Source organism: Aulonocara sp. 'chitande type north' Nkhata Bay, linkage group LG22 (genome assembly GCF_057382095.1).
Source record: "Aulonocara sp. 'chitande type north' Nkhata Bay isolate Kocher_YH1m ecotype deep benthic linkage group LG22, A_spYH_male_GT1.1, whole genome shotgun sequence".
Classification (NCBI taxonomy): Eukaryota; Metazoa; Chordata; class Actinopteri; order Cichliformes; family Cichlidae; genus Aulonocara; species Aulonocara sp. 'chitande type north' Nkhata Bay.
In genome coordinates, this window is record NC_141364.1 from 10196461 (window position 1) to 10317161 (window position 120701).

The 120701-nt window shown below is 40.1% G+C and overlaps 12 protein-coding genes and 6 pseudogenes across 17 annotated transcripts; 16 read left to right on the forward strand and 2 right to left on the reverse strand.

Moving 5' to 3' along the window:
• Window positions 1-2932: 2932 nt before the first annotated feature.
• Window positions 2933-16394, forward strand: LOC147303528 (putative ATP-dependent RNA helicase ddx6). 3 transcript variants are annotated; one of them, XM_086281394.1, is made up of 14 exons: window positions 2933-3134; window positions 5263-5708; window positions 6115-6388; window positions 6480-6584; window positions 7423-7552; window positions 8089-8235; window positions 8396-8490; window positions 8602-8724; window positions 9132-9260; window positions 9527-9643; window positions 9904-9967; window positions 10069-10170; window positions 11067-11280; window positions 12357-16394. In XM_086281394.1, the coding sequence occupies exons 3-13, from the start codon at window positions 6146-6148 to the stop codon at window positions 11273-11275; spliced, it is 1464 nt and encodes a 487-aa protein (XP_086137520.1). In that variant the 5' UTR covers window positions 2933-3134; window positions 5263-5708; window positions 6115-6145; the 3' UTR covers window positions 11276-11280; window positions 12357-16394. The 3 variants fall into 3 exon arrangements, with proteins under 3 accessions (XP_086137520.1, XP_086137521.1, XP_086137518.1); XM_086281395.1 differs by lacking the exon at window positions 5263-5708; XM_086281392.1 differs by lacking the exon at window positions 2933-3134 and adding an exon at window positions 3333-3487 and having other exon boundaries at window positions 5263-6388.
• A 1109-nt stretch (window positions 16395-17503) lies between these two features.
• tomm40l (translocase of outer mitochondrial membrane 40 homolog, like) lies at window positions 17504-25695 on the forward strand. Its single transcript, XM_086280805.1, has 10 exons — window positions 17504-17653; window positions 20721-20935; window positions 21026-21093; window positions 21480-21572; window positions 21654-21755; window positions 22916-23021; window positions 23172-23294; window positions 23379-23455; window positions 23542-23644; window positions 24933-25695. Exons 2-10 carry the CDS (start codon window positions 20722-20724, stop codon window positions 25070-25072), a joined length of 1026 nt encoding a protein of 341 aa, XP_086136931.1. The 5' UTR covers window positions 17504-17653; window position 20721; the 3' UTR covers window positions 25073-25695.
• A 2503-nt stretch (window positions 25696-28198) lies between these two features.
• Window positions 28199-29384, reverse strand: LOC147303530 (uncharacterized). The gene is made up of 4 exons (XM_086280982.1): window positions 29342-29384; window positions 29207-29254; window positions 28972-29122; window positions 28199-28879 (listed from the first exon to the last, which is right to left on the reverse strand). The coding sequence occupies exons 2-4, from the start codon at window positions 29238-29240 to the stop codon at window positions 28312-28314; spliced, it is 753 nt and encodes a 250-aa protein (XP_086137108.1). The 5' UTR covers window positions 29241-29254; window positions 29342-29384; the 3' UTR covers window positions 28199-28311.
• A 2353-nt stretch (window positions 29385-31737) lies between these two features.
• On the forward strand, window positions 31738-34156 carry LOC147303531 (apolipoprotein A-I-like). Of its 2 annotated transcripts, XM_086280096.1 has the most exons (4): window positions 32948-32968; window positions 33056-33109; window positions 33206-33359; window positions 33481-34156. In XM_086280096.1, exons 2-4 carry the CDS (start codon window positions 33070-33072, stop codon window positions 33929-33931), a joined length of 645 nt encoding a protein of 214 aa, XP_086136222.1. In that variant the 5' UTR covers window positions 32948-32968; window positions 33056-33069; the 3' UTR covers window positions 33932-34156. The 2 variants fall into 2 exon arrangements, with proteins under 2 accessions (XP_086136221.1, XP_086136222.1); XM_086280095.1 differs by having other exon boundaries at window positions 31738-33109.
• A 2591-nt stretch (window positions 34157-36747) lies between these two features.
• apoea (apolipoprotein Ea) lies at window positions 36748-39269 on the forward strand. Its single transcript, XM_086280710.1, has 5 exons — window positions 36748-36835; window positions 37042-37105; window positions 37473-37623; window positions 38239-38526; window positions 38831-39269. Exons 2-5 carry the CDS (start codon window positions 37063-37065, stop codon window positions 39135-39137), a joined length of 789 nt encoding a protein of 262 aa, XP_086136836.1. The 5' UTR covers window positions 36748-36835; window positions 37042-37062; the 3' UTR covers window positions 39138-39269.
• A 1255-nt stretch (window positions 39270-40524) lies between these two features.
• msto1 (misato mitochondrial distribution and morphology regulator 1) lies at window positions 40525-47156 on the forward strand. 2 transcript variants are annotated; one of them, XM_086279295.1, is made up of 14 exons: window positions 40525-40762; window positions 41959-42088; window positions 42254-42323; window positions 42780-42855; window positions 43222-43279; window positions 43372-43528; window positions 44200-44314; window positions 44474-44608; window positions 44687-44839; window positions 45063-45194; window positions 45407-45591; window positions 46137-46241; window positions 46348-46460; window positions 46541-47156. In XM_086279295.1, exons 1-14 carry the CDS (start codon window positions 40679-40681, stop codon window positions 46798-46800), a joined length of 1773 nt encoding a protein of 590 aa, XP_086135421.1. In that variant the 5' UTR covers window positions 40525-40678; the 3' UTR covers window positions 46801-47156. The 2 variants fall into 2 exon arrangements, with proteins under 2 accessions (XP_086135421.1, XP_086135422.1); XM_086279296.1 differs by having other exon boundaries at window positions 40526-40762; window positions 43375-43528.
• A 2051-nt stretch (window positions 47157-49207) lies between these two features.
• srsf4 (serine and arginine rich splicing factor 4) lies at window positions 49208-56449 on the reverse strand. 2 transcript variants are annotated; one of them, XM_086279297.1, is made up of 6 exons: window positions 56286-56449; window positions 54008-54198; window positions 52106-52215; window positions 51460-51674; window positions 51290-51367; window positions 49208-50174 (listed from the first exon to the last, which is right to left on the reverse strand). In XM_086279297.1, the coding sequence occupies exons 1-6, from the start codon at window positions 56390-56392 to the stop codon at window positions 49661-49663; spliced, it is 1215 nt and encodes a 404-aa protein (XP_086135423.1). In that variant the 5' UTR covers window positions 56393-56449; the 3' UTR covers window positions 49208-49660. The 2 variants fall into 2 exon arrangements, with proteins under 2 accessions (XP_086135423.1, XP_086135424.1); XM_086279298.1 differs by lacking the exons at window positions 54008-54198; window positions 56286-56449 and adding an exon at window positions 52656-54001.
• A 709-nt stretch (window positions 56450-57158) lies between these two features.
• LOC147303535 (XK-related protein 8-like) lies at window positions 57159-61503 on the forward strand. The gene is made up of 3 exons (XM_086280941.1): window positions 57159-57753; window positions 58734-58921; window positions 59006-61503. Exons 1-3 carry the CDS (start codon window positions 57428-57430, stop codon window positions 59755-59757), a joined length of 1266 nt encoding a protein of 421 aa, XP_086137067.1. The 5' UTR covers window positions 57159-57427; the 3' UTR covers window positions 59758-61503.
• Window positions 61504-61991: 488 nt separating this feature from the next.
• Window positions 61992-67084, forward strand: LOC147303536 (XK-related protein 8-like). Its single transcript, XM_086279864.1, has 3 exons — window positions 61992-62299; window positions 62682-62872; window positions 64543-67084. Exons 1-3 carry the CDS (start codon window positions 61992-61994, stop codon window positions 65265-65267), a joined length of 1224 nt encoding a protein of 407 aa, XP_086135990.1. The 3' UTR covers window positions 65268-67084.
• Window positions 67085-71272: 4188 nt separating this feature from the next.
• On the forward strand, window positions 71273-85425 carry LOC147303537 (uncharacterized). Its single transcript, XM_086281272.1, has 4 exons — window positions 71273-73684; window positions 75963-77477; window positions 79755-81269; window positions 83547-85425. The coding sequence occupies exons 1-4, from the start codon at window positions 72178-72180 to the stop codon at window positions 85067-85069; spliced, it is 6060 nt and encodes a 2019-aa protein (XP_086137398.1). The 5' UTR covers window positions 71273-72177; the 3' UTR covers window positions 85070-85425.
• Window positions 85426-87290: 1865 nt separating this feature from the next.
• On the forward strand, window positions 87291-90078 carry LOC147303538 (uncharacterized). The gene has a single exon (XM_086280919.1). The coding sequence runs from the start codon at window positions 87346-87348 to the stop codon at window positions 88858-88860; it is 1515 nt and encodes a 504-aa protein (XP_086137045.1). The 5' UTR covers window positions 87291-87345; the 3' UTR covers window positions 88861-90078.
• A 773-nt stretch (window positions 90079-90851) lies between these two features.
• On the forward strand, window positions 90852-92661 carry LOC147303539 (uncharacterized; annotated as a pseudogene).
• Window positions 92662-94008: 1347 nt separating this feature from the next.
• Window positions 94009-96452, forward strand: LOC147303540 (uncharacterized; annotated as a pseudogene).
• Window positions 96453-97580: 1128 nt separating this feature from the next.
• LOC147303541 (uncharacterized) lies at window positions 97581-100244 on the forward strand (annotated as a pseudogene).
• A 1966-nt stretch (window positions 100245-102210) lies between these two features.
• LOC147303542 (uncharacterized) lies at window positions 102211-104062 on the forward strand. The gene has a single exon (XM_086280981.1). The coding sequence runs from the start codon at window positions 102512-102514 to the stop codon at window positions 104024-104026; it is 1515 nt and encodes a 504-aa protein (XP_086137107.1). The 5' UTR covers window positions 102211-102511; the 3' UTR covers window positions 104027-104062.
• A 1971-nt stretch (window positions 104063-106033) lies between these two features.
• Window positions 106034-107826, forward strand: LOC147303543 (uncharacterized; annotated as a pseudogene).
• Window positions 107827-109824: 1998 nt separating this feature from the next.
• On the forward strand, window positions 109825-111617 carry LOC147303544 (uncharacterized; annotated as a pseudogene).
• On the forward strand, window positions 111601-115409 carry LOC147303545 (uncharacterized; annotated as a pseudogene).
• Window positions 115410-120701: the final 5292 nt, after the last annotated feature.

The following is a 120701-nucleotide window of genomic DNA, read 5'->3' on the forward strand; positions in this document are numbered from 1 at the left end:
GGATATGCCTGTGTCTTTATCTATCTGGGTCAACGTTTCCAGTCTTTAAAAAGAAAAACAATATTATACCTGAGTTATTGTCCATCAAGAAAATAAGACCTTTCAGTATTAACATTTAATATGTGGTCTTTGTACTGTTTTCTGTGTTCTCTAGTGTTACTGTTTTACATAAGCTTGCATGGCAGGTTTTACTAACAACAAAAGTGAAACACATTCTGAACCCAGAGGTCACAGTGTGCATCACCTTAGCTTATCAGAATAACCTGTGAATCTGAGGGAATGTAACATGGCTCTCACATCCTCATATTTTTTTTACATTTAAGTTTTTATTGATTTTGCAAGTTTTTTGAAAACATATACGGTACTTAAACCTGTATAAGAGCGGGGGGGGGGAGAAACCAAGAAAACTGCTGGTGTGCATCCCTCCTTAAAAGTCTAAGAGAGGAAAGAGAAGCTAACTTACAGTAGGTTCTGAAAGAAGAAACACAGAAACGGGCAACTAAAAATGACAGTAAAGTAACATATTGGCTGGTAGTCACAGTTAATAATCCTTCAGATTATGGTATTATGGTCGTGATTTCCTGTGTGCTTCAGATAGCTCCAAAAGTAGTCCCAAATTTTATCTTTGTCTTTTGTATCATTTTTAAGTTTATTCAGCATGGACTCATAGGAAGCAGTCTCTGCCATTGCTCTGAGTCTTTCAGCTCAGGAAGTGCTGTAGTCTTCCAGTGCCTGAGGATAACCCTCAATGCAGTTACCAGTCCAACCATAACAACCGTAAAAACATTATTATGAATTCTTGGAATATGAGAACGGTCTCCTAACAAACACAATTCAGGAGTTAAGGGCACTTCTGATCCTGAACAACCTTTTAAAAGTGTGACGACTTCCTTCCAAAAAGGAGCTTTAAGGGAACATTTCCAAAAACAATGTAGGAAAGTCCACACCTCACTTTTACATTTCCAACAGAGATAGTCAGGCATAAGCTTCATGCTGTGTAATCTTGTTGGAGTATGATAATATCTATGCACAATTTTATATTGTATGCATTTGCTCCTCGCCTCCTTAACATAAATCCCATTTTCTACCAAAATTCCCATCCATTTTATGTTTGGAATTGGTGCATTTAAATCTTTCTGCCACAAAGTTTTAATATTCGAACACCCACTTCTATTATCATTTACCAACTTATAAAAGCATTATGCTGTGTGGCGCTCCCGAGGAATATTTATAAAATTTAGAACAAGATTTCCATGTCCCCTTCTGAACTTGGACATCACACAATATCTAATTTGCAAATATCTCCAAAGACGTTCCTTCCCTTCCAATTTGTATGTTTGGACAAGATCTATATAGGACATAAATTCCCCATCTTTAAATGAGTCACTAATAACCTTTATGCCATGAGACTGCCACAATTTCCAAAACACCATTTTCTCCCCCCTATACGAACAGCTGGATTGTTCCAAAGCGATGAGTAAAACTGCACATGAGGTGATATTTTAAGAATTCTATATTCAGCCATACCTGGCTAGAGTGAAGCAAAATTGCGTTTGTTGAAGTGCGGCTTTGAGACAGCATACATTTTGGGTCATAATGGGTATAAATCTCAGACTCTATACTCAGCCATTCCTGTCCAGCTTGATTTTTTTCCCCAGTAATTAACCAATTTTGCCACCTCGAATGAGATTGAATATAGTCTTGGATCGGGTAAACTTAAGCCGCCCTTCTCTCTAGGGCCATATAATTTACTTAGCTTGATTCTTGCCCTTTTCCCATCCCACAGAAACTGCTTAATTAAGTTTTCATTCTGTTTGAAGAAAACAGGCAGTATCACATTTGGTAACATGATACGTAGTTGAATTGGGGAGCTATAATCATTTTTACAATATTTATTTTGCCCCACAATGAGATTTTTAATTTGCTCCACTTTTTTGCTCCCAGACGCCTTAACACTCACTCACATCCTGGGCCATCTGACCTCGGGAAATCACATGATAGGGTGGGGCCAGGTTTCACAATGAGCTCACCCGAAACCCTGGCTGATTGGGAACCACACCCGCTTTCACACCTTGGCTCATGTGATTAGGTAGAGGATCATCAGGGGGTTCTTTGTCCCTCTTTGGGGGGAAACTCCCACTGGGTTTAAATCTGGGACTCCCCACCATTGACCCTTAGAACTGAAGAAGCTTCTTGGATGAGAGGTGAAACATCTTCAAACACCTCGAAGAAGTCCAGACGCTTTTCTTTCCAAGCTCCTTAGACGTTTTTATTTTTAGTAGGACTGGGTCAAAATTGAGTTGGGGTAGGTCCTCCATATCTTGGCTTAGCCTAATCCCGAGATACTTCATCCCTCTAGGTACCCATCCTCAAATTAACCCTCTATTATAGACACTCTCTGGGATGTAGGTTAGATTTTTTTTAGCAAGAATGTAGCTGTTGCTCCCTCAGTGTTAGCTGCCAGAAATGTTGCCTGAGCTAGGAAGCTTTTATTTACCATTCATCTCTGTACCAAACATTATGGGAAACAGGTTTACAATGTTAAGGAGTCAGAGCAGTAAGAGTGCATATTTGAACTCATTTGAACCCATTACGATCGGTAGGTGATTGTAACCTTGAGCAAAGAATGTGTGGGCAAAGATCTAAAACAACTGTGAGCTGTGTTTCAGGTAATTAGGCACTTTTTGTGACTTTGTATAAAAGTCACAAAAAGGTGCGTTTATGACTGAGAAGAAAACTCTGTGGCTGATTAGATAAAGTACACAATGAGAATGCTATATTGATCGCTTTACAGAGCTTTTTTTATATTCAACTTTTATTTAATCATTCCATAAAATATAAAAATAAACATATGAATAATATAATTATAGTTAAAAATATAAATCCTATGTAGCAGTAACTAGGTGCGCCAGCAGGTGGCAGCAACGTCTTGGAGTCTCACGTGTGATAAACAGCAGAGAGACGACGAGGAAGAGGAGACGAAGAAGAGGCGACCATGTTGATTTAAAGGAAGAAGAAACACAATAGAGGAGATTTATATCCAGAAAAAAAATCAGTGATTGAAGCTTATTGTAAAGGAAATAGTTGATCGACCGCGCAGTGAGTGTTCGTTGCAGAAAAATAAAACAATAAAGGTAGGTTTGCGGAGCTTTGAGGCGTTTACTTTCTGTAAAAAACATCTGAGGTGCTATGAGCAGATTAGCATGTAGCTAACGTTAGCGAGTGGAGTTATTTGTGCTAAATTAGTCCGGAGGATAGCCGTATTCCATGAAGCTTTAGTGGAAACATTGCAAAAGAATTAACCCAGTCAAAGTACATTTTTATCGCATTGTTATCGTTATGATAAATTAAAAGATCATAAAAAGTAAAAGACGAACGAACGTTTTAACGGCTCAGTCGCTCGTTAACTTTAGCTCCGTTAGCATAACGTATTTAGTGTTTCTCCTTAGAGGCAGCGTTAATGTAAGATATTAATCAATAAATGAAGGTATGTAAAGTTTATCAAATCCAAAGTAATTGTTTTGGTGTGTTAAAGTTAATTAATTTCAGAGTGCGTTTGGAAAACTGCGTGAAAATTAAGTTTAAGCTAATGTGCAGTCTGAACGGTGGAGGAAAAAAAACTTGGTAAAGTTATGACGCTGTGAGCAGCTTTTGGCAATCGATTCAAACTGTGATTGTTTGATTTGTTTCAAGCTGATTTGAGCCTCAGTAAAGGATAGACTCAATTAAAAAAAGAAGAAAATCCTGACAGTTTGGGCTTCGTTAATCTGAGGGCTGCCACCTGGCAGGTTCACCTCTCTAACCTCGGAGTGCTGAAGCAGCGTGTCGCTTTCTGCAAATAACTGCCGCTTTTATTTATCACTGTTCAGGGCAGAAGTCGGCCAACTTTACTAACAAAAGAGCAGATTCTCAACAACTTTAACTAAAGGGGGAAGGGTCTGCAAGAAGCCGAAAACGCAGTTTGAGCTTTTTAATAAAAGTGGCACAGCCTGTTGAGTATGGTGTTTTAATACGGAAATGTTCAGTGTTTCTATATACTGAATATTCATTAGTTAGTTACTCTGTAGGTATTCTGTAATTAATCTGTATGCTTATAAACGAACTACTACTAACTGTTCACTTCTTAAAAATATAGCACTATTATTTCACTATGTTGCATTTAGCATCAATATTTAATATGAAATCACGTAAGAATGCTGCCAGTTTAAATAAAGAATTAATAAATATTAGTAACAGTAGATTCGAAAGAAAAGTCCGCTTTGATGATGAATTTTTTTTCCCAGTGCATTTTTGCATCTGTGGGCTTTTGGAGTTTAACCGTTGTCAAATATGTGAGAATGACTGGCAGACTAGGTTTCTGTGTGGCCTGTTGTAGCTGCTGCTCCATTACTTCAAAGCTAACTGACTGTGTGTGTAACATTTCTTCAGAGACACCCTTAACAGAACAGATTAGACTTAAGGGTTAGATATATGTCATAGGTACATCATAACCACAGACCCCTCTGAAACCCAGCTACGTGACTACATGTCACATTAGTGTATTTTGTGATTGATTTGTGTATTGTTTTTGACTGCAGGATGTTGGCGATATCTGCAATTCAATAAGTTGAAATGAGAAGCTGCAGATCTCAAATTTTGTAGGGAATTCTGATGTAGATGATCAGGCATGTCTTTGACACTCAGGAGTTTTAATCTCCTGTAAAATTTGATGGTGCGAATCCTTTTAATTTCCCTTTTGTTTAGTTAGAGGTAGTTTTCAGTTGAAACAGTAGTGGTTTATTGGTGGCATTATGAAAAGTTAAAACAGGATCTGGAACATCCCCACCTACGCTGTCATCTCTGCTGTCACAGATAACGAGCGCTGAAAGTAAATTTATTTACCAACAAAACGGAACAAAAAATATTTGTTAGTGTTTGGGTCTACTTTGGAACAGGGCAACTTTAAAGCTATGGAGGCCACTGTGAGTCCTACCTGTTTTTATGCAAAGAAATCAAATTACAAGTAATCTGATAAGGAGTTAAACATGGCAGCCTGATGGCTTTAAATGCAAACATCCCAAAAATGCCGAATTGTTTGTTTATGAGATCTTGCTTCTTTTTCTCATTTTGTAATCATTATTTACCTATTTTGGTTTATGATGTCATCTTCAGTGCAACTGATGATCAAGAGAGTAAATAGGTAAACTACTTATAACTGGGACTTAGAGTCAGCTGTTCATGGTCATTTAAAAATGTAAAATCTCGTGCTTTTATTTCTTTTAGGTGAGGAGTCTGAGTTGTTGGCTTTGACTCTGAGGAGGCAGCAGGCGATCAGGCCACAACTCTCACACTTCAGACTGAGCTGAAGACCTGTAGTGTCGAAGGAGAGAGGGTCAAACACCTGGAGGAGAAAGGAAACTCACACCCCCCACACACACTGAAGACTCAGCAAGGGTGGAAAGCTTTTTGGGCTTTGGACTCAGTTACCCCTTGTGTGATTTTTGATTTCAGGATCCATTTTTTTGGAGTGACTTATACCCACACAGTGGAAATAAACAGAAAGCATTACGGACTATAATTTTGGGGAGATACTTGTACAAAGTTGGGCATTTACTTTCCTTTTTTTTTTTTTTTTTTGTCAAGAACAGGGATATTGAGCAACTCTAATGGACTCAAAAGTGGAAATAAGAAATACTGTTCCATTCACAAAGAGAAGTTTAAGTATTGAAGTAAGATTATATTGAAGATCCCCAAGTTCAGATTGCCTTAGTTGTTCTGTTTCAGGACTTGAACTGCTTCAATACTTGTTCACATATAATTTTTCTATATTGTGGACAAGTATATTCATGCATATGAATGCAAATTTCTCTTCATTTTGAAGAGCTCTTCTGTAAAAAGTTTTTTTTTTTTTTTTTTGGTTGTTTTGTCTACGTCAGTCACTCTGTTGTTGAAGGGGACCGAACTGCACGTACGTGTGTATATGTAAATACTACGAATCCACTTCTGTCGTCAGCTTTGGACTTCAAACAAAAAAAGAGAGAGAATATCGTTTGTTAATGCTTTATTAAACTTTTTTACATCTGAAGAGAATTTTTAAAAATTAAACCTAAGACGCAAAAATCTAATACTTCAAAGGACAGAAAAAAAGAAGACAAAAACAGGGAAAATGGCAACCGCCAGAACAGAAAGTGTGGGCCCGGTCGTCATGGGACTGAATAAGCAGAACGGGCAGCTCAGAGGGCAGACCAAACCAGCTGCAGTCCAGCCAGCACCAACAACTCAAGGAAAGACTTTGGGTGCTCCCCAGAAAGCAGGAGGAGCCTCTCAGGACGGAGGTGGTATTAAGTTTGGAGATGACTGGAAAAAGAGCCTACAGCTCCCTCCCAAAGACAACAGGGTCAAAACCTCAGTGAGTTAAAATTTGATTTCAGTTTCTTGTCATGCTTTCGCTTCAGACTAGTTTTCTCCTGATGTCCTAACCATTTCTGTGACCACTGCAGGATGTGACGTCCACAAAGGGGAATGAGTTTGAAGATTATTGTCTCAAAAGAGAACTCCTGATGGGCATCTTTGAGATGGGTTGGGAGAAACCTTCCCCTATTCAGGTATGCTCAATATTTATTATCATTTATCTTCTTTCCAAATAGACCCCATTGATTAACTTACAATTTTATGTTGACAGAAAACCCAACACATGTAACCATTCTGCTGGGCATTTCTGTATTAGACAAACACATTTGTCTGTATTCTGTTGTGTTTTTTTTTTTTGGGGGGGGGGGAGAATAATTTTTGACAGTATATACGCCAATATCAGTTGATTTGTGCGTCAGCATTTGACTTTTTTTAAAAAGAATAGGTGTTTTCATCCTGTTTCTTTTGTACTCTCTTTAAAACTCATCAAAAATTAACATTAAAAGTAAACATCATCTGCAGCACGGTTGATGTGGTGCACTTTTTAGATCAGGATTATTTCTCATTATAAAGTAAATCAGATTTGTTAAACTTTACAAATCTTGTCTTATTAAACAAATAATTTCCTTAAACTTTAAATATAATTTAACTGAAAAGAAAATATAAATGTGAACTGACATAAAAATGTAACAGCCTGGTGACAAGACAAGTGAATTATTACAAGAATCTAACACAATAGTGGCTTTATCTCCATTACCTAATTTTAACTATCACTGTGGATGATGGGGAAAAAAAACCTGGGTTACTTGTACGGTCATACAGTTTTATACATTTTATTTTGTTTGTTTGATTTGAGAGATGCTTACACATGCTGACACAATTCGGGTTGTTTTTATGGTCTACCTTAAAAGCACAAATGCCATGGTTTAAACATGTAAGACAAAGACACACATTTCATTTGTGTCCATGAAATAAAAAAGGCAAGTATGTTTGTGTAATGAGACAGACGGTTTGCCTGTTGGTTCCTTGCAGGAGGAGAGCATTCCCATCGCCCTGTCTGGACGGGACATTCTGGCCCGAGCCAAGAATGGAACAGGGAAAAGTGGAGCCTATCTCATCCCACTGCTGGAAAGGATAGACCTGAAAAAGGACCACATACAGGGTGAGGCACTGCCTTTGGTTTTATAGTTGGACTCCAAATATAAGCTTTACTGACTACAGTTTTAACTACCTTTTTCTTTAAGGTGTTTTTTAACTTGTGTTGTTTTCCTATGCTTCCATTTTACCTGACATGGCATTTCCTTCAGTTTGTCTAGGAAACAAAGCACGTGCTATAGAAAGAGAAGCTAATGCATCGTCATTGTCTCGCCAGCCTTGTTTTTTCTGTTGGTTCTATGTTTTTCCTTCAAAGCAGATTTCACACATGCATTGCAGCCCAGATCTTTTCTAGGACTGAGCCAACAGGGATGGACCTCAGCCTGACATTAACCTTTAAGTTCTCAAGTGCAAAGTCTCTGTGATGTTTGAAGGCACAGCTAATATAGCAAGTGGCCATCTTTGTGCTGCCTAGCAGAAAGGACAACTGTAAAACTAAAAAGCCAGATTAATTTCATGTGTGAAAACAGCTTGTGAAATCACATACCATCTATCATGTTTGTAATCTCTACTTCTTTTTTTCTTTTTTTTTTAATTTTCCAGCCATTGTCATGGTGCCCACTCGTGAGCTGGCACTGCAGATGAGCCAGATCTGCATCCAGCTCAGCAAACACCTGGGAGGAGTCAAAGTAATGGCCACCACCGGGGGCACCAACCTGAGAGATGACATCATGCGTCTGGATGAGACCGGTAAAGATTCATATCAACCAGCTTTGTGGTACTTTTATCCATGAGAGGTTATGGAGGCTGTCACTCTGAATTCCGTGTGTTATCTGTTGTTAAATATTGTCACAAAATGCCCCGTAAAAAGGAAGTTTTGATGATAATCATAGTTCTGTTTTCACAATAGTGCATGTGGTCATTGCCACGCCTGGCAGGATCCTGGACTTGATAAAGAAGGGAGTGGCAAAGGTGGATAAAGTCCAGATGATGGTGATGGATGAGGTAAATATGAGTAAAGTCATTTCAGAAACTAGCTGTTATTTCATGTATTGTGTTGTATCGGGTAAGAAAAGAGGCTTGCTTCGTGGTAATTATTATTCCGTTTCTCTTCAGGCGGATAAGCTGCTGTCTCAGGATTTTGTGGTGCTTATTGAAGATATTATTAGTTTCCTGGCCAAGAACAGACAGATCCTGCTCTACTCTGCAACCTTCCCCATCAGTGTGCAGAAGTTCATGGTGAGTAGACGGCTAATTACTGCGCTGCTTGTCCAGCCTGCTGGCTCAGAGCCACTTGGCTCCACTTAGCTCACACTGCAGACCGAGCTCCGCTCCTGTCGCGCCCAAATCTGTTTCTTTCTTTGTTGTGGACATTTCCAGGGTTGATTCAGCTAAAGCAAATTTAGTTTACAGTCACAGGATACGATTGCTTTTACTGTTTGTACAAGTCTTTTTTGAAATTCTGAGTATCTAAGCAGGTACTACTTGTGTGGTGGTTTCAGTGACAGTGCATCCAAAAAGAAATTTCTCCATAAAGAAGAGCAGAAAATGATCATGACAGAAATGTCCTAGAAGCTTTTACAGTTCTGAAAACACATTTTTAAAAGCACTGTGTGAACTGTTATCTCTCTGTGTCTTTGCTGTAGGCCAAGCACCTTCAGAAGCCCTATGAGATAAACCTGATGGAGGAGCTGACTCTGAAGGGCATTACTCAGTACTATGCCTACGTCACAGAGAGGCAGAAAGTTCACTGCCTCAACACACTCTTCTCCAGGGTAACCAACTCTCTGTTAACTGCGGTTACTTTGTGACCACAAGTACACTTCTTTCAAAGTGACAAGTTAGCCCGTGTTAATCCAGTGTTTCCTGATTAAATTTTACTCCCTTTACCTTTATTTTTTTATTTTAATTCCTTTCTTTAAAAGGTTTTATCAGATAAGGAAACACAGGCTTATTGCTTTTACTTTCCACAGATGAAAATGCCCTCAAAGGCTCATTCTGAGCTAGGAATAACTTATTTTTTTTCTCCTCTCCATCATAGCTTCAAATCAACCAGTCAATCATCTTCTGTAACTCCACTCAGAGAGTGGAGCTCTTGGCCAAGAAGATCACTCAGCTGGGCTACTCCTGCTTCTACATCCACGCTAAAATGATGCAGGTGAGAACAATGTTTTTATGCTAACAGAACATTAGTGGGCTCTCAAATGAATGACGGGCGCAAAATAAAAGAATATGCCTGCTCGTAATCCTCCATCTATATAAATATTAATGTTAGATTCTTTTAAAACCTTAAAATTACTTTGATCACGGTATTAAAATACCTGAATATTTCAATGAGGAATACATTTTCTTCAGGCTGAAGAAAAGCAAATCCCGATGTTGGATAAGTAATGATTTGCGATCATTTGTTTTCTCCAGGAATACAGAAACCGTGTGTTCCACGACTTCAGAAATGGACTGTGCAGAAATCTGGTGTGCACTGGTGAGTTTTAACTGGAATATCTACTTGTGCATCACAAAAGCCTCAGAGTTAATCCAGGATATGTTGTAGCACTGCTGTAATCTTCTGTTGCCTTCCAATAGATCTGTTCACCAGAGGAATTGACATCCAGGCGGTAAACGTGGTTATCAACTTCGACTTCCCGAAGAACGCAGAGACTTACCTGCATCGTATTGGAAGATCAGGTATGTTTTGTTTTTGTTTGTAAATGTAAATCATTAAAGCTTACCTGCTTTTTTTTTTTTGTAAATGAAATTGTTTTCCAGGATGCTTGAAAGTTTATAACTGGCTTGTATTTAGCTAGAAACCATGGCGCACAGCAACCCCTGATGCACAATGAGAGAAAAGTGTTTCTTTTCTTATGTCACAGTTAAAACTCTCATTTTAACCATCAGAGGTCTAAATATCCTGTCGCTAACCCTAAAGCCACAGTTGAAAAGAGTGTCATAGCTTTACAAAAACTGGTGTTACTGCCTGTAAGGATGACAGTGCTGAGCATAAACTGCTATTTGCTCTAACAATTGCCCTGTTTTTAACAGAGTAAATGTCAGGCTTTAGCGCTTTAATCTGTGACTCAACTGCCTTCAAAAAGTACTTTTGTAATTTTACGTCCGTTCTGAACTTGTGAAAGCCGCCTCTGAAAAATATGGTCTGTGTTATGATACTATTTTAAAAACTAAACTGAAACGAGTGAATTCAATCTGCAAAGTAACTGAAATGAAAGTAAACACAAACCAAAATTTCCACATGAAGTGAAACAGGAAAAAGCAAACTAGTTAGAAAGCACAAAACTAAAGCTTTACTACAGGCTTGGACTTCGCAATCTGCATCTGTGACGTCTCGCCACGTGGCACAAGTTGCCAAATTCATGGGGTTGTTTTTTTGTTTTTTCATGTTTGACACGCTCACAGCGCTTCAGACTGAGACTGATGTCATGGTTTTGATGTTCTGATGTCCCTTGGGAACAGTTTCTCTACTGTACTATTTTATTTGATTATTTTTCCCCCACAATATTAATGACATACTTTGTTTTTAGTTTAAACTGGACATTGTATATTAACCACATTCTCATGTTTCTCAGGGCGGTTTGGACACCTGGGCTTGGCCATCAACCTGATCACATCGGAGGATCGCTTCAACCTGAAGGCCATTGAAGACCAGCTGGTGACCGACATTAAGCCCATTCCCAGCAGCATCGACAAGAGCCTCTATGTGGCCGAGTACCACTCAACTAGCGGAGATTGTGACGTGGAGGAGGTCGAGGAGAAGCGCCAACAGGACAGCACCTAAAACAGGTGCGATGCCAAGAAAAAGCGAGGTTGTCTGAAATCATTCACTGCTCCCTATCCCGGGAGTTCTATGTATTGAGCTTCACAGCTATGATTAAAAGTAAATTCAGGGTGATAGTTGGTCAATATTTACCATGATTTTAAATGTGAACAAGTTCATTTTAAAATGCTTTCCTTACCTTTTAAATATATAGTTTAGCATGAGCTAAATTAAATGGCAAGCAACTTTGGGCATGTAGAGGTGGGCAAAGAAAGCGGTGAACTAGATTTCTAACATGGGGAAAAAAACAGAGTTTTATATTAAAAAAAAATTGCCAAAGATTGCTAGATTTGTGAAAGATTTAGATCAGTAAAATGAAATGCTGTCAGAGACTACTCGCGCCTTTGTCTCTGTTATGTCTTTGCTGGCACACAATTACATTTATTAATCACAGCTGGCTTAAAAAATAGTTTGCTCAGCGTATGATGGGGTTCTGTGGAGGGCAGTGCACATCAGTTGTACACTACTTTTCCTGAGGCATTGTGAGATGCATTAAATGCTGTAGGGTAGGGGACACATGCCTGGGATTGGCTCACAAAACAGTTTCTTAAATTTTTCTTCTCTTAACTTTGTCATTTGCAGAGGTGGTTATGCTGATGCAGCATATTAAAAATCCGGCCTAAAATCTCTCCCAAAAATCATAACAGCTGTAGCTTTGTCAGGATGGACTAATCTGTTTGCACAAAAGGATGTGTAAAAAAAAATTAAACACTTAATGACTGAAATCATGGAGCGAGGATCAGCTGATCCATGGAAGAGTTTGCAGCAACTTGCCTTACCAGTTCTGTGTCGTGTTTGTTTGACAAAAACTCCCCCCAAAAAAACCAATGTGTGGCCTTCCACTTGCTTTATCAAAGTCATTCTTACCCCTATGAGGACAAATGCCATGTAGGGTATAATCTTACTCAGACTGAAAGATAGCCGGACTCACTATACAGCCCACTCAAGTGAGTAGTGAATGATTTCAGATGCAGTGTGGCTCCTTGTGTTGGTAACTTGACTGACGATGTGCTCCTAATCCATGTTTTGTCCTCTTCCTCAGGACGCTGAGACACACCGGGCTTTTGCACAGACATCAGCGCTTGCACCCAGGCTTCAGGCAACTCTTCATTTTTACATTCGTCACTTGTTTTCCGAGCCTGTGGAATGGATGTCTTAAAAAAAAAAAAAAAAAAAATCAAACAAAAAAAGAAACAAAGGCTGTTTTTATTTTGGAGCATTTCTTTAGCTTTTCCTCAACAAGAGCTGCCTCATTATTTTATACATTTAGAGGTTTAAAGTGTGCTTTGCACCAAGCTGGGACCGCGAGAAAGCTTAACAATTCCTAGAATTAGAGAAATGAGCTGTTTTGAACCCGTCGCCTTTGGAGACAGTTTTCACTTCCAGCAGCAAAGTTGGTCTATTTTGGGTTTTTTTGTTTTCTTTTGTTTTGTTTTGTTTTTTTTTAAAAGTGGTGCACTTACACCAGCCATCACTCTGTCCACTCACACTGCTGTGGTCACTTAAGTGCCTTACTTGACTCCCGTGTGCACTCATCCATTCATAGCCTGCTGCCGACTGTCACGCAGCAGAGTACGAGCACAAAGACGAATCAATAGTAACCTGAGTTTATTGAAACTTTAGTCATTATGCAAAGGAAAAAAGGACAACACACTGCTCTCCCGCTGAGAGGTGTGCAGAAACATGGCTCAAAACCATCCTGAATGTGAACGTTTGTTTTTAATGTGAACGTTGCAATAAAAAAAAAAAAAAAGGGCAGCTTTATTTAAATACTACGTGACTGTTTTTCCCTTCCACCATGAATAAAACATGAGCAGAGCTAATGTGAGAAGACGGCCCCTGTACTGATTCGTAGAGTATGTTGGCCTGCAGATACACACAAGCAGCATGGGAGATGAGTAGCAGCTTCATTAAATTAAAGCTGTTGTTCTTTTACAGCTAAGAAAAAAATATATATATTGACTGGTAAATAGTGTAAATCTATTGGTCGCTGTAGCTGCTGGATGAAAATATGTTCTCTTTTCCTGAAAAGGATGATGCATTCAAGACTCATTCAAAACAGCTGATAAATGAGCTTCAGCATGTCCACGATTGGTGCAAAACAACACTTTTAACTTTTTCTTTCCCCACACAGCTTCTGTTTTTTTTTTTGGTTTTGGTTTTTTTGGGTTTTTTTTGTTTGCTTGTTTTTTTTTTTTTTGTTTTTTTTTTTGTTTTTTTTTTAATCGAGGAAACGCACGGTGGAAATGTGTTTTTAAGCCCTCATGACAAAATTAACGTCGGTGAATGTATTAGTTGCCAATAATAGCTGTGCAGCCCGGTGGTTTAATGCCAAGCTCTTCACGTTGCTGCTGCAGTAGAGGCTCCGCTTCAGGCTTTGCTTTAATGAAATACAAACTGGATGTGAGCTGGTTTCATGAACCACAGAGGAATGAAACCCCCTCAGTCTTTAAAAGACCACATATAAAGTCAATTGGAAACAACTAATTTTTTTTTTCTCTCGTGCGGCAACAATTTTTTTTTTTTCTCTCCACAGCCTACACATTTTTTATTTTTTTTATTTTTTTTTAAGTGACAATTTTTGTGAGGGGTAGATTTCTTTTAAGCAAACTTGTAGCATCTTTGAATGGGCAGCTGATTTATTTTTTTTTTATTTTTTTTTATTTTTTTTTTCCCCTGCCCCCTCACAGATCATCACGAATTATTAAAAAGAAATTTTGCTTTTTAAGATTTATTTTTGTTGCTCTAAGCAGTTTGGGGGGTTGGGACAGGGTGAGGCTTTAGCACTGGGTAACCGTTGGAGTTTTTGGGGTGAGTTTTGCAGAAGCCAAGTGTTTTATCAGATGCTCACCGAGCATCTTGAATCATCTCTCTGGGACTTAAAGCATAGTCAAAAAGCATTGATTTTGTTTTATTTGTAATTTTTTTTCTCCCCCAGAAGTTGGGGGAAAAAAAGAAAACTTGTTTATGTTTTGACTGCCAGAGAGTTACAACAAACAAACAAGAGTTTGTGGAAAGTGATGAAGCACTGTGATCTCCTTGAACCTGTTCAACGTTTGTGTGATGGAAGATCAAAGTGCCGTGATTTTTATTTTATTTTATTTTTTTCCCCCAGTAGGGCAATCTTTATACGAGGTATTCTGAATCATTTTGAGGAAAGAAAATGGTAAATGATTCATTGTTTACACTCGTTGTTTACAGTTATAAAAGGAAAAAGAAAAAATGAAAATGCTTTGCTTCATTGGTGGAAGAGGAAGTAGACTTGTATTGTTTCCTTTTGTTTTCCTTGAAATAGATTTTCAGGATTTACATTGAAGCAAAACCAAAAAAGTTGAATGTCGTATGAGCGAGTGTGTGTGTGTGTGTTGACTGATCTGGGATATCTGTGTGCGCGTGTGTGTGTGCATGTGAGTTGATTGACGTGGGATCTGTGTGTGCGTGCGTGCGAGTTGATTGATCTGGGGTGGGTGTGTGTTTGTGGGTATGTGTGTTTTAAAGAGTGTGTGTGCAGTTGATAAGGAGTCATCGTGTTTACATGCAGCCTCACCCAAACAGCTTTATCTCTGTGGATAAATCCAACAGGTTCAGTTGATTTGGAGCCAAATTTGTTACTCATGCATGATTTTAAAAGAATCAAACTGACCTGTTGTTGTAGCTCGAGGCTGCGTGTACGCGAGCTTATCGTGCAGACTGTTTTGTTGGTCAAGTACGATGTCTTAAGTATTGATGTGGGTGTTTACAGTTGTCAGGGATGTGATTTGTTTTTTTGTTTTTTTTTCTCCTTTTGTTTTTTTCCATCTCCCGCTTGCTCCAGAAGTTGATGTTTGTGGACACACAAAATAATTTCTAATGAGATTTTCTTTTTGTTTTCTTTTTTTCCCCCTTCAGTGGTTTGTGTTCCTACTCACTTCCCTGACAGTCAGTCCATAAACTCCTCTGTGACACAGAAAATTAGATATTTAGCTGAACACCCGAGATCTTTGTGAAATGGTTGGATTTTTACTTTAGGGATGAGATGAAATGAATCTGCCAGCTGTTTCTTAGCTATATATTTGCTGTTTGCGCAGTCAGTTGTAACATTCTTACACTCTAAAGTAACGAGCGCAGCCTCATTTCGACTCAGTCGAATGTTTTGAATTGGGGGGGGGGGGAGAGTCGTAACCGATAGAAACTACAGCATTAAGTCGATGTTGTTGTTTTGTCGGGCTTAACCTGTCACAGAGGAAGTTATGCTGAATGTAGTCATGAATGTTGGTTTTTGTTGTCGTCATAAAGTCTTTGTATGTGAGTGTTGGCACTCTTTAAATGGAGTGCTGACAGGGGCGGGAGGCAGGGATATTATCAGAAACATATTCAAAGTTAAAATCAGAGAAAGGGTGAGGACTTGGATACTATAATGAATTTTCTTTTTTCCCTGCTGGTGTAAAACAAAAGTTAACATCTTAATGTGGACTATTAGTGTTAAAGGCTTAAATGCCGCTAATATTTCTACCGTGGATTTGCTGCACTAAAATAGACTCGACCACTGCTGCTGGAGGTTTTTGCCAGATTTTAATGACACACTCAGCAGATTTGCTGTAAGCTGAGCAGCAGTCCCCCTGCAGCTTCGATGCAGAACAGTGGCGGTAAAATTAAAAGTAGATGAAGACAAAGTCGCATGAGTAGAAGTGGGTGCTTATGATCTAAATTGGCAGATAAGTGTTGGTTTAAATTATCCTTTTGTTGAATTGTTCTCCTTCCTTGTACTTACTGGTACTTTTTTTTTTTTTTTTTTTGGCCCTGTTTTCCTAAAACCATGACTAGATTGGACCTGAATTGGTATAAAACAAGATTCCATGTTTCCTCCCTCTTTCCCATAATTTCACCCATTTTTATTTTCACTGAAATGATTTTGATTGGATGACATTTAAAAACACGTTCTTCCATTGTTACTATTAAAAAATGCTTTTGGGTTTCTTTGCCTACAAAATGCATTAAAGAGGCACAAGGTATATTCCAGCAACTCTGTCCTCAATTGTTGTAACATGGAAACGCATATTCAGGGCCTGATAAGAAACTCAATAAATTGACCTGAACTTTACTGGCTGCTGTTGTTGGCTGTTTATTTCTCCACCTTTTTGATTCCATACAACTTCACACATACTTTAGATGAACATCTGTAGCGACCTGATGGGACCAAGCTAAACATGTTGTGCTCTGAAGACGCCAAAAGAAGCAGAAAGATCTGAAATGTCAGTTTGTTGGATTGTTGGCAGTTCTGATTCCACAAATGTTTTTCCAGGATATTTTTAGGGCCTCTAACAATCTGATGAGTCAGACACTGAATTTAAACATTTCATTTTTATGACTACTGAGCTATCCAAACCCTAGTGATATGCTGTATTTTGGGGAGAGAGGTGGGCGGATCAATACAAATATCGATAGTGTGGACACTAATGCTGGTACTCGTATCTGATTGATATTAGCACAATGGGATTAAGACCTTGTGTCTATCCTCTAAGTTCAGTATATAACCCATTTTTATCTGCATGTGAATTGTGGTAAATAAAATATTTTTGGGGAAATGGAAAAGCCACACCTCAAACATACATTATGAAAAATATCTGAACATCTATTTTTATTTATTTAAGTAATTATTACAGAAGGTATGAATCATGATTTAGTGGTCACTCAAGCTACCTTTTATAGGTTAAACTTGTATCAGTGTCCTTCTTGGTATCAGCCCTGTATTTACTTGGTGTGGGCTGGATACCAAAGTTTGCAGTATTGCACTTCACTAGTGGAAGATGATAGTACATTTTTCTCTGTGTACTCTGGGTTTGTATGTGTACGTCTTTCTCCACCTTGCTAACTGTTCATCTACTGTTTTGGGCCTCCAGCTAAAAAATGTAAAGGTGCTGCTCGTTGTGTAGCCATAATGGGACAGAGGCCTGTTGTTTGAAAACAATGTTTTTTGTTTGCTTGGAGATCCTCAGGCTACCTTTTGACCTTGAAAGTATTTCTTCTTCACCTTTTACTACAACCGCCCTTAAAACTCCAACCAACCGCCCGCCTATTCTCTCTTAATCGGCGTCAGCGCCCCGCCCCCTTACGGCTGACCGTTCCTTGTTTAGCCAATAATGCTTGAGAATGAGCATTACATCATCTCGAAGCCCGGCCTGCGATTCGTCAAGGACGCCTCATATGACTGATAGATGACTTCGTCAATCATGTCCGCGGATACATGCTCCTTCATCCAATCATCATTTTGCATTGACGAAAAAGGCGGGGCTCCCGCGTCTTCTTCGTTGGTGCCATTGGCTTCAACTTCCGGCTGTATCGTCCTCTGGAAATCACAACGTGAGTAGCATTTGAAAGCTCTGTATTTTATATAACGTGACGCTTCAGTGGAAGCGTGTTGGCGGTTTTGTTCGGCAACTTTTGTCTCACAGATCGGCCGCAGTTTTCCTCCATAAGCAGCAGCGTTTTATCTCCAGGCTGTCAGTTGCTGTTTGTAAAGCTAGCCAGCAAGCTAATCAGGTGCTAAAGGAGCTAGCACGGCTAACGCATTCATGCTTTCTTATACATGAGGCAGTTCCCATTCAGGGTGTTAGCTACAAAAAATTATGAGAGTATATAATAATTGCTGGTTTGTGGACATTTTCATTCTTATTGCATCATTGTTAGTTTAATTTAACCGCCTTCTTTTTACCTTAACTGCAAATGAATGAGTGTGAGCTGTGTGGAAGGAAGGTTAAAGGGACACTACACCTATTCTGCACATGTTCACTCATGAGCAACCTGAGGCACTGCTGTTTTAATGCTTAATTAGTTCAAGCAAACGCTTCCCAAACTCCGAAAGGATCAGTTTGATCTGTCACCGTGATATGCTTTTACATAATTATAAGTTTATGACTTAATGGCAACATCAGAGAGAAACGGGATCCTCCTAGTGGCGCTTGGCAGGTGGTGGGACAGAGTGGTACAGGGTGCTGCTGCTAAAGGTATAGTGCTGTGAAAGAGTAATTACCCCTTATTGTTAAGCCAAACTGTAATTAATCACATTTTTTTGGAAAGTTGAATTGACTTTCAGTAGCCACACCCAGGCCTGATTAATGCAAGAGCTGATGAATTATCAGATCACTTAAATAGAACCTCTGACAAAGTGCAGTAGGTTAAAAGATCTGCAATCATGCAACGATCTACAGAAAACCAAGAACAGATGAGAAACCAAGTTAGTGACATCTGTCACTCTGGAAAGGGTTACAAAGCAATTTCTAAGCCTTTGGGACTTCAGTGAACCACAGTGAGAGCTAAGCTCATTATCCACTAATGGAGAAAACTTCGAACAGTGATGAACCTTCACTGGAGTGGCCAGTTTACCAAAATTACTCCAAAAGAAGTTACAAAAGAGCCAAAAACAACATCTAAAGAACAGCTCTCACTCTAACCCTCACTCAGGGTCAGAGTTCATGATGAAAAAACACAAGAAAGAGACTGGACAAAAATGGCATCCAGGATTTTTACTAAAACGTCTTAATGATCCCCAAGATATCTGGGAAAATATTCTGTGGACTGATGAACGTTTTTAGAAAGGTTTGAATTCCTTTACATCTGAAGTAAAACTAACACAGCGTTTTATTTAAACAAACAACATATCAAACATATCAACAGTCAAACACGGCAGTGGTAGTGTGATGGTCCAGGGCTGCTTTGTTGCTTGATTGCAGTTTTTGCTGCCAATGGTACCTAGTTATTAGCTATAGAGGGCAGGTAGTTTTTTAGAGCCAGGTATGTTTGGATAACGTTATTCCTTCATAATTAAGAAAAAAAAGAGAAACAAGAAAGGGTGAAAAAAAATCTACAGCTCTGTATGTTCACACTAATATTTTAAAGTGTATGCGATTTATTACTGTCATTTTGGAAACTATGCTGACTTGAGTTTTTAGTGTGAAAACAGAGGGGTGGGCTACAACACAGGTCTGATGTAGTCAGACTGACTTTGTGTTTGCTGGTTCAACAAAACCAGAAACCCCTGTCAAAGACAACAAGTGTCACAGTAGTGGTTATCATCTTTCCCAGCCCATGCTTTCGGCTCCAAGCTCTGTGTACTAACATAAAAGGCTGTGTCATTTGACGCCTCTGCACAAATGGATCCCTTGAATGCAAGCTGCTTCAGTGATGTTATCAGAGAATAGGGGATGCATATAAGATAAACCTAAAGGTATTCCTGGTGCTTCAGAAAATAATTCATTTTCTGAATTCATTCAAAAGCTGCTATTTTCTACATAATTTCAGTGCTTGTGGGGCCTATTTTGTAATGGTTTGTATCACAGATTTGTTTTGGGGTGAGTGGAAATGTCTGATCAGACATTATCTGATTTATATCACATTTAGAGGGAGGAGAATTGGTGATGGTTCCTCTCAGTTTTAAACCCAAATCTGAACATAATCTCCTCTGGACCAGCTCATGTCCTCAGCTGAAGTCACCACAGTGATCTTACAGGTTAAGAGAGTCACCATCATGACATGAAAACTCTGACTTTAAAACTCCAGTTTTGTTCAACAACATACCCTGCTCAAGTCACTCAGGACTATTTTAAGTGTGGAGTGGACCGATAACTCAGCTCATTAACTTTTTGCCGTCCTGGGGAACTAGAACCAGCTCGGGATGATTGACTGGTTGGTCTAAATCATAAGACTCCAAGCTTATGAATCCCTTGTATCCATACTGAAGTGCTTTTCTGACAGTTGCTAAACAATAGCATCTGACTCTTTGTGGTGGGGCTCTGTTACTGTGCTGGGTTCAGTTTTGATGCTCAAAGTTAGTTGATAATGTTGTAATTGATATGGATAAAATATGAGTAGTCTCTAGGTTTGCCTGTGTTATTGACATATTTGTATTATACTTATACTAACAGTGCTGATTGTTGAAAAGAAACCTATTCTGCTCATATCGAGCTCCACATGTTTACTGCAGAGGCTTTACAGCGTTCTAGTCCAAAATAATCCATGACCTAGGCCTTTAATTCAGGGCCTTGATATACTCTCAGTTCCTCCCCCATCTGTAACTAGCTGCTTAAGCTTCTTTTCCTGTAAGTCAACATTGTTCTGATTGGCTGACCCTCACAAACAGAAGGTTAAAACAGTAAGTGGGTCACAGACAGAGTTATTTGCCTGGAGATATTGGGGATATCAGCTATTATTGACATCATACAGCACAAAGAGTAGAAAAGCTGCTGGAACCATGACTTGAGTGCGTGTTGTAACAGTATATATACAGGATATGAGAGAAAATGAAGAAAACCATAACAAGTTTCCTTTAACGTTTCCTCAGCTTGTACTGGCAGTCTGTTATTGCGTTATAAATCAGCTACTCACTCTGTCCTTCCCTCTCTGTCTCTGTGTTTCTGTCCTGGCTATTCAGAATGGGCAGTGTTTTGGCTGCCAGCTCCCCCAACCCACCACCACCAGCCTCGGGCGGCACTCCTGCCCCTGGCTTGACGGTGCCTCCGGGCTTTGGGATGCCTCCAGTTTCCGCAGTTATACCCCAGACTGGGGAAACCTCTGCTCAGCAGCAGGAGTCAGAAAATGCTTTGCCCAATCCAGGGGCGTTTGACGAGTGTCATCGGAAGTGCAAAGGTAAGAGGAGCAGATTGAAAAAAAATGTTTATTGGAGTGGAATGTCTGTTTGCTCTCGATTTGTCTTACCTGTGTGTGTTTTCTCCTCAGAGGTTTTTCCTTTGCAGATGGAAGGCGTGAAGCTAGTTGTTAATAAAGGTCTTAGCAATCACTTCCAGGTCAGTTAAGCTCATTTAACCTTGTTATTAGCTTGGCTAAAATTGGCTGTCTCGACTGATATCTGTGTACCCAAATGTTCAAGGATGGTGTGATGAAGATAGTTAGATTATATACACTTAAGATTCCCTCTGTCTGTAGAATGAGAGGGGGAATAAATACTGGAAGCAAAATAAGATTGTGTCAAACTTTGGCATTGACGCAGGTTTTTACAGTCATTGCATGACTGAAGCGATTCTCCTTTATGTCGATTCATGAAGTCCAGCAACATATTTCAAACTCAGATTTTACGGTGTCGTTTTAGTCTAAAGTTTTGCCGTCACTGGACTGTTTTCAGCGAACTGTAATAAATGTGAATAAAGTGCATTTTTAATCTGCGTGCTTGCAGGTGATTCACACTGTGCTGCTGAGCACCACTGGAGATTCCCTCTACAGGTTCGGTGCTACGTATGTTGGATCGAAGCAGACGGGTCCAGCAGAGGTGTGAAGCCTTAAATTCAATGTGAATCTCATCTTTACGCTGTGGTTTAAACTGTTATACAAACACTCTCCTGTTGTTCAGTCTTTTCCAGTCATGGTGGGAGACATGGACAACAGCGGCAGCCTTAACGCCCAGATCATCCACCAGATCACCAACAGGATACGATCCAAAGTGGCCTTCCAGGTGAAACCTCTTACTGCTGTCTGGACTTTTTCCCTTTAATACAACCATCAAAATGTGTGGGTCGAGTGGGGCTCTGCAGTGACTCTTGTTAACAATTCACTGCAGTTTTTAGTAATTTCTTTAAAAATAAAAATGTTTTACTCCATAGAAAGAAAATAATAAAAACAATCCAACCAACTTTGGCCGTCTAGTGTGCCACCATACTTTTTAATAGATCATTCAACAGTTCAAACAAGTTAAAGGCTTTGGACTTTATCAGACTGAGCCAGTGTTTTAATATATTTTGAAGTCTTCACAAAATCACAGTTTACACTTTACGAATGATTGATTTTGGGGGGGGTTCCCACTAATTTCAGACTAGAGTCAGCTGATGTTTTTATATATTATATAAAGGCAACGTTTGAAGACCTCCCCAGTACCCTAAATGGCCAATTTTGACACATAAGTATATATTAATTAAGATGTGTTTGATGACTATAAGAATAGTTTTCAGTTTTTCTGAGGGTAGCTGCCTATGCAGAGACCACCCTCTGTACCCTCTGTTGCAGACCCATTTAATTTGTTCCATAAGCAGGCCTGAAATATTACAGAAACCTCTCTGTTAAACAAACAGCCTCATGGATTACTCCTAGTTGGCTTTCAAGGGGTAAAGACTAAAAGAATGTGTCATGTTGGCATTTTTTTACTTTTTACATTTACAGTTTATTCATATATTTTCCGTTGTGATAAGACGTGCCATTTTGACATAAATCCCCTCGGAGCACTTTGTGCCAGTCACATTTCCAGTTAAACCTGCTTTCAGCTGGTCCCTTATTCACCAGGGGTCACCACAGCAGGCACCTCTGCATGTTTGACAGATTTTTCCACCGGACTCTCTGACACAACCCTGTGGGATAAAACTAGGGATGCGTCACTTGTTAGCAGCTACATTTCCAGTTATCTTTGATTATTAAGCACCAGATGTGCAGAGTGTCTATATCTGCTCCATCATTATACAGGAGAAGTTGCTGGGTTTTTTTTCATGGTCAGATTCTTATTTTTATCTTTATTTTTTCATGTGGCGAGAAGTTTCTACGCTCAAAAATGTCTTCTGAGATGTTTCCATTTTATGTGTTATTGTTCTTGCATGATTCTAACTGTTAAATATGTTGTATCCTCAGACACAGCAAAACAAATTTGTGAACTGGCAGGGCGACGCTGAGTTCAGGGGAGAAGATTTTACTGCAACTGTCACGCTCGGAAACCCAGATGTCCTTGTTGGCTCTGGTAGGTCATCAGTCACAGATGCTGTGCAGGTCACTGTTACTGTTGTCTGTTCTTTTAAATTGGTGAAAAGCAGCTATGTAGTCAGACAAAAACAAAACTGTGATCTGCATCTGAACATCTGTTGTCATCTTGCTGTCGTGCACCTGTCAGGTATCGTCGTCGCACACTACCTCCAGTCCATAACGCCGGCTCTGGCTCTGGGAGGGGAGCTGGTTTATCACCGCAGGCCTGGAGAGGAGGGCTCAGTAATGTCTTTAGTTGGCAGATACACAGGTGAGACACAGTTTAAAGATTAATACAAAGCCTGAACTATAACGTCAGACACATGTCCTAACTGATAGATTTACTTCTCTGTAGGCAACAACTACATCGCCACTTTAACACTCGGCTCAGCGGGAGCTCATGCATCTTACTACCATAAAGCCAACGATCAGGTAACCGCATCCGCATGCATCCTTTTTGTAAGAAAGGACTCAGTATTTTTACAGTCGGCCTTCATGATGATCGGTCTCTTCTACAGTTACAGGTCGGTGTGGAGTTTGAGGCGAGTGCCCGCATGCAAGACACCAGTATGTCGTTTGGCTACCAGCTAGATGTCCCTAAAGCAAATTTACAATTTAAAGGTAAAGATGTGCACGTTTGGTAAAATAATTTCAGGAGAGCAGTTTCATCTTCATCCATCGCTGCATTTTATTTGCAGCCAAATTTTTGTGACAGATTATAGAACAAAGTCGACGTTATAAATGTGCTTTGTCATTTATAGCATTTTTAGAGTTTTTATAAACCTTGTGGTGTCAAATATGAGCTGTGAAGATCTGAAGTTGCTTGCATCAGAAATTGCCCACCTAGCAACAAAACTGTGTCCCAGTTTTATAAGCCCCTCAGAATTTCCAAATGATTATACATTAAAAAAAAAGGTAATTTTAAAGCAGTCGAGCTTAAATCTGCCCCGTCGTCCCATCCTTAGGTTGTTCACTTCTTCCAGGGTGAGTATAGGATGTATTTGATGAGTTTTGGCTCTCGAGCTGCTGTCTCACTGCTCTTGGTGATGAGGAACTGACGAGGAACTCTCATCACAGCCTCCAGACTGTGCTGACACCCCCACACACAGCTGGTTAGGGCACCACTGCTTCATTGGGTTAGTTTTGTTTGAGTGAAGTTGGATGAGTTTTGGGATAGTGAATATATTGGACAAAGGATGCTGAATATGGAGCTGCTGGGAAAGAGAAGATTCACGGATGTAGTGTGGCACAAGGATGCTGGGATAGTGTGATCTGCCTCCTGAAAGAAGACAAATTTGGAGTCAAACTAGCATCACAGCAGCTTGACAAACCCTCATGGTTTATGTTCTGTGAGATAACATTTGTGTTTTTTGTCAATGGGATCTGGTAGGTTTACCAAACAGAAATGTAACTGCTGCAGTAAGAAAATAAGTCCTCATTAGTTTTTATCTCATCCAACCAATGGACAGATGAGTTTGTGGTGTGGCGAGCTTACACACAACGATCCCTTGTTGTGTGTCCACTTAAATTGTGCTTAAGGTCATACTGCTGCCCAATAACAAGAAAGCGACTCACTTTCTGGACAAGAACCGCCATTAAGGCAGAGGAGGCCGCTACAGTATTCTGCTGAATGATAGATGTTGCCACATTACTGCCACATAATGCTGATGTAGGAAGAGAAGAAGCCAGAACTGGAAGCAAAGACATTGCTGGGTGTATTTTTCCCCCCCACAAAGTCTCATCCCAGTGTAATGTTCCAAAATCATTCAAATGGAGGTAAAAACTGACACGATCACACCCAGCTGTGAAACGCACCAGGTTAGAAAAATCCAGAGGTGTACATATACACAAAGGCTTTCTCAATTTGAGAGTTTTTCTTACTTTAAATCTGCCGTTCTGCCTCTTTCAGGTTCAATTGACAGTAACTGGATAGTTGGGGCAACGTTGGAAAAGAAGTTGCTCCCGCTGCCCCTCTCTCTGGCCCTCTCCGGCTTCCTCAACCACCGCAAAAACAAGTTCCAGTGCGGTTTTGGCGTCAACATCGGTTAGGCCGACGTAGTGCCGGCTCACAAACGGCGCAGACGCACCACTGACCTAGAGACTTTACCACGGAAACTGCCGGTGACCTCTTTGGTAGATTTGACCAATAATTATAGTGCTGGTTTCCTCAAATCATTTTTCACCACATGTGGTGAATATAAGCGGTTAATATAAATCTACATTTGACTCTAATCCTTAAAGACGAATCCCCTCGATGATCAGTAGTGTGATGAATAATGTTACCTGTCAGGAACAAGCAGACCCTCGTCATAAACAGACACATAGACAGCAGGCGGACGTAACATTAGAAGACAGATTTACAGAGCTCTTTGTTTGAGTTCAGTGCCTGTCATATTTATTTTTTATTTTGCTCCTGATTTAAACATTTCTCTTATTAATATTTTTTTTTACCATTAAGTCTGTCTTGGTGTGCAGTGAGTGAAAGAAGTATCAGTTGTTGGTTACAGACAAGTTTACCAGGTGTTAGGAAGGAGTGTACTGTACTGTATGTCATGTTCACAATGCATCACTTGTTTTGTTGCCTTTTTTATGTTACATACATACTGAACAGTATATATGAGCTGTATATACCTCTTCAAAGCTGATCAATACAATTTCTTACAAAAACTGGACGTTGTGCTCGTTTCCTTCTGTCAACGTCAACTCTTTTTTTTTTAAGAGCCATTTGTAGCTGCTGTGTGCGTACTCCTGAACCTTCAGGAGTTGAGCAATCATACTTTGCACACAGGTACATCTTATCTAATATCAGATATTATGTTGTTGCCCTGTTGTTGCCATGTTGCCTAGCAACACTCTACCAATGGGATAAATGTTTTTAGGCTTTAGCCACCTGCAACACTTTATAAAAAACTATTGTATCACTTTTTTATTTCACATCTTATTCATACCCACTTGTTAAATTATCTATGATATGCTGCCTGACATCCACCTAGCAATGGCACTACCATGACCATTTTTTAGCCTTTATACTCCTGCAGCATATTGTGAAAGCATCAGTTGCTCTCCTCAACAATATATCGTTTATTTCACAGAATTTGAATTACCTCTGCCTGGCAACCTTCAAGAATGACCCAGTTTTGGCAGATAATCAGCATCTGTCATCAGTCTGCTTCAGGGTTGTAGCAGAGCTGGAGCCTGGGTGTCATAGGGCGAGAAGAAGCCTACACCTGATCACAGGTTTGTGAGGAGGAACTAAAGGCATTCTCATCATCTGTGATGACAAAAAAACTTCAATTTCACCCCTCACAGCACGTAACTGGTTACTTCACCGCTATCTTATTGGATTAGTTCTGTTTGAGTGGAGCTAAATGAGTAGATAAGGCAGCAGAATCACCGATTAACCAAAAATGCGTGATTCTGGACTGGGGGAGGAAGCTACAGAGTCAAGGAGAACATGGAAACTCATCCCACAGACATCCCACGCTGGATTCAAACCCAGGACTTTCTTGTTGTGAGGCAGCAATGCTGATCTGCATACCACGTATAAACAATCTACCACGCCAAGTTTTTTTTTCTGTTGTCAGTGTAACTAAGCTTGCCAATCGGTACTGTAGTATGGGTATGTACTGAATCAGTATCCCACATTTTGATTGATTCTAGTTTCCAGATGTCCACAAATGCATCACAAGAAACATGTGGCTCAAAGAGAGGATCAATCGATTTCTACTGTACAACTGAAACTGTTTGTGGCTGTGCGTTAATAGTTCTAATAGAAAAAGAGGAATACACAAGTGCAATGAACATACCACAGAAGTTCAGAAAGAAACGTCAGCTTCCATTCATGTTTATAGTAAGTTGAGGAACTGTAATAAATTACAGCTTATTTGTCATATTCAAATGGCAAATCTATAACATGCAGTTTTAATGTTTAATGTCAAAAGTTCAGGCTCAGCTTTGGTAAATGCCCCTCATTGACCCACACAAACTCTTTGCCTTATATTTATTGTAGTTTGTGGGCATCACATCTCCTGGTCTGCACCATTAGGATCCAACGACAGTTTAACTTTAATATCATAAACTATTAGAAACTGAAAGTAAATATATTCTATGGTGGAAAATAGATCAGAATTAGCCCCTCTTAGTCTGCCTTACAATGTCCTAAAAAGAAGACAAAACCCACAAATCAATAAGAGGTGGCATTAATCACTTTCTAACAAATTGAAAGTAAAACAGAACTTTTGAATGAAATCTTTCACATATATCATTTTGTGCTCGGAGTACAACAGAGTGAGCTGCTTGAATAACTGTTTCATTTGCTTCAATCTCTCTATGCGTCATTTGAATTGTTCATCAGTTTATCTTGGGTTGGAGACTTTGCTCCTTTGTCTTATCAGGTTGTTGTGGGAACAGCCAAAGGACTTTTCTCTGTTAAGATATTTTCTCCCGCATGTTAGATCCATAAACCAGAAGTACATCCCAGAGGCTGTTTGTCACAACAGCAATATTTTTAGATGTATTTAATAAAAGAAGTTGGAGACAGGTAGTAAAAACTAATGGAAAAAGTAAATAGAACAAGTGGAAGTATAAATAATAGATATAAATCAATTTGAGACATGAGAGATGCACATGTTTAATTGGTATGAAAATAGTGATCCTTCAGGATTATCAGCCTATAGAACATAAACATCATGACAAATTGCACTCCTCCAGTGGCATTTAAAGCTTAACATGTATACCAGTACATATATGAGCGCCACTGAAGCTTGGTATTTACTTATGATGAATAGTTATTGACCTTGGGGCACCTATTTACCGCTACTACTAATCTGTAGGTGAGCGATACATTATGCTATTTTAGATGGAGGGTGTCAAACCTTTGGCCCACCAAAAGGTCCTTTGCAAAGTATGAAAATTCCAGAGAAGTATTTTAACTATTCACAATGCTCTAAATTTAAAGGTTTGTTGTGCTGTGTAATTACAAACTGAATGTGGAAAAAAAACAAGATCATAAAACTAAAGTGAGTTTGACCCCCCCCCCCCCCCCTCCCCCCCCCTCCCCCCCATTCCCCAACTGGTAAGATCAATGTTCAACTTTTTACGAGTAAAGCTTTTCAGAGATTAAACATGCTCGTTGAATTACTGACACACCTTTAATGATAATCAAGACGCAGAAAATGCAGAACTTCTGGATTTTTATTTCATAAAACAGACAGGAGTGAAGATGAAATAAATATTTGGTTTGTGATACAGAGAAAGCGCTTAAGGCTTAAGACTGAGACAGAGTCCATTTACTGGCCGATCTTGGTGAAGGTTTTCCACAGGGCGTTCAGCTGAGTCTGCAGGTCCTGAGCGCTGGAGTCCAGCCGTTCCCTCAGCTCGTCTCCATAGGGAGCCAACCTCTGCTGGATCTCCTGGGTTTTCTGAGCCACCTGGGTCTCAAAGCTCTGGGTCAGGGGCATCATGTTCCTCTGAAACTCCTCCAGGCTCTGCTCCATCTTCTGTTTCATGTTCTCGGTGTAGGGAACCATCTGGGCCTGCAGCTGGCTCATGCTCTGCTCCAGCTGCTCCTTCAGCTCCTGGCTCTTCTGCTGCAGGACGGCCTTCATGGGCTCTGGGTCCATGGCCTGAGCGTAGGCTTCAGCTCCACTCTTCAGCTCATCCACCTTGGTCTGGATCTTCGCCACCATCTCCTCTGCGTTGGTGCCCATAGAGGCCAGGTCTTTCTCCAGGCGAGCCTTCAGCTGCTCGGCCTCCTGGGAGAACTGAGTCATGAAGTTCTGGGTCAAAGGAGCCACCTGAGTGTGCAGCGTAGCGACGTATTGATTCACGGTGTCGGCGCTCTGAGAGATCTTGGTGCTGATACACAGAAACAGGAAGTTATTAAACTGAAAACATATAATATATGTACATATTTTGTACTTCTTCAGACTCCTCATGCTGACTCTTACTTCACTTCCTCTCCCAGCTGGGACTCTCTGATCTGCTTCAGGGACTCCTCAGCGGTTTGTGTGGCCTTTGCAACATAATCCCAAAAGGCATCTTTCACCACTTCCAGGTTGGACTTGGGAGGCTCTGGCCACAGGATGTTGGCGTTGCAAACTGTGGATGAAAGCAGACGGTTAATTTGATCAGCTGTGATTTAAAATGGGTTCCGCTTTTAATTTGAAGGGAAGATTTACTCACCGGAGAAAAGAGCGAGAACGATGAGCGTCTTCATGATTGAAGTTGATGCTGTTGGATGAAGAGAACAGGTGCTTAGTTTAAAGCTGGATTTAGTGGTTGATTTAAGATTATATAGTTTGAAATAAGATCTTTTACCTTACAGATGCAGCTTGTCTCTTCTTCACTGTCTGATGGTTTGTGCTGTGCAGACGACCGCTCGCGGGCTTTATAGCGACGCTGAAGGTTAAAGTCCTCCTCTGGTTGCCCCGCTGGACAGTTTCTTGTCACTGTTGTGACTCCACGTCACAATCTTAGTGTTTCCATATCTTATGATACAGGCTTACTGGAATCTGGCTTGGTTAGAGTAGTTTTTCTTTAGGTTTGAACATCCTAAACAGAATCAGGTGCAGCAGAAAACAACTCGTGAAAGCTTTTTTTTCAGGAGAAACAGGAAAACCAGGTTGCCTCTCCTGTAATTTCCATTTGAGGCTGGCTAGATTTCCTCCATAGACCACCATGTTTAAGTCTTTATTTGTATTGATGAAATAAAGACGAGACTGGTACAAAAATTGTTTTGGGTCTCTTTGGTTGGTTTACACCTTTATAACAACTGTATGGTCTTTCTTTTATTTTTATTTAATCATCTATTTGGATTTTATTAAAGGCTTAGAGTTAAGGGGAGTGGCCGCTTTGACTGACAGGTGCGCCAACACAAGCAGCCGTTGACCTCACCTCCACTGATATGAGTCACTGAACTGCACCTATTTACCGTTTTTGTTCTGCTCGTGGCTTCTGAGACTGTGTTAATGGAAATTTGGGACAAATTAGACTTTTAAAGTTGCATGTGAAATAGAAACAAACTGACATAAACCAAGTGAAAAGTCTATAACAATGGTTGGACGTTAACTGAACCCAAACTTTAACCACTGGTGGATTTTCAGAGGTGAAGAAGTCTTCTGTTGCCCTAATTAGTAGATGCCTACTACTATTTGTGCTGATCGGTGTGTTAAATATCTGCCCATCTGATCTCAGAAACCAACAAGCAAACTCTCAGACACTTTGTTAATGAATTTAAACCTAACTAAATGAATATAGCACGCTTCATATACCACAAATCCAGGAATTATGAACTATTAATGTTTCTTCAAGTTATTTTTGTACCATTTTCTGGACCTTTGTACCTGATCTTGCACATGAATGGTTTCTGTCTTTTATATACAGTCTATGGCTTTTTGATGGCTCGACAGATACTTTATTGATCCCACAATTACTGTGCTACAGCAGCAGAATAAAGAATAAAAATATGCACACAGTGAGGGCTTTAAAACATGAGAGAAATTAAAGAAATATTTACATATACAGTATGTGAAGTTAGTGAAAGACTAATAAAAGCAAGACTCATTGACCACACAGCTTTACAGCTACGAAGGTTTCCAGGATTTGTAACGTGATTGGACGGCACGTCTCAGAGAACATAACCCAGCCCTAACCCCGTACACGCTGCCCTCATAGTTCCACCTCACTCTTCCCAAATACGTAGCCTTACACTTAACATCTGTACAGCTACACAATTTTAATTCTGTAAACTATTAGAAACTGAATGAAAATCTTTTCAGTCTACCAACTTCCACACGCTTGTTTCAGTTGCTTCAAGGTCTTTTTTCATATATATATATATATATATATATATATATATATATACACATCATTTGAAAACAGCGTGGTGTTTATCAGCAGTTTGTCCTGAGAGGAAGACTTTAGCTTCTCTTATCAGTTTGTTGAGAGGGAACAGCCAAAGGACGTTCTTTAGTGAAGATAATTTTCAGATCAGAGGGCACCAAGTCTGACTCACACTTGACTGACCTGAGATTTCTTTGTGACACACGCTGTTTGCACTGCAGTAAAACAAATTACATCTACTGTTTCTCACTTTCAAATCAAAACAATGCCTAAAGTTTTTTTTTATTCAACCTTTATTGAGACTCTGTGATGAAGTGAATCTGTAAAACCAGATGGGTCAGTTACATATGTACAATAGAGAAATGGTAGAAACTCGACTGTTTACATGGACAACTTGATTATTAATGTATAACTCATAAAAATTCTAGTTTTCTCTCACTAGATGGAGCTGCCAGGCTGGAGGGAAACCTCAGAGAAGGTCTGTGGATGGATAGCAGCAAAAAGAAGAAGAAAAAGAAGCAGATAATTAAAATTAAGTTAAAATAAAGATAGCATTAAGGCTTTAACAAAAACAATAATATGTTTTAAATGAAAATTTTTAGGGAAGTATTTAGCTGCTCTTTTAATCCACTACTGTAAATAAATCAATTTAACAAGTGAAAAACTTCTTTTTCTTAAAGTTGCCAGTACTTAGCTGGACATTTAGATTAACTTGATTTTTCTCATTTAGGAGTACAAATGAATTAGTTCCAGACAAATATTTGCCAGTTCTTAGAAATTAAATTACTCTAAGTACAGTGAAAGAGTTCCCTTACCATGACTGTCCTGAGTCAAAGTATGTGAACTGTACTTGTTGTTGTTGTTGTTTTTTTAGTTTTTTTTTAAGGAAGCAAGTTTGCATAACTTTTTAAAGTAGGGGAAACTTCCGGATTTTCCGGTGCAGTAGAATAACTGTTGCAGGACTGGAAATCACTGGGAGAAGAAGATGAAGACGATGGTGACGATGCTAGTCTGGCTTATGGAAATGTGTTAAAAACCAACACAACATGTGGCTCCAACATCCCCTCAGAGGATGAATTGAAAGAAACATTCATTTTAAATTACCTGCCTGTCAGAGTCTTTGTACTTGTGATTTATGTGTTTTAATGCTTAGTTTTACTTTCTTTACTGTCCTTCCTTCCTTGCTCTGAAGTGTTTCCCCTTTTCTTCCTCCCCCTCTCTACATCTCAGTGTTGTCTCAGTGAGTTAACTGTTTCATTATTTATTTATTATATATTAATTTTGAGGGTTTGCTCCTCGTGGTCTCATCTATCTTTGTTGTTTTCCTTTTCTCTAATTCTACCCTATTACACAATAACACTGTTGGACTTGTGTTATGTTGTATCAAAATGCAGTTCTTTTCTCTTTGTTTCGTATGTTTTATTAGTGATTATGTAAGTATTAGTCTTTGTTGTTCACCCCCTGCCTGCCCTTCGTTGTCAATTCTGCATGTTAGGTCTGTTTTTTTAAATTAAAGAATTGTGTGATACTTGCTTTTATTGTCTAGTTATGGCCCCAGCAGGCGATCCGCACCATTGCCTTTAGTGGAAGTGTTGTCCTCTCTCTTTTCAGCACCAGTGTGCTTCCTTTGGCGTCTTTAGAGCATCAAAGTTTTGATTTCAACCAGTCTTGGAGTTTTTTTTGGTGATAATAGTTTGTTAAATGAAAGAGTTTATAAAAACCTTTTTGTGCACTAGAAAAAAGGAGTTTCCATTCAGTGCCAACCCACAGATGTTTGTATGCAGAAAACAGAAAGCCTCACAGAGTTGATCAGATCAAAAAACATGATGTAAAATTGAATTAAAGTTCTGATCATGTGTGAATTTGTAGATTTCCAAAATAAACACCAAAATGTCAGTCATGTCAGCAGTGAGAGAGGTCAGATGCTGCTCTGAAAGATGTGTGCAGTGACACTGTTAGCACTCCTGTGATGTGGAAGCAGCCATGACAGAACAGCACTCAGCGCTGGACTTTACTCCTGATTCCTCCACACGACCGGCTGCCTATATATACTGAGTCCTGACAGCACACACAGCATTCAGCAGCTGATAGACTGAACAGAAGGTGCACCAGTTAGGACAGCAGTGAGATTTGTTGCCTTCTCTGACAAAAATCACCACAAACTGTTAATTTTACTGAGTTTCTTTACAGGTGCCACGTCAGACATGCAGGTCCTCGTGGTTCTCGTCCTCGCCGTTTTCACTGGTGAGAGACTTCTCATCCATTATCTTTGATCAAGAAGTATTCATGATATTCACAAACAACAGTGAATGAGAAATGCTTTTGCCTCATTTCTCGTAGCTGGCTGCAATGCCAACGTCACATGGCACGACCAGCCCAAACAGAAGGCTGAAATGGTGAAAGATGCTTTCTGGGACTACGTTGCAAAGGTAACCGCGACCGCTGAGGAGTCCCTGAAGAAGATGAGAGAGTCCGAAATGGGACAGGAAATGAAGTAAGAGTCCTACAGTGCTTAAAAAGCTTGAATTTTGTGTTTCAAGTGGCTTTAGTTTATATTGACAGAAAAAACTTGAAGATGAAGAAGTTTTAATTCAAAGTTCTGCTTATCTCTGCAGCACCTTCATTGCAACAAGCACTGATGCCATCAACACGGTCACCAACACCCTGCGCACTCAGGTGGCTCCTCTGGCCCAGGACTTCATGTCTAAGTTCTCCCAGGAGGCAGAAAAGCTGAAGACCCAAATGGAGACGGATCTGGAAGCCGTGAGGGCCCGACTGCAGCCCTACACCGAGGAGCTGCTGGCCAAGGTGGAGGAGCTGAAGAAAGACACGGCCTCCTACGCTGAGGACCCAGAGGCCCTGAAGGCTGCTCTGCAGCAGAAGAGCCAGGAGCTGAAGATGCAGTTGGAGCAGAAAGTGAACCGGCTGCAGGCTCAGATGGTGCCCTACACAGAGGAGATAAAGGAGAAGATGCAGGAGAGCCTGGAGGAGTTTCAGAGGAGCTTTGAGGCCCAGATGACCCAGATAAGCCAGAAAATCAACGGTCTGATCCACGGGCGTGCTTAAAACTGACCCTGTAAATGGACTAGAATAAAAACTAGGTGTCAGATATTTTCTTCTGCCTTGTCATCAGTGATTGCTGCTAAATCAAGGTGGATTTTAATGTCTACATAGAAAACACAATACCTCATGTTACAGATTTTATATCTGTGAAAGAGCCTCTCAGGGCTCTTGGCTTACATGTTACGTTTTACCTCTAAAAGTGTTATCTGACAAACAACAATAAACACATTCAAGGAACTTTTGGTCTTTTCTTTGTGTTAGAAAGAGAAAATACATGTGATGTTTAAAAAAATGTGCAAATGAAGTCAAGCACGGTCACCTTTATGTGTCTAACAAAATCTCACAAACACAAACCGAGCAATACTGCAGAGAAAAAACAATCAAACGTTTAAATGATGAGCAGAAAAATCATCACCATCAGGTAACAAAATGCACTCAGCTGCCTCTTTTTTAAAAATTTACTGCCTCACTTGATCTGGTAGCCAGTGTTATCTGACTTTACATAGGTTTTGCTACTAGGTCAGACTGTTATCTCTGTGATAACTTTGATCTTCTGTTTGGCTCTTTCGGCATGTTCACTGTTCAGGAAAGGTTAAGACAGATACAGCTGTTAATTCTGCTCATAGCAGTTCAACAGAAACGAGAAAGCTGCCCTGTATTTATGGGTGAAACATCAAAAAGAACAATATTGCAGCAAACATTACACATGTTTTTAACTTTTTTTAAAAATTGCAGATTCTCCATAAACTATTGAGTACTTTTAAGTAGAACAAGTATGCAGGGAACCAAAGGACACAGGTGGGCAAAGTCAACCACAATGAAGAATGAGGCTTAGGGCTTGGAATCTCTAAGAGGGGAAATAAAGGGGACACAAAGACAAGACAAAGGAAGACAGCTTCTAAAAAAGCAACAAAGGAACAAAAGCTCAGTAAATACTGAACAAAACCGTCAACCCCTCCACCCTCGCCCTGTCGGTGTGGCTGGTGATCATACCATTTTTTTCAGTAGGATTTAAGAAGAGAGCGACTTTTCAATCAATGCATCGGGACGATATCTTTAACAGTACAGGGGCTCAGATTTGGTTGAACGTTTGCTCGTCACATGGTCACCAGTGATTTCATCATTTACACATTGTGTTTCTCTCTTTGCCCTCATTCTTCTCCGTAACAAAATCCTCTAGTTCTCCACCTTTTTCCCATATCTTAAATATATGTCTTCACTGTCATGCAAACCAAATACTCACAGGGCCCAACCTCTGATTGGTAAGTAAACTTCTTTAAAAGTGTTTCCACATGCTGCCAAAATACTGTGGCATTAATTTAATTACAAAGCACAGAGTTTGTTTTATTGGTTACAAAGATAATTAATTACACTTTGTCAGAATACAGAAGTTTCCAGTTTGGTTTCTTTGCTGTTTCACTAAAAATATATATCAAATAAATATTAAACTTAATAAATAATGATAAAATTATTATTTAAATTGATAAATAAAGGCATTCGTTTTTATTCATGTTAAGTGCCTTGTAACTCGTTAAAATAAAAGATCACATAACTTTTAGTGTTGCTGTTTTTATTTACTGATTTTTAGAGGTCAAAATAGAAGAACTGAATAAATGCATAAAAACAATTTAGTGTGTAATAAATGCACTACTGAATATTATCTGTTTTAATTACACAATTTCAAACAGTAATGTCAACATGAAGTAATAAATTTAATAGTTTATTTGGCTGTTAAAAATAAATCAAACAACTACACACAATGTGCTTGGATTGCAATATTCCTTTATGCTAAAATACATAAATGTTACTGTACAGTGCTTTACAAATGTATTATTGTAAGGTTTATGCCGCAGTGTTAAACATGCTCATAATTACCAAAATATATTATACTTCTATATTTGTTTATCCACCAGTGCAACATCTTTAATCAAAATTATATATTTTTAATGCTAAAATATAATAATTTTGTTATCAATTATTTTTCACATTTACTATTTTAGAAAACAGCTGAAAAAACCAGTAAAGCATGTTATTATTTTTCGATTAAGATGCCAAATGACAGTAATTTAGTGCGATTCTTGAACAGAAAAAATAGTTTTAGTGGTTGAATGATATATTTGATTAATTTCTGACTTCTTACAAATAAAAAATATAAAATAAAAATAGAAGTTTTTTTTGGTCTAAATATTTGTAAAGCAATATATTTGTATATTAGTGTAGATGTCTTCATGACTTTTCTGATTTTTTTTTTGTTTTTTGCATGTTATATGTTTAATGTATCACATTTTCTACATATATATTTAATAAGAAGAAGGCTACATGTAAGTTCCCACATCTGCAGACAATAAAGCTATTAACTTTGCTCTGTTCTGTGTCAAACTTGCTAACTGGAAAGTTTCCCATCTTATATCAGTCCTAGAAATGAACACAGTGGCAATTAAAGAAGACTTTGAACCAGATCCAATGAACAGTGATATCAAAAAAACGACCTTTAACCTCGTCATTGTTGTGCTGTCAGCTGGCACTGGCTGAAAAGGTCACGGTAAAAGAAAACCAAAAATCGTGTTTCTCTGATCATGTGATGGTGCTCGAGGCAGAGTGGCTGAAAGAATCACATTTTAGTTAACAAACTCAAACACAAGTTCAGCAGAAGATCCAGAGAGGAAGCCGTGAGTCCAAAAGTGTTTACTATTTCTGACCTGTGTCTGCACGTCTCCTTTCTGTGTGCGACGTGGAGCCAAAACGACACGCTCAGCAATAAAGTTACAACAACGCAGTCGGGAACTTCGGCCACGGGTCAGAATTCCTCTTGACATCCATGTGATTACATCAACAGCCCCCATACTGTATAAATACTGGGAGACGAGCTCAGTCGTTCTCACAGACGTCACAGATCAGATCGCTGAGGTAAGATTACCGATCTGAAATCTTTAAAAGTCGAATTTCTTTTTGCAGTCCAAAATATTTGAATACTTATTAGATTCATTAATCAAATCAAATGAGAGTTAGATGATTTAGACATCAAAATGTTATGTATTTGTCAATAAAGGGTCTCTTGAATACGTTTTTTTTAGTCTTTTGTAACTAAAATTTATTTGTACATCATATTCCAGGTGTCCTAATCTCTGGTCATCATGAGGGTGTTTGCAGTAATCCTTGCACTGGCAGTCTTCTCAAGTGAGTTTATTGTCTATTTAGGGTCAAATAATAGAAAGAAAAGTGGATGCAAAGTAGAATACAGGAGTGAGAAGAAAATGAGGATGTAAGATGTAAGCTCCTGTTAGATTTGGGGGCGTTTATTTTGCAAAAATGCGGCCTACACCAACTCAACTTTTAGTTACATACTGAATAAAACAAACTATGCATTCTGCAGCTTTTTTAGTCATCAGAGTTGTCCTTTAACAGTTAAATGCTGCCATAGGTCCCAGATTTGACAAATTAAAACATAATTTTAAAGCCTTATACTACAATTTGCATCTTTTGATCAAAGATGGATAACCATTCAAAAGTGACCATTTGACATGTTTTCCTTTGTTCAAACCAGGCTGCCACGCACGAAGCTTGCTTCAGCAGGACTGGCAGGACAGCTGGGAAACCACAGTCGACAAGTTTAGGGATTACATCACGGACCTGAACTCAAAGGCTGATGTAGTGGTGAAGGACATCAAGAGCTCCCAGATCAGCAGAGAACTGGAGTGAGTTCAATTATTCCTGTAATCGTAGTCGAGCATACTGACTTTTATCAGTGCTGCTCGGCTGTCGGCTGCATTTGAATCACTAAAATTGTGATTAAAAATTGAATCCAGCTCATAGATTTTATCCTTTATTAATATAAAACAGTAACATGCAATTGTCTCAGTCAGTGTCTCAGTTCAGCTGCCAACCATTAATTTCAATATTTTTGTTAAAGTTTAAGTTCACAGAAATTTTCACTTCATAAATTAAATACAAATTGCTTCTATCTAGTTACTAAAGTTTAACTCCACAACTTAGAAACACTGAATTTACAACAGAAACGCTCTTAACAAAATGGTGCTGGGCTTTGTTATATAACAGCAGAGTGTCAGAGTCTGATCAGCAGGTTGCAGTGAGGTGAGACATTTTGAGAGCTGAACTTTGACCTGTGCGTCTCCTGAGTTTTGCTTTAGTCCTACAGTTTACCGAATCTTTCTCAGTGTTTCAATTAAAATCTGCTGATATTTCTACTTATCTTAAATGATTTAGTGCTTTACCCCCTTTGGATCCTGAATGCATCAAAACCACAGACAAAACCTCTAAACCGATCCATCTCCTCTCCCGTCCATGAACAGCACCCTGATCCAGGACAGCATGGCCGAGCTGGCCATGTACAAGGATGACCTGCAGACCAAGCTGGCTCCCTACACTCAAGAAGCCGCAGATCGTCTGGGAAAAGACCTGCAGCTCATGGCCGACAAACTCCGTGAACACATGACTGAGGCCCGAGAGCAGATGGACAAGTACGTCCAGGAGCTTCAGACCATGATGGAGCAGAACACCGACGACGTCAGGAGCAGAATTGCCACCTACACCCGTAAAATGAAGAAGCGCCTCAGCAAGGACACACAGGAGATCAAGAGGTGAGTGGGACAACCTCACCAGAAAAATAACAACATTTGGGGGGTTTTAACAGTGTAGAAAAACAAAGGAACAGATAGTGAGTGGATTATTCCGGTGAAATAACCCAAACTCAGCTCAGATATTAGGATTTGATGCTTTTTAGCTGGTGAATTTAAAATGTAAGAAACATTTTGGTGTGAAAGAAGGAAAGAATTTGACCTTGGTGGGAACTTTTACCACTTTTTTGTCTATTTTTCAGTTTGACTTAATGTCTTAATGATTAAGCTATTAATAAGCATATAAATATAAACATATATTTTTCAGACACGTCACAGAGTATTTCGAGGAGCTTCAGTCCCGCACCTCTGAGAACGTGGAGGACCTGAAGACTAGACTGGACCCTTACTTTGCTCAGGTGCGAGACAACGCCCAGACAAAGATCACCACCCTGAAGGACCTGCTGACGTCTCAGATGGAGAACATGAAGCTCAAGATTCATAATACAGCTGAGGACATCAAAGATCGCCTTGAGGACATCACTGACAACCTGCGATCCACCCTGAAGGGGAAGATGCAGGATGTGCGCGACATTTTTCAGTCCTTTGTGTCCTATTTCAGTGGAAGCCAGTAAACCCTACAACTAGCCTGGACTGCTCATTTATCCATCGCTTCATAAGTTAAAACCCTAATTCAACAGTTTAAAGTCATCAAATGTGTTTGTTCGACCACTCCCTGTGACTTTAATAAAAACCAGCTGCTCACATTTGAGTTCTCTGTAATGTCTTCAGACAGCTCATTTGCAGTCTTCTCTCACATTCAAACACCTGATTTAAAAGAGTTACACTTTGATGAGATGAACATCCTGAAAACAAGACAAAGACTACTTCCTGCAGAGCATATGGACACTGGAAAATAAATAACTTTGTGTTTGAAAGTTATTTTTGCCTTTGACTGCTACGCTTTGTTAAAAGCGACATATAAATTGCACAGAACAGAAATGGTATGCCATCATAAGCATATTAAAGATTCTACAGTAGAAAATATACCTTTTTTAAAATCCCATTATTATGATAACTAAAACCTGAAATTTAAACTTGAATAATATCTTAGTTAACCGAAGTAAAAATAAAAACTGCACTTCTGAAAGAAAAACGGGATCTTGAATTGTTTTGTGTGCTCATAAAATAAACCAAAAGACAAAACATATACAAATAATTAGTTTTAATTATTAGTTTTGCCTTTAGTGTATTTGCTTGCTTAGAATTCTGATGTCTACTGGACAGTGATTCAGCTGTCTTCAAAAAGGGTTTGTTTTAAATGTGCGTTCTCATCTAAGTTTTTGTACCTGGCCATGTTTTTATAAAAAAGAAACTAAATCAAGCAAATCCATTCAGGAAACTCATTGAAACTAAACTTCTTTAAAATAAATAAATTAAAAAAATAAAACGTAAAAATAAAAACCTGATTAGGAAATATAAATAACTGATCGTCACTTTAAGTTCAGGGAGCGTGGATATTTGAATAATTATCTGAAAGGTTCTGCATCAGCTGTACACAAACACAAAGTACTTCGGGTAAACCTTCTACAAACTTATGTCATACATTTAAAAACAAAAAACAAAACAAAACAATTAAACTTTAACCAGAAAGTTAGTTGTTTGACTGAAGTCAGAAGTGGCAGAGGAATTTCTGAGGCTGGTGCACCTATCATATAATTTCTCTACATCCTCTACTTTTATACTTGTCCATCAAATCATTCTCAAAGCAAACATCACATTACCTAAAAATGTATATAAACATATTTATTACTCATAACTCATATTATTGTGTTCACTATTGCATTATTTTAAAAAGCCTCAGATGAGTTTTAATATAAATATTTGTCACATACTCTTTGAGTGTTTGAAACAGTCTAATAAACAATCAAACACGCAGTACTGTAGTACTGGATGGTTGGACCCCACGTGAATATAAGGCACAGTGAAACCAAACTATCATACTGACGTCGCTGATCCATCCAATCACATTTCGTCTTACTCTCCTGTCAGCCAATGGCTTGCAGCCGTCGCCGCTGCTAGCTCGTCTCCTCTCAGTGCCGTCAATTCTAAACATGCCCATCATGCTCGTAGTTGTGGGCTTTATCTTCTGTCTTGCGTGTTGATTTTTGTCACGATGAGCAGCCTCTGCAGAGAGGTGATCACCCTCCAGCTCGGACATTACTCCAACTTTGCGGGAACTCACTGGTGGAATTTACAGGTGAGGAGTGCGCGTGCAAGGCTAACGTTAGGCTAGCTGGCTAACGTTAGCTGTGCATGTGTTGTCAAACTTGTGAGCTTGCTGTGAACCGTTAGCTCTGGTTAGTCTCAGTTTGACAGACTGGGACACGAAGTATGGTCAAACTGACCAGCATGGCATTGACCATAAACAGAGGCATAACCGCCAACAGTTGTGTGGCTAAAGCTGCTGAATTAGCAGGTTAGCAAACTGTTACGAGCTTTTCATAAAAAACACTCAGAACTGTTACCAGAGCATTTAGGTCCATAATTTGTTGGTCCAAGATTTAAAGCAAATATTATTATATATAGTCTCCCCATTTTCAAAGGCTCTAGCTCAATTAAAAAGTTTTCGTATTTCAAAACAAAAGGTTTATTTTTAATAAATGGATAAAGATCCAAAATTGGACCTCATCAAATGTGTTGTTCTCCCCATCTCCTTTTAGGTGCTCTATATCAAGCTATTCCTTTAGCCACCCTCAGTTGCTGCTTGTTTGTCGGTCTCTCTGCTTTTTGTTTTGTCTTCAGTAGCTAAAAAAAATAAAAATGCTGAATTGGGTTGAAATCATGTGACTGATTTGGTCATGGAGGAATATTTAAGGTTGCTTTTGCAGGATGATTTGGGGTCATTATTCTTTTACACTGTGAAGTGCTGTCTAATAAATTTTCCAGCTTTTGGCTCAACTGAGCAGAAAGTACAGGCCTGTACACATCAGCATCCATCCTGTTACTTTTGTCAAGTCACATCATTAGCGAACACTCATAACCTGGTTCCACTGTCAGCCATATGTGCCCATGCAACAACACTGCCTCTCCCATGTTTGACAGATACTGTGGTATGCTTGGGATGACAATCAGTGTCTCTCCTTCTCCTTACTTTTCTCTTCCAGTGTTCTGGTTCAAGTTGATCTAGGTTTCATCTGTGCAAAGATTTCTTCATTTTTCCCCCCCAGATTTGTGCTCTTTTAAATGTTTTCTGTTGAAGTCTAAACTGGTGTTCTTGTTCGACCATGTAATCAGTGGGTTGCACCTTACTGTCAACCTGTTGTATATACATTCATGAACGGGACTGTTGATTGTTAACAATGATACGTTTGCTTTGTGAATTTCTGTAAGCATTGTTCAATTGCTTTGACCGTGCTAGCAGATAAACAGAGGTGCTCCTCTCTTTGTTTGCAGGATGCATCTTTATCGTACGATCCGGAGTCACCGCCAGGTGAGATCCAGAGCGATGTCGTGTTTCGTGAAGGACAGACTCTGGGCGGCCACGTCACCTACACACCACGACTCATTGCCATGGATCTCAAAGGTAACTTGCTTTTAGAAATACTGGAAACTTTGTGTCTTTACTTTGTCCAGTTTACTGACTGAAATATAATATGTTAGCATTAATTTAGAGCACTTGTTACAAAGTTGTTGTTGTTTTTTTTTTTTTTTGGTGAATTCTGACCGTCTTTCTCTCATTCTGTAACAGGAAGTCTTCGTACTCTGCGACAGGAGGGAAGTTTGTACGATGCAGGCAAGGACACGTCTGCTGTCACATGGTAAACAAGACCCTTTCTATTTGTTTTCTGCCTGGTATAACAAATTTTATTTGTGTTGTTTTCTGGTTTCAACACTGTCACATGTTTTTTTTTTTTTTTTTTGTTTTTTGGTCTGTTTATTTGTTTACATATGGATATTTATCTACATTTAAATCTATTTATCTATAGGACAAATCAAATCCTATAGCATATCCCTTTTTTACCCTGTGGTGATAAAAGGAATGAGTATTTGTAGTCACCCCACTGGGCAGGTGGTATGGACACTTTGTGAATACGATGACATGAAAATGAGCCAATGTAGGACTTTGTAATTGATACCATAGGTGAATCTGCTAGGAGGCTAAGGGGTTGCACTGACAGTCGCCATTATTCTTAACTAATCCATTTATTACATGCACTGGTCCTAAGACTGTTCATATTTAGTGTATATACTGAAAACTTTTTTAAATTTGGCAGGGATGGAAGTATCACTATGCACGAAGAAAGTCCTCCTGCAAAGAACTCCTTCCTTGAAGACCTTGATAAGTTGGATGTGAGTATTTCAAGTAGAAATGAAAACTAACACAAAGAGATTTTCACAACAAACACACACATTACAGTTATAGTCGGGTCGAAGCGTGTCATGCCCTGGACTGCTTGAAGGGACTCGCATACATGCGTGTCATCACTGACTGCGACCAGGTTACAGATCACCGTTGCTTTCTCTCTTTGTAAAAATCCCTATAAGTAAGTAATAAATAAGGATGCACACTTCTGTGTGTCATAGCTTCCCAAATTAATCCACAGAATGCAATAAGTGATGAAACTGGCTGTGCGAGAGCAAATTTCCAGAAAAAAAAATAGCTCAATAGAGACGTCTCCAAAGAGTTGAGCCCGTCATTCTGTTCTTTGTGTGTAGAAAGGGGAGATACTCGCAGAGGCTGATTTTCCCTCCAGCTCCCAGCCTCAGTGCTCAGGTATGAAAACCTCTCAACCAAACGTGCATGAAATAACAAGTTTCTGTACCAAAATCATCACATGAGCTTAAAAAAAAACCAATCTCTCCCAGCAGCAAGGTCACTGAGTGTGGATACAGTGAACAGCCACCTGGCTAGAGTACAGAAGAGCTACAGGCTGGAGTGCAGCGTGAAGGTGTGGTCTGACTTCCTCAGGATCCACCTGCACCCTCGGACCATCTCGGTCATCCACCAGTACAACCACGATGGGTAAGGCGGGTGCAACATTACCTGTAGTTTGTTGATGCTTCTTACTTTGAACCTCTAAAGGAGTCAGAGCCATAACTTCAACATAAAAACTGCAGGTGCAGAATTTCCTGTCACATCTCATCGAAACAGCTTAAAATGTTTGGGAAATGTTCCCAATATTTTCCAAACCTCATTATGCAAACTGTTGTATGTTGTCATCAAAGAAGTTTCTCCAGATCTAGATTATTATGACAGAGAAAACTTTTTATATATTAGACCACAAAATAAGAGTGGAAGGCCCTCACCTGCGTTTCACCACTAGATGTCAGCCTTCCCTCACAATCAGGATTAAAACTGACTGTTCTCTGTGGGTCAGTATGGAAGAAAAGGCAGAAAATGTATAAACAAGTTTATTATACAACTTCACGTATCCAATCTGTCATTTTTTTGTTTTATTAAAGTAATTAGATGAAACATGAATACTTTAGAATAAAATTAAAGAACATTCAGTTAGTTTTCTAAATTAATTCTATTCTTAAATTCTTAAATTGGTTGACAGAATGAAATAAAGATCTAAAACATACCCACAACTGCTTCTCCACCACACTTAAAAAGGCTTCTTGAGACTTGCTGACTTACAGTTATGAGGTATTTAAACTGAGTGCTTTATATTTGCTTTTATGGGCGTTCAGAGAGGCTCACCGTCTGGAGGCTTTCGGCCAGGGCGAGTCTCTCCTCCAGGGGTCGGTGCTCGAGGAGCTGGAGGACAGGCTGCACTTCTTTGTGGAGGAGTGCGATTACCTTCAGGTAACTCTTCCATTTCACTCTCCCCTATAATTAGAAATATTTTTTTGTACTGTAAGACCTTTAAAAAGGTGCTAATCAAAGTTTACTTGTACACCATTTCGTATCTGCCATCTTCTTGCATATCTCTTTGTGCTTCCTCAATCCTTTTTTTCCTTTCAGGGCTTCCAGGTGCTGTGCGACTTGGCTGATGGCTTTGCAGGTCTGGGGTCGAAGGTCACTGAGCTGCTTCACGACTCTTACGGAGGAAGGGGCATCCTAACCTGGGGGTTGTTACCCGTCAGTCACCCAGATTCAGTGAGTGTCTCTTTCTTTAAAAGCAAATGTTTTGTAACGCGGCTTCTTTATTTATATTTGTTGTCTCTGTTTGAACAGACGCCAGTGAAGGATCTCTACCGCCTGCTGAACTGCACTTTAGGGATGGTACACATGGCCAGTCACAGTTCTTTGTTCTGCCCGTTGACCTTGCGAGGTGGTCTGGGAAGACGACCGTCCTCTCCCACGACGTTCACCCACCTCAGTTATGATGTGAGACTGGCTGCAGTACTATTATTGTGTCCTTTGGTCAACAAGCAATTATTTTAAGACCTTGTACCGACTTATTTTATGTTCTATCCAAATGTAAGCACTCAAACTTTAAACTTTGGCACAGCTCTGATTAAAGAGATAATTCAACTCATAGAAACACAGTTTATATGTGCAGGTATGCAGGATTATATATAAACATGTATCTGTCTGTCTTCTGTGCCAGCCCTCACTGTGGTACCACTCCAGTTCTGTCCTGGCTTTGGCATTGGACACCCTTACTGCACCTTACAGGCTGAGAAATAACAGCGTCCCCATGTGGCAGTTGGCAGATGACTTGGCTGTATCAGGGAGGAAGGTATTTAACAATTGTTCGTTTATTTGGGGGGTTTTTTCCTCCCCCTTCAGCAAATATTATTTTATTTTTTTAATCAAGTCATGAAAGGAACCAGCTCGAAGCTCTATAGGTATATAAAGGACATGAAGTCTCACAAGCTAGCTGGATGTTGCAGCTAGGTTATTTATCTGTGGAGATGCCTGAGATTATGGTAACCAATGTTTAAATCACAGGTCGTGGCTGCTTATGGTGCCGTCCCCTTTCCCATGATGCACGGCTCCTCTCTCCCTGACGCCCTGAGCACATACACCGACGTACTGCCGTGGAGGCCTCTGTCTGGGTGCGCTGAAGCAGGAGACGGCCGATGCTACGGCCAGTGGGCGACGCTCAAAGGCTTCGAAGGCCAGAAACTCATCAGGTCAGAATGAAGTTATTGAGTCAGTTATATTCTACTCTGACTCTTTAGTTTAAGTTTGCTTCTGCCCCTACGAAATTACCACTGACCTTCTTCATCTATGATAGCTGGTGTGTGATAGACCCCAGCCTCAGAGCTTGTTCCTGTGCTGCATTGATTAGTGCCTTTCTCCACTCTGGTGGATATCTCCCCCCTGAACGTTGTCCTGGGTCCCCCTTACCGTAGCATTCATATTTATCTCTCTCCCTCATGTCCAACTCTTCATACTGGAGGCTTATTTAGCATTAGGGGTCTAGCCTAGGACCCTTACTGCATACAGGCGCCTCAGCAAGGTACCTGATAACAGGTGTTGTCCAGCTCTTCATACTGGAAACCCGTTCTTGGATGTCTGCCGCTGTGATGGTTACTGGACTCTCTTCGGGGAGGTTGCTCTGGTGTCTTTATGCTAATGACTTTAGGTTAAACTTCAGCTAAGGTTGTGAATGACAGTTTTGTCAACATTTTTGAATAAACAACTTGCTCCCCCCCCTTTATTCTCTTTTCACCAGCTCGCTGGCTGCAGGAACTAAACCGCCCACTCCTCTGCACAGTCTCCACAGCGGAGAGGACGTCCTGGCTTCCTACATCAGATCCTTCTATCCTTCAGCTCCTCTGTGAGTCTCTGCACTGACACGTGACACTTGCTATTTCTTTTTTTTTCCTAACAAATTCTCATCTCTCACCCTTGCTCTCTCCATCATCTTGTCATCCCTGTCTCAGGGCTCTGCAGCTGGTTTCTACTCCCAGTGAGCTGGCACCACCTTTCCCGCAGATATTCAGTCAATCCCTCGGTGCTCAGGGCTTCCTGGAGGGCCAGCCGCCCCCGCCTGGCAGTGAGTGTTTTTCTGTTTTTGTCTGTGTGTAACGCAGAGCCGTTCTATTATAGGTTTTCATGAATGATCTTTCTCTGCAGGTACGCCCCGTGTCGTCTCCTCCGTACCCGTCATGACTTCCCTCCAGTCGGGTCCTGCGCTCGACCCCTGGCTCTCCGAGCTGCATCGCGGTGTGAGTGCTTTCGACATCCGCCGTGTTGCCCCCAGCTTCCTTTCTCAAGGGCCTGAAGTGTCAGACTACCAGGAGGCCCTGGAGCAGCTGCGCCTGCTGGCCCGGTGTTACAGAGACGACAGCAGAGGCGTGATGCGCTCTTCCTCCGAGGAAGAGGACGATGACTGAAGTTGGCTAGCACGACTTGTATCTGCCTGCTTTGTTTACCAGCCTGCATGCTGTCAGCCTGATGCAGGGAGATAGAGGAGCTGTGCTCTGCTGTGTGAAAGGATGAGGACTGAAGTAATGGGTGACAGAAAAGAGGAAGTTCTGCCCATGTAGTTTGTAATTCAATGACTGTTCATATGTAATTAAAAGTATTTTATACAAAATGCACATCATAGGACTGTATTTACATAAAGACGTAGCTTTCACCACAGGTTGCATAGATTGTAGCATTCACAGCTCTCAGAGCAAAGAAAGGGACTCTTTGTTTGTTTGTTTGTTTTCTGCGGCCTCAAATGAACAGTAAACTGTTGAACATGCTTTGGCGTTTTTGTAATTTGTCCAAAGCAGAATCAACTAATTTGGGGTTTAATGGGACATTTAGTATCCTCGGCCAAGTCTGCCTGTTTGTGCTGCAAACCTTTCATAGAACATCATAAAAAATTTAAAAATTCCCCCTCAAAGGAAAACATAAGACCAAGGAAATAATGAATGCATTCACACTGGGCGCCTTAATCACATGACAGCAGATGTTGATGTGAGTCTTCTGTGTTAAAACCACAATTTGCTTTAGATGGGATTACAAAAAGCACATCTTAGACACTTGTTTAATGCATTTCATGACAAAAATATAAATTGCCATGGTTGTAATAACATTTAAAAATGGAATAAAGAGCCTATAAAGTTAAACACAAATATTTGTAATGCTTATCATCTGGTTCATGCTGGATCAATAATCCAGCGCAAGTCCTGCCTTTAATAAAGCTTTCTGTGATTTAGGTCAAACTAAAGTATTAAAAAATGTAAATGACTAATATGGACTGAATTGTGGTGAAACTTAAATTATTTAATAAAGTTTAATCTTTATAGAAAAATATTTTCTCCACACCAGAACTTGATAAGAAAGGTTTATTGCTGCTGTTGTGTGGTCAGCTCTGGTCCAAAGAATAATACATGGATCTCCCTCTGGTTATAAAACCAGTCAGCAGCAGTCTGCTGTAGCCAACTCCTGGGAGAGAGATTTATAGAGAATGTGCGTTTATCTGATTGGTCAAAACTATTGAGAAGCGGCCGTTGTTTACGTAGCAAAGTTCTGCTCTTCCTCTCCTCCCTCAGCTGGAGCTTCACATTGGGATGGACCGATACACCTGCCTCCCTCCCTCTAACCTGTTATCTAGTTTTCTGCATCTGAGGCAACATCTGTGAGGGCTTTTGTTTCTTGACCTTGCTCTGGTTCACGCACACAGCCTTCTGCCACACATGCACAAGCAACTTGATCATGGGAATCTATAACTTTTGTTTTGAGTGCTCAGTAGTGCAAATAACTATTAAACTGATCTAAAATTAATTACAGTCCCCATACCATTTGGCAGCACAGGTCTTGTAAACCAAACCCTTCTAGTCCTCACACCCCAACGTTGAGAATCTGTCACTGAACATATCCAAACTTTATGCCATAAAATGGAAAATATTCTTATGATCCGAGTCACCTCAGTTTTTCCTTCTATGAACTCTGATAATTCTTAGTGTATTCTCAAACACTCTCTTTCCTGTGTGCGAAGAGTATTTATTTAGCCAGCTCCTGTTATGGCTCACATGCAGATACACATTGGAAACCTAAGGAAAACTGACTTGACCAATTCTGCCAGCAGCTATAGTTTAACTCAGGGATGTCAGCCAAAGGGTAGACGGAGTGGATGGCTTTGTAAGATGTGAAACACACAAAGTAAAAATTGGGACTTTGTACTGCATGTTTTCTTCTTCTCACATCATGGATAAAATCAGAGCCTAAGGACTAAATTGTTGTTTCAGCGATCTTACTGACAAATTACAGTTCTACCTTCAAAGTAAGTCTTAGACAAATGATTAAATATTAAGTGTATCGTGAATCATGTCATCCAAGGAATCACGGTAACAGGGTTCTTTGATTTATCCTACTTAAATTTCTGTCACGTGGAAAACAGGTGGCTTGAATCAGTTTTATAAATTTAAATGTAATATTAAGCTTGGCGTGAATAAAAATGTACCCACTAATTGTTTATTAGACGAAAACGTGTAATCAGCTGAGTTTGAGAGGAATTTACGTTATGAAACTGAAGCCTGCCAGCAGTCAAACCAGCCTTTTACTTTACAAAACACATCTTTGGCTTTTTAAAAACAGATAAAACTGCCTTATGAGTTGTTGTTGTTGTTTTGTTTTTTTAAATTAATCCTATGTTAACATAGGATAACAAAAAAAAACAAAACCAAAAACATTTTCTAAAAACTGTTCCAACTGTTTTCTGAGCAAACAAAGAAACAAACTCACCCCAGTGATATTTACACCATCATGCAAAAAATAAAAAATAAATAAATAAAAGAGCCAACCTGCTTCCCTCACACACCGAATTTATTACCAACATAAACATGACTAACAAGTCCAGAACAAGCTTTTTTTTTTTTTTAATGTGAAACAAAGATTACAAGGATTTCACAAAAGTGGGGAAGGTGTTCCCAACCAGCATATCGACAAAAACAGTATGCTTCTACATTTGATTAAAAAAGGCTAAGACAAATACCATACCTTCGCTTGAACTTATAAAACTGACATTGCACCCTGTTGTTATTGTTACAAACACCACTAATGAAAACGTATGTTGGTAAAGGGCAAATGAAATGGAGTAGCATGTGCATAAGAGACATCGAGCATGAGCGCCTGGTATTCTACAGCTACTTATCAAAAAACAGGAGGTGAGGATAGTGTTGTCGGGCACGGGGAATGTAAATAGAGGGCAGGAGGGAGACACTGGGAGGAGGGCTTGTGACAAACAGTCCAAAATCTGAACTAAGAGCGGGAACGGGAACGAGAACAAGACTGGGAGCGGGATTTAGAGCGGGACTCCGATCTGGAGGCGGAGCGGGAACGGGAGCGGGCTTTGGCAGGTGAGGGGGAACGGGATTTGGACTTTGATTTAGACCTGGCTCTGGATTTGGACTCCTCAGGAGACTGAGAACGGGAACGAGAACGAGAGCGTGAGCCTCGCTCAGGCTCGCCGCCCTCGTCATCGCTCTTGGGCTCCTCCCGGCCCTTTGAGACAGATTTCCTTGACTGATCCTTAGCTCCAGATGCAGAACGAGATCTAGAGCGAGACCTGGAGCGAGAACGAGAGCGAGACCTGGACCTGGACTCCCCCTTCTTGCCCTTTTTCCCCTCTTTCTTGCTCTTTTTACTCTTGGGGCTGCGGCTCCGGCTGCGATCCTTGTTCTTCTGAGCGCCGTTGCTGCGCTCCTCCTCCTCCTTCTTGCCCTTTCCCTTATTCTTCTTGCTACGAGATCGGCTGCGGGAGCGAGAAGCAGCTCTGTGGACAAAAGACAAACCAAGTCTTATTGCACCAACCCATCCACCAAAATTCTCATTAACATAAAGCACTGAACAGCTGGGTAAAATTACTAGAATTTTAGGGGTTTTTCTAAGGTCTGTTTTCTCTGTTTCGATGTTCCGCAACACAAAAATGGAATGATTGTGAGCAGCTTTAAAAGCATCTGAGAGACATAATTTAAACAGAAATTTCTACATCCTGTTTGAAGACAGTAAAGAGAAAGTACGTAGTCTTCATGCTTTTTAAAGGCCACCATACAAAAAAAATAAATAAAAGACTTCTTGCCCTATAGAAGTCTACAGTAAGACAGCCCTCAGCGCTAACCTCAGTAAACACTTGTGATCAATTTATGCGCTCAGTCATATTTAGTAACTAAGAATCAGAAATCACAAAGGAGGATTATTCAGGATCTGCTCATCCTTTGTTATTGTTAATGACAAAGGATTAGCCAGGCAGCATGCAGTCCTAATTGCAGTTGCAGTCCTGAAAACGCTCCGTTTGCAGCTAAGCACGACTTTACAAACCAATGCGCGATGTCATCGTCTTATGACAAAGACTGAAAGTTTGACCTGAAGATTTATTTACATTTTTGTACATGTATTATTAAACCCATTATGCATTCCTTATTTTTATATATACACCCACGATTTCAGTAACGGATGGTCATATTTAAACAAAGTCTGTATTAATGAAGTCAGGATAGAAGTAAACGCAACCCCTTATTTTAAGCTAGCTTTCCTCTACAGTGAGAACGAGAGATCTATCCTAATATGGCAATCTCAGTCTCACGGCTCTGGCTGTGAGCACAGGAGCTATAACGGCTTCTTACAGACAGGATGAAGTAATAAGTCACAACAAAGAGGATAAGAAAGAAAGATAAGCCTTGATTTGAATCATGCAAAGTAACTCTAGTAGAGTCTACGAATATGAAAGCTATAAATGAGCGTAACACGTTTCCTGTAACATACTTATAAAAACAAATGAACTGAACTGGATACAAAGTCTCAAGCTGTCTCAAGGCAGCTAGTGAGAGGACAAATCGATCGAACATCTATCAGTTTCTGGACAAAACAGCAAAATAAAGTTTTTCTCACCTGGAGCGGGAGCGGCTGCGACTGCTGCTCTCACTGCGGCTGCGGCTCTTACGAGACCTGCGGCTCCTGGAGCGAGACCTGACAAAATATTATACCATTTATCGATCTTGGATCCGACTGCAGCAGCATGCAATTCCTAATATAATACCAAACAACAGTGCCTTTTTTACCTGGAACGGCTGCGGCTACGAGAATACGAGCGGCGGCGCCTGGCACCAGGACGGTCCTCAATGAGCCGGATCTTTCTGCCGTTCACCTCTGTGCCGTCGAGCTTCTCCAGGGCCCTCTTCATATCAGAGTAGAGCCTGAACTCGATCACCCCCTCATTCTTCCGGCCCTTGTGGGTGTCAGCGTAAGTCACTTCACCCGCCTGCCTCATGTAGTCCTACCAAGGAGAGGAAACAGATGAGATCATGAGAATGTGTCCACTGGAGGCTCTGACCAAACTGCATGTAAATATTTTACATAAAATCCATGAGAGCTTCTGAATCATGGATTCATATTACATCTTCCCTTATGGACAACCTGATCAGAATGGGTGTGTTGTGCTTTATGAATGTTTATATAATCATGTGGCCACAATAAAAACAAAAATCAAAATCTAATGCAACGTTCTTAAAGTTGGGTAAAATAAGGAAAAAAAAAATTTTAAAAAAGAAAAAGACGGGGAAAATCTCACTATGGGAAATGTTAAAACGCTGAAATAATGGTTCACTTCAAATTTTTTTTTTTTTTTTAAATCAGGACTGTAAGCCTTACTTCCTTCACAATAAGTATTTAATATGAGAGAGGAGGGTGAATTAAGCAAAAACATACCTTTAAGTCTTGCCAGCTACAGCGGCTGGAAAGATTCTCAACAATAAGCCGATAATCTGTCCGTATAGGTGGACCATATCTGTCTCTTCCTCCCCAGCGTCCATATCCACCTTTCAGGGTAACAAGGAAACAGAAGGAACAATGAGGACTGGAAAGCAACCGGGATGGTGCAGTCATACTAAACTTCCAGCTACACACTATTAAAATATATCAATAATCTCTTGGGAAAGAAAACAAAATAGGGAAAAAGCAAAAAGGCTGAAAAAAAGAGAAAAAGCTATTAATTCCTAAAAAGACCCTAATTATTTCTTTCTATTAGTCTTTCTTTAAATTTTTAAGCCAACAAGAAGAAAAAAAAACCCTATGGATATTAAATTTTGGTTGATGCTCAACAGGCCTATTTTAATAAGAAAAAAGAAAAGAAAAAAGCAATAAAAATCAAATTAATAACTGAAGGAGGAAGTACTTACGTTGAACTAAATCAAGTGTCTAATCTATCCTATCTAAAAACATTTCACTGATACAAAACATGTTGTTTTTTTTCAGGCACCTATAAGAGCTGAACCCACATCTGTTCCTAACCCCATGGCATCCTCACCACCCGGCCTGGGCCTAATGGGAAAAGCGGTCTTCATTCACAATGGCTCCCTTTTTTGGTCTGCCCAGGGGCCCAGAATGGTCAAACCACACTCTTGGAAAGGGGGGACACCATGGCCAGCAATAGGGGCAGGCAGTCAGCAAAGGACTCTTTCAATTAAAACATTGAGGTTCTTTGTTAAATCTTTACCTTTAAATTGACAATCACTTTAAATGAAATAAAAACGGAATAAGACATCAATAGATTACAAGATATTTGACAGTCAAATAGTTACTCTACAATGCTCAATCAATACATTTATACTGTTTTAATTAGTAAGCCAATTCCTGCATCATCACACATTCACATGTATTGTTAGTTTCAAATCCATCACATGGAAACCCAAGATATTTGAAGAAGTCATTGGTGGCTCTGGTGCACACAGATTTAATCACGTTACGACACCTCCTCCCACGCCTGCTGTTCTTTTCTGAGTAGAAGCTGTGAAGTGATGTATAGCAAAGCAATTCAAAACCGAATTACTGCTCTATCCAGAAACTCAGATGTACTCGCAGGCTAAGAGACCACTAGAAACCTAGAAGGCTCACTCAAGCCAGAACAATAGTGAAATGTGGACGGGTGGGAGTGTCTCAACGACCAAAACAAAGAAAATGAGGTCAGCGGCTTAGCAGGAATAATTCCCCTTTGGTTCTCAAAGAACGATCTAGAGGTATCGAGGATACACCTACCAGACACAAGGACCAGATATTGGTCAAATCCTGATTTGAAAAGCTTAATCAGTCCGTGATAACATGCCAAATTGTGGTTAAACTGTTAAATGTTCACTTTAGACAGCAGAGCAGCGCCATTTTCTTTCTTAGGTTCCACCTTGCCTGTTTCCAGCTTTCCATCACAGAAAGAAAGATGCCGCCATCTGTCAGGGACTGCATCGCAGAAGCAACTGTTAAGTAGTACATGAGTAAGATTTCCCCAATTCAAAAACACCACTAGAAACCAGGAATGCTCATTGAGATTGCAACAAAGGTGAACTGATGAAACTACTGTGAAGGTGTGACCCAGAAACGAAAATTGAATTAATAGAGAACAAACCAGCTTCACCTCACTCCACCCAATTCTAAGAACCAGCTACAGAAAAACCACCTCTGTCAGTTTCCACCATGAAATTATGATATAAACTGAATGCACTTTAGCCACCAAGGACCAGTTCTGCCCCCCATGAAATTTAAGAATTCCCTGAAATAAATGAGATTTCTTATAAATTATTATTCACGTGAAATACGGGAAATACACCGCTGGACACTTACTCCGCCCTCCTCCTCCTCCACCTCCTCCACCACCTCCTCCTCCACCACCACCACCACCACCATAGCCTCCATCACGACGTGGTCCCCTGGTGTGCTCCACAATGACCCTCTCTCCACACAGCTCTTTGCCGTTTAGGTCATATACTGCATCATCAGCATCACGGGGGTCGTCGAATTCAACGAACCCATACCTGCAGATGGAAATGAAACATGTTTAAATAAAAAGAAGAAAGGACTTTACAGCAGAGTTGCAGCAATGTAACAAGTTTACTGATGGCAGCAGGTAACTGAGCAGGATAAATTATTATTGTCCTTTAAATTAGGGCTGCTCGATTATGGCAAAAATGATAATCACGATTATTTTCACTGAAATTGAGATCACGATTATTTGACGATATTTATTTAACCCTTTAAGACCTACTATAGAACCAAGTCCACCAGAGCTTATATTATTTTTTTACATGCTGTAGTGCCATTTGTGGGAGCATTTCAAGTTGCTATACATCAATACAACTGTTATAGCCCATATTTTAATAATATGTATGCATTAAGTCCATAGTAATTACATAAATTGCAAAAAAGTGCAATAAACTGCAAAAAAGTGCAATAAACTACAAAAAAATTGAAAATCGCTTTTGTTTTGTTTACATATATTTCTACTTGGAGAAATTTAAGAGGCTTATCCCTCAAAACTTTAAATACAATAAAGTTGCAAAAAATAGTTTCCCACCACAGGAAATTTATTTTGAGTGTCTTCATAGTTTTATTTTGGAGATACAGCAATTTTTATATACTGCAGGAAAAACAAAAAACAATCCTATGATGCAAATTTGCAAAGAAAACAGCATGTGCATCATTTCACTGTGGGAAGTGTTACGAACAGCTGATAGGAACGGCAAAGCGTGTTTCTGGAATATTATGTTTTTGTTCCTGCAAGCGCTTTTTATGCAATTTTTGCAAAGCTATATGTGGAACGAAACCGTGACCGAGGACAAGCTGATGGCATCAGATGTAAGTACAACTCCTCCAGTTTCATATGCAAAACAAATTATTGCGCTAGCTTACACGGTTCAGGTTCTACAGGGATTTAACAATAGTTACACAAAACGGAGCGTGCAGCTCTGACCGGCTTTAAAGGGTTAACAATGACTTTAAAAAATAATATAAAATAGTGTGCAACACCACTGAAGTTTTTTTTTTTTAAATTCGATTAATTGAGCAGCCCTACTTTAAATCCAACATTTTACATCTTTTACTGTTATCTGTGTTTTATGATATAATACTTTATGCAAATTTTACTTAAGTTTTGCTCCTGTTTAGTTTTTTTTTTACTGACAAGTTGTGTGTGTGTTGTTGTTTTTTTAACTTGGATGATTTATTTTATTTTAGTAATATAAATTTTAACCTTTTTCCTATTGTTTTTTTCTAAACATTTTCATGTTATCAAGCTTTTTATATGTTTTTTTTTATGTTTTTATATATTATTATTGAATTACTACATTTTATTAAGCTATTCGACTTCCTTGAACCAATTTTTTATTATACCTCTCATTTAATATTGTTGGCTGTTGTAACGCATAAATTTCTCAATACACCATTTTACTTCCTCAAATGTGAACAAATACAAATTTTTGTTGTGCATTTTTGTAAATTTTATATCTCAGCCATCAGTGGGTATTTTTCCACAGCTTTGTGACACATACAGACCAAGTAATCGAACTTTACAGACTATTAAATCATATTATAGAGACAATAAAACCATCCGGTTGGAGCCTTAGATTTTAGCGGCCCTACACGTTAATTTGTTCAGATTAGCGCCAGTACGACTGCAAAGAGATATTTAACGTAAAGGAAGGCTATGCATACGGTTGAAACTATTCCCCCTACAGTTTCATATTGCGTTAAAAATATAACGGTGGGTGAAGTTACAGCTGCAGCAGACCGTTTGCTTGTAATGCACACAGCCGCCTTTGACTTTGCCACGTCCAACATGAGCTCGCTAGCGATTTGGCGCTAACGCAAACAATAACCAACAATAAAGATGGGAAAATTTAGCTTGACCTTTACATCCTTTACATCGATAAAACAAGCACTCGTGTAAAACGAAGGCGTACTTTAGGGGAAAAAAACACGCGTAATAACGGGAAAAGCGAAATTTGGTGTAGAGTAGCTATATTAGCATTAGCAAGTCTGACCCGCTTTGGATTCAACAAGGCCGTACGCGGCCCTTCAAGCACCAATTTCCATGTTAAACACGATTAATTCACAGCATCGTTACCCGTTTTTCAAGTCGACTTCGAGTATCTTCCCGTAGCCTTTAAAGAACCTCTCTACGTCCTTCTCTCTGGCTCTGTAGCTCAACCTTCCGATATACACCCGCGACATGCTGCTGCCTCTTCCGAGCGTGCTGCCGAAACGACAAACCCGACAACAACCAAGCGGCTACAGCGCAGGCGTGAGACTGCCGCCATACATAAGGCCCTCCTTTGATATGATAGGCCACGACTAAAAGGGGGGTTGTCTTAGTTTTTTTAACTTTAGTTTTTAGAAAATATATCGTGCGATTAGGCGATTTTAAGAATGAATGAAAATAACTTTTTACAGTTAGACCAGAGCCACCGTTGGATAGGAGTTTCCATTCCTAGTTATCACAGACATTGTGGGGTTATTATTGAACCAGAACTATTTGTGCGAATGTCTATCTCAGTTTTTGTGTGCATATTAAAATCTGTGTGTGACTATTCAGATCACTGTGTATGTAATCGGATTTCTAAGTACGCAAATAAATCCACAAGCATACACAGCTATGACAAGCTTTGTTTAAAACACTGAAACTATCGGGTGCAATTCACGCAAAGGTACAACAGTGGGAGATCGGCCAGTTAAGGATTTGCGACAAGACGCACTCCTTGATGGCACCGGACTACAAACAACAAATAGACATTAAAAGCGTAGTTAAACAACTACAGAAACTTTGTGAGAGTGTATAAGAAACAAGTATTTTTTGTGGCCCAAGAGTACTGCAATTAGGAGGCCGTTGCTGGAAATTCTCTGAAACTGCTAGCCTCATGCCTGAAATAAAAATGGCGAATGTCGGAAAGCGGTGCTCTGACTGTTGTGATGCGTTTAAAACCTGCATGAGCCGCGGTGGGCGTGGCCAACAATCACACAAACACACCCGTTCTTCTCTTTGGAAGTATTTTTTAGTTTTTAAACGTAATTTATTTGTCTTGGGGCGTAACATTAATTTACTGGAGCTCAAAATGTCAAACCCTCTGCAACCTCTCTTCATCGTGGTGAAGAAGACTGTGGAGCCACTTTGGGAGGAAAATAACGGTACACGACGTTAGCTGAAGGTTAGCTTCTCAGAAACAGGTAGCTCGAGTGGACAGCTAGCTGCTGAGAGAGGGAGGCTCAGCCATGGAGCGCGGAACTTTTTCAAAGTACTCCTGGACCGACTTCGTCTTCTCCGTGATCGGAGTGTGCACTTTTCTCGTAGACTGGGGCTCCGATGTTTGGGTGGCCACTGAGTTTTACTGCCGAGGAGACTTCTTCTGGTTCGGAGTCCTGGTTGGCCTCATGGTCCTGTCGTCCGTCGTGGTCCAGATGTTCAGCTGGTTCTGGTTCAAGTACGATCGAGAGCTGCCGGGCTTCAGCGAACACACTGGGGCGAAAAGCGTGCTCTTCGTGGACAGAGAGAAGTTGTCTTGCCTGCTGCATGTTCTACAACTGGGCTTCCTCTTTAGGTAAACCCGCAGGTGCTTTAACGCAGAGTTCCCAACTCTCAGCTGTCACCGTAAGGAGAAGACTAAATGGCAGGATTTTATGGAAGTGTGGCAAGGTTAAAGCAGTTTTATTTTAGCTTTAACACTAGGTTTTTCATGTTTGAACAGCAACAGTGCACAGTCCATAAATTTAAAACTGAAATAAAATTGTAATTTGATAAACATCGGGGTAATGCAGCAGCTTGATTGTTCGGATGCGCGTCTTCTCCTTTTGAGTTTAAGACTCGTATTAAAACATATTTATTTGCTGAAGCCTCTGGCACCTTTTGAAAGGTTGGCTCCATTTTTCTGTTTTCTCTAATTCTCTATTTTTTTTTAATGTTTGATTTTATTTTCTGTTTATGCTATTTTATATGTACAGCACTTTGTGAACCCCGGTTTATTTTAAAGTACTTTATGAATAAAGGTGTTATGGTATAGTAGTACCTGTTTTGAACATTTTAAAGTTTGGCAATGATAAATAAACTCAGGGTGCTAATAATTTAAAACAGTAAAACATCCCGGGTTTTAGCTTTAGGAACTAAGTAAATGTAAAACACATCTGTTAAGTGTTAGTAAGGTCATTTCATGTAATCACTCCGAATTCATCACTGAATCTGTTTCTCAATAAGTGTTTCAACAGCTAAGGCCTCTGCCTGTTTGTTGTGAAAGTTTCCTTAGCATAGTTTTTTCACTTTCTTTATTTTTTAATCAAAAATGAAACCATATATTTTTCTTTAAAACACCTCAAGCCATGTACAAATGTCAGTGTCAGGTGTGGTAAGTTGTAAATCCAGTAAGTCTGAGCACAACTGACTGCATAAAAATGAATTAATGAGGTATGAAAAGCTCAGTCACACTGTTTTTGACCTCTCCTAATGAATCACACCCGATTATTTCCATGAGTTTGGTTTGTTCATTGCTGTGTCATTTTCTCACGCTGCTCTCCCATCCGCACTCAGACACATCTCCGCCATACGTCAGGGCTTTAGAGTCTGGTGGAGGAAAGAGGAAGGGTCAGAGTATGCCGTTTACCTGACACATGACCTGAGCATGCTCCGTCTTATCGAGACCTTCTGTGAGAGCGCACCTCAGCTCACCCTGATGATCCACGTCATACTTCGCACCAACAAGGCCAGGACAGTTCAGTGTGAGTTCTCTCTCTGTGAACAGCAAGCAAACATCACAGTTGTGCACTTGTTCACTTCCTCTTGGTTTGACTTCTGTTTTTCAGTTGTAAGTATTGCTGCTTCAACCACCTCCATAGCCTGGATGGTAGTGGATTACCACCGCTGCCTGCGTGCCTTCCTCATAGAGAAAGCCAAGCAGGGATGGGGGTCCTCCTTAATCTATTTCCTGTGGAATCTGCTGCTAATCGCTCCACGGGTGGTGGCACTCGCCCTGTTCTCCTCTGTCCTTCCTGGATACATCGCCGCCCATTTTCTGATGCTGTGGTTCGTCTTTGTGCTGTGGGCGTGGCAACAGAGGACAAACTTCATGGACAGCGTGGGTGGGGAGTGGCTGTACCGGTCCACCGTGGGGCTCATCTGGTACTTCAGCTGGTTTAACGTGGCTGAGGGTCAGACCCGTGGCAGGAGTCTAATCTACCATTCCTTCATGACCATAGATGGGGTGATCCTGCTGGTGACCTGGTGGTGCTACAGAGACCTGGTCCAGACTGATGCGTTCGTCCTCCCACTTCTCATCTCTCTACCTCTCACTTACCTCCTGGGGCTGCTTTTTAAAACTCTGTACTACTGCTGTTTCCACCCTAAACTGTGGAGACCTCTGGGGAGGGAGCCCGGACTGCCCAGTGATCTGCCTGATGCAGAAGTGTCCTTTAGAGACTTTTCCATCCAGGACAGCACCCCGTCCTCTACACTTGTCAACAAACGCATGGCCTGCCACGCCACTAATTTTTACACAGATCAAAGAGTCCTCCGAAACCCTCACGGCACAAACGGTGCCGAGCCCCCTCATCTGTGATGTTTGGCTTTTTACTGAATGAAGCATCTGTTTCTGTTTCTCAGATTTGTGCTGCAGTTTTTTTCTGCAGGCTTAGTGCACTAAAATAGTTTTCCAATGTGCACTAAAACTCTGAAGTTTTCCCAGCCAAAGTGCACTTAAGAACATAAATGATTGACAAATTAAGATCAGACATTAGCTGGTCTCCAACTTGTAGCTTCATAGTCCAATGTGCACATAGGACAATATCACCTCTGCAAATGCGAATATTCCCACTAGTGCAAACATGTCTGAAGTGAACCATTCCCTTCTGTGGCTTCAAAGTACAGATTCTAAAATCGTACATGAAACAAGAAACTTGCAATAATAAACTTGTATTTACACTAAGTGTACTTTTACATTCAAGCATAAACATACAGACAGTGTTTATATTGTAATAAAGGGGATTTCTGGATACATTTTTAACTGAAGTGTCAAATGAAATACCTGATGAGCACTCAGCTCAGTCCAGTGTTTACACAAAGATGCTCCCACAGTGGCTTCTTACAACCACAAATACTGTACTGTAACTATACAAACACTAGTCAGCCACAACATTAACACCACTTGCCTAATTATGTGCCTCATGCTGTCAAAGCCTCTCAGACCTGCTGGGTTACCAACACAGGAGCTGTGAGAGCGTTTGGTGGTTGGTAGGTTTATGGGTGTTCTCAGCAAATACAAAATCTGCTAAAGGTTTTAGTGTTGTGGCTAATGTATAAATTACGTTAGAAAAAAAATTGCATACAGCTTTAATTTTTCATTCTGTTTGAAGCAGGAATAGTTTCATAAGCTAAACCAAATCTGTTTGTGTGCTTTTTAATTGTGTTTTATTACTCCAGCCTGTTAGTAGCCTAAATATTACTGTTAAGTGTGAGCAGAAAGACAGTTTTTCTATATAGGTGTTATAGTTCAGTTCACTTTAGGATTTCTAGAAATAGATTTAGAATAGAATTGTATTTATTCAATATGTAATTATAAAAACTAAGCTATAAATGGTTTAATAAAGAGACTTGGTTAAAGAGTAAAATAAAAACAGCAATCTTACATTTGTACATTGTTTCTAGTGGGTTTTCTTTTTTACTAAAAGTGTGGGAGATCTGGATTTTCCCTCTAAATTGGAATTTGTTTTTGAAACACTGCAAAACTTGTTTCTGAGGTTTTAAATTACCTTTGTTGTCGTGTGTGTGTTTTATTTTATCTTGTTAGAGTTGCTGCTGGAACCTTTTTGAATGTAAATTTCACTGTAAGTTCGTTCGTTCATAGTTTCTTTTCAAAAGCTGGTCAAGTGTTTTAAATCCACTAGCTTGGTTTCTACTTTTTTCTTTTGTGTTGTAAAGCAAGTTCAGCTAACCTGCTGATTTGTCACAGACACGAATGTTTTAGATATTTCTCTGCATCTAGCTGCCAAATCTAGTGTTATTGTCGCTCATCCATCCACTATCTGTTTAGCTTGTTCAAATATGTCATGTGCCAAGATACTTTTACTTTAGTATACATACAGAGCTGAAAGCACATCCATCTCCCAGCTTTTTCAGTAAACCTGCCTCCACATCATCATTTACATCATTTACAATATGTTGAAACTCTGTTCTGTAAAAGAGTTGATAGTGTTTGGAGCCACTTTTTGGCATGCTGTCAGCTGGTATGAAAGGTTAAGGGGATTACTTCCTTTTAAACCTTTACCTCATCTGTCCCGTGCAATTATTAAAGTAGTACCTAAGTTAAGTCACTTCTTTTTGTTTTTGTGTCTTTCTGCAAACTCAGATTACGAGCATCCGCACATCTTTTTACTGTAAGTCATTGGCTTACAGTAAAAAGATCTGGGCTTCCCCTTTAGGTAAACCAGCGGGTGCATTAATGCAGTGCTCCCACCTCACAGCTGTCAACCTGTGCCAGGTAAGGAGAAGACTAAAGGGCAGGAGTTCTGGATGATGCTTAAAATATCCAGAAAGGAATTTCAGTTTCAGTCTTTCTGAAAGTCATCCAAATACGATGTTTACTGTTAACGGGATATTCGCCAGCAGGAGGTGTGTATGTGTGTGAATTAACACAATGTGCCTTTAAGATAAGTTTCAGGACACGGGCTGGTTGGTAGGAGGGGTTTTGAAACTCTCAAATCTTGAGTTTACTTTCGTTATCTGTCTATATAAGTTGTCTTTCAGCTCATGCATCACATGCAGCTGTGTTAGAGGCACGCAGAGAGACGGGTGAACATGTCAGGCACTCAGGCTAACTTTAAATACTCCTGCTGGGACTTCCTCTTCACTTGTGTGGGCCTGCCACTGTACCTGGTTGACATAGGGCTGGATATATGGACCGCTGTGTCCTTCTATAAGGAAAAGGCCTACGTGTGCCTTGCTGTTCTGCTGTTTCTGCTCCTGGTCTCGTCACTGCTCACTCAGGCTTACAGCTGGCTTTGGTATAGCTATGACAAGTTCAGGATGAAGACAAAGGTCGAGGGCTGGCCTACCAAGAGGCTGCTCAAACTGTTGCATGTTTTCCAGCTGGGCATCTACTTCAGGTAGTATTAAATTAATAAAGCGTGTTTAAAGTGCCTGTAGTGCAAGAACTCCATCAGGTTTGTGCATTAAACCACAAGAGTACAGATTTTATCATCTGTAGTGCTGTGGTTCTGTCAGTTTCATTTTATTTTATTTTTGAACTATTATGTGAAAATTAGCATTTATAACTTCCCGAATTCCCGAGTCATGCTTTAATTTTCTCTGTTTCACAAGATAAGCTACATTTTGTTTTCTTTCCTTCACTGTGTGTCGGGCAAACTGATTTTATTTGCTCACTTGCTTCCATAAGAAGAATGCTTTCAGGAAAATTCAACTAGGTGTGTTTGACATTTGGATTTGCTTTACCTGGTTGTGACTCATTTATTATATTTTGGCTCTCAGGCACGCAGGAGTCCTGGAAAAGGCTGTAGAAAGCTTCCGCACAAAGCTCCCTGACCCTGAGAGTGTAGCTGTGTTTCTGAGCCAAGATCTGAGCATGTTGCGAATCGTAGAGACGTTTTCAGAGAGCGCCCCGCAGCTCACACTCATGCTCACCATCATTCTGCAGCAGGGCCATCTGGATCCTGTTACAGGTACAGTTTATTACTCGAGTTAAAGTCATGTATGTTTTGGGCAGAAATAGTGACACTGTAAAATAAATTCTTAATGAAAAACTAAATGGGGTGGCTCATTGCTACTTTAAAGTAAGTTTAAAGTCTTCAGATTATTAAAGATCAGCTCACCCATATTCACTTCAACTAAATCGAAGTATTTTTATGCTAGCAGTGTACTTTCTTAGACATAGAGTATGCACTTTTTGTACACAGTACAAATACAATATGCACAATACAAAAGTATTCAGCCACAGATCTTTGATCTCAGTGCCACCGTGTACAAAATAATTAAGGTAGCTAGCCACGCAGTCAAAAACATTTTTAAAAGAATGCTTTGTTCTAAAGAGCTCACTCAATTCAAGTGTGGTGCTGTAATATGAAGCCATAGTTCAGTAACCATTCAGTTTGTGAAATGTCTCCCCTCCCAGATATTCCTTTATCATCTGTAAGTGAAATTACTCCAACCTCAGTGTTTAGGAACCTCAGTAACCTGGACAGGAAGTGGCAGACCACATAAAGTTACACAACAGGGTCACCACGTGCTGAAACATTTGCCAGCGCTCGGCTAAAAGATTTAAAAACAAAGCCATGTTTATTGTACTTACATGTTTTTGTTTAAAGTATTATTCCTGATTAATTTCTGCCACATGCACAAAAAACTGATAAGAGTGAGAGACCAAAAACATGTATTTGGCCTAGAACGATTAGCCTAATCCAAACAAATACAGACACATGTTCTTCTGTGCCACAGTTTAAAAAAAAAAACTTTTTAAAAAAAGTAATGTAATTTGTGTCCTTTGTAACTCCAGCTACCGATCACATGCATATCTAAAAATGTCTTGTGCAGGAAAATCCCTAACCATTAAAAGGAACAATGCTTGAAGAGGAACCCAAGACAGGTCATTGTCTTCCACATGACCCTCACAGAATCAGCTGATTTCCTTGTATAAGAACTCTGGTATATTTGTTGAAATCATGCAAAACTTTACCTTCATACTACGAATGCTTTGTGAGTTACAGGCTGGTGAAGTACATGGGAGTGGTTTTAAATGTGATGTTGTTGATCTTCGATAACTCTTAAATACAGGCGATATCCACGTGAATTATTCAGCGCTGAAAAACATGTTTGAGCTCAAATCAATTTTACACCCACTTCAAATGTTACAAATTGAAAGCAGATTTTTTTAAATAACCACTAGTCTAATGGCATAAACCAGTGTTTCAATCACAAACCTGGACCAGTTTAATATCTGTGATGCTTGGGATGCATGGGATCCTTGTTCTTTTTCCTGATCATTCAGTTGGGAAAACTTAACAAAGTGCTTTTTAGGTTATTTTTATGTGAGTGATGGGGCCTGATCCAAACAGTTCTACCATATCAAAGGTCTGATTTTTATCTGCATTTTGAAGCCAACATTTTCAAATGTGTTTTTTCAGACCTAAAATTTTCATATGTGACTCTGTTGAAAACTGAGGCCTATGCTAGACTTTTGCACAACCTGAACCTAGAATTTCTCTAAATATACCAAAGTTATGATACATTAAAAGTCTGCTGATTCTGGGACCAGTTTGCTTGTCTTTATGTGGAGTGGCACACTTCACAACATTTCTCTTTGCTTGTTCTGACGCTGCCTCTCGTTCTCCCTCAGTTCTAAAAGCCGTCGGCTCAGCCTCAGCTATCGCCTGCACTGTGACGACCTACCATCGCTCGCTGCGCTCCTTCCTGCCTGCCAAAGAAAACCAGAAGATATCCTCATCAGTCATCTACTTCATCTGGAACCTGGTTCTCATCTCTTCTCGTCTCACTGCTCTCGCTCTTTTCGCCTCCGTGCTGCCCTGCTTCATCTTTGCCCACTTCATCTGCTCTTGGTTGGTTTTATTCTTCTTCGCTTGGCGATCCAAGACGGACTTCATGGATAGTCCTTGTGGAGAATGGCTTTATCGAGCCACTGTTGGCATCATTTGGTATTTCGACTGGTTTAATGTGGCCGAGGGGAAGACACGGTACAGGACTGCGCTCTATCACGGGTATATACTGACTGATATTTGCATCCTCTGTGCTGTGTGGTGCTGGAAGATGAGCACAGATCCTCCTGATTTTGTGATAGAGCCCACGTACGCTTTAATCACAGCTGCCTGTGTTATTGCAGTTTACGTCCTCGGTCTAATACTTAAAATTATTTATTATAAAGTCTTCCATCCAAACCCTGACAAAGATGAGCTTAAAGGGGCCAGCACAGAGCAGCAACCTGAAGGTGAAGTGGGACTTTGTATGTTTGCAGCCGCAGCAAATGTGGCAGCTCATCATCCGCCCGCCCCATCAGCACACTGCAATAAAAGAATGAGGAAGCTGGCCGAGAACTTTTACTCCTGATGTGCACTTGATATCCACAGGACGACTAGAAAGAGACCGAGTCATGTAGAATGTTTTATTTGAGATCACTTGGCTGTGTTTTCTAGGACTCTGACCTTTTGTCTGATTTAGCCACAGATATAATGTCTCAAGGCATTACTCATCTTAATGTGGAGATGAATTTGAATATGCACTTTCTGCTGTGTATTAAATCATTTCACTGTGTGTCAAACCATTTCATCATATCAGTCGTAAATTAAAGGGTAAATGAGGTGGAAAATGAGAGGCTTTAATTATCAAATCTGTATTAAATAATTGTTGTTTACATGTGAAGAGACCCTTTTTCAAAGGCTATTTCACTGGATCATCTTTTCTAAAGAATGTAACAGGTTAAAATTATTGTCAGCAGTGACTGAGTCTGCCATCCCTCCTTCCAGACAAGAAGGTTTCTACAAATGTCCACGTAATCAGTCTCACTGTGCTTAGCACTGGATTAAGTTGCTGCTACCATAAACTGAGCAGGCGTGTCAACAAAAAAATAGATATTTATAGCATTTTTTCCTCTTCACACAGTTAGCTGGTAGATGGCAGGCATCTGACTGTGGGGTAACCTGCTGTATATGTCTTGTTGTCACATCAACATGTGGACATGCAATGAAAATATTCCTTACCCATGTGAGTAAAGGGGCTCTGTAGCTTCATGATTAGTGTGCGTTTGTTCTGGTTTTTCTTACTTCACTTTGATTTGTGCACGGCTGCAGGTGAGGCTGACACAGAGGAGCTCAATGAGCTCATCACACCTCCACTGCATATGACGTGTCGGGACCTGAGGTTGTGTTGTTGTGTGTGTGTGTGTGTTGTTACGAGTTCAAAAATTGGGGATGAACACAAGAGGAAAAACCACAATAACAACACTGGTCCGGCCGGGTTAAGTCAAACGATGATTTTAATGGTCACACATGTGGGAGATGGACACTGTATGCAGACAGCCTCAGATCTCAAAATGGTGGAGCATTGATCAAACTCTTATAGCCTCTGGTGCCCCCACCTTATCACAAAAGCCTAAACATTCACATGCTTTCTCTCACACGGCGCCTAAGCTACGACCTTGGCTCCCTGTTTATCTGCTCCTGCTGAGATGGGGCAGAAAACTCCAGCATGTTCTGTTCTCTTCTAATCAGACAAATAAGGCGATGACTCTGCAAACAGTATTTCTTATAACATCATAAAACAATATCATTCATCCACAATAAATCAGCAGTCTAATGTAATGCAAATCAGTTTAACTAATGCAATAGTTATCAGCTTCTTCTAATTCAGGAGAATAATGCAAACTAAGACTACATAATAATTCACAATCTTTAATTAGGGGCATAACATGGCATAAAATAATATTATAATCTGACAGTGTGTGTGTGTGTGTGTGTGTGTGTGTGTGTGTGTGTGTGTGTGTGTGTGTGTGTGTGTGTAGCCGGCAGCTGAAAAGCTCTGGCCGAGAGTTCCTGGACATCCAAGCCAAATGTTTATCACTTGAAGAATCAGACTCCTTTTGAACATTATGTTGATGCTAAATATATATGTAAACATGGTGTCTGTATATATACAGCAGAACTGCTGCTCATGTGTCAAGATGATAAGCGAGCATCCGCCAGTGACAGGAAGTACCTGCTGGGAAGACGAAGACAATGTTCTTTTTAAACTGTGTTAAAAGTTATTGTGGTTTTGATCTGACCTATGTATGAAATGGATCTGACGTTGAGGGGGCGTCATTAAATTTAAGCCCTGATGGTATAAAATATATGTTTATGCTTTGATTAAGTCGAAGATCATCAATTGCTGTCTGCGTATGCAGTGATCTTCCCACGCGTGCATTAAATCATTGTTTGACTTCACCCGGCCGGATCAGTGTGGTTATTCTTCGATTTACCTCTTGTACCCTTCACTGAAAAAAGTCTAACATGCAGTCATTCATTCAATCTAATAAGTGCCATTCAAAACAGAATAAAATCATTGATTTGATTGTGAAACCCTTTCTTTTTGCATTTTAAAATACCACTTTTGATTTGGATGAAACTAAATATCTGTACAAAGGACACAACGCAAAGTTTTTGATTTCTCTCAAAACATATATTTCTTTTCATGTTGAACAGATAATATCTTTAATTTGAGTCAAAGTGATTTGCACTTGAACACGCCCACCAGAAATAGACCGGGACCCATTTTTATTCTGCATGGCTGCTGGAAACATCGTGTCACATCTTTGATTAATTTCATCTGAAAATAAACGTAAAGCCAAGTGTGTTACAAAAGCTTTTATAATTTGTATTGCCAAAATTGCAGAAAATAACCCCATTTAAGCTGGGTCGACAGCCACCCCTAATTTTTGCATGATTGTAGCTGCTAGCTACAAGCTAGCTAGCTATCCGGCGCGACGTTAGAACTGGTTACCAGAAACCGACCATCACAGTCAGGAATGCAAGTTAGGCAAAAAGCCGTTTTTTACCAGTATACTAACTAGCTAGCGTTACCACGATGCATCGGTGGTGGATACAGCTAGCTAGCATAAGTTCATAGTTCATAACATTCATAGTATAACTCCGTGCTCCGCTTCGTTTGAATTTTTCTGGTGAGCGCGCGGTTTCTAGACACAAGCTTGTGTTTGTGCGCGCACGTTTGTCTCTGTCTCTCTTCATATAAATATCTGTGTGTTATGTGTGTGTACACCGAGCGCAAAAGATAATTATTAATGTGCATGATTTAGAGACAGAAATAACACGCCAGCATATAAGATCAATGACATAAGACTAATTCCTTCAATTGACTTTCAGGCGAGGCTCGGAAAAATGTGCATTTTCTGAAGAAATTTTAATTTTAACAGCATTAAATTGACCCTATGCCAAACTTAGTTGCTAATGGCTGGTCTGTAGACTGTTTGGTAAACCTAAATCAAATTATAGTACTAGCTTTTTATAAGGATGTGTATGTCATGTTACGTATTTCTTGGTTTTTCTATGTTATGTGTTTTATAGAGAAGTAACATTATTCTTTTTTTTCTGTATGCTTTCAGAACCACAGATCGCTCCATCCATTCCATGGCTGAAGCATACATTTTCATTTAATCTGAACAGGTATCATTTTGCATTTACACTGCACATCCTTTTTAAACATTTCATAATAATCTAGACCCTCCATCATTATCCTCTCATTCACCTTGCTGATGTGTTGAGGACTTGATAAAAGAATACATGGTATGTCCATATCTGTTCTGTCTCTACATGAGATGCAGTCTCTTGATGTAAATTTGACAACTCTGCTATTAAATGCAATGATTAATGTAGGACAGCAACGATTAATCAACTCATCAAGTTAATATCTTAGGGTTCTGTATTGTTTTCTTTTTTTTTTCTTGGGCTTTGTGGAACATTTATGAAAATTTTCCACCATTGATTTAATTTAATGATTATGCAATTCACAATCTGATTAGTCAAATAATTGTTCTAATAGTCTGTGACCAAACAACTATCAAAATAGTAGTTTATTATGGTCAAAGATTTATCAGGTGTGCCAGACTTCAGTTCTTCACTTGTACATTTTGTTCCATATTTTACCTCAAGATATCCCAGAAAGATGAAGCTGAGGAAGAGCTGCAGAGTAACCACCATGGCACTCTTCATCTTCAGGGACAACTCAAGCCTCCTACATCAGCGTCGAGACATCGGGATAATCATTGATGGTGTGGAAGTCCTGAATGAGTTGCCTTCTGTGGCAGCTGGAGTGGCAATGGTCTTTGGACTCTGTTATGCTCTTAAAATGGAATATCCACGAGGATTCAGGTTCACCTTTGAGGCTCTTCAAAAGATTATGACTTTAACAAGATGACCTCTAAGATTCGCAAACTTAATTGTGAACTTAACACTGCACAGTAGTGTGTTTGCATGCATGTGTGGATGTGTATGTGCACATGCATGTGCATGTGTGCTTGGTTATTTTGCTTGGTTGGCCTGCAGTGGTATTCTACATTCAAAAATTATAAGAACACCCATTTGAAAGGGAGATTTAAGTTGATTTCATTGATACATGTGTAGATTTTTTTTTACATTGTACAGGCACAGTGCACATATAAACATTTTTGAGTACTTGCAAATTGGTTTAAAAAGAGTTTTTATAATGGTTTTATGCCAGTTTTAGACAGGTTGCAGGTTTTATAAAACAAACATTTCTCTAATCATTTCTGTCGTAGCACTAAATCTGTATATTACTAATCCTCTCTATTGATTATAGTTAAAATGGTTTGGAACAATAAATAATTTTGAAATAATTGGTTGGCCAACTGTCTTGTTTTTTATAGGAAATGCAGAGCATTTTTGAACTGAAATAAAATGAAATGTAAAAAATATAGTTTGAATATATGTAAATCAATTACCTGGCTTCAACACAAACATATTAGTTCATGTTAATTTGGTTCGATGTGAATACATTAGGTTGGTTAAATTTCAATATATTAGCTTGGTTCAATAATTAAAATATGGTTCTATGTAAAAAAATCAATTTGGATCAATGCAAAATTTAAAGTTTCAGTCAAGTCTAGTAATATTGTTTATATCAACATAAAAGTATCAGGTCAAATCAAGTGACTCAATTTGGATTCTCTGAAGCCAAATATTTTGGATGTGACAATTGGACATCATTTTTTTAATTTGAATAGGGTTATTCTTTTTACAGTGTAAATTTGCTAAGAATGTAATATAAGATTAGAATAGTGTTTATTTGTCTGCTTATTTATAAGGAACTCCATTAGCTTCCACAACAGTGGTTGCTAGTCTTCCTGGGGCCTAAGCCATCAAATACATCCATCCATTCGCTTCCGCTTATCCTTTTTCAGGGTCGCGGGGGGCGCTGGAGCCTATCCCAGCCGTCATAGGGCGAGAGGCGGGGTACACCCGGGACAGGTCGCCAGTCTGTCGCAGGGCCAACATACAGGGACAGACAACCATTCGCACTCACTTCCATTCGCACCTAGTGACAATTTGGATTATCCAATTAACCTATCCCCACTAAGTGCATGTCTTTGGACGGTGGGAGGAAGCCGGAGTACCCGGAGGGAACCCACGCAAACACGGGGAGAACATGCAAACTCCACACAGAAAGACCCCGGCCTGATGGTGGAATTGAACTCAGGACCTTCTTGCTGTGAGGCAACAGTGCTAACCACCGTGCCACCGTGCTGCCCAATCAATTAAAATATTACACAATAAAGTGGATGCAAAATATCCACAATTTGGCTCTTATATCCACAGTGAGATTTTGCAATTGTGAAAATATAAGCATATAAATATCAGTAACACTGAGGCAAAACACACCAATAATGTTGTTTAGATATTCTACTTTCCATGTTCCAGATCCCCAGAATTGATATTTTCACCGAATGGTCTTTTCTGTCTGCCAGTGTGTCATGCAGGTTTCAAGATTAATAAGCGCTGACACTCAACCTGACAAAGTGTGAATTTGCCAAGGCCACTGTAACATACTTGAGCAGGGAAGTGGGACGTGGTCAGGTGCGGCCCCTTAGCGCCAAAGTGGTGGCGATTAATGAATATCCCACACCTAAACAAAGGACTTGAACTGTGCAGATTCCTGGGAATGGTAGGTTATTACAGGAACTTCTGCAAAAACTTCTCCTCCATAGTCCAGCCATTAACTGATCTACTTAGTCCAAAAGTGGATTTTATATGAAAGTGCAAAATTCCTCCTCTGCCACACTCCTGGCTGTAATCTAAAGCACAGCGTTAACATAACTTTATGGCAGTTCAGGTACTACCATAAACAAGGTATAGCGTCACATCAGCAGTGACAACATCAGTGACATCGCTTCACGTCCTTTATAAGATTTTGTTTTCCTGATGTGTCATGATTTTTAGTATTCCCCAAAATCCGTAATTAGTAATAAGCTGTTGAAAAATAAAAAGATCACCTTAAAAAAACCTAGTACACATATTCTCTGTGTTTTAATTGGATGCAGGATGAAAGCAAACATGTCACACTGATGTGTTACAGCATTTTTCTTTTTTTAAATGAGTGAAGTTATCAAACCAGAAGCCAAGAGGCTTGATGTTGTGTCCAGTCCTACTGGATCCCTACTGTCTGTTTAACGAGCAGGCTGTGAAGTGTTAACAGCTCAATGTTGCTCTTTTTTTTGGCACCTGTTAGATGTTTAGTAATGATGCTGGATTCCTGATTCCTTGCAAGCTTTGTTTACTATGTAACTGAGAGACATTAGATGCAAGCAGCTTGACTCCCGGGGGCGGGTCTAGCGTTAGACGTTTTCTCACTGGCTGCGTGCGCAGAGTATTACTTTGAACAGGAATAGGAAACAAGCATTAATGAACAATACTAATCAGATGTTCTACAGCACCTGAAACATTTGAACAAGCTAAACAAACCCTGGATGACTGAATAAAATTAGCACTAAATCTGGTACTTGAACACAGTGAAATCTCTTCATTTCTAACATATTTATGGCTGTGATGAACACGCAGCGCTCTGAAAATGGGCTTAGGTTAAATTTAGAAGAGGGATGAATTAAAATTTAAAAATAAACAAAAACACATTTCAAATTAATGTATGAATTTAACTGACAAATTCTGAGAGCCTGTGGGCGGGACCTATTTTCAATGGGCGGGAACTATTTTCAAACATCAAAGCAAAGAGAATGAGGCCATGACATCACAGTCACCAAAATTCTATAAATAGGGGTGAAACAGCACACTGGTCAAGCACGTTTCTTACTTACAGTCACGAGCGATTCACTAGACGAACTTTTGTTCTGCTACAGCCAACTTCAAACCCTGATTCACATTTGATTATCGAATTCACATCTGAATATCTTATTTAGTGTAACACGCTAAATTTGTTTCAAAGTTAAATATCAAAAATGAGCAATCAGGAAGGAAAACCAGAATTTGTCTTCACTCTGCCAAAGAGTGCACTCGACAACCTCATGCTGGTTAGGAAAGCCTTGCAAAACTCTCTGACTGAAAACAAACTTTTAAAAGAGGGTGAAAGTAGAGCCAGACAGCAAATCAAACAGATGATGACTCAAATTTCAAACATGCGCACCAAGCTGGAGCTGTATGAGAACCAAGCTGCAGGAGTCACTGACGAATCAGTGTCGCGCAAACCGCAGGTGAGCAGCGCCACCAAAGAAAAAGAGCAACAGACGTGTTCAGATCAGGAAAAGGTCAGCAACCTTGACCTTGAGATGAACTGTCTGAAAGAGCAGCTTCAGCAGAGGGACAACGAAATCCTGATGCTGAAACAGGAGAAGGACACTCTGTCTGCCAAGTTCACGCAGCTCCAGAAACATGAAAGAGATCTGAAAGAAACTATGTGGAATGCTCTGTGGAAAGAACAAACACTGAGAGAGAATCTGGAGCAGGAGAAAAAAGTCCTGGAGGAACAAAATAAGAAACTCCTGGAAGAACAGAAAGTGGTGAATGACACAACAGAAGAAGTCAAAGAGGCCATCACAAAATGTCAGGATGCAGAGAAAGAAGAGAAAGAACTGGAGGAGGACAAGAAAGCTCTGCAGCCACAGAGTGAGGACTCCAGCGAGATTAAAGAAAGTCAGGCAGAGACAAACATACCAGAAATGCAGACAGAACTGGACACGCAGAGAAAAGAATTAGTAGAGTCTCAGACTGAAACACAGGAGACGGCAACCCCAGAGTCGTCCTCATCTGATTGTCTGAGTGGGGAAAAGTTGTGTGTCAACAAAGTGATTGAGTTGGTGGTTTCACAGGCCATAGAACAAGTCTCCACTAAATACAAGCTCTTCACAGAGCGCCTCACTGCTGACTGCATTAGCGATCGCCTGATGGAAAAAATTTGGCCTGAAATTGAGCCGAAACATTTGGATCTATCCCCCAAATGGCTGAAAAACATAGACAAGGCCATTCTCAAGGATCTTTGCAAAAGACACAACTGCAAGGGAAAATATCTGATTTTCAATCTGAGGGAACAGCTTGATAGTATTACTGTCCCAGCCTTCACCAAACACCTGTTGGCATTACCAACAAGAGTACTTAGTGTCTCTAAACACAGGGAAGAGTACCAGGAGGCTGTGAAAAATGTCACCAAAGATCTGGTAATGCACGCTATGAAGGGAGAAAATGAGGCAGCTACATGGAATGCAGGAACATCAGAGTTTATTGTACAGAGGCTTTCCCACAAGATCTGGAACAAAATTTTGTCCAAAAGCTACAAAATGTCCATGGAAAACATTGAACAACTCGGCCTGAAAGTAGCCAATGATCTCCGTGAAAAGTGGCCTTCTCCAATACTGTTAATGAGGTCAAGCAACCCAGTGGTTGACGAAGCGGTCGTCAGCATATTCAAAAAACATGCCAAGCTGAGGAGCCAAAATGTCATCTTGAGGGTTTTCTCATGAGCACGCTAAAATCGAACTGAAACGTGCACGTGATTCTGTTACAAAACTCTTAAACTGGCGTCAAATATTCTTTTAATTCAGCAACCTAAATTACATTTTAAAACCCCAACTTCCTTCCCTCATCACTAACTGGCCGAGGCAGATGGCCACCCCCATCTCAGAGCCTGGTTCTGCCGGAGGTTTCTCTCTTTTAAAAGTGAGTTTTTCCTTCCCACTGTCGCCAATGTGCTTGCTCTAGGGGGTTAGTTTTTGTGCATTATTGTAGGGTCTTCACCTTACAATATAAAGCACCATGAGGGAAGTGTTGTTGGGGCTTGGCGCTGTTTCTTAGCTCAAAATGTCCAATTACAACAGGACATTTTGAGTTAAGAAACAGCGTCAAACCACAAAATAAAATAAAAAAAATAAAATAAAAAAAACAACTGTGACTTTGTGCTTTGTTTCATTTGCTGTAAATTTGCTAAGAATGTAATATAAGATTAGAATAGTGTTTATTTGTCTGCTTATTTATAAGGAACTCCATTAGCTTCCACAACAGTGGTTGCTAGTCTTCCTGGGGCCTAAGCCATCAAATACAATCAATTAAAATATTACACAATAAAGTGGATGCAAAATATCCACAATTTGGCTCTTATATCCACAGTGAGATTTTGCAATTGTGAAAATATAAGCATATAAATATCAATAACACTGAGGCAAAACACACCAATAATGTTGTTTAGATATTCTACTTTCCATGTTCCAGATCCCCAGAATTGATATTTTCACCGAATGGTCTTTTCTGTCTGCCAGTGTGTCATGCAGGTTTCAAGATTAATAAGCGCTGACACTCAACCTGACAAAGTGTGAATTTGCCAAGGCCACTGTAACATACTTGAGCAGGGAAGTGGGACGTGGTCAGGTGCGGCCCCTTAGCGCCAAAGTGGTGGCGATTAATGAATATCCCACACCTAAACAAAGGACTTGAACTGTGCAGATTCCTGGGAATGGTAGGTTATTACAGGAACTTCTGCAAAAACTTCTCCTCCATAGTCCAGCCATTAACTGATCTACTTAGTCCAAAAGTGGATTTTATATGAAAGTGCAAAATTCCTCCTCTGCCACACTCCTGGCTGTAATCTAAAGCACAGCGTTAACATAACTTTATGGCAGGTCAGGTACTACCATAAACAAGGTATAGCGTCACATCAGCAGTGACAACATCAGTGACATCGCTTCACGTCCTTTATAAGATTTTTTTTTTCCTGATGTGTCATGATTTTTAGTATTCCCCAAAATCCGTAATTAGTAATAAGCTGTTGAAAAATAAAAAGATCACCTTAAAAAAAACTAGTACACATATTCTCTGTGTTTTAATTGGATGCAGGATGAAAGCAAACATGTCACACTGATGTGTTACAGCATTTTTCTTTTTTTAAATGAGTGAAGTTATCAAACCAGAAGCCAAGAGGCTTGATGTTGTGTCCAGTCCTACTGGATCCCTACTGTCTGTTTAACGAGCAGGCTGTGAAGTGTTAACAGCTCAATGTTGCTCTTTTTTTTGGCACCTGTTAGATGTTTAGTAATGATGCTGGATTCCTGATTCCTTGCAAGCTTTGTTTACTATGTAACTGAGAGACATTAGATGCAAGCAGCTTGACTCCCGGGGGCGGGTCTAGCGTTAGACGTTTTCTCACTGGCTGCGTGCGCAGAGTATTACTTTGAACAGGAATAGGAAACAAGCATTAATGAACAATACTAATCAGATGTTCTACAGCACCTGAAACATTTGAACAAGCTAAACAAACCCTGGATGACTGAATAAAATTAGCACTAAATCTGGTACTTGAACACAGTGAAATCTCTTCATTTCTAACATATTTATGGCTGTGATGAACACGCAGCGCTCTGAAAATGGGCTTAGGTTAAATTTAGAAGAGGGATGAATTAAAATTTAAAAATAAACAAAAACACATTTCAAATTAATGTATGAATTTAACTGACAAATTCTGAGAGCCTGTGGGCGGGACCTATTTTCAATGGGCGGGAACTATTTTCAAACATCAAAGCAAAGAGAATGAGGCCATGACATCACAGTCACCAAAATTCTATAAATAGGGGTGAAACAGCACACTGGTCAAGCACGTTTCTTACTTACAGTCACGAGCGATTCACTAGACGAACTTTTGTTCTGCTACAGCCAACTTCAAACCCTGATTCACATTTGATTATCGAATTCACATCTGAATATCTTATTTAGTGTAACACGCTAAATTTGTTTCAAAGTTAAATATCAAAAATGAGCAATCAGGAAGGAAAACCAGAATTTGTCTTCACTCTGCCAAAGAGTGCACTCGACAACCTCATGCTGGTTAGGAAAGCCTTGCAAAACTCTCTGACTGAAAACAAACTTTTAAAAGAGGGTGAAAGTAGAGCCAGACAGCAAATCAAACAGATGATGACTCAAATTTCAAACATGCGCACCAAGCTGGAGCTGTATGAGAACCAAGCTGCAGGAGTCACTGACGAATCAGTGTCGCGCAAACCGCAGGTGAGCAGCGCCACCAAAGAAAAAGAGCAACAGACGTGTTCAGATCAGGAAAAGGTCAGCAACCTTGACCTTGAGATGAACTGTCTGAAAGAGCAGCTTCAGCAGAGGGACAACGAAATCCTGATGCTGAAACAGGAGAAGGACACTCTGTCTGCCAAGTTCACGCAGCTCCAGAAACATGAAAGAGATCTGAAAGAAACTATGTGGAATGCTCTGTGGAAAGAACAAACACTGAGAGAGAATCTGGAGCAGGAGAAAAAAGTCCTGGAGGAACAAAATAAGAAACTCCTGGAAGAACAGAAAGTGGTGAATGACACAAAAGAAGAAGTCAAAGAGGCCATCACAAAATGTCAGGATGCAGAGAAAGAAGAGAAAGAACTGGAGGAGGACAAGAAAGCTCTGCAGCCACAGAGTGAGGACTCCAGCGAGATTAAAGAAAGTCAGGCAGAGACAAACATACCAGAAATGCAGACAGAACTGGACACGCAGAGAAAAGAATTAGTAGAGTCTCAGACTGAAACACAGGAGACGGCAACCCCAGAGTCGTCCTCATCTGATTGTCTGAGTGGGGAAAAGTTGTGTGTCAACAAAGTGATTGAGTTGGTGGTTTCACAGGCCATAGAACAAGTCTCCACTAAATACAAGCTCTTCACAGAGCGCCTCACTGCTGACTGCATTAGCGATCGCCTGATGGAAAAAATTTGGCCTGAAATTGAGCCGAAACATTTGGATCTATCCCCCAAATGGCTGAAAAACATAGACAAGGCCATTCTCAAGGATCTTTGCAAAAGACACAACTGCAAGGGAAAATATCTGATTTTCAATCTGAGGGAACAGCTTGATAGTATTACTGTCCCAGCCTTCACCAAACACCTGTTGGCATTACCAACAAGAGTACTTAGTGTCTCTAAACACAGGGAAGAGTACCAGGAGGCTGTGAAAAATGTCACCAAAGATCTGGTAATGCACGCTATGAAGGGAGAAAATGAGGCAGCTACATGGAATGCAGGAACATCAGAGTTTATTGTACAGAGGCTTTCCCACAAGATCTGGAACAAAATTTTGTCCAAAAGCTACAAAATGTCCATGGAAAACATTGAACAACTCGGCCTGAAAGTAGCCAATGATCTCCGTGAAAAGTGGCCTTCTCCAATACTGTTAATGAGGTCAAGCAACCCAGTGGTTGACGAAGCGGTCGTCAGCATATTCAAAAAACATGCCAAGCTGAGGAGCCAAAATGTCATCTTGAGGGTTTTCTCATGAGCACGCTAAAATCGAACTGAAACGTGCACGTGATTATGTTACAAAACTCTTAAACTGGCGTCAAATATTCTTTTAATTCAGCAACCTAAATTACATTTTAAAACCCCAACTTCCTTCCCTCATCACTAACTGGCCGAGGCAGATGGCCACCCCCATCTCAGAGCCTGGTTCTGCCGGAGGTTTCTCTCTTTTAAAAGTGAGTTTTTCCTTCCCACTGTCGCCAATGTGCTTGCTCTAGGGGGTTAGTTTTTGTGCATTATTGTAGGGTCTTCACCTTACAATATAAAGCACCATGAGGGAAGTGTTGTTGGGGCTTGGCGCTGTTTCTTAGCTCAAAATGTCCAATTACAACAGGACATTTTGAGTTAAGAAACAGCGTCAAACCACAAAATAAAATAAAAAAAATAAAATAAAAAAAACAACTGTGACTTTGTGCTTTGTTTCATTTGCTGTAAATTTGCTAAGAATGTAATATAAGATTAGAATAGTGTTTATTTGTCTGCTTATTTATAAGGAACTCCATTAGCTTCCACAACAGTGGTTGCTAGTCTTCCTGGGGCCTAAGCCATCAAATACAATCAATTAAAATATTACACAATAAAGTGGATGCAAAATATCCACAATTTGGCTCTTATATCCACAGTGAGATTTTGCAATTGTGAAAATATAAGCATATAAATATCAATAACACTGAGGCAAAACACACCAATAATGTTGTTTAGATATTCTACTTTCCATGTTCCAGATCCCCAGAATTGATATTTTCACCGAATGGTCTTTTCTGTCTGCCAGTGTGTCATGCAGGTTTCAAGATTAATAAGCGCTGACACTCAACCTGACAAAGTGTGAATTTGCCAAGGCCACTGTAACATACTTGAGCAGGGAAGTGGGACGTGGTCAGGTGCGGCCCCTTAGCGCCAAAGTGGTGGCGATTAATGAATATCCCACACCTAAACAAAGGACTTGAACTGTGCAGATTCCTGGGAATGGTAGGTTATTACAGGAACTTCTGCAAAAACTTCTCCTCCATAGTCCAGCCATTAACTGATCTACTTAGTCCAAAAGTGGATTTTATATGAAAGTGCAAAATTCCTCCTCTGCCACACTCCTGGCTGTAATCTAAAGCACAGCGTTAACATAACTTTATGGCAGGTCAGGTACTACCATAAACAAGGTATAGCGTCACATCAGCAGTGACAACATCAGTGACATCGCTTCACGTCCTTTATAAGATTTTGTTTTCCTGATGTGTCATGATTTTTAGTATTCCCCAAAATCCGTAATTAGTAATAAGCTGTTGAAAAATAAAAAGATCACCTTAAAAAAAACTAGTACACATATTCTCTGTGTTTTAATTGGATGCAGGATGAAAGCAAACATGTCACACTGATGTGTTACAGCATTTTTCTTTTTTTAAATGAGTGAAGTTATCAAACCAGAAGCCAAGAGGCTTGATGTTGTGTCCAGTCCTACTGGATCCCTACTGTCTGTTTAACGAGCAGGCTGTGAAGTGTTAACAGCTCAATGTTGCTCTTTTTTTTGGCACCTGTTAGATGTTTAGTAATGATGCTGGATTCGTGATTCCTTGCGAGCTTTGTTTACTATGTAACTGAGAGACATTAGATGCAAGCAGCTTGACTCCCGGGGGCGGGTCTAGCGTTAGACGTTTTCTCACTGGCTGCGTGCGCAGAGTATTACTTTGAACAGGAATAGGAAACAAGCATTAATGAACAATACTAATCAGATGTTCTACAGCACCTGAAACATTTGAACAAGCTAAACAAACCCTGGATGACTGAATAAAATTAGCACTAAATCTGGTACTTGAACACAGTGAAATCTCTTCATTTCTAACATATTTATGGCTGTGATGAACACGCAGCGCTCTGAAAATGGGCTTAGGTTAAATTTAGAAGAGGGATGAATTAAAATTTAAAAATAAACAAAAACACATTTCAAATTAATGTATGAATTTAACTGACAAATTCTGAGAGCCTGTGGGCGGGACCTATTTTCAATGGGCGGGAACTATTTTCAAACATCAAAGCAAAGAGAATGAGGCCATGACATCACAGTCACCAAAATTCTATAAATAGGGGTGAAACAGCACACTGGTCAAGCACGTTTCTTACTTACAGTCACGAGCGATTCACTAGACGAACTTTTGTTCTGCTACAGCCAACTTCAAACCCTGATTCACATTTGATTATCGAATTCACATCTGAATATCTTATTTAGTGTAACACGCTAAATTTGTTTCAAAGTTAAATATCAAAAATGAGCAATCAGGAAGGAAAACCAGAATTTGTCTTCACTCTGCCAAAGAGTGCACTCGACAACCTCATGCTGGTTAGGAAAGCCTTGCAAAACTCTCTGACTGAAAACAAACTTTTAAAAGAGGGTGAAAGTAGAGCCAGACAGCAAATCAAACAGATGATGACTCAAATTTCAAACATGCGCACCAAGCTGGAGCTGTATGAGAACCAAGCTGCAGGAGTCACTGACGAATCAGTGTCGCGCAAACCGCAGGTGAGCAGCGCCACCAAAGAAAAAGAGCAACAGACGTGTTCAGATCAGGAAAAGGTCAGCAACCTTGACCTTGAGATGAACTGTCTGAAAGAGCAGCTTCAGCAGAGGGACAACGAAATCCTGATGCTGAAACAGGAGAAGGACACTCTGTCTGCCAAGTTCACGCAGCTCCAGAAACATGAAAGAGATCTGAAAGAAACTATGTGGAATGCTCTGTGGAAAGAACAAACACTGAGAGAGAATCTGGAGCAGGAGAAAAAAGTCCTGGAGGAACAAAATAAGAAACTCCTGGAAGAACAGAAAGTGGTGAATGACACAAAAGAAGAAGTCAAAGAGGCCATCACAAAATGTCAGGATGCAGAGAAAGAAGAGAAAGAACTGGAGGAGGACAAGAAAGCTCTGCAGCCACAGAGTGAGGACTCCAGCGAGATTAAAGAAAGTCAGGCAGAGACAAACATACCAGAAATGCAGACAGAACTGGACACGCAGAGAAAAGAATTAGTAGAGTCTCAGACTGAAACACAGGAGACGGCAACCCCAGAGTCGTCCTCATCTGATTGTCTGAGTGGGGAAAAGTTGTGTGTCAACAAAGTGATTGAGTTGGTGGTTTCACAGGCCATAGAACAAGTCTCCACTAAATACAAGCTCTTCACAGAGCGCCTCACTGCTGACTGCATTAGCGATCGCCTGATGGAAAAAATTTGGCCTGAAATTGAGCCGAAACATTTGGATCTATCCCCCAAATGGCTGAAAAACATAGACAAGGCCATTCTCAAGGATCTTTGCAAAAGACACAACTGCAAGGGAAAATATCTGATTTTCAATCTGAGGGAACAGCTTGATAGTATTACTGTCCCAGCCTTCACCAAACACCTGTTGGCATTACCAACAAGAGTACTTAGTGTCTCTAAACACAGGGAAGAGTACCAGGAGGCTGTGAAAAATGTCACCAAAGATCTGGTAATGCACGCTATGAAGGGAGAAAATGAGGCAGCTACATGGAATGCAGGAACATCAGAGTTTATTGTACAGAGGCTTTCCCACAAGATCTGGAACAAAATTTTGTCCAAAAGCTACAAAATGTCCATGGAAAACATTGAACAACTCGGCCTGAAAGTAGCCAATGATCTCCGTGAAAAGTGGCCTTCTCCAATACTGTTAATGAGGTCAAGCAACCCAGTGGTTGACGAAGCGGTCGTCAGCATATTCAAAAAACATGCCAAGCTGAGGAGCCAAAATGTCATCTTGAGGGTTTTCTCATGAGCACGCTAAAATCGAACTGAAACGTGCACGTGATTATGTTACAAAACTCTTAAACTGGCGTCAAATATTCTTTTAATTCAGCAACCTAAATTACATTTTAAAACCCCAACTTCCTTCCCTCATCACTAACTGGCCGAGGCAGATGGCCACCCCCATCTCAGAGCCTGGTTCTGCCGGAGGTTTCTCTCTTTTAAAAGTGAGTTTTTCCTTCCCACTGTCGCCAATGTGCTTGCTCTAGGGGGTTAGTTTTTGTGCATTATTGTAGGGTCTTCACCTTACAATATAAAGCACCATGAGGGAAGTGTTGTTGGGGCTTGGCGCTGTTTCTTAGCTCAAAATGTCCAATTACAACAGGACATTTTGAGTTAAGAAACAGCGTCAAACCACAAAATAAAATAAAAAAAATAAAATAAAAAAAACAACTGTGACTTTGTGCTTTGTTTCATTTGCTGTAAATTTGCTAAGAATGTAATATAAGATTAGAATAGTGTTTATTTGTCTGCTTATTTATAAGGAACTCCATTAGCTTCCACAACAGTGGTTGCTAGTCTTCCTGGGGCCTAAGCCATCAAATACAATCAATTAAAATATTACACAATAAAGTGGATGCAAAATATCCACAATTTGGCTCTTATATCCACAGTGAGATTTTGCAATTGTGAAAATATAAGCATATAAATATCAATAACACTGAGGCAAAACACACCAATAATGTTGTTTAGATATTCTACTTTCCATGTTCCAGATCCCCAGAATTGATATTTTCACCGAATGGTCTTTTCTGTCTGCCAGTGTGTCATGCAGGTTTCAAGATTAATAAGCGCTGACACTCAACCTGACAAAGTGTGAATTTGCCAAGGCCACTGTAACATACTTGAGCAGGGAAGTGGGACGTGGTCAGGTGCGGCCCCTTAGCGCCAAAGTGGTGGCGATTAATGAATATCCCACACCTAAACAAAGGACTTGAACTGTGCAGATTCCTGGGAATGGTAGGTTATTACAGGAACTTCTGCAAAAACTTCTCCTCCATAGTCCAGCCATTAACTGATCTACTTAGTCCAAAAGTGGATTTTATATGAAAGTGCAAAATTTCTCCTCTGCCACACTCCTGGCTGTAATCTAAAGCACAGCGTTAACATAACTTTATGGCAGTTCAGGTACTACCATAAACAAGGTATAGCGTCACATCAGCAGTGACAACATCAGTGACATCGCTTCACGTCCTTTATAAGATTTTGTTTTCCTGATGTGTCATGATTTTTAGTATTCCCCAAAATCCGTAATTAGTAATAAGCTGTTGAAAAATAAAAAGATCACCTTAAAAAAAACTAGTACACATATTCTCTGTGTTTTAATTGGATGCAGGATGAAAGCAAACATGTCACACTGATGTGTTACAGCATTTTTCTTTTTTTAAATGAGTGAAGTTATCAAACCAGAAGCCAAGAGGCTTGATGTTGTGTCCAGTCCTACTGGATCCCTACTGTCTGTTTAACGAGCAGGCTGTGAAGTGTTAACAGCTCAATGTTGCTCTTTTTTTTGGCACCTGTTAGATGTTTAGTAATGATGCTGGATTCCTGATTCCTTGCAAGCTTTGTTTACTATGTAACTGAGAGACATTAGATGCAAGCAGCTTGACTCCCGGGGGCGGGTCTAGCGTTAGACGTTTTCTCACTGGCTGCGTGCGCAGAGTATTACTTTGAACAGGAATAGGAAACAAGCATTAATGAACAATACTAATCAGATGTTCTACAGCACCTGAAACATTTGAACAAGCTAAACAAACCCTGGATGACTGAATAAAATTAGCACTAAATCTGGTACTTGAACACAGTGAAATCTCTTCATTTCTAACATATTTATGGCTGTGATGAACACGCAGCGCTCTGAAAATGGGCTTAGGTTAAATTTAGAAGAGGGATGAATTAAAATTTAAAAATAAACAAAAACACATTTCAAATTAATGTATGAATTTAACTGACAAATTCTGAGAGCCTGTGGGCGGGACCTATTTTCAATGGGCGGGAACTATTTTCAAACATCAAAGCAAAGAGAATGAGGCCATGACATCACAGTCACCAAAATTCTATAAATAGGGGTGAAACAGCACACTGGTCAAGCACGTTTCTTACTTACAGTCACGAGCGATTCACTAGACGAACTTTTGTTCTGCTACAGCCAACTTCAAACCCTGATTCACATTTGATTATCGAATTCACATCTGAATATCTTATTTAGTGTAACACGCTAAATTTGTTTCAAAGTTAAATATCAAAAATGAGCAATCAGGAAGGAAAACCAGAATTTGTCTTCACTCTGCCAAAGAGTGCACTCGACAACCTCATGCTGGTTAGGAAAGCCTTGCAAAACTCTCTGACTGAAAACAAACTTTTAAAAGAGGGTGAAAGTAGAGCCAGACAGCAAATCAAACAGATGATGACTCAAATTTCAAACATGCGCACCAAGCTGGAGCTGTATGAGAACCAAGCTGCAGGAGTCACTGACGAATCAGTGTCGCGCAAACCGCAGGTGAGCAGCGCCACCAAAGAAAAAGAGCAACAGACGTGTTCAGATCAGGAAAAGGTCAGCAACCTTGACCTTGAGATGAACTGTCTGAAAGAGCAGCTTCAGCAGAGGGACAACGAAATCCTGATGCTGAAACAGGAGAAGGACACTCTGTCTGCCAAGTTCACGCAGCTCCAGAAACATGAAAGAGATCTGAAAGAAACTATGTGGAATGCTCTGTGGAAAGAACAAACACTGAGAGAGAATCTGGAGCAGGAGAAAAAAGTCCTGGAGGAACAAAATAAGAAACTCATGGAAGAACAGAAAGTGGTGAATGACACAAAAGAAGAAGTCAAAGAGGCCATCACAAAATGTCAGGATGCAGAGAAAGAAGAGAAAGAACTGGAGGAGGACAAGAAAGCTCTGCAGCCACAGAGTGAGGACTCCAGCGAGATTAAAGAAAGTCAGGCAGAGACAAACATACCAGAAATGCAGACAGAACTGGACACGCAGAGAAAAGAATTAGTAGAGTCTCAGACTGAAACACAGGAGACGGCAACCCCAGAGTCGTCCTCATCTGATTGTCTGAGTGGGGAAAAGTTGTGTGTCAACAAAGTGATTGAGTTGGTGGTTTCACAGGCCATAGAACAAGTCTCCACTAAATACAAGCTCTTCACAGAGCGCCTCACTGCTGACTGCATTAGCGATCGCCTGATGGAAAAAATTTGGCCTGAAATTGAGCCGAAACATTTGGATCTATCCCCCAAATGGCTGAAAAACATAGACAAGGCCATTCTCAAGGATCTTTGCAAAAGACACAACTGCAAGGGAAAATATCTGATTTTCAATCTGAGGGAACAGCTTGATAGTATTACTGTCCCAGCCTTCACCAAACACCTGTTGGCATTACCAACAAGAGTACTTAGTGTCTCTAAACACAGGGAAGAGTACCAGGAGGCTGTGAAAAATGTCACCAAAGATCTGGTAATGCACGCTATGAAGGGAGAAAATGAGGCAGCTACATGGAATGCAGGAACATCAGAGTTTATTGTACAGAGGCTTTCCCACAAGATCTGGAACAAAATTTTGTCCAAAAGCTACAAAATGTCCATGGAAAACATTGAACAACTCGGCCTGAAAGTAGCCAATGATCTCCGTGAAAAGTGGCCTTCTCCAATACTGTTAATGAGGTCAAGCAACCCAGTGGTTGACGAAGCGGTCGTCAGCATATTCAAAAAACATGCCAAGCTGAGGAGCCAAAATGTCATCTTGAGGGTTTTCTCATGAGCACGCTAAAATCGAACTGAAACGTGCACGTGATTCTGTTACAAAACTCTTAAACTGGCGTCAAATATTCTTTTAATTCAGCAACCTAAATTACATTTTAAAACCCCAACTTCCTTCCCTCATCACTAACTGGCCGAGGCAGATGGCCACCCCCATCTCAGAGCCTGGTTCTGCCGGAGGTTTCTCTCTTTTAAAAGTGAGTTTTTCCTTCCCACTGTCGCCAATGTGCTTGCTCTAGGGGGTTAGTTTTTGTGCATTATTGTAGGGTCTTCACCTTACAATATAAAGCACCATGAGGGAAGTGTTGTTGGGGCTTGGCGCTGTTTCTTAGCTCAAAATGTCCAATTACAACAGGACATTTTGAGTTAAGAAACAGCGTCAAACCACAAAATAAAAAAAATAAAATAAAATAAAAAAAACAACTGTGACTTTGTGCTTTGTTTCATTTGCTGTAAATTTGCTAAGAATGTAATATAAGATTAGAATAGTGTTTATTTGTCTGCTTATTTATAAGGAACTCCATTAGCTTCCACAACAGGGGTTGCTAGTCTTCCTGGGGCCTAAGCCATCAAATACAATCAATTAAAATATTACACAATAAAGTGGATGCAAAATATCCACAATTTGGCTCTTATATCCACAGTGAGATTTTGCAATTGTGAAAATATAAGCATATAAATATCAATAACACTGAGGCAAAACACACCAATAATGTTGTTTAGATATTCTACTTTCCATGTTCCAGATCCCCAGAATTGATATTTTCACCGAATGGTCTTTTCTGTCTGCCAGTGTGTCATGCAGGTTTCAAGATTAATAAGCGCTGACACTCAACCTGACAAAGTGTGAATTTGCCAAGGCCACTGTAACATACTTGAGCAGGGAAGTGGGACGTGGTCAGGTGCGGCCCCTTAGCGCCAAAGTGGTGGCGATTAATAAATATCCCACACCTAAACAAAGGACTTGAACTGTGCAGATTCCTGGGAATGGTAGGTTATTACTGGAACTTCTGCAAAAACTTCTCCTCCATAGTCCAGCCATTAACTGATCTACTTAGTCCAAAAGTGGATTTTATATGAAAGTGCAAAATTCCTCCTCTGCCACACTCCTGGCTGTAATCTAAAGCACAGCGTTAACATAACTTTATGGCAGTTCAGGTACTACCATAAACAAGGTATAGCGTCACATCAGCAGTGACAACATCAGTGACATCGCTTCACGTCCTTTATAAGATTTTTTTTCCTGATGTGTCATGATTTTTAGTATTCCCCAAAATCCGTAATTAGTAATAAGCTGTTGAAAAATAAAAAGATCACCTTAAAAAAAACTAGTACACATATTCTCTGTGTTTTAATTGGATGCAGGATGAAAGCAAACATGTCACACTGATGTGTTACAGCATTTTTCTTTTTTTAAATGAGTGAAGTTATCAAACCAGAAGCCAAGAGGCTTGATGTTGTGTCCAGTCCTACTGGATCCCTACTGTCTGTTTAACGAGCAGGCTGTGAAGTGTTAACAGCTCAATGTTGCTCTTTTTTTTGGCACCTGTTAGATGTTTAGTAATGATGCTGGATTCCTGATTCCTTGCAAGCTTTGTTTACTATGTAACTGAGAGACATTAGATGCAAGCAGCTTGACTCCCGGGGGCGGGTCTAGCGTTAGACGTTTTCTCACTGGCTGCGTGCGCAGAGTATTACTTTGAACAGGAATAGGAAACAAGCATTAATGAACAATACTAATCAGATGTTCTACAGCACCTGAAACATTTGAACAAGCTAAACAAACCCTGGATGACTGAATAAAATTAGCACTAAATCTGGTACTTGAACACAGTGAAATCTCTTCATTTCTAACATATTTATGGCTGTGATGAACACGCAGCGCTCTGAAAATGGGCTTAGGTTAAATTTAGAAGAGGGATGAATTAAAATTTAAAAATAAACAAAAACACATTTCAAATTAATGTATGAATTTAACTGACAAATTCTGAGAGCCTGTGGGCGGGACCTATTTTCAATGGGCGGGACCTATTTTCAAACATCAAAGCAAAGAGAATGAGGCCATGACATCACAGTCACCAAAATTCTATAAATAGGGGTGAAACAGCACACTGGTCAAGCACGTTTCTTACTTACAGTCACGAGCGATTCACTAGACGAACTTTTGTTCTGCTACAGCCAACTTCAAACCCTGATTCACATTTGATTATTGAATTCACATCTGAATATCTTATTTAGTGTAACACGCTAAATTTGTTTCAAAGTTAAATATCAAAAATGAGCAATCAGGAAGGAAAACCAGAATTTGTCTTCACTCTGCCAAAGAGTGCACTCGACAACCTCATGCTGGTTAGGAAAGCCTTGCAAAACTCTCTGACTGAAAACAAACTTTTAAAAGAGGGTGAAAGTAGAGCCAGACAGCAAATCAAACAGATGATGACTCAAATTTCAAACATGCGCACCAAGCTGGAGCTGTATGAGAACCAAGCTGCAGGAGTCACTGACGAATCAGTGTCGCGCAAACCGCAGGTGAGCAGCGCCACCAAAGAAAAAGAGCAACAGACGTGTTCAGATCAGGAAAAGGTCAGCAACCTTGACCTTGAGATGAACTGTCTGAAAGAGCAGCTTCAGCAGAGGGACAACGAAATCCTGATGCTGAAACAGGAGAAGGACACTCTGTCTGCCAAGTTCACGCAGCTCCAGAAACATGAAAGAGATCTGAAAGAAACTATGTGGAATGCTCTGTGGAAAGAACAAACACTGAGAGAGAATCTGGAGCAGGAGAAAAAAGTCCTGGAGGAACAAAATAAGAAACTCCTGGAAGAACAGAAAGTGGTGAAGGACACAACAGAAGAAGTCAAAGAGGCCATCACAAAATGTCAGGATGCAGAGAAAGAAGAGAAAGAACTGGAGGAGGACAAGAAAGCTCTGCAGCCACAGAGTGAGGACTCCAGCGAGATTAAAGAAAGTCAGGCAGAGACAAACATACCAGAAATGCAGACAGAACTGGACACGCAGAGAAAAGAATTAGTAGAGTCTCAGACTGAAACACAGGAGACGGCAACCCCAGAGTCGTCCTCATCTGATTGTCTGAGTGGGGAAAAGTTGTGTGTCAACAAAGTGATTGAGTTGGTGGTTTCACAGGCCATAGAACAAGTCTCCACTAAATACAAGCTCTTCACAGAGCGCCTCACTGCTGACTGCATTAGCGATCGCCTGATGGAAAAAATTTGGCCTGAAATTGAGCTGAAACATTTGGATCTATCCCCCAAATGGCTGAAAAACATAGACAAGGCCATTCTCAAGGATCTTTGCAAAAGACACAACTGCAAGGGAAAATATCTGATTTTCAATCTGAGGGAACAGCTTGATAGTATTACTGTCCCAGCCTTCACCAAACACCTGTTGGCATTACCAACAAGAGTACTTAGTGTCTCTAAACACAGGGAAGAGTACCAGGAGGCTGTGAAAAATGTCACCAAAGATCTGGTAATGCACGCTATGAAGGGAGAAAATGAGGCAGCTACATGGAATGCAGGAACATCAGAGTTTATTGTACAGAGGCTTTCCCACAAGATCTGGAACAAAATTTTGTCCAAAAGCTACAAAATGTCCATGGAAAACATTGAACAACTCGGCCTGAAAGTAGCCAATGATCTCCGTGAAAAGTGGCCTTCTCCAATACTGTTAATGAGGTCAAGCAACCCAGTGGTTGACGAAGCGGTCGTCAGCATATTCAAAAAACATGCCAAGCTGAGGAGCCAAAATGTCATCTTGAGGGTTTTCTCATGAGCACGCTAAAATCGAACTGAAACGTGCACGTGATTCTGTTACAAAACTCTTAAACTGGCGTCAAATATTCTTTTAATTCAGCAACCTAAATTACATTTTAAAACCCCAACTTCCTTCCCTCATCACTAACTGGCCGAGGCAGATGGCCACCCCCATCTCAGAGCCTGGTTCTGCCGGAGGTTTCTCTCTTTTAAAAGTGAGTTTTTCCTTCCCACTGTCGCCAATGTGCTTGCTCTAGGGGGTTAGTTTTTGTGCATTATTGTAGGGTCTTCACCTTACAATATAAAGCACCATGAGGGAAGTGTTGTTGGGGCTTGGCGCTGTTTCTTAGCTCAAAATGTCCAATTACAACAGGACATTTTGAGTTAAGAAACAGCGTCAAACCACAAAATAAAATAAAAAAAATAAAATAAAAAAAACAACTGTGACTTTGTGCTTTGTTTCATTTGCTGTAAATTTGCTAAGAATGTAATATAAGATTAGAATAGTGTTTATTTGTCTGCTTATTTATAAGGAACTCCATTAGCTTCCACAACAGTGGTTGCTAGTCTTCCTGGGGCCTAAGCCATCAAATACAATCAATTAAAATATTACACAATAAAGTGGATGCAAAATATCCACAATTTGGCTCTTATATCCACAGTGAGATTTTGCAATTGTGAAAATATAAGCATATAAATATCAATAACACTGAGGCAAAACACACCAATAATGTTGTTTAGATATTCTACTTTCCATGTTCCAGATCCCCAGAATTGATATTTTCACCGAATGGTCTTTTCTGTCTGCCAGTGTGTCATGCAGGTTTCAAGATTAATAAGCGCTGACACTCAACCTGACAAAGTGTGAATTTGCCAAGGCCACTGTAACATACTTGAGCAGGGAAGTGGGACGTGGTCAGGTGCGGCCCCTTAGCGCCAAAGTGGTGGCGATTAATGAATATCCCACACCTAAACAAAGGACTTGAACTGTGCAGATTCCTGGGAATGGTAGGTTATTACAGGAACTTCTGCAAAAACTTCTCCTCCATAGTCCAGCCATTAACTGATCTACTTAGTCCAAAAGTGGATTTTATATGAAAGTGCAAAATTCCTCCTCTGCCACACTCCTGGCTGTAATCTAAAGCACAGCGTTAACATAACTTTATGGCAGTTCAGGTACTACCATAAACAAGGTATAGCGTCACATCAGCAGTGACAACATCAGTGACATCGCTTCACGTCCTTTATAAGATTTTGTTTTCCTGATGTGTCATGATTTTTAGTATTCCCCAAAATCCGTAATTAGTAATAAGCTGTTGAAAAATAAAAAGATCACCTTAAAAAAAACTAGTACACATATTCTCTGTGTTTTAATTGGATGCAGGATGAAAGCAAACATGTCACACTGATGTGTTACAGCATTTTTCTTTTTTTAAATGAGTGAAGTTATCAAACCAGAAGCCAAGAGGCTTGATGTTGTGTCCAGTCCTACTGGATCCCTACTGTCTGTTTAACGAGCAGGCTGTGAAGTGTTAACAGCTCAATGTTGCTCTTTTTTTTGGCACCTGTTAGATGTTTAGTAATGATGCTGGATTCCTGATTCCTTGCAAGCTTTGTTTACTATGTAACTGAGAGACATTAGATGCAAGCAGCTTGACTCCCGGGGGCGGGTCTAGCGTTAGACGTTTTCTCACTGGCTGCGTGCGCAGAGTATTACTTTGAACAGGAATAGGAAACAAGCATTAATGAACAATACTAATCAGATGTTCTACAGCACCTGAAACATTTGAACAAGCTAAACAAACCCTGGATGACTGAATAAAATTAGCACTAAATCTGGTACTTGAACACAGTGAAATCTCTTCATTTCTAACATATTTATGGCTGTGATGAACATGCAGCGCTCTGAAAATGGGCTTAGGTTAAATTTAGAAGAGGGATGAATTAAAATTTAAAAATAAACAAAAACACATTTCAAATTAATGTATGAATTTAACTGACAAATTCTGAGAGCCTGTGGGCGGGACCTATTTTCAATGGGCGGGAACTATTTTCAAACATCAAAGCAAAGAGAATGAGGCCATGACATCACAGTCACCAAAATTCTATAAATAGGGGTGAAACAGCACACTGGTCAAGCACGTTTCTTACTTACAGTCACGAGCGATTCACTAGACGAACTTTTGTTCTGCTACAGCCAACTTCAAACCCTGATTCACATTTGATTATCGAATTCACATCTGAATATCTTATTTAGTGTAACACGCTAAATTTGTTTCAAAGTTAAATATCAAAAATGAGCAATCAGGAAGGAAAACCAGAATTTGTCTTCACTCTGCCAAAGAGTGCACTCGACAACCTCATGCTGGTTAGGAAAGCCTTGCAAAACTCTCTGACTGAAAACAAACTTTTAAAAGAGGGTGAAAGTAGAGCCAGACAGCAAATCAAACAGATGATGACTCAAATTTCAAACATGCGCACCAAGCTGGAGCTGTATGAGAACCAAGCTGCAGGAGTCACTGACGAATCAGTGTCGCGCAAACCGCAGGTGAGCAGCGCCACCAAAGAAAAAGAGCAACAGACGTGTTCAGATCAGGAAAAGGTCAGCAACCTTGACCTTGAGATGAACTGTCTGAAAGAGCAGCTTCAGCAGAGGGACAACGAAATCCTGATGCTGAAACAGGAGAAGGACACTCTGTCTGCCAAGTTCACGCAGCTCCAGAAACATGAAAGAGATCTGAAAGAAACTATGTGGAATGCTCTGTGGAAAGAACAAACACTGAGAGAGAATCTGGAGCAGGAGAAAAAAGTCCTGGAGGAACAAAATAAGAAACTCCTGGAAGAACAGAAAGTGGTGAATGACACAACAGAAGAAGTCAAAGAGGCCATCACAAAATGTCAGGATGCAGAGAAAGAAGAGAAAGAACTGGAGGAGGACAAGAAAGCTCTGCAGCCACAGAGTGAGGACTCCAGCGAGATTAAAGAAAGTCAGGCAGAGACAAACATACCAGAAATGCAGACAGAACTGGACACGCAGAGAAAAGAATTAGTAGAGTCTCAGACTGAAACACAGGAGACGGCAACCCCAGAGTCGTCCTCATCTGATTGTCTGAGTGGGGAAAAGTTGTGTGTCAACAAAGTGATTGAGTTGGTGGTTTCACAGGCCATAGAACAAGTCTCCACTAAATACAAGCTCTTCACAGAGCGCCTCACTGCTGACTGCATTAGCGATCGCCTGATGGAAAAAATTTGGCCTGAAATTGAGCCGAAACATTTGGATCTATCCCCCAAATGGCTGAAAAACATAGACAAGGCCATTCTCAAGGATCTTTGCAAAAGACACAACTGCAAGGGAAAATATCTGATTTTCAATCTGAGGGAACAGCTTGATAGTATTACTGTCCCAGCCTTCACCAAACACCTGTTGGCATTACCAACAAGAGTACTTAGTGTCTCTAAACACAGGGAAGAGTACCAGGAGGCTGTGAAAAATGTCACCAAAGATCTGGTAATGCACGCTATGAAGGGAGAAAATGAGGCAGCTACATGGAATGCAGGAACATCAGAGTTTATTGTACAGAGGCTTTCCCACAAGATCTGGAACAAAATTTTGTCCAAAAGCTACAAAATGTCCATGGAAAACATTGAACAACTTGGCCTGAAAGTAGCCAATGATCTCCGTGAAAAGTGGCCTTCTCCAATACTGTTAATGAGGTCAAGCAACCCAGTGGTTGACGAAGCGGTCGTCAGCATATTCAAAAAACATGCCAAGCTGAGGAGCCAAAATGTCATCTTGAGGGTTTTCTCATGAGCACGCTAAAATCGAACTGAAACGTGCACGTGATTCTGTTACAAAACTCTTAAACTGGCATCAAATATTCTTTTAATTCAGCAACCTAAATTACATTTTAAAACCCCAACTTCCTTCCCTCATCACTAACTGGCCGAGGCAGATGGCCACCCCCATCTCAGAGCCTGGTTCTGCCGGAGGTTTCTCTCTTTTAAAAGTGAGTTTTTCCTTCCCACTGTCGCCAATGTGCTTGCTCTAGGGGGTTAGTTTTTGTGCATTATTGTAGGGTCTTCACCTGACAATATAAAGCACCATGAGGGAAGTGTTGTTGGGGCTTGGCGCTGTTTCTTAGCTCAAAATGTCCAATTACAACAGGACATTTTGAGTTAAGAAACAGCGTCAAACCACAAAATAAAATAAAAAAAATAAAATAAAAAAAACAACTGTGACTTTGTGCTTTGTTTCATTTGCTGTAAATTTGCTAAGAATGTAATATAAGATTAGAATAGTGTTTATTTGTCTGCTTATTTATAAGGAACTCCATTAGCTTCCACAACAGTGGTTGCTAGTCTTCCTGGGGCCTAAGCCATCAAATACAATCAATTAAAATATTACACAATAAAGTGGATGCAAAATATCCACAATTTGGCTCTTATATCCACAGTGAGATTTTGCAATTGTGAAAATATAAGCATATAAATATCAATAACACTGAGGCAAAACACACCAATAATGTTGTTTAGATATTCTACTTTCCATGTTCCAGATCCCCAGAATTGATATTTTCACCGAATGGTCTTTTCTGTCTGCCAGTGTGTCATGCAGGTTTCAAGATTAATAAGCGCTGACACTCAACCTGACAAAGTGTGAATTTGCCAAGGCCACTGTAACATACTTGAGCAGGGAAGTGGGACGTGGTCAGGTGCGGCCCCTTAGCGCCAAAGTGGTGGCGATTAATGAATATCCCACACCTAAACAAAGGACTTGAACTGTGCAGATTCCTGGGAATGGTAGGTTATTACAGGAACTTCTGCAAAAACTTCTCCTCCATAGTCCAGCCATTAACTGATCTACTTAGTCCAAAAGTGGATTTTATATGAAAGTGCAAAATTCCTCCTCTGCCACACTCCTGGCTGTAATCTAAAGCACAGCGTTAACATAACTTTATGGCAGGTCAGGTACTACCATAAACAAGGTATAGCGTCACATCAGCAGTGACAACATCAGTGACATCGCTTCACGTCCTTTATAAGATTTTTTTTCCTGATGTGTCATGATTTTTAGTAGTCCCCAAAATCCGTAATTAGTAATAAGCTGTTGAAAAATAAAAAGATCACCTTAAAAAAAACTAGTACACATATTCTCTGTGTTTTAATTGGATGCAGGATGAAAGCAAACATGTCACACTGATGTGTTACAGCATTTTTCTTTTTTTAAATGAGTGAAGTTATCAAACCAGAAGCCAAGAGGCTTGATGTTGTGTCCAGTCCTACTGGATCCCTACTGTCTGTTTAACGAGCAGGCTGTGAAGTGTTAACAGCTCAATGTTGCTCTTTTTTTTGGCACCTGTTAGATGTTTAGTAATGATGCTGGATTCCTGATTCCTTGCAAGCTTTGTTTACTATGTAACTGAGAGACATTAGATGCAAGCAGCTTGACTCCCGGGGGCGGGTCTAGCGTTAGACGTTTTCTCACTGGCTGCGTGCGCAGAGTATTACTTTGAACAGGAATAGGAAACAAGCATTAATGAACAATACTAATCAGATGTTCTACAGCACCTGAAACATTTGAACAAGCTAAACAAACCCTGGATGACTGAATAAAATTAGCACTAAATCTGGTACTTGAACACAGTGAAATCTCTTCATTTCTAACATATTTATGGCTGTGATGAACACGCAGCGCTCTGAAAATGGGCTTAGGTTAAATTTAGAAGAGGGATGAATTAAAATTTAAAAATAAACAAAAACACATTTCAAATTAATGTATGAATTTAACTGACAAATTCTGAGAGCCTGTGGGCGGGACCTATTTTCAATGGGCGGGAACTATTTTCAAACATCAAAGCAAAGAGAATGAGGCCATGACATCACAGTCACCAAAATTCTATAAATAGGGGTGAAACAGCACACTGGTCAAGCACGTTTCTTACTTACAGTCACGAGCGATTCACTAGACGAACTTTTGTTCTGCTACAGCCAACTTCAAACCCTGATTCACATTTGATTATCGAATTCACATCTGAATATCTTATTTAGTGTAACACGCTAAATTTGTTTCAAAGTTAAATATCAAAAATGAGCAATCAGGAAGGAAAACCAGAATTTGTCTTCACTCTGCCAAAGAGTGCACTCGACAACCTCATGCTGGTTAGGAAAGCCTTGCAAAACTCTCTGACTGAAAACAAACTTTTAAAAGAGGGTGAAAGTAGAGCCAGACAGCAAATCAAACAGATGATGACTCAAATTTCAAACATGCGCACCAAGCTGGAGCTGTATGAGAACCAAGCTGCAGGAGTCACTGACGAATCAGTGTCGCGCAAACCGCAGGTGAGCAGCGCCACCAAAGAAAAAGAGCAACAGACGTGTTCAGATCAGGAAAAGGTCAGCAACCTTGACCTTGAGATGAACTGTCTGAAAGAGCAGCTTCAGCAGAGGGACAACGAAATCCTGATGCTGAAACAGGAGAAGGACACTCTGTCTGCCAAGTTCACGCAGCTCCAGAAACATGAAAGAGATCTGAAAGAAACTATGTGGAATGCTCTGTGGAAAGAACAAACACTGAGAGAGAATCTGGAGCAGGAGAAAAAAGTCCTGGAGGAACAAAATAAGAAACTCCTGGAAGAACAGAAAGTGGTGAAGGACACAACAGAAGAAGTCAAAGAGGCCATCACAAAATGTCAGGATGCAGAGAAAGAAGAGAAAGAACTGGAGGAGGACAAGAAAGCTCTGCAGCCACAGAGTGAGGACTCCAGCGAGATTAAAGAAAGTCAGGCAGAGACAAACATACCAGAAATGCAGACAGAACTGGACACGCAGAGAAAAGAATTAGTAGAGTCTCAGACTGAAACACAGGAGACGGCAACCCCAGAGTCGTCCTCATCTGATTGTCTGAGTGGGGAAAAGTTGTGTGTCAACAAAGTGATTGAGTTGGTGGTTTCACAGGCCATAGAACAAGTCTCCACTAAATACAAGCTCTTCACAGAGCGCCTCACTGCTGACTGCATTAGCGATCGCCTGATGGAAAAAATTTGGCCTGAAATTGAGCCGAAACATTTGGATCTATCCCCCAAATGGCTGAAAAACATAGACAAGGCCATTCTCAAGGATCTTTGCAAAAGACACAACTGCAAGGGAAAATATCTGATTTTCAATCTGAGGGAACAGCTTGATAGTATTACTGTCCCAGCCTTCACCAAACACCTGTTGGCATTACCAACAAGAGTACTTAGTGTCTCTAAACACAGGGAAGAGTACCAGGAGGCTGTGAAAAATGTCACCAAAGATCTGGTAATGCACGCTATGAAGGGAGAAAATGAGGCAGCTACATGGAATGCAGGAACATCAGAGTTTATTGTACAGAGGCTTTCCCACAAGATCTGGAACAAAATTTTGTCCAAAAGCTACAAAATGTCCATGGAAAACATTGAACAACTCGGCCTGAAAGTAGCCAATGATCTCCGTGAAAAGTGGCCTTCTCCAATACTGTTAATGAGGTCAAGCAACCCAGTGGTTGACGAAGCGGTCGTCAGCATATTCAAAAAACATGCCAAGCTGAGGAGCCAAAATGTCATCTTGAGGGTTTTCTCATGAGCACGCTAAAATCGAACTGAAACGTGCACGTGATTCTGTTACAAAACTCTTAAACTGGCGTCAAATATTCTTTTAATTCAGCAACCTAAATTACATTTTAAAACCCCAACTTCCTTCCCTCATCACTAACTGGCCGAGGCAGATGGCCACCCCCATCTCAGAGCCTGGTTCTGCCGGAGGTTTCTCTCTTTTAAAAGTGAGTTTTTCCTTCCCACTGTCGCCAATGTGCTTGCTCTAGGGGGTTAGTTTTTGTGCATTATTGTAGGGTCTTCACCTTACAATATAAAGCACCATGAGGGAAGTGTTGTTGGGGCTTGGCGCTGTTTCTTAGCTCAAAATGTCCAATTACAACAGGACATTTTGAGTTAAGAAACAGCGTCAAACCACAAAATAAAATAAAAAAAATAAAATAAAAAAAACAACTGTGACTTTGTGCTTTGTTTCATTTGCTGTAAATTTGCTAAGAATGTAATATAAGATTAGAATAGTGTTTATTTGTCTGCTTATTTATAAGGAACTCCATTAGCTTCCACAACAGTGGTTGCTAGTCTTCCTGGGGCCTAAGCCATCAAATACAATCAATTAAAATATTACACAATAAAGTGGATGCAAAATATCCACAATTTGGCTCTTATATCCACAGTGAGATTTTGCAATTGTGAAAATATAAGCATATAAATATCAATAACACTGAGGCAAAACACACCAATAATGTTGTTTAGATATTCTACTTTCCATGTTCCAGATCCCCAGAATTGATATTTTCACCGAATGGTCTTTTCTGTCTGCCAGTGTGTCATGCAGGTTTCAAGATTAATAAGCGCTGACACTCAACCTGACAAAGTGTGAATTTGCCAAGGCCACTGTAACATACTTGAGCAGGGAAGTGGGACGTGGTCAGGTGCGGCCCCTTAGCGCCAAAGTGGTGGCGATTAATGAATATCCCACACCTAAACAAAGGACTTGAACTGTGCAGATTCCTGGGAATGGTAGGTTATTACAGGAACTTCTGCAAAAACATCTCCTCCATAGTCCAGCCATTAACTGATCTACTTAGTCCAAAAGTGGATTTTATATGAAAGTGCAAAATTCCTCCTCTGCCACACTCCTGGCTGTAATCTAAAGCACAGCGTTAACATAACTTTATGGCAGGTCAGGTACTACCATAAACAAGGTATAGCGTCACATCAGCAGTGACAACATCAGTGACATCGCTTCACGTCCTTTATAAGATTTTTTTTTCCTGATGTGTCATGATTTTTAGTATTCCCCAAAATCCGTAATTAGTAATAAGCTGTTGAAAAATAAAAAGATCACCTTAAAAAAAACTAGTACACATATTCTCTGTGTTTTAATTGGATGCAGGATGAAAGCAAACATGTCACACTGATGTGTTACAGCATTTTTCTTTTTTTAAATGAGTGAAGTTATCAAACCAGAAGCCAAGAGGCTTGATGTTGTGTCCAGTCCTACTGGATCCCTACTGTCTGTTTAACGAGCAGGCTGTGAAGTGTTAACAGCTCAATGTTGCTCTTTTTTTTGGCACCTGTTAGATGTTTAGTAATGATGCTGGATTCGTGATTCCTTGCGAGCTTTGTTTACTATGTAACTGAGAGACATTAGATGCAAGCAGCTTGACTCCCGGGGGCGGGTCTAGCGTTAGACGTTTTCTCACTGGCTGCGTGCGCAGAGTATTACTTTGAACAGGAATAGGAAACAAGCATTAATGAACAATACTAATCAGATGTTCTACAGCACCTGAAACATTTGAACAAGCTAAACAAACCCTGGATGACTGAATAAAATTAGCACTAAATCTGGTACTTGAACACAGTGAAATCTCTTCATTTCTAACATATTTATGGCTGTGATGAACACGCAGCGCTCTGAAAATGGGCTTAGGTTAAATTTAGAAGAGGGATGAATTAAAATTTAAAAATAAACAAAAACACATTTCAAATTAATGTATGAATTTAACTGACAAATTCTGAGAGCCTGTGGGCGGGACCTATTTTCAATGGGCGGGACCTATTTTCAAACATCAAAGCAAAGAGAATGAGGCCATGACATCACAGTCACCAAAATTCTATAAATAGGGGTGAAACAGCACACTGGTCAAGCACGTTTCTTACTTACAGTCACGAGCGATTCACTAGACGAACTTTTGTTCTGCTACAGCCAACTTCAAACCCTGATTCACATTTGATTATCGAATTCACATCTGAATATCTTATTTAGTGTAACACGCTAAATTTGTTTCAAAGTTAAATATCAAAAATGAGCAATCAGGAAGGAAAACCAGAATTTGTCTTCACTCTGCCAAAGAGTGCACTCGACAACCTCATGCTGGTTAGGAAAGCCTTGCAAAACTCTCTGACTGAAAACAAACTTTTAAAAGAGGGTGAAAGTAGAGCCAGACAGCAAATCAAACAGATGATGACTCAAATTTCAAACATGCGCACCAAGCTGGAGCTGTATGAGAACCAAGCTGCAGGAGTCACTGACGAATCAGTGTCGCGCAAACCGCAGGTGAGCAGCGCCACCAAAGAAAAAGAGCAACAGACGTGTTCAGATCAGGAAAAGGTCAGCAACCTTGACCTTGAGATGAACTGTCTGAAAGAGCAGCTTCAGCAGAGGGACAACGAAATCCTGATGCTGAAACAGGAGAAGGACACTCTGTCTGCCAAGTTCACGCAGCTCCAGAAACATGAAAGAGATCTGAAAGAAACTATGTGGAATGCTCTGTGGAAAGAACAAACACTGAGAGAGAATCTGGAGCAGGAGAAAAAAGTCCTGGAGGAACAAAATAAGAAACTCCTGGAAGAACAGAAAGTGGTGAAGGACACAACAGAAGAAGTCAAAGAGGCCATCACAAAATGTCAGCATGCAGAGAAAGAAGAGAAAGAACTGGAGGAGGACAAGAAAGCTCTGCAGCCACAGAGTGAGGACTCCAGCGAGATTAAAGAAAGTCAGGCAGAGACAAACATACCAGAAATGCAGACAGAACTGGACACGCAGAGAAAAGAATTAGTAGAGTCTCAGACTGAAACACAGGAGACGGCAACCCCAGAGTCGTCCTCATCTGATTGTCTGAGTGGGGAAAAGTTGTGTGTCAACAAAGTGATTGAGTTGGTGGTTTCACAGGCCATAGAACAAGTCTCCACTAAATACAAGCTCTTCACAGAGCGCCTCACTGCTGACTGCATTAGCGATCGCCTGATGGAAAAAATTTGGCCTGAAATTGAGCCGAAACATTTGGATCTATCCCCCAAATGGCTGAAAAACATAGACAAGGCCATTCTCAAGGATCTTTGCAAAAGACACAACTGCAAGGGAAAATATCTGATTTTCAATCTGAGGGAACAGCTTGATAGTATTACTGTCCCAGCCTTCACCAAACACCTGTTGGCATTACCAACAAGAGTACTTAGTGTCTCTAAACACAGGGAAGAGTACCAGGAGGCTGTGAAAAATGTCACCAAAGATCTGGTAATGCACGCTATGAAGGGAGAAAATGAGGCAGCTACATGGAATGCAGGAACATCAGAGTTTATTGTACAGAGGCTTTCCCACAAGATCTGGAACAAAATTTTGTCCAAAAGCTACAAAATGTCCATGGAAAACATTGAACAACTTGGCCTGAAAGTAGCCAATGATCTCCGTGAAAAGTGGCCTTCTCCAATACTGTTAATGAGGTCAAGCAACCCAGTGGTTGACGAAGCGGTCGTCAGCATATTCAAAAAACATGCCAAGCTGAGGAGCCAAAATGTCATCTTGAGGGTTTTCTCATGAGCACGCTAAAATCGAACTGAAACGTGCACGTGATTCTGTTACAAAACTCTTAAACTGGCATCAAATATTCTTTTAATTCAGCAACCTAAATTACATTTTAAAACCCCAACTTCCTTCCCTCATCACTAACTGGCCGAGGCAGATGGCCACCCCCATCTCAGAGCCTGGTTCTGCCGGAGGTTTCTCTCTTTTAAAAGTGAGTTTTTCCTTCCCACTGTCGCCAATGTGCTTGCTCTAGGGGGTTAGTTTTTGTGCATTATTGTAGGGTCTTCACCTGACAATATAAAGCACCATGAGGGAAGTGTTGTTGGGGCTTGGCGCTGTTTCTTAGCTCAAAATGTCCAATTACAACAGGACATTTTGAGTTAAGAAACAGCGTCAAACCACAAAATAAAATAAAAAAAATAAAATAAAAAAAACAACTGTGACTTTGTGCTTTGTTTCATTTGCTGTAAATTTGCTAAGAATGTAATATAAGATTAGAATAGTGTTTATTTGTCTGCTTATTTATAAGGAACTCCATTAGCTTCCACAACAGTGGTTGCTAGTCTTCCTGGGGCCTAAGCCATCAAATACAATCAATTAAAATATTACACAATAAAGTGGATGCAAAATATCCACAATTTGGCTCTTATATCCACAGTGAGATTTTGCAATTGTGAAAATATAAGCATATAAATATCAATAACACTGAGGCAAAACACACCAATAATGTTGTTTAGATATTCTACTTTCCATGTTCCAGATCCCCAGAATTGATATTTTCACCGAATGGTCTTTTCTGTCTGCCAGTGTGTCATGCAGGTTTCAAGATTAATAAGCGCTGACACTCAACCTGACAAAGTGTGAATTTGCCAAGGCCACTGTAACATACTTGAGCAGGGAAGTGGGACGTGGTCAGGTGCGGCCCCTTAGCGCCAAAGTGGTGGCGATTAATGAATATCCCACACCTAAACAAAGGACTTGAACTGTGCAGATTCCTGGGAATGGTAGGTTATTACAGGAACTTCTGCAAAAACTTCTCCTCCATAGTCCAGCCATTAACTGATCTACTTAGTCCAAAAGTGGATTTTATATGAAAGTGCAAAATTCCTCCTCTGCCACACTCCTGGCTGTAATCTAAAGCACAGCGTTAACATAACTTTATGGCAGTTCAGGTACTACCATAAACAAGGTATAGCGTCACATCAGCAGTGACAACATCAGTGACATCGCTTCACGTCCTTTATAAGATTTTTTTTCCTGATGTGTCATGATTTTTAGTAGTCCCCAAAATCCGTAATTAGTAATAAGCTGTTGAAAAATAAAAAGATCACCTTAAAAAAAACTAGTACACATATTCTCTGTGTTTTAATTGGATGCAGGATGAAAGCAAACATGTCACACTGATGTGTTACAGCATTTTTCTTTTTTTAAATGAGTGAAGTTATCAAACCAGAAGCCAAGAGGCTTGATGTTGTGTCCAGTCCTACTGGATCCCTACTGTCTGTTTAACGAGCAGGCTGTGAAGTGTTAACAGCTCAATGTTGCTCTTTTTTTTGGCACCTGTTAGATGTTTAGTAATGATGCTGGATTCCTGATTCCTTGCAAGCTTTGTTTACTATGTAACTGAGAGACATTAGATGCAAGCAGCTTGACTCCCGGGGGCGGGTCTAGCGTTAGACGTTTTCTCACTGGCTGCGTGCGCAGAGTATTACTTTGAACAGGAATAGGAAACAAGCATTAATGAACAATACTAATCAGATGTTCTACAGCACCTGAAACATTTGAACAAGCTAAACAAACCCTGGATGACTGAATAAAATTAGCACTAAATCTGGTACTTGAACACAGTGAAATCTCTTCATTTCTAACATATTTATGGCTGTGATGAACATGCAGCGCTCTGAAAATGGGCTTAGGTTAAATTTAGAAGAGGGATGAATTAAAATTTAAAAATAAACAAAAACACATTTCAAATTAATGTATGAATTTAACTGACAAATTCTGAGAGCCTGTGGGCGGGACCTATTTTCAATGGGCGGGAACTATTTTCAAACATCAAAGCAAAGAGAATGAGGCCATGACATCACAGTCACCAAAATTCTATAAATAGGGGTGAAACAGCACACTGGTCAAGCACGTTTCTTACTTACAGTCACGAGCGATTCACTAGACGAACTTTTGTTCTGCTACAGCCAACTTCAAACCCTGATTCACATTTGATTATCGAATTCACATCTGAATATCTTATTTAGTGTAACACGCTAAATTTGTTTCAAAGTTAAATATCAAAAATGAGCAATCAGGAAGGAAAACCAGAATTTGTCTTCACTCTGCCAAAGAGTGCACTCGACAACCTCATGCTGGTTAGGAAAGCCTTGCAAAACTCTCTGACTGAAAACAAACTTTTAAAAGAGGGTGAAAGTAGAGCCAGACAGCAAATCAAACAGATGATGACTCAAATTTCAAACATGCGCACCAAGCTGGAGCTGTATGAGAACCAAGCTGCAGGAGTCACTGACGAATCAGTGTCGCGCAAACCGCAGGTGAGCAGCGCCACCAAAGAAAAAGAGCAACAGACGTGTTCAGATCAGGAAAAGGTCAGCAACCTTGACCTTGAGATGAACTGTCTGAAAGAGCAGCTTCAGCAGAGGGACAACGAAATCCTGATGCTGAAACAGGAGAAGGACACTCTGTCTGCCAAGTTCACGCAGCTCCAGAAACATGAAAGAGATCTGAAAGAAACTATGTGGAATGCTCTGTGGAAAGAACAAACACTGAGAGAGAATCTGGAGCAGGAGAAAAAAGTCCTGGAGGAACAAAATAAGAAACTCCTGGAAGAACAGAAAGTGGTGAATGACACAAAAGAAGAAGTCAAAGAGGCCATCACAAAATGTCAGGATGCAGAGAAAGAAGAGAAAGAACTGGAGGAGGACAAGAAAGCTCTGCAGCCACAGAGTGAGGACTCCAGCGAGATTAAAGAAAGTCAGGCAGAGACAAACATACCAGAAATGCAGACAGGACTGGACACGCAGAGAAAAGAATTAGTAGAGTCTCAGACTGAAACACAGGAGACGGCAACCCCAGAGTCGTCCTCATCTGATTGTCTGAGTGGGGAAAAGTTGTGTGTCAACAAAGTGATTGAGTTGGTGGTTTCACAGGCCATAGAACAAGTCTCCACTAAATACAAGCTCTTCACAGAGCGCCTCACTGCTGACTGCATTAGCGATCGCCTGATGGAAAAAATTTGGCCTGAAATTGAGCTGAAACATTTGGATCTATCCCCCAAATGGCTGAAAAACATAGACAAGGCCATTCTCAAGGATCTTTGCAAAAGACACAACTGCAAGGGAAAATATCTGATTTTCAATCTGAGGGAACAGCTTGATAGTATTACTGTCCCAGCCTTCACCAAACACCTGTTGGCATTACCAACAAGAGTACTTAGTGTCTCTAAACACAGGGAAGAGTACCAGGAGGCTGTGAAAAATGTCACCAAAGATCTGGTAATGCACGCTATGAAGGGAGAAAATGAGGCAGCTACATGGAATGCAGGAACATCAGAGTTTATTGTACAGAGGCTTTCCCACAAGATCTGGAACAAAATTTTGTCCAAAAGCTACAAAATGTCCATGGAAAACATTGAACAACTTGGCCTGAAAGTAGCCAATGATCTCCGTGAAAAGTGGCCTTCTCCAATACTGTTAATGAGGTCAAGCAACCCAGTGGTTGACGAAGCGGTCGTCAGCATATTCAAAAAACATGCCAAGCTGAGGAGCCAAAATGTCATCTTGAGGGTTTTCTCATGAGCACGCTAAAATCGAACTGAAACGTGCACGTGATTCTGTTACAAAACTCTTAAACTGGCATCAAATATTCTTTTAATTCAGCAACCTAAATTACATTTTAAAACCCCAACTTCCTTCCCTCATCACTAACTGGCCGAGGCAGATGGCCACCCCCATCTCAGAGCCTGGTTCTGCCGGAGGTTTCTCTCTTTTAAAAGTGAGTTTTTCCTTCCCACTGTCGCCAATGTGCTTGCTCTAGGGGGTTAGTTTTTGTGCATTATTGTAGGGTCTTCACCTGACAATATAAAGCACCATGAGGGAAGTGTTGTTGGGGCTTGGCGCTGTTTCTTAGCTCAAAATGTCCAATTACAACAGGACATTTTGAGTTAAGAAACAGCGTCAAACCACAAAATAAAATAAAAAAAATAAAATAAAAAAAACAACTGTGACTTTGTGCTTTGTTTCATTTGCTGTAAATTTGCTAAGAATGTAATATAAGATTAGAATAGTGTTTATTTGTCTGCTTATTTATAAGGAACTCCATTAGCTTCCACAACAGTGGTTGCTAGTCTTCCTGGGGCCTAAGCCATCAAATACAATCAATTAAAATATTACACAATAAAGTGGATGCAAAATATCCACAATTTGGCTCTTATATCCACAGTGAGATTTTGCAATTGTGAAAATATAAGCATATAAATATCAATAACACTGAGGCAAAACACACCAATAATGTTGTTTAGATATTCTACTTTCCATGTTCCAGATCCCCAGAATTGATATTTTCACCGAATGGTCTTTTCTGTCTGCCAGTGTGTCATGCAGGTTTCAAGATTAATAAGCGCTGACACTCAACCTGACAAAGTGTGAATTTGCCAAGGCCACTGTAACATACTTGAGCAGGGAAGTGGGACGTGGTCAGGTGCGGCCCCTTAGCGCCAAAGTGGTGGCGATTAATGAATATCCCACACCTAAACAAAGGACTTGAACTGTGCAGATTCCTGGGAATGGTAGGTTATTACAGGAACTTCTGCAAAAACTTCTCCTCCATAGTCCAGCCATTAACTGATCTACTTAGTCCAAAAGTGGATTTTATATGAAAGTGCAAAATTCCTCCTCTGCCACACTCCTGGCTGTAATCTAAAGCACAGCGTTAACATAACTTTATGGCAGTTCAGGTACTACCATAAACAAGGTATAGCGTCACATCAGCAGTGACAACATCAGTGACATCGCTTCACGTCCTTTATAAGATTTTTTTTCCTGATGTGTCATGATTTTTAGTAGTCCCCAAAATCCGTAATTAGTAATAAGCTGTTGAAAAATAAAAAGATCACCTTAAAAAAAACTAGTACACATATTCTCTGTGTTTTAATTGGATGCAGGATGAAAGCAAACATGTCACACTGATGTGTTACAGCATTTTTCTTTTTTTAAATGAGTGAAGTTATCAAACCAGAAGCCAAGAGGCTTGATGTTGTGTCCAGTCCTACTGGATCCCTACTGTCTGTTTAACGAGCAGGCTGTGAAGTGTTAACAGCTCAATGTTGCTCTTTTTTTTGGCACCTGTTAGATGTTTAGTAATGATGCTGGATTCCTGATTCCTTGCAAGCTTTGTTTACTATGTAACTGAGAGACATTAGATGCAAGCAGCTTGACTCCCGGGGGCGGGTCTAGCGTTAGACGTTTTCTCACTGGCTGCGTGCGCAGAGTATTACTTTGAACAGGAATAGGAAACAAGCATTAATGAACAATACTAATCAGATGTTCTACAGCACCTGAAACATTTGAACAAGCTAAACAAACCCTGGATGACTGAATAAAATTAGCACTAAATCTGGTACTTGAACACAGTGAAATCTCTTCATTTCTAACATATTTATGGCTGTGATGAACATGCAGCGCTCTGAAAATGGGCTTAGGTTAAATTTAGAAGAGGGATGAATTAAAATTTAAAAATAAACAAAAACACATTTCAAATTAATGTATGAATTTAACTGACAAATTCTGAGAGCCTGTGGGCGGGACCTATTTTCAATGGGCGGGAACTATTTTCAAACATCAAAGCAAAGAGAATGAGGCCATGACATCACAGTCACCAAAATTCTATAAATAGGGGTGAAACAGCACACTGGTCAAGCACGTTTCTTACTTACAGTCACGAGCGATTCACTAGACGAACTTTTGTTCTGCTACAGCCAACTTCAAACCCTGATTCACATTTGATTATCGAATTCACATCTGAATATCTTATTTAGTGTAACACGCTAAATTTGTTTCAAAGTTAAATATCAAAAATGAGCAATCAGGAAGGAAAACCAGAATTTGTCTTCACTCTGCCAAAGAGTGCACTCGACAACCTCATGCTGGTTAGGAAAGCCTTGCAAAACTCTCTGACTGAAAACAAACTTTTAAAAGAGGGTGAAAGTAGAGCCAGACAGCAAATCAAACAGATGATGACTCAAATTTCAAACATGCGCACCAAGCTGGAGCTGTATGAGAACCAAGCTGCAGGAGTCACTGACGAATCAGTGTCGCGCAAACCGCAGGTGAGCAGCGCCACCAAAGAAAAAGAGCAACAGACGTGTTCAGATCAGGAAAAGGTCAGCAACCTTGACCTTGAGATGAACTGTCTGAAAGAGCAGCTTCAGCAGAGGGACAACGAAATCCTGATGCTGAAACAGGAGAAGGACACTCTGTCTGCCAAGTTCACGCAGCTCCAGAAACATGAAAGAGATCTGAAAGAAACTATGTGGAATGCTCTGTGGAAAGAACAAACACTGAGAGAGAATCTGGAGCAGGAGAAAAAAGTCCTGGAGGAACAAAATAAGAAACTCCTGGAAGAACAGAAAGTGGTGAAGGACACAACAGAAGAAGTCAAAGAGGCCATCACAAAATGTCAGCATGCAGAGAAAGAAGAGAAAGAACTGGAGGAGGACAAGAAAGCTCTGCAGCCACAGAGTGAGGACTCCAGCGAGATTAAAGAAAGTCAGGCAGAGACAAACATACCAGAAATGCAGACAGAACTGGACACGCAGAGAAAAGAATTAGTAGAGTCTCAGACTGAAACACAGGAGACGGCAACCCCAGAGTCGTCCTCATCTGATTGTCTGAGTGGGGAAAAGTTGTGTGTCAACAAAGTGATTGAGTTGGTGGTTTCACAGGCCATAGAACAAGTCTCCACTAAATACAAGCTCTTCACAGAGCGCCTCACTGCTGACTGCATTAGCGATCGCCTGATGGAAAAAATTTGGCCTGAAATTGAGCCGAAACATTTGGATCTATCCCCCAAATGGCTGAAAAACATAGACAAGGCCATTCTCAAGGATCTTTGCAAAAGACACAACTGCAAGGGAAAATATCTGATTTTCAATCTGAGGGAACAGCTTGATAGTATTACTGTCCCAGCCTTCACCAAACACCTGTTGGCATTACCAACAAGAGTACTTAGTGTCTCTAAACACAGGGAAGAGTACCAGGAGGCTGTGAAAAATGTCACCAAAGATCTGGTAATGCACGCTATGAAGGGAGAAAATGAGGCAGCTACATGGAATGCAGGAACATCAGAGTTTATTGTACAGAGGCTTTCCCACAAGATCTGGAACAAAATTTTGTCCAAAAGCTACAAAATGTCCATGGAAAACATTGAACAACTCGGCCTGAAAGTAGCCAATGATCTCCGTGAAAAGTGGCCTTCTCCAATACTGTTAATGAGGTCAAGCAACCCAGTGGTTGACGAAGCGGTCGTCAGCATATTCAAAAAACATGCCAAGCTGAGGAGCCAAAATGTCATCTTGAGGGTTTTCTCATGAGCACGCTAAAATCGAACTGAAACGTGCACGTGATTCTGTTACAAAACTCTTAAACTGGCGTCAAATATTCTTTTAATTCAGCAACCTAAATTACATTTTAAAACCCCAACTTCCTTCCCTCATCACTAACTGGCCGAGGCAGATGGCCACCCCCATCTCAGAGCCTGGTTCTGCCGGAGGTTTCTCTCTTTTAAAAGTGAGTTTTTCCTTCCCACTGTCGCCAATGTGCTTGCTCTAGGGGGTTAGTTTTTGTGCATTATTGTAGGGTCTTCACCTTACAATATAAAGCACCATGAGGGAAGTGTTGTTGGGGCTTGGCGCTGTTTCTTAGCTCAAAATGTCCAATTACAACAGGACATTTTGAGTTAAGAAACAGCGTCAAACCACAAAATAAAATAAAAAAAATAAAATAAAAAAAACAACTGTGACTTTGTGCTTTGTTTCATTTGCTGTAAATTTGCTAAGAATGTAATATAAGATTAGAATAGTGTTTATTTGTCTGCTTATTTATAAGGAACTCCATTAGCTTCCACAACAGTGGTTGCTAGTCTTCCTGGGGCCTAAGCCATCAAATACAATCAATTAAAATATTACACAATAAAGTGGATGCAAAATATCCACAATTTGGCTCTTATATCCACAGTGAGATTTTGCAATTGTGAAAATATAAGCATATAAATATCAATAACACTGAGGCAAAACACACCAATAATGTTGTTTAGATATTCTACTTTCCATGTTCCAGATCCCCAGAATTGATATTTTCACCGAATGGTCTTTTCTGTCTGCCAGTGTGTCATGCAGGTTTCAAGATTAATAAGCGCTGACACTCAACCTGACAAAGTGTGAATTTGCCAAGGCCACTGTAACATACTTGAGCAGGGAAGTGGGACGTGGTCAGGTGCGGCCCCTTAGCGCCAAAGTGGTGGCGATTAATGAATATCCCACACCTAAACAAAGGACTTGAACTGTGCAGATTCCTGGGAATGGTAGGTTATTACAGGAACTTCTGCAAAAACTTCTCCTCCATAGTCCAGCCATTAACTGATCTACTTAGTCCAAAAGTGGATTTTATATGAAAGTGCAAAATTCCTCCTCTGCCACACTCCTGGCTGTAATCTAAAGCACAGCGTTAACATAACTTTATGGCAGTTCAGGTACTACCATAAACAAGGTATAGCGTCACATCAGCAGTGACAACATCAGTGACATCGCTTCACGTCCTTTATAAGATTTTTTTTCCTGATGTGTCATGATTTTTAGTAGTCCCCAAAATCCGTAATTAGTAATAAGCTGTTGAAAAATAAAAAGATCACCTTAAAAAAAACTAGTACACATATTCTCTGTGTTTTAATTGGATGCAGGATGAAAGCAAACATGTCACACTGATGTGTTACAGCATTTTTCTTTTTTTAAATGAGTGAAGTTATCAAACCAGAAGCCAAGAGGCTTGATGTTGTGTCCAGTCCTACTGGATCCCTACTGTCTGTTTAACGAGCAGGCTGTGAAGTGTTAACAGCTCAATGTTGCTCTTTTTTTTGGCACCTGTTAGATGTTTAGTAATGATGCTGGATTCCTGATTCCTTGCAAGCTTTGTTTACTATGTAACTGAGAGACATTAGATGCAAGCAGCTTGACTCCCGGGGGCGGGTCTAGCGTTAGACGTTTTCTCACTGGCTGCGTGCGCAGAGTATTACTTTGAACAGGAATAGGAAACAAGCATTAATGAACAATACTAATCAGATGTTCTACAGCACCTGAAACATTTGAACAAGCTAAACAAACCCTGGATGACTGAATAAAATTAGCACTAAATCTGGTACTTGAACACAGTGAAATCTCTTCATTTCTAACATATTTATGGCTGTGATGAACATGCAGCGCTCTGAAAATGGGCTTAGGTTAAATTTAGAAGAGGGATGAATTAAAATTTAAAAATAAACAAAAACACATTTCAAATTAATGTATGAATTTAACTGACAAATTCTGAGAGCCTGTGGGCGGGACCTATTTTCAATGGGCGGGAACTATTTTCAAACATCAAAGCAAAGAGAATGAGGCCATGACATCACAGTCACCAAAATTCTATAAATAGGGGTGAAACAGCACACTGGTCAAGCACGTTTCTTACTTACAGTCACGAGCGATTCACTAGACGAACTTTTGTTCTGCTACAGCCAACTTCAAACCCTGATTCACATTTGATTATCGAATTCACATCTGAATATCTTATTTAGTGTAACACGCTAAATTTGTTTCAAAGTTAAATATCAAAAATGAGCAATCAGGAAGGAAAACCAGAATTTGTCTTCACTCTGCCAAAGAGTGCACTCGACAACCTCATGCTGGTTAGGAAAGCCTTGCAAAACTCTCTGACTGAAAACAAACTTTTAAAAGAGGGTGAAAGTAGAGCCAGACAGCAAATCAAACAGATGATGACTCAAATTTCAAACATGCGCACCAAGCTGGAGCTGTATGAGAACCAAGCTGCAGGAGTCACTGACGAATCAGTGTCGCGCAAACCGCAGGTGAGCAGCGCCACCAAAGAAAAAGAGCAACAGACGTGTTCAGATCAGGAAAAGGTCAGCAACCTTGACCTTGAGATGAACTGTCTGAAAGAGCAGCTTCAGCAGAGGGACAACGAAATCCTGATGCTGAAACAGGAGAAGGACACTCTGTCTGCCAAGTTCACGCAGCTCCAGAAACATGAAAGAGATCTGAAAGAAACTATGTGGAATGCTCTGTGGAAAGAACAAACACTGAGAGAGAATCTGGAGCAGGAGAAAAAAGTCCTGGAGGAACAAAATAAGAAACTCCTGGAAGAACAGAAAGTGGTGAAGGACACAACAGAAGAAGTCAAAGAGGCCATCACAAAATGTCAGCATGCAGAGAAAGAAGAGAAAGAACTGGAGGAGGACAAGAAAGCTCTGCAGCCACAGAGTGAGGACTCCAGCGAGATTAAAGAAAGTCAGGCAGAGACAAACATACCAGAAATGCAGACAGAACTGGACACGCAGAGAAAAGAATTAGTAGAGTCTCAGACTGAAACACAGGAGACGGCAACCCCAGAGTCGTCCTCATCTGATTGTCTGAGTGGGGAAAAGTTGTGTGTCAACAAAGTGATTGAGTTGGTGGTTTCACAGGCCATAGAACAAGTCTCCACTAAATACAAGCTCTTCACAGAGCGCCTCACTGCTGACTGCATTAGCGATCGCCTGATGGAAAAAATTTGGCCTGAAATTGAGCCGAAACATTTGGATCTATCCCCCAAATGGCTGAAAAACATAGACAAGGCCATTCTCAAGGATCTTTGCAAAAGACACAACTGCAAGGGAAAATATCTGATTTTCAATCTGAGGGAACAGCTTGATAGTATTACTGTCCCAGCCTTCACCAAACACCTGTTGGCATTACCAACAAGAGTACTTAGTGTCTCTAAACACAGGGAAGAGTACCAGGAGGCTGTGAAAAATGTCACCAAAGATCTGGTAATGCACGCTATGAAGGGAGAAAATGAGGCAGCTACATGGAATGCAGGAACATCAGAGTTTATTGTACAGAGGCTTTCCCACAAGATCTGGAACAAAATTTTGTCCAAAAGCTACAAAATGTCCATGGAAAACATTGAACAACTCGGCCTGAAAGTAGCCAATGATCTCCGTGAAAAGTGGCCTTCTCCAATACTGTTAATGAGGTCAAGCAACCCAGTGGTTGACGAAGCGGTCGTCAGCATATTCAAAAAACATGCCAAGCTGAGGAGCCAAAATGTCATCTTGAGGGTTTTCTCATGAGCACGCTAAAATCGAACTGAAACGTGCACGTGATTCTGTTACAAAACTCTTAAACTGGCGTCAAATATTCTTTTAATTCAGCAACCTAAATTACATTTTAAAACCCCAACTTCCTTCCCTCATCACTAACTGGCCGAGGCAGATGGCCACCCCCATCTCAGAGCCTGGTTCTGCCGGAGGTTTCTCTCTTTTAAAAGTGAGTTTTTCCTTCCCACTGTCGCCAATGTGCTTGCTCTAGGGGGTTAGTTTTTGTGCATTATTGTAGGGTCTTCACCTTACAATATAAAGCACCATGAGGGAAGTGTTGTTGGGGCTTGGCGCTGTTTCTTAGCTCAAAATGTCCAATTACAACAGGACATTTTGAGTTAAGAAACAGCGTCAAACCACAAAATAAAATAAAAAAAATAAAATAAAAAAAACAACTGTGACTTTGTGCTTTGTTTCATTTGCTGTAAATTTGCTAAGAATGTAATATAAGATTAGAATAGTGTTTATTTGTCTGCTTATTTATAAGGAACTCCATTAGCTTCCACAACAGTGGTTGCTAGTCTTCCTGGGGCCTAAGCCATCAAATACAATCAATTAAAATATTACACAATAAAGTGGATGCAAAATATCCACAATTTGGCTCTTATATCCACAGTGAGATTTTGCAATTGTGAAAATATAAGCATATAAATATCAATAACACTGAGGCAAAACACACCAATAATGTTGTTTAGATATTCTACTTTCCATGTTCCAGATCCCCAGAATTGATATTTTCACCGAATGGTCTTTTCTGTCTGCCAGTGTGTCATGCAGGTTTCAAGATTAATAAGCGCTGACACTCAACCTGACAAAGTGTGAATTTGCCAAGGCCACTGTAACATACTTGAGCAGGGAAGTGGGACGTGGTCAGGTGCGGCCCCTTAGCGCCAAAGTGGTGGCGATTAATGAATATCCCACACCTAAATAAAGGACTTGAACTGTGCAGATTCCTGGGAATGGTAGGTTATTACAGGAACTTCTGCAAAAACTTCTCCTCCATAGTCCAGCCATTAACTGATCTACTTAGTCCAAAAGTGGATTTTATATGAAAGTGCAAAATTCCTCCTCTGCCACACTCCTGGCTGTAATCTAAAGCACAGCGTTAACATAACTTTATGGCAGGTCAGGTACTACCATAAACAAGGTATAGCGTCACATCAGCAGTGACAACATCAGTGACATCGCTTCACGTCCTTTATAAGATTTTTTTTTCCTGATGTGTCATGATTTTTAGTATTCCCCAAAATCCGTAATTAGTAATAAGCTGTTGAAAAATAAAAAGATCACCTTAAAAAAAACTAGTACACATATTCTCTGTGTTTTAATTGGATGCAGGATGAAAGCAAACATGTCACACTGATGTGTTACAGCATTTTTCTTTTTTTAAATGAGTGAAGTTATCAAACCAGAAGCCAAGAGGCTTGATGTTGTGTCCAGTCCTACTGGATCCCTACTGTCTGTTTAACGAGCAGGCTGTGAAGTGTTAACAGCTCAATGTTGCTCTTTTTTTTGGCACCTGTTAGATGTTTAGTAATGATGCTGGATTCGTGATTCCTTGCGAGCTTTGTTTACTATGTAACTGAGAGACATTAGATGCAAGCAGCTTGACTCCCGGGGGCGGGTCTAGCGTTAGACGTTTTCTCACTGGCTGCGTGCGCAGAGTATTACTTTGAACAGGAATAGGAAACAAGCATTAATGAACAATACTAATCAGATGTTCTACAGCACCTGAAACATTTGAACAAGCTAAACAAACCCTGGATGACTGAATAAAATTAGCACTAAATCTGGTACTTGAACACAGTGAAATCTCTTCATTTCTAACATATTTATGGCTGTGATGAACACGCAGCGCTCTGAAAATGGGCTTAGGTTAAATTTAGAAGAGGGATGAATTAAAATTTAAAAATAAACAAAAACACATTTCAAATTAATGTATGAATTTAACTGACAAATTCTGAGAGCCTGTGGGCGGGACCTATTTTCAATGGGCGGGACCTATTTTCAAACATCAAAGCAAAGAGAATGAGGCCATGACATCACAGTCACCAAAATTCTATAAATAGGGGTGAAACAGCACACTGGTCAAGCACGTTTCTTACTTACAGTCACGAGCGATTCACTAGACGAACTTTTGTTCTGCTACAGCCAACTTCAAACCCTGATTCACATTTGATTATCGAATTCACATCTGAATATCTTATTTAGTGTAACACGCTAAATTTGTTTCAAAGTTAAATATCAAAAATGAGCAATCAGGAAGGAAAACCAGAATTTGTCTTCACTCTGCCAAAGAGTGCACTCGACAACCTCATGCTGGTTAGGAAAGCCTTGCAAAACTCTCTGACTGAAAACAAACTTTTAAAAGAGGGTGAAAGTAGAGCCAGACAGCAAATCAAACAGATGATGACTCAAATTTCAAACATGCGCACCAAGCTGGAGCTGTATGAGAACCAAGCTGCAGGAGTCACTGACGAATCAGTGTCGCGCAAACCGCAGGTGAGCAGCGCCACCAAAGAAAAAGAGCAACAGACGTGTTCAGATCAGGAAAAGGTCAGCAACCTTGACCTTGAGATGAACTGTCTGAAAGAGCAGCTTCAGCAGAGGGACAACGAAATCCTGATGCTGAAACAGGAGAAGGACACTCTGTCTGCCAAGTTCACGCAGCTCCAGAAACATGAAAGAGATCTGAAAGAAACTATGTGGAATGCTCTGTGGAAAGAACAAACACTGAGAGAGAATCTGGAGCAGGAGAAAAAAGTCCTGGAGGAACAAAATAAGAAACTCCTGGAAGAACAGAAAGTGGTGAATGACACAAAAGAAGAAGTCAAAGAGGCCATCACAAAATGTCAGGATGCAGAGAAAGAAGAGAAAGAACTGGAGGAGGACAAGAAAGCTCTGCAGCCACAGAGTGAGGACTCCAGCGAGATTAAAGAAAGTCAGGCAGAGACAAACATACCAGAAATGCAGACAGGACTGGACACGCAGAGAAAAGAATTAGTAGAGTCTCAGACTGAAACACAGGAGACGGCAACCCCAGAGTCGTCCTCATCTGATTGTCTGAGTGGGGAAAAGTTGTGTGTCAACAAAGTGATTGAGTTGGTGGTTTCACAGGCCATAGAACAAGTCTCCACTAAATACAAGCTCTTCACAGAGCGCCTCACTGCTGACTGCATTAGCGATCGCCTGATGGAAAAAATTTGGCCTGAAATTGAGCTGAAACATTTGGATCTATCCCCCAAATGGCTGAAAAACATAGACAAGGCCATTCTCAAGGATCTTTGCAAAAGACACAACTGCAAGGGAAAATATCTGATTTTCAATCTGAGGGAACAGCTTGATAGTATTACTGTCCCAGCCTTCACCAAACACCTGTTGGCATTACCAACAAGAGTACTTAGTGTCTCTAAACACAGGGAAGAGTACCAGGAGGCTGTGAAAAATGTCACCAAAGATCTGGTAATGCACGCTATGAAGGGAGAAAATGAGGCAGCTACATGGAATGCAGGAACATCAGAGTTTATTGTACAGAGGCTTTCCCACAAGATCTGGAACAAAATTTTGTCCAAAAGCTACAAAATGTCCATGGAAAACATTGAACAACTCGGCCTGAAAGTAGCCAATGATCTCCGTGAAAAGTGGCCTTCTCCAATACTGTTAATGAGGTCAAGCAACCCAGTGGTTGACGAAGCGGTCGTCAGCATATTCAAAAAACATGCCAAGCTGAGGAGCCAAAATGTCATCTTGAGGGTTTTCTCATGAGCACGCTAAAATCGAACTGAAACGTGCACGTGATTATGTTACAAAACTCTTAAACTGGCGTCAAATATTCTTTTAATTCAGCAACCTAAATTACATTTTAAAACCCCAACTTCCTTCCCTCATCACTAACTGGCCGAGGCAGATGGCCACCCCCATCTCAGAGCCTGGTTCTGCCGGAGGTTTCTCTCTTTTAAAAGTGAGTTTTTCCTTCCCACTGTCGCCAATGTGCTTGCTCTAGGGGGTTAGTTTTTGTGCATTATTGTAGGGTCTTCACCTTACAATATAAAGCACCATGAGGGAAGTGTTGTTGGGGCTTGGCGCTGTTTCTTAGCTCAAAATGTCCAATTACAACAGGACATTTTGAGTTAAGAAATAGCACCAAACCAGAAATTAAAAAAATAAAACAAATTAAAAAAAACAAAAAACCTTTGAATTTGTGCTTCCTTTCATTTGCTGTAAATTTACAAAGAATGCAATAGTAGATTAGAATAGTGTGTCTCAATCTTATGTATCATAGCATCATTTCCCAGTTTGAAGTGGATGTCATAGTACTGTCTTTCTGTATGTGTGTACAAACCGGTAGTGAAAAAACACAGAAGATAAATAAAGTATAACCTGTGTTTGATGTTAGCTGGTTACATTTGTTTAGATATTCTACTTTCCGTGTTCCAGATCGCTTTGCCCAGATAGCTTCCTGTATTTGAAGATATTTACAAGTATTTCTAGTAGGGGTGGGCGATACATTGAATCTTTAGGTTATTTACATATATCGTGATACAGCAAAAAAGAAATGTTCTGATTTGAGATTTTCCTCACATTGCCCAGCCCTAATTTTTTGCACCCAATACAACAGGCAATATGGTATAGTATAAAGAAACATTTGTGCTGATGTGGGGCCTGGAAGCCCCAATGGGTGACACCAGCTAAGGTGATGTTATGGTTCAAAAATATTGGAGATGGACACCAGAGGAAAAACCCACAATAACAACACTGGTCCGGTCGGGTTGAGTCAAACGATGATTTAATGATCACACACGTGGGAGATGGATACTGATGCAGACAGTCTCAGATCTCATCTCAAAAAACACATCTCCATAGTTTTATGAAATCAGGGTATTAGAACGCCCCCTCATGCGTAGTGACAGGTGTAATACAATCAATGTTGACAATTTTATTTAACACAAAGAATAACATTGTCTCCTTCCCGAGGGCAGACGCTAACTGCCCCCCTCTCCTGGAACCGTCTGTACCCTGCTAAGACACAACATGGCAACTACAAGGACTCTTTCATTTATTAAGACCATCAGTGTGTATTGCTCTAAATCAAGTATATAATATTAAATGAATATTGCTGGATCAGCTACTTCTACTTAAAACATATTAAAACATGACTAAGCACAAAATCACCAAGAATGACATCTTATAAGTGCTGTGTAAGCGCGTGCGGCCTTCCAAGCTCAAAGCCTTTGCCCTCCATAGATCAGCCAGACTCGCGCTGGCTGTAGCTTTTAACCTTTAATTACCTTGAGCACAACTCTAGAATGAGCAACAAACTGCAATGTGTATGGAATGATCATGATTACATCTGCAATGGAAAATCATGTTATTATTCTGGTACCTGTAAAAAAAGATCAAACTAAAGTTATCACCATCACTGTAATGCAAAGAATAATGTAAGATCAAAAACTTCAATTTATGCTTAATGCAAAGCTGGTTATATACTTCTAATGAACTAATAATGGCATATTAAAATATTAAATGATAATGAGAAAAACATCCCCTCCTTATTCTACAGTGATCAGGAATGACCGAATTAAGATCACGTGGGAGGTGGGTCATGTGGATGGCTTCAGTTGTCACAGCTGTACCACATCCAGCTGTTAACCTGAGTGAATCATGATGAGCCCATAAGAAACAGCAGTCAGCTGCTTTGAAGTCTGTGTTGCAACATCCGGCGTGTGGCTGTTTTACACACAATGTGTGTGACCTCCGTCACGCAAACATGAATGACAACGCAATACTGAAAGTAGTAAGAAGTGTGGGAAAATGGAACTGAATGTGTTTCAGCGAGGGAGTTTTCTATATGACGTTATCAGTCTCTCACATCATTGCGAAGGAATTTTGACCCACTCTTCTACATCACACAATGTTGCTTTGGATCATCAAGTTATCCTAAGTTTCTCTTGTGCACAGCTCTCTCACGGTTCTGCCACAGCATTTAAATTAAATCGAATCTAGACTTCATGGCTGGACAATTCAAACGTTCAATTGTTTTTCAGCCATTCTGTTGTAGATCTGCTGCTGTGCAAATACACAGAGAAAGAGAACAATGGTTTTCTCCTGGTAACCATTGAAAAAAATAATTGTGCAGCCCTTTTCTAATTCAACTGTCATTAATATTTAACATGCAGAGGCCTGTGGAGTTTGAGGTGTAGCTGTTGGGAGATTTGTAGTTTTTCTGAGCATTGCACCATCTGGCTTTGGGATGAATTTTCTCCTGGGAGGTGTAACATTCTGTTAACACACACCTGAGTGCTCTATGCTGATGCTCAGCTCTTGATCAGTATATCAGTCCTGGGGTAAAAAGAATATTTGTTTCCTCTTTAATTATTAGTCTCTTCTAAGGAAAAATTACAAAAGTGAAACAGAGAAAATAAACAGAGCTCACATACATTTGAAAAAACAAGGGAAGCTTGGTATCCTTTCAGCTCGTTTAACCTTTATTTAGTGAATGTATTACAATTCAATAAAGTACAGCCTAGTAACAGTGCAATATTCTTTGAACAGGTTTACCAATAATACGGGTTTTTTCCTCTTTTACCTTAAACAATAACACATTCGTCAACATGCTTTTTACACCAATTTCACACTTATTTTATTTAGAGATCCATTAAAATATCTTTCAAAGAAGTCTTTCCTCTCAGCCCTCAAACATCAATTTCATACAGTCATGTTTCTCCAGAGCAGACAGTGCAGATGAGATTTTATGTCCACATTAGGCTGAGTAATATGAGACTGGAACTGTGGTTAATCAGGATGCAAGTCCAAGTCCTTAATCCTACACAATCCTGTGATCTAAATTTAAAATTTGTGGTATAGCATGACTCCTGTGGATGTCAAATGATGCAGATCAGGAGTAATAGCTCTAAACCAGCTTCCTCATTGCAGTGCACAACGTATGTTGTACGTTCTGACGTGCAGAAGTCAAAGTTAACTTCTGGTTGCTCTGTTCTGATACTGACAGAGTATCTGCATGACCTAGCTTGAGTAATAAACTCTTGTCACAGGATCCAGCTGAAGGAAAAATGGTGAGCATGCACATGACATAAGCCATGGAGCACTGCCACGAACATTCATAACATGCGGACATCATGGTTCAGGAATCTGGACACACTCTTACTGACTTTGTGTAGAAGCTCTGTGTGTTTCTCTTGTTTTCCATGAATCCTCTGTGACTGAGAGCCAAACAATTATGAAACATAACCAGCTTCTCTGAAAAACAGCATTTTTGTCACACACAAGAAGAAGCAAATAAATTCAGTTACAACAAATGAAAGAAAACTTTTGTTATTGTAAGTCAGGAGACTGAGACTTGACTCATGCATCAACATTTTCCCAGTTCTTAAATGAGTCTACACACAGGCATATTTTACAACAAGGAGACATGAAACCGATGATGTAATCTGTAGATGGTTTATTGCAGCAGACTCAGCTACTGGAGTTACTGTGGTTTGGTCCTGAACCTCTGACTTCATGTCAAAGTTTTCACAGTTGCAGAGAAGCTGTATCTTCTCTCCAGAGCACACCTCCACCTCACCTGCTCCCTACTCTCACTACATATCACAGTGTCATCAACAAACATCACAGTTCACAGAGACTCCTGCTGACCTCATCTGTCAGGCAGTCCATCACTACTGCTTCATCAGTTTATGTGGAAATAAAGACACAAAACATCATAGAAGAAAAAGAAGTGATTTAATACTTTAATAATTACACTGAAGAGATGAAAAAGTTTTCAACAAACAGAGATTTGATGTCTAAAATATTCATTTCTTCGATTAATCAACATGTGAGCTGAACTCACAACTAACATCTTTTGTAAAAAAGGAGAAAACATTCATGTCAGAGTTTAGATTTGCATTCGAGTGGTTCAAAACAATAACAACAACAAAAAACATAATGCACATTATTTAAAGCTTAAGTGTTGTGTAGAAACCTCATAAATACAACCAATGTCATTTTCACAAATGTAAAGTTTAATGGAAATGTTCAGATGTCCACTTTTCTTTTTTTCTATTTGTATTATTCTCATTTCAAAGACATTCAAAGCCATTTGGAGACATGCAGAGGTCCTTAAAGCTGAACCTAATATAGTCAACACCAGAGATGGGTAACGCGTTACTGAAATCTGATTACTTTTTTCAAGTAACGAGTAAAGTAAGGGATTACTATTGCAAAAACGGTAATTAGATTACCGTTACTTTCCCGTAGGAACGCTGCGTTACTAAAACCGTGATTTTTCTGACAACAGTGAGGTATTGACAACAGCTGTGTGCAGATCAACAATGGATCACATATGATTGTGGGAGAGAGTATGAGCGTGCAGCGTTTAAAGCCTGGAAGTACTGACCTTACTTTGAGTTTGATTCCATAAAAAGTGACAAAAACATTAGCGTCCATTGTGCCTGGGAAGAAAACTTCTTTTTAACAGCAAAAAAACCCCCTAAACTTCCAAGCAAGCACCGAGTGCGCAATGACATAATGGGAAATTCACAGAGAAACTCACGGATTCTTCAACTGACCGCGGCACACCTGCACCAGGGTAAACCTCCGCCTACCGCAGTCAGTCCTGCTTTACAGGTGAAAATAGAGCAACAGGACCGCTGAGTCTTTGACTTTATTTATTTTCTGCTGTGTTTTACTTGCATCTATTTGAAAGAGTGAGTGTAAACACAAAAAATATTTTATTTTATGTGCTGGAATGTGCAGAAAATAGGTTTAAATGTTAAACTAATTTATTCAAGTCAGAGAATATTGCATATAATTAAATTTTTTGCTTGATGCATAAAGTTAAAAGATTAAAACTGATAAAACAAGTTAAAAAAAAGAGACTTTTCCATTTGATTACATTTTGCATGATGGATTATGTAGAAAAAGTAGAATTGGGCTGAAAGATCTATCGCTTTATCACCTCTTCATGTTGTAAATCGTGTTTTTAAAAAGTAACTAAGTAACTAAGTAATTAATTACTTTTGAAAATAAGTAATCAGTAAAGTAACCGGATTACTTTTTTGGGGAAGT

Excerpts from the sequence above, each read along its gene's own strand:
- LOC147303536 (XM_086279864.1), top strand. The coding sequence starts at position 61,992 with ATGTCAGGCACTCAGGCTAACTTTAAATACTCCTGCTGGGACTTCCTC. Across the intron at positions 62,300-62,681 it reads CAGCTGGGCATCTACTTCAG|GCACGCAGGAGTCCTGGAAA; the intron begins GTAGTATTAAAT and ends TTTGGCTCTCAG. Across the intron at positions 62,873-64,542 it reads CCATCTGGATCCTGTTACAG|TTCTAAAAGCCGTCGGCTCA; the intron begins GTACAGTTTATT and ends GTTCTCCCTCAG.
- LOC147303538 (XM_086280919.1), top strand. The coding sequence starts at position 87,346 with ATGAGCAATCAGGAAGGAAAACCAGAATTTGTCTTCACTCTGCCAAAG.
- LOC147303537 (XM_086281272.1), top strand. The coding sequence starts at position 72,178 with ATGAGCAATCAGGAAGGAAAACCAGAATTTGTCTTCACTCTGCCAAAG. Across the intron at positions 77,478-79,754 it reads AAATGTCATCTTGAGGGTTT|TATCAAAAATGAGCAATCAG; the intron begins TCTCATGAGCAC and ends TTCAAAGTTAAA. Across the intron at positions 81,270-83,546 it reads AAATGTCATCTTGAGGGTTT|TATCAAAAATGAGCAATCAG; the intron begins TCTCATGAGCAC and ends TTCAAAGTTAAA.
- LOC147303530 (XM_086280982.1), bottom strand. The coding sequence starts at position 29,240 with ATGAAGACGCTCATCGTTCTCGCTCTTTTCTCCG. Across the intron at positions 29,123-29,206 it reads CGTTCTCGCTCTTTTCTCCG|TTTGCAACGCCAACATCCTG; the intron begins GTGAGTAAATCT and ends TTTCATCCACAG. Across the intron at positions 28,880-28,971 it reads CAGCTGGGAGAGGAAGTGAA|CACCAAGATCTCTCAGAGCG; the intron begins GTAAGAGTCAGC and ends TCTGTGTATCAG.
- LOC147303531 (XM_086280095.1), top strand. The coding sequence starts at position 33,070 with ATGCAGGTCCTCGTGGTTCTCGTCCTCGCCGTTTTCACTG. Across the intron at positions 33,110-33,205 it reads CGTCCTCGCCGTTTTCACTG|CTGGCTGCAATGCCAACGTC; the intron begins GTGAGAGACTTC and ends CATTTCTCGTAG. Across the intron at positions 33,360-33,480 it reads GAAATGGGACAGGAAATGAA|CACCTTCATTGCAACAAGCA; the intron begins GTAAGAGTCCTA and ends TTATCTCTGCAG.
- msto1 (XM_086279295.1), top strand. The coding sequence starts at position 40,679 with ATGAGCAGCCTCTGCAGAGAGGTGATCACCCTCCAGCTCGGACATTAC. Across the intron at positions 42,089-42,253 it reads CATTGCCATGGATCTCAAAG|GAAGTCTTCGTACTCTGCGA; the intron begins GTAACTTGCTTT and ends ATTCTGTAACAG. Across the intron at positions 46,461-46,540 it reads CCAGCCGCCCCCGCCTGGCA|GTACGCCCCGTGTCGTCTCC; the intron begins GTGAGTGTTTTT and ends CTTTCTCTGCAG.
- tomm40l (XM_086280805.1), top strand. The coding sequence starts at position 20,722 with ATGGGCAGTGTTTTGGCTGCCAGCTCCCCCAACCCACCACCACCAGCC. Across the intron at positions 23,456-23,541 it reads ACCATAAAGCCAACGATCAG|TTACAGGTCGGTGTGGAGTT; the intron begins GTAACCGCATCC and ends TCTCTTCTACAG. Across the intron at positions 23,645-24,932 it reads AGCAAATTTACAATTTAAAG|GTTCAATTGACAGTAACTGG; the intron begins GTAAAGATGTGC and ends TGCCTCTTTCAG.
- LOC147303528 (XM_086281394.1), top strand. The coding sequence starts at position 6,146 with ATGGCAACCGCCAGAACAGAAAGTGTGGGCCCGGTCGTCATGGGACTG. Across the intron at positions 8,236-8,395 it reads CATGCGTCTGGATGAGACCG|TGCATGTGGTCATTGCCACG; the intron begins GTAAAGATTCAT and ends TTTTCACAATAG. Across the intron at positions 9,261-9,526 it reads TCAACACACTCTTCTCCAGG|CTTCAAATCAACCAGTCAAT; the intron begins GTAACCAACTCT and ends TCTCCATCATAG.
- apoea (XM_086280710.1), top strand. The coding sequence starts at position 37,063 with ATGAGGGTGTTTGCAGTAATCCTTGCACTGGCAGTCTTCTCAA. Across the intron at positions 37,624-38,238 it reads CAGATCAGCAGAGAACTGGA|CACCCTGATCCAGGACAGCA; the intron begins GTGAGTTCAATT and ends GTCCATGAACAG. Across the intron at positions 38,527-38,830 it reads GACACACAGGAGATCAAGAG|ACACGTCACAGAGTATTTCG; the intron begins GTGAGTGGGACA and ends TATATTTTTCAG.
- LOC147303535 (XM_086280941.1), top strand. The coding sequence starts at position 57,428 with ATGGAGCGCGGAACTTTTTCAAAGTACTCCTGGACCGACTTCGTCTTC. Across the intron at positions 57,754-58,733 it reads CAACTGGGCTTCCTCTTTAG|ACACATCTCCGCCATACGTC; the intron begins GTAAACCCGCAG and ends ATCCGCACTCAG. Across the intron at positions 58,922-59,005 it reads CAAGGCCAGGACAGTTCAGT|TTGTAAGTATTGCTGCTTCA; the intron begins GTGAGTTCTCTC and ends TCTGTTTTTCAG.
- srsf4 (XM_086279297.1), bottom strand. The coding sequence starts at position 56,392 with ATGTCGCGGGTGTATATCGGAAGGTTGAGCTACAGAGCCAGAGAGAAG. Across the intron at positions 54,199-56,285 it reads GAAGTCGACTTGAAAAACGG|GTATGGGTTCGTTGAATTCG; the intron begins GTAACGATGCTG and ends TTCCATCTGCAG. Across the intron at positions 52,216-54,007 it reads TGGAGGAGGAGGAGGGCGGA|GTGGATATGGACGCTGGGGA; the intron begins GTAAGTGTCCAG and ends TTACCCTGAAAG.
- LOC147303542 (XM_086280981.1), top strand. The coding sequence starts at position 102,512 with ATGAGCAATCAGGAAGGAAAACCAGAATTTGTCTTCACTCTGCCAAAG.